Source organism: Mesoplodon bidens (assembly GCF_964165515.1).
Source record: "Mesoplodon bidens genome assembly, chromosome: 2".
In the NCBI taxonomy this organism is placed as follows: domain Eukaryota; kingdom Metazoa; phylum Chordata; class Mammalia; order Artiodactyla; family Ziphiidae; genus Mesoplodon; species Mesoplodon bidens.
In genome coordinates, this window is record NC_138177.1 from 172,754,448 (window position 1) to 172,897,303 (window position 142,856).

Genomic DNA, 142,856 nt, shown 5'->3' on the forward strand with positions numbered 1-142,856 from the left:
TTCTGTACACCTGAAACTAACACAACTTGTAAATTAACAATACTTCAATTAAAAAATGGTTAAAATAACCTACAAAAAGTTATGCTTTTCGATTTGTTCAAATCTTATTCTGTCTTCCAGTAAGACTTCAGTTTTCTTCACATAACTTCTGTGGCTTTCTTTTAAAAGTTATTCCTAAATCATTTAATAATTTTTTCATTATTGTGAATGGAATATGTGTTCCTACTTCTGCTTTTAGGCAATCACTGCTTAGAATAAAGAAAATCTATTGTCTTTTGTATAGTTATCTTATATGTAGCCACCTTAGCAAATTTTTTAAGTCTAGTTGATTTTTTATTAGACTCTTTGACTTTTTAGATTTTTCTATCAGCAGCCAAAATACAGTTTTATGTTCAGTTTTCTCATCTTTATAGTAAGTCTTTTCTTAGTGCTTTCATTAGCATTTGCTTAATAATAAAACGATAGTTCTGACTTAAAAAAAACCACAAAATATAGCAAAGACTTTGAAGACTGAGGATGATATAAATCACTATTCAAGATCTAGACCAACCCCTGAATGGCACGTGAATAGGGCAGACCCAAGCAACATAGCAAAGGCTTTGAGCACTGGAGTGAGGTTGAAACCACCATTCATAGAAGACAAGACAGACATTGAGATCTGAATTTAAATGGGTTGATTGTCTGCTAAATTAAAACAGCAAAACAAACAAACAAACAAAAACCCCTATTCTCCAGAGGATTTTTAACAGGATCCAGAGACTCAGAATGCAATAGTCAAAAAGTTCAAAATTACTTGACATATCAAGAATCAGAAAACTCTAAACCAGTTCTCAAGGGAAAAGACAAGAGATGCTAACTTCTAGATGACCCAGATATTGGAATTATTGAAGACTTTATATTTATTATCAAACCTCATGAGGTAAAGTAAACATTCTTGAAATAAAGGGAAAGGTACAATAGAAATTCTAAACAGAGAAATAGAAAATACAAAAAACAACCAAATGGAAATTTTATAAAATACAATATCAGAAAAAAATTTAAAAAGTCACTGAGTGAATTTAATAGCAGAATAAAGATAACAGAGAAAACAGTCATTGAAGATGGGAACAGATCAATAGAAATTATCTAATCCAAAGAGCAGAGGAAAATATTTTAAAAAATTAACAGAGCCTCAAAGACCTGTGGGACTATAAGAAAAGATCTAATATCTATCATTGGAATCCCTGAATGTGAGGAGTAAGAGATAATAGGAAAAATATGAAATAAAATATAATGGCTGAAAATTTCCCAAACTTAAGTGAAAAACATTCATTTACAGGTTCAAGAGGTTAGTGGGTCCCAAAGAGGATAAGCCCAAAGAAAACCATGCCCAAATACAACCTAATCAAACTTCTGCAAATAAAGATAAAGAAAAGTCATTAAAGCAGTCATAGAAAAACTACATGTTATGTAAAAGAGAACAGCATTTTAAGGAACTGTGAATGTTCCATCAGAAAGCATAGAGACCAGAAGACATTGAGACAACATCTTTACAGAAAGAAAATAACCATCAACCCAGGATTCTATATCTAGCAAAAATATCCTTCAGATATGAAAATGAATTGAAGATATTAGATGAAGGAAAACTAAGAGAATTCTTAACCAGCAGATATGAGCTAAAAGAAAGACTAAAGGAAGTCCTGGCTGAAGGAAACTGATATAAGAGGGAAACTTGGAACTTCAGAAATAAAGGAAGAGCAGCAGACATGGTAGATATCTGGGTAAATATAACAGACCATTTTTTTCCTCTTAAGTTCTTTAAAATATATGCTTGTTTTATTTTTTTATTTTATTTTTTTTGCGGTACACGGGCCTCTCACTGTTGTGGCCTCTCCCATTGTGGAGCACAGGCTCCGGACGCGCAGGCTCAGCGGCCATGGCTCACGGGCCTAGCCGCTCCGCGGCATATGGGATCTTCCCGGACCGGGGCACAAACCCGTGTCCCCTGCATCGGCAGGCGGACTCTCAACCACTGCACCACCAGGGAAGCCCATATGCTTGTTTTAAAAAAGTATTACATTATTTGGGAAGGTTCAATGTATGTACTTGTAACACATACAACTATAATATCAAGGGTTGTAGGCGTCTATGTTTTATAAGAAGTTGTGAAATATTAATGCTAAGTAGACTGTGAAGAAGTTAGGTATGTATATTATAATCCCTAGACCATTCACTAAGAACAAATATAAAGAGATAGAGGGACTTCCCTGGTGGTCCAGTGGTTGGGACTCTGTGCTTCCAATGCTGGGGCGAGGGTTTGATCCTTGGTCAGGGAACTAGGATCCCACATGCTGCACAGCACAGCCAAAATGTTTTTTAAAAATAATAAAATAAAATGAACATTTTGAACAAACACTTCGATGTGTGGGGAAAGGCCATTTAGAAAAAAGAGAGAGAGCCAAAAAGCCAAGAGATAAACGAAAACGAAACACTAAAATATATTTTAAAAATCCAAAATAAGGCAGGAAGAAAAGAACAGAGAAATTAAAAATGAGGTTACAAGAGGAAAAATAATGAAATAGCAGACCTAAATCCAACTACATCAATCATTACATTAAATGCATTTCAGGAGTTTATTCTTGAGTTGTTATTTATTATATCACACTGTCCTATTTAGGAAGATACCAGGGAGAACCTTCCTTTAGCAAGTTTCTTAGTTCTCATTGACATTGGTGCTTGGGTAACTTACCAGGTTTCCCATGTTCCACTGGCTGTTAGGAAGCTACAGGAACCTCCCCACAATGTTAATAAGCACTCCTACAATAAAAGATTCTGTGGTCACATAAGTCTGTGAAACACAGGGCTAAAGAAATTAAATGCATTTCTTTATTCTGTCTCATTTAATCTTCGTAACTACCTTGGGAGTTGATATCATCATTATGCCAGTTTTATAAATGACAAGAAACCTGAGTCTTCAGAGAAGTTTAGACTACTTGCCCAAGATTAGCTGGTTGTGACATTAGGATGGGAACATAGGATGTCTGACTTCAGAGTCTGCCCTCTTAAAAATGTAGAAAAATTATGTATATAAAGTCCTTGGCACGTAGGAAATGCTTATCCTTATGGCATGGGTAGTTCAAGGGCTGGCCTCAAGCCTGACTTCACAAAAGGAGGAAGTTCTATAGGGTCAGACGGGTGTGACCCAGCCCAAAGAATCAAGGAATCCAGCCATCCCTACCCCACCACTTACCTAAGTCCTTCTGCTTGGGGATGCTCGTGCCAACACCAGTCTTATCCAAAGCTGCTCCAGATGGCCCACAAACCTCATACTGATCCCCTAATCCTCACCCTAATTTCTCCTAGATCCTACTTTCCTCTCTTTGAGCTTTTCTTCAAGAGATACATTTGCAGGGCTGGGGAAGGGGGCTTCACAGACTTCAAATACATGGAGGTAACTGCTTATTGGTCACCTGTGTACCCATGGAAGTAGAGGAGGTACAACCAAGCCGACAATTTTTTCTTTTTTTGCTAAATTTCTTGTATAATGGGTCCCAGTTCTTAACTCCCCTGTGATAGAATTCAACATCCATACCCTTTCTGTGTTTCAGATTGTGTGGAATGGACCTCTCCCTCCAACCCTTGACTTTGGGCTTGCCATGAAACTTGCCATGGCCAATGGGTTGTTAGTAGATCTGATAAGAAAGAAGCTTGAAGTGGGGCTTGAAATGGGACCCCCACACACACCAACAATGCCCTTAGAACTCTGGTGATCTGTAATCATGGCCCAGTATCTGCCTTCTTCATGGTCCTCTCAGAACAGTTATTGTCAGACTTAGAGGCTGAAGCCCAGCTGCCCATCTGTACTATTTTTCTATTGTTGCATAAAAAATTACTACAAACTTAATGGCTTAAGGCAACTCATTTATTATCTCATAGTTTCTGTAGGTGAGAAATTTGGGCACAGCATAGCTGGGTCCTCTGCTTAAGATCTCACCAGGCTGAAGTCAAGGTGTTGGCAGGGGCTGTGATCTCATCTGAAGGCTTGATGGGCAAGAATCTGTTTTCAAGCCCATTCAGGGTGTTGGCAGAATTCAGTTCCTTGTGTAGGACTGAAGTCCCCACTTTCTTTTTGGCTGTCAGTCAAGGGTCACTCTCAGCTCCTAGAGGGTGACCTCATATCCTAGCAATGGCTCTCTCATGACATAGCATCGCATTTCTTTAAAGGCAGTAGGAAAACCTCATTCCAGTCTGCTGTGATGGAGTCTTATGTAATGTAGTGTAACCACATGAGTGACTATCCCATCACCTTTGCCAGATAACATAACCATGTCATGATAGTGACCATCTCATCATCTTCACAGATCCCACCCACGGAAGGGGACTATATAGGGCATGTACAACAAGGGGCAGGAGTCTTGGTGGAGAACAGAGAGGTATGCCTACCACACCATCCAAGCCAAAATTAGCCAGACCATGGTCAATCTACCCACAGGTGAAGGTGAGAATGAATGCTTGTTGTAAGCCACTGGATTTTGAGGCAGCTCATTATGCAGCATTATTGTGGCAATGGCTAGCTGATACAATTCTTTTCAAGGAGCATTGCCCTCCTAGGTCATACTTCCATTCTGGGGAGGCAGCTGGCTATGACGGGCAGGACACTGGACCAGAGAGGTCTGGGTGTGAATCTCTGCTCCTCCCCCTCCTGGTTGGGGGCTTTGAGACAGTTACTTCACTTCTGTGGATTCATTTCCTTACCTGAATAGTGGGACCCACAATGCCTACCTTATCTGGATGTTGGGAGGGTTAACTAGAACAGTAGATGAAGATCACCTGGCACAAAGTAGGCGCCATAAATGTTAGTGTCTTATCTCTCTAAAGCTCATAGCCAACATGCCCCTATTTTCAGAGGATGAATATGATATGGATTCTGGGAGGGGCCACTGCACTGCTGATACCTGTGCGTTGCCTGGGTGTTGTCTCATCACCAGATGAGGGGCTAACCTGCAGGGCTCTTTGACCTTGAAAGGACTCTCCATTTGAGCCAGATTGTAGAAGGCAGCCCTCCCTGGTTTCTGTGGGCTAGAGACCCTGGGCATCCACCCTCAGACAAGACCCCAGCTCTTTCTCTCCTGCACTTTAATTTTAAATTATTTTGAAATGTGGCATGGAAGCCTTCTTTTGGAGAGCTCAGTTTCTTCCACTAACAAACAGTGTGAGTTTGGGCAAGTGATCTAAACTTTTTGACACTTGGTTTCTTCCCCAAACATTAAGGGTGAGATCCCCACCTCACAAGGTTTTTATGCTGATGATATGACAAAAATTGTGTGTCTGGGCGCGTCACAGAAGCTTCGTAGGCTGTGTACCCATTCCCACAGAGCAGAGACTGTCTATGTCTGTCCTTTTAGTGCTACTCCCTGCCCCTCCCTACTTCCAGGAGAAGAGCACAGAGCAGGCGCTTAAAGAAGTGTTTGCTTTCATTTTCTCATCTTTAGCCTCATTTGAACCTAGTGTAAACCCTCTGTGGCAGGTAGAGGTGGTGGTCCTGAGGGTTGCTTCCAATAGTTCCGCTTCCCACCTCCCAGGCACAGGGTGGACTATGCTTCCCTGCTCCCTTTCAAGTTCATGTGGCCATAGGACTTGCTTCATCAATGGAGGGTGAGCAGAAGTGTCCTGTGTCACTTGGGTGGAAGCTTTAGGAGGCAGAACATGATTCAATACCTCTCTCTTTCCTTCTGGCACCAGCGATAAGTAACACTCAAGATAATGCCCATTCTCTATCAGGCTGACTCATCAGAGTCTTGAACGTGAATATGAACAAGAAAAAAAGTAAACCTTTGGTATTTTAAGCCACTGAGATTTGGGGTTGTTGGTTACTGCCTTCCAACCTGATATAATGGGACAGACTTTATCTCTGTTCAAAGGATGATGGGAAGTGGCTTGCCTACAGTCACACAGAGGGCACCTGGGACCAAGGGCAGGGCTTTACCTGAGAAAGCACATTTGACTCATTCCAGGGGAGAGAGTGGAGGTGACTGGAGGCTTGAACACACTCTCGCTGGTGCCTCTGGGAAGTGACTCTCTGCTCCCTGCCACAGCTGTTTACATGATCAGAGTAAGTCAATGACAGCCTGGGGAGTGGACAGGACAGAGTTCTGGAAGCTGTATTCTTGGGAGGACTAGACATTCTAGACTTAACTTTGTAACAGACAGGGTTATACTCAGAAGCCCCAGTCTCTGTTCTGTTTCCCTCCCCATCTCAGTGGCTCCATTTATCTCCTGTCTCAGGAGACTCTTTCCTTCACTAGTAAATTTTCTCGAGGAAAGCCAGTGAAACTCACGCACCATAAGGTGTGCCTGACAAATGAGACCAGGAACAGAGATGGCTATGTTATGTAGCATTACTGTGGCGGTAGCTGACTGATACACTTATCTGATTAATATCCATTCTTCTCTTTTCTCTTAGGTACAGAAACCTGACTTTATTCTGGATAGTAGAGTGCCTGGGCAGAGGACTGTGTTTCCCAGCTTTCCTTGGAGTTATAAACAAAGGCTGTTGAGTGGGATCCATAGGAATGCTCCCTAAGAGGTGGTCAGAGAACTCTCTGGGGGTCCCCAAGGGCAGGTCTGTGTCTGGAGCAACTTGGCATCCTACACTCAGCACTCAGAACATTGTGTTGCTTCCCTAGCACCGGTGATGGACAGCTCCAAGCCACTCTCTGGGCTGCTTCAAGACCAGCCTTTGGCTCAGTTTATTGTCTTGGTAACCTGGAAGATCCTGAGATATCATCTAGCCTGCTTTGTAAAAAGTATACTGAAATAAGGGAAAAAAATTGTCTCAGGACCCACAGAGAGTCATATGCAGAGGCCAGATAGAACTTGACTAGTTCTTGACTCTCTCCCATCTCTTCCTGATTTACTGAATGACAATTGCTTGGTTGGGGTGGTAGGTAGGGAGACAGACCTGGGGTGAAACGTAGTTGGGAGCCCTGGTTCTGACATAAACTGCCTGGATTCCATAGGTGGCTGGTACAGAGCTCATCACACTGCAGGGATTCTATGTGGAGAAGGATGCTTGGCAGCCTTCCGATCGGTCTGAACTTGGGAAGAGAACTTGGCTGGATTGGATGGACTCAGGTCCTTCCTTCCCATCCACCTTACCGATGTTGCATGTACACTTTCTCCCCAAAACTCCTCCACCTCGCTGCTGCCCCATTCAGATTACCCACTGGAATGACACAGGTGCCCTGGTGTAGAGCCAGGGGAACACATGTGGAGTAGATGGTGCTGGTCCTGTCCAGAGGCCCTTTTACTGGGCCAACGCACCTGTCCTCTAACTGATGTGAATGTTGTTGCTAAGGGCTCACTTCCACACCTTTCTCCGGAGAACTGCCCTCAGTCCATAGGAGCCACTTTAACCAGAGGTGCTTAGCCACATGAGCCCTTTACCCACCATCCACATCCCCAGGGACAGCCAGCAGCCAATGAATGACTGACTTGCGCAACAACAGTCCCTTGGTCTTAAGATGAGACTAACTCCATGCTGCGATTCACACTCCAGCGCTCCCTGCAGTATCAGGTTGGGGCTAGACGCCAAGTAAGACCTCCTCTTTGCCAGCTCCCTCCCCTGCCCTATCTGGTTTCCTTTACTCCCTTATGGATTCCTCTTGAGGGCTTTCCCTCAATAATTCACCTGCCCAGAATCTCCACATCAGGCCCTGTTTCTAAGGCAACAGGTAAGCTTCTGAGCTCTCTCCCACCTTCTAAATTTTATATACTGGGACATGACCACAGAGGGTTCTAAGTTTAGTGGCAGGAAAATTTGTCCTGGTGAAGAGAACTGAGGTTTCCCCAGAGAGATACTTGAGAATGGCATCCATTAATCAAATACTGATGAGGCTTTCGCTACGTGTCCAGCATCTGCTTAGCACTGGGGGACCTGGTGGGGTGCAAGAGAAATGCAGTTCTTACTCCTCCACACCCGCTAAACTAGGTCAAAGCTCTTGACCGCCCCCAGCCTCTTTTAAGGGCAGCCGCACCATGACCATCAATTGAGTACACGGAATCTTGGAGATGCTTTTAATTTCTCTTTAATGTATATGTAACAGTTACGCCTGAGTTACAGAGGAAGCGCTTACAAGCAGGTAGTTAAAGCGAATGCCAGTTTCTCTTTCTAGTCTACTACTTCATATAGCTGAATAAATTATGGTGCGATTATATTTAAACACACACCTTTGCGCCCACACACGTCCACGCAGACACACCACTCACACTCTCATGCACACACACTCACTCCCACATGGAGGAAAATGGCTGTGAGTCAAACACGGAAGCAACCAGTTACTAGGAAGAAGGAATGATCTAGAGTGCTATGCAGATAGTTCCCAGGTAGGGGATTGGCCTTGTTAGAGCTGGCAGAGAAAGCATTCGATACACAGGTGTCTCTGAGCATTTCAAGATGGCAGCTGAAGGACCCCCATTTGGCCTTGGTTCGGTGCCTCTGCAGGAGGGGAGAAGATCTGTCGACCTCAAAAAGCATCCAATAGTGAAGGGTGCATTCGGGAGCTTGAGGAGAATATCAACCTGAGAGAGGCCCCAGAGCGTGTCTTTTTGGGGCCATCACGGAGTTTCCCAAGTCCCAGGATCCAAATCTCAGAATTCTTCACCCCTTCCATCTCAAAGAGCATAGAATTTCGGTGGAGTGATCGAAGTCTGGGACGCACGATGTTCTCAAGCCATTGTCAGATTGGAAATCTGACCTTCTCGTTTTTCTTCTGGGCAAACCTCTCTCGATTCTTCTCTCCTTCTCTCTCATTCCTCTAGCTCTCTTCTCCTTCATGTTCCTCTGGCAAAAAAATGGCAAATGTAAATCAAGGAAAACGTAAAAGTATAAAAGCATAGCTTGGTTCTTACATATCACTTCTTTTTTTTTTCCAATAGCAAGAGAGAAATACCAAATGAAAAACAAAGCAATAAAAATGAAAGAACCCAAGAGAGCCCGGAATGTATAATTTGAAACACACGATATGCAGATATATCCCTACAGATGGTCCCTGGCGCTAGCACGACACGCACTGTGGGGGGTTTCATTCCTTTTTTAGTGTGTGTGTGTATATATATATATATATATATATATATATATATATAAAGTCAACTTCCTATAAACGAACAGCACATCACCACATTTCCAACTAATGTACAATGAGTTCAGAAGAGGGGCCCCCATAGGTAGGACCAACAGCTACTTGTGATAAGTTGGGGGAAATATCTTTTATTTTGCTATGGAATCTATTTACAGGGATGGATGGGGATTGTTTCCGGGCTGGCCTAGCCACTGGGATTCCGGCCTTCTTCCTCAACCTGTGGTCAACCCTCAAGAGTTTGAGGCCTTGTAACTCTCATCCAATATCATCTTTCTGGTGAAGTTGCAAGCTGCCACAGAAGACTGAATTTTATAGACTGAGTTGGATAGACCCATTAATACACTGGGTTTTAGGAAAACCTGTCAGGGTCAGGGTCTCTTTCTGAGGAGCGTGGAGCCCCTGGGGGAATAAGACCCATTTTCTACCAAGATGGTGGCTTGGGAGAACTCCAGAGACAGTGGACGTAATGAGAAATCATTTGGTTTATTCCCATTTCGCCATGGGGGGCAGATACTTGTCATTGGTCCTAGCGCTGGAATGTCACTTCCTGGGGGTGGGGCCAGGTGGCTTTGATGTCACCTGCCTGAGATCCCTGCTCCTGGGTAACCTAAGGAGGCTCAAAGGATTTCTGAGACAGGCCTCCAGGGGGAAAGATTGACCATTTAAGGAATGTGGATGAAGATTGTGGTTGATCTTAAGGAAGAACCGCTTCCTGGCTGTGACAGCTACAAAAGCATGGACCGGGTCACCAAAACACAATACGCCCTTCCTTTTTGTCCAGAGCATGAAGAACCCAAAGTCTCCTGCCGTGGACGCTCCCACTGAAACCTTGGCTGAACTTGATGGGCCACACATGTCTGGGTGTCCACGGCCACCAAAGAGTCTGTTCGTCCCCAATTAATAATAGGTTCCTCAAAACCAGAGATACAAGCCACCTTGGTCATGGTCCAGGACAGGCTTGATATTACTGAGTCTGAAGATGAGAAGCAGGTGAGCATTTGTCACAGAGGTGATGTCCATGCAGGAAAGTGTCCTAGTATCTTGCCAACCCAGCTCCCCAGTAGGGAGGAACTCAGGTTGATTCTCAAAGCAGCAGCCCTTTCCTCTGGGAGTGTCTTGTTGGCTGAGGGCAAGAGGCATGGGTTGAGCAAAGAGGTGGCCTCAGGTGCCCAGGTAGGGCCAAGCAATTTGGTCCGGTCTTCATGGATTCAGTGCTGTGTCTCCCACCTCAAGTGCCTTTGACCCAGCAACACTTGATACAGGTGATCTAAGTGTAGATTATAATGATGGCGATGGAGAAGATGAATATAATTTTGCTCAACAGGTGAAGGTGGTGAAAAGTTCAAGGGAGGCCACAGTCAGGGGCTGGAACCATTCCCCAAAGGTCTCAACTTGTAAAGAGAGGGGAGCTTGGGAGAGCAACTGGAGTGGCCAAGGAAGGCAACTTTGCCCTCTTCTCCAGAACCTTTGGTGTCCCCCTCTGCCCAGGGGTGGTGGCTCAAAGATTGGCCACATCTCTGCACCCAGCTGTGCTGGATCAGAAGACAGAGGCATCTTGGCTGAGAATGTGTCAACACTGAAAGATGCACCTCTGGGTGGGATAGGGACATGCCTCCCCCCAATGCCAAGGAGAATCTGTGGTCTTGTCTGTGGGGCAGCCAGTCCCTGATGATCCAAGAACCCTCCTCCAGAGCTCCAAGGGAAGCTCTCTGCACCCCCAGCAGCTTAAAGGGATTCCCGGACCGATGGAGGCCCAATTCCTAGAGGGTAGGGCATGCAGGGGATAGGCCTGGGTCTCTGAGGGAGGCTCTGTGAGAAATCGAAGCTCCATGGGCTGTGGACTTGGAGGCATAGAGCCGAAGCCTATGGCAACAAAGGTTTGCCGCCCACAAGCAGAGGGACCCCAGTTACAGAAACCCCTTCTGAGCCTGCCTGTTCACTTATGTGTCCTCAAGACTTGATCCCCTCCCCCTGCCATCTGATTCAGTGAATGAGAAAACTGGAGGTTCTGTGGGCTTTCCAGGCCCTAAGTGGGGTGGGCAAAGTTGGAACTGGGGCTTCCGTCTAAGAACCCAAAGCTGCTTCCGGATGCCTGGCTTGGGTCCTGGTACCCTGGGCTGGCCCACTGCCGACAAGCCCCACCCACATGGCCCCGCCCCCTGGCTAAGCCTGTTCCTGGTGGTCCCAGTCCCCCTGCCTGGGCTAGATTCCACCCTCCACCCAGCAGAGGTGTGTGGAGAGGGTCCTGAAGTCCTCAGAATTCCTGGGTGATTCCCTGGGAATGCCCCAGGGCTAGGGTCCTCCCTTCTGCTGAAGTCCCAGTGTTCAGAGCAGGAATGGCTGCGGTTCTGGCCCTAAGCCGGAGACCCACCCGGGAGGGCCGGCTCCCAGCACTCCCAGCCAAGAGCGGCCCTGTGAGCTCCACCTCCTCCTCTGGCCAGGGGACCAACTGGAGTTGGGTTCAAAGGGCTCCAGGACGTCATCCCAGACACCATCTTCCTTTGGGTGCTCAAGGTACTCTATTCAGGGTGAGCTGTGATCTCTGTGTCTGAAATGGCACAGAGGCCACGACAGGATTTGGCTGGGGGAAGACTGCAGGCTGACCAGAGACCCTCCTGGGGGTACAGTGAGGGGGTGGACTCCAAGGGGGTCCCTCCAGGTCCCTAATCACAGGCAAATGGTGGATGGGCTGTTTGTCTCCAGAGCGCTGGCCATGAGTAGGGAATGGGCTCCTTTCCTGGCCTCCTGGGACCCCAGGGCGATGAAGGGACTGAGGCTGGGAGGCTCAGGGATCAGTAAGGGTTAGGCTGGGACTTGGGCTGGGGCAAGTCGCCCCAGGGGCCCTAGTAGGCCTGGCCAGTTTCCACAGGCAGGAGTCCCAGCACAGCCGAGTGCTCCCCGAGCTTCATGCGACGCTGTGTGGAGAGGCTCACGTTTTTGGCCAGGTAATCAACAGCAGCTGGAAAAAAAAAAAAAGATAAACTCCTAGAAATTGAGGTTCTTTTTGCCTATTATGCAATCTGCCCCACATCCATTCACCCATCCATCCATCCATCCATATATCCATCTATCCATCCATTTATTCATTCATTAAATTATCCATCCATCCTTCTGTCCATCTATCCATCTCTTCTTCCATCCATCCAATCATATATTTATCCATCTATGCATTGTCCATCCATTTATCCATTCATCAGTTTTTCCATCCACTCCTTGTCTATCCATCTGTTCATCCATACATCCACCCATCCACCCATCCAACCATCTATTTCTTCATGAAGCTCTTTCTCTCACTTCCTCTCCAATCATTCAGCACATATTTGCTTAACACATTATTTACCCAGCTCTTTCGTGGATTCTGTAGGGAAGTACAGAGGGTATCACATTGTTTAGTGTCTCCACCTATCCCTGCTCTGGGGGACATCCAGTGAGTCCCATGGCATCCAGGTAGTAATGAGGACAAGGTCCTTCTGCCTTTTTTGGACCCTAAGCCCAGCTCATGGATGAGGCAAAGCAAGACCTCGTACTCAAAAATCAAAGGAGATTTTGCCGGGGAGCTGAGGGGTCCACGCAGGAGGAGGAGCTAGGAGCCTGTAATGCAGGGAGTTGAGACCTTCAGCCTTGTCATTTCTGGTCACCCAGAGGAGAGGGATGAGAGCCTGAGGGTGTGTACTTGCGTGTGGTGAAGCATGGGAACAAGAATCTCCGGGATGTAGTAATGGGCACGAACAATACGTGTACATGTACGCGTGCACCGATGTGGGTGAGTGGTGTGCACCTGCATGTGTAAAAAACAGTGGGAACACCTGTGCATGTACAGGTAACTGCACAGGTGAGCTCTACCTAAGCCAGGTCCATGTGTCCGGGTGAGTGCGTGTGTGTGCAGGTATGCCTACGTGTGTTCTGTCTTGACTGTCCTAATTGTGCCTGCCTGGGGCTGCAGCAGAAATCATCCTTGACCAAATGACTTGACTGGCATGTGACCAAGGCCTCTTGAAAGGCACAGAGATGCCACTTCCCAAACCAGACTCTGTGGCTGTGGTCAATCCAACCCCCTGGACCCCTCGGATCCAGAGGCGAGAGGAAGATGGAGAGGGGACTACGGTAGGAATCACGAGGCCTGGCCCAACACCCTCTCTGTCACTTGCCCCCTGAGGGGCCCTGTAACACTCTACATGTCTCCCCAAAGTTGGGGGCTCCTGCCTAGGATGGGCAGGTAGAGCCAGGAGGTGATGGGCATGGCTGGAGGGCAACAGGGGAGGTGAGATGGGCTGTATCAATAACTGAGCTCCAGTGGGACTGCCCTGGCGGTCCAGTGGTTAAGACTCCACGCTTCCACTGCAGGGGGCTCAGGTTCAATCCCTGGCTGGGGAACTAAGACCCCGCATGCCACCCGGCATGGCCAAAAAAAAAAAAAATTCTAAAAAATAATTGAGCTCCAGGAGGCTGTATTGCCTAGGGGCTCAAATGACCTACATGCAAACTCCGCTCCTGTCAACTCTCAGTGTGTGATTTGCGGCGTACCAACTCACCTTTCCAAGCCTCAGTTTCCTTGGAAGATAATAATAGCACTTAAGCTGAAGGGTAATTGGGATTAAATGAGATAATGTATATAAGGTGGTTAGCTAGCACTGTGCCTGGCACATAGTGAGTTGGATAGATGTGGGCTCCTGGGATTGGGGCTTAGTAAGCAGACATGCCCTTTGACGGTGGCTAGAAGGAAAGGAACAGTGAACGGGGCAATTCAGAGGCCCAGTTACCTCCTGCTCACGTGGCTTTGGGCAAATCACTTTGCCTCTCCAGCCCTGTTTCCTTGTCTGTAAAATGGGGAGAACAAATTCCAGCCTCCTCAAGGGCTGTTACGAGAATCAAATGAGATAATGGGCTTTAAGATGCCAGGCACCGAGGGCTCAGGGCATGGCCTTCTAGATTCCTAAAGGATGTGCAAGAGCCCTGGGGTCTTTCTGGAGTGTCAGGACCCTGTGCCCCTCAGCTTCCCAGGCTCTAGGGACTGAATTGGGCCCCTTGGGTGCTGCCCCTGAGGTCATTCAGCCTCCAGGCTCCCAGCAGGTAGGACAGAGTAGTGGTGGCCTGCCTTGGATCTGGCCCTTACTCTGGGTGAGGGTGGAAAAATCTCCCATCTCTGGCCTCAGGGGGACCCGGCAGCTGTGGCCACACCATCTCAGCTACTTGGAGCCAGTTTCATCTGGGCTCCAGGTCCTGCCCACGAGGAGGCCTCACTGTCAGGGTGATGATAGGAAGGGGAAGGGGGGAAGTTAACGTTTCCCCAGAGCTGGCTCTCTGCCAGTCCTGTTTTAAGCACTTTATGTGCATCATCTCATTTAAAATTCTCACAACAACTCTGTGAGGCTGGTATTATTATTATCAGCCCCATTTTGCATATGACAAAACTGAGGCCCTGCCCTGAGAGACTGCATAACTTGAAAGATCCCAGGGCTCCTAAATTATGGAATCATAATTCAAATGCAGGCAGTCTGATGCCAGCTGCTAATCAGCCCCCACCAACCCCACCCAGCAGCCTCCTACAGCATCACCCTGGCTCGTGTACAGCACTTCAGAGTGTATGGAGCACTCTATACCCCAGAGCCTGCAATGGCCCCATTTTCTACTTCAGGAAATGTAAGTGACTTGTCTAAGGGCACAGCTCTTCCTGCAGGTGGGGCAGAAAGGTCTGGCTTTGAATAACAGTGATGGATGGGAACCACTAGGTACTAGGCGGACAAAATCTCATCTGATTCTTTCAACAGTCCCATGCTTTAGATACGGTTGTTCCCATTTTACAAACATGGAAACCAAGGCTCAGAAAGATGGTTGGCCCGGAGGCACGCACACGGCACGTGAGCTGGAGGAGCCTGAACGTGTCCTGCCTGTGCCTCTGGCCACTCTGTCTCTTCCTCTTTAGCCTCTCCCTGTCACCAGCCACGGCCCTGCGCACAGTAGGTGCTTGTTGGCAAGATGAGCAAGGAAACACCAAGCCAAAATTAACTACGACCCAGCCTACTTCGAGGGCACCCGTCTTCCCGCAGAGTCTGCCTCTCCCTGGGGTCAGGCCGGGGTCCGGCGAGGGGCAGGGCTGTGACATTTCTCATTATGGCCTCTGTCAATGGCCCTTCCTGTCCTTCTGTCTCTCTGCGTCTCCCCTCCTTTGCCTCACGCCTGAGCCTGGGCTCTAAATGTCTCAGATTAGATTAATCGGGAGTTGGCAGCAGAGGTGGCAGCGATGCCAACCAGTAAACAAATCTCAGCCGTCAGCGTCTCGTCAGCCCGCGGCCCCAGAGGAGGACCCTTCTAGACACAAATTCTTATTAGACTTGTCAGATCTATTAAAATTCTTTTCACACTTCTGCGTTCTATCAGCCCCATCATTAGTATGGCCCTGGCCTCTGGGAACACCAGGGCCGTATTAATCTGCCATGTGCCCTGTCCCTGCCCCCCTGCCCCCACCCCCTTTAGGGACGGGGAGAGATGGATGGATGGACGATGGCAGGGAGCAGGAAAGGAAGGTGTGAAGGTGTCCCTGGGAAGATGAGAGGCCCGGGAAGAGGAGGTGGACTTTGCTGCTTAAGAGTTTGGCCCACGTGACTCCAGGCACACCTGAAAGTGATGCTTTCCGTGGCTAAAGGTGTGGCCGTGTGCACGTCGATACGTACCACCGGGTGATCTCAGGCAGCCAATCTCTCTGGGATCCCATTTCCTCATCTGCCCAATGGGAATAATCCTGCACCCTGCACAGGGTGGCCGTCAGGATGGAATGCCAGACCCATAGTAGATGCTCAAGAAACCATCATTTCTCCTTTCTTTATACACATAGATCTTGTATAGTTCTACCTTGAAGTTATGTATAGACACACATTAGTGAATACCCACAGAGAAATAAATCTCTGTCCATGCATAGGTGCATGTGAAGTTGTGCACATGAATCCACACCCAGGTGGGTCAAGGTGTGCATCATTACTCAGGATCTTATACAGGTTTGTGGTTTGGCCCAAAGAGAACTAGGTTTGATGTTAGATGACCTGGAGTCGTTCATTCACTTTCTGTGTGACCTTGGGGAAAGTTCCTAGTCTCTCTGAGCCATAGCTTTTGCATCTGTGACCTGAGGGCAAATAACCTGGGATTTTTGAGGATTACACGAAATGAGGAACATGCATTTCGCCCAGTGCCCAGTGGGCTAACCTCATGCATGGGACGGATGTGAGAAGATGACAGGTGGCCCTGGGCATACACAGCATGGATTGGAACATGAGGCTCTCGCACATGGGCTGTGGGAGCCCAGTCATAGGTGGGTTCGGCCACCCATGAACATGGGGCAGTGGTCAGTGGGAACACCGTGTGTCCCTGGGCTGTACCAGGATGTCAAAGGTGAGGGGGATGGTACCAGGGGAAAACATCAAGACGATGGAGTCTAACCCCTGGGCCCCCATTTCACAGATGGCAAAACTGAGGCTCAGAGAGGCAGGTGACTTGCCCACACCGTGGTGGTGGAGGGGCAGACTCTCCCTCAGGCCCCTCCCAGCCTGCCCCTGGAGCCTCTGTGGGGTGGGTGGAGGGGTATGGGGTCTGAGTTGGGAGGGCAGGAGAAGGTGGCCCAGGAGGCGCTCTGAGCTACCCTGGAGGAGCCAGGGGAGCAAGGGTGGAGCTAGAGGGGGAGTGAGTGGGAGGAGGGGGAGCCGGAGGGAGGAGGGATGAGGGAGGATGGGGGGGTGAGTGGGAGGGTGAGTGGGGACAGGGGAGGAAATCACTGGCCAGCATTTCCCCAGCAAAGGGGAACAAAACTCCTCTCTCGCCTCCTGGGCCCTTTTCCTTTTGATCCCCCCTCCTTCGCGGCCCCCGTGCTGACTTTGGGGTTAATTTTATTTCCGAGTTGGGCAGGCGCCCCTGGAGTGGGGCACAGGGCTCCGGGTGTGACTAACGCCTGCCCCAGGCCAGGGCTGCCGCCGCCGCCGCCACTGGAGCTGCTCTAAACTCTTTATCAAGAGCATGTGTGTCCTGCTCCGTGCCCGGGAACACGGGCTGGGGCAGGGGGTCACCCTGGCCCCTCTGGAAACACTCCCGTGCACATGTAGGCACCCTGCTCTCAGATATACAGGCACACGTGTGTTCTATGACCCCATGCACACACATTCACACAGACACAGTTATACACACAGACAGCATCATGTGTTCACACCCAGATGCACAACTGGACACCAGTGCACACAGCCACACCTATGCACACACTCAAGCAGACCCACACCCGTATGTACACTCTGCACACACACATACTCCCCAATACACACACTTACACACTCCAGCGTATGTACATGCTGAACACACATGTACATACTGAACACACATGTAGGTACTGCCACACATATTCATATACTTACACACACTGCTACACACATGCACACATATTTGTTATACATTCCACATAGTGATGTAGGTCAAACACAGGCACCTACATAGACACTGAGCCACATGTACACACTTCAACACACGTGCATATGTGTTGTAGCCACATATACTCACATGACCAAATGTGTGCAGGAGTGTTCACATACAAACCCACATGCAACCACATGCTCACGATATGCTCATTTATACTTACACACGTGTGTCATACACACATATACCCACATGTGCTATTCACGTATATACATATAAACATACTCACCTATAGGCAAGATGTGTGCACTTACACGTGCATGCTGAAACACCCCCCCCCCCACACACACACACCCCCCCCACACACAAACTGTAAGGTATCCATGACATATGTATTCGCACTCGCCCAGATACATGTATGTGAACATGCACATATACAGGGAAGGGGCTGCGAACACGGCTGGGAGGCGGAGGCGGGCACAGCTGGCCCTCATTTAGCCGTGGAGGCCAAGGCTGCGTGAGGAGGGGTGGGTGGGTGTGGGTTTAGGAAGCAGAGGTCAGTGGGGCCGGGTCAGGGCTACACTGAGGGCAGAGAAGCCCAGAGAAGCCCTGGGGCTGGAAGGTCACACCCTCTTGTCACATGCCCTTCTGATTGGTTTGACACCAGCAGGTGATGCCTTTGCCGGGGGCGGGGCAGCCTGTGACCTCGGCTCCCGGGCTGCCTTGACCGGCCCTGCTGCTGCCCCGTCCTTCCGTCCATCCCCGTCCAGCTGGAGGCTGTGGCCCAGCCTGCCTTTTGCAGCCTTTGGTCTGAGGGTCTGCCGTCTCTGCCTCCAGGCCAGGTGCCAAGCGTGTGGCAGCTGGGATGGGCACCTGAGACCAGCTCACGGTTTGGGGAAACCAAGGCTGAGGATGGGGGCAGGGGAGAGAACTCAAAGATACTGCTTTGCCCTATAGCGGGGGTGGGGCGGGGAGAAAGGGGCAGGATCTCTCACTCCGCTTGTCTGACACGCCGCCACCAGCACACGTGGCTCTCGGAGCACTTGAAACGTGCCTGGGGCAACCGGAGAACTGAATGTTACCTTTTGATTTCATTTCATCCAACTTAAATTTAAAAACTGAAATTCACTTTAATTTAGTGGTTGGGAAACTTTTCAGTATATTTGGAACAACTTGGGTGTGTAAATCTACTTCCTCAGTTGTAAATTTGATGCAACTTAAATGCAGATCAAGTATTTCCAATGAAAACAGCATCTGAATGAAAATAGGCTGGATTTCAAAGACAGCGTATGAAAAAAGGAATGTAAAAAAAACCTTATTGCTAATTTTGTACGGATTACACATCAAAATGATCACCTCTTGGATATACTGGGTTACATAAAAAATGTTAGTAAAAATCATTCCACTTGTAAAATGTGGCTACTAGGGAATTTTAATGACACTGGTGTTTCGTATTATGTTCCTATGGGGCAGTGCGGCTCTAAGGCAGTAGTAGTGTCTCAGCATCATCTTAGGACAGCCGTTCCGCCTTCTTGGAGCTCAATTTCCTCACCTATGAAATGGGCACCAGCACCCCAGCACCACCTTGCTGTTCTCTACAAATAAGCGGGAGGTCCTTGGAGGCGGGCAGGGCAGGGAGAGGGAGGGGGACGCCCAGGGCGCCAGGCACTCACTCTGGCCATACTGGCCGTACTGGTAGCCAGCCACGGGGTCCACGCTGTAGCCGGGGGTGCTGTAGGTGGGCGGGCAGTAGGACTGGGAGGTGGGCAGGCTGTCTCCCGGCTTGATGGAGTCAGCCCGCTGGCTGCAGCTGGCCGAGATGGAGGTGGCAGAGTCCAGGCCGCCGTGCAGCGGAGAGATGGAGAAGTCGGCCTGGGGCTGTGGTGGCACCGCACTGGGGTTGCTCAGAATGCTCATCACCTGCGGGGGAGAGACCGTCAGTGCTGGCGCCACGGCAGGCGTGGGGGGCTCGGAGGAAGGACCTGGCAGACGCACGTGTGAGCAGGGGAGATGCCAGGCTGGCCTTGGACAGGCCTTTGCTGGAGTTGCTCCCTTGAGGTCCCTGCAGCCTTGAGATCCTCCATTTACCTGGCTTGCTTGCCTTTGAGAGTAAGATGGTTAGCGGTTTCTCTGGTCAAGTCCTGGCCCATGGAGCCTCCCTCCACTGAGAGCTTTTGGGGGCAGGGCAGGCGTAGTTCCCCTCGCTATTCCTGGGCCTGCCTCTGAGGGGCACCTTATTTCTGTCTGCTGAATGAATGAATGCATACGTGCATAAACGAATGACTGACTGAATGAATGAACCAGCTAATTATGTCTCTCCCATCAGACTGGGATGCCGCCATCTTCCAACACAAAGGTTAAAGACTCTGGATCTGTCCAGCTTTACTCCCCCATCCTGCGCTAGGCCTACTATGCGCTTGACTTTGAGCTTCGGCCCCTACATGGCCAACGCTTTCAAATAGCACTGATTCTGGAAGCTCCCGGATGTGTGACCATCACCCCCTTCCTGCTTGGCCTGGTTTAGCAAACAGGAACTCACCATCAGGGCTGGCAACCCCAGCTGACAGGGTGAGGCTTGTCTCTAGAAACTCAGCTTAAAAACCTGGTGTCGGTTCATTGGTGTGTTCACTTATTCATTCAACAAACATGCATTGAGGATGACTATGGCTCTAGGCCTCAGGCCGGGCCCTGGGACTTCAGAGGACGAAGAGCCATGGTCCCTGACCTGGACCGGAGGAGTCTCTGGGTCTGGTGGGGGTGGCAATTAGCAACAGATCATCAGGATACGGAGTGATGAGGGGCATCGTACAGGCAGCAGAGGGGGCTGTGGAAGCCCAGAGGAGGGCACCCAGGCATCCTGGTGGCCCAGCTACTGGAGAGAGAGTGGGAAAGGCGGAGCAGGCAGCAGGTGCAGGCGGGGTGAGGTGCAGGTGGGGTGTCCTGGTCAATCCAGGAGAGATGAGGGGGAGGGGGATAGAGAGGCAGCCCTTGTGGACCTAACCTGCAGGGCCCGGGACCCTGATGACCTCCTGGTAATGCCACCCTTTATGGGGAGGGAGGCCCCAGGGCCGGGGTGGTCAGTCTTGCTGATAATCTGCTCAGCACGGAGCTGAAGGGCCACGCTGCAATCCATGCTGGGCACACGGTGTGCTCCCTGATGTCCCCCCCCGACCCACCCCCCTGGGGAGAAAGCAGGCTTTGGGCATTGGAGCAATGATCTTTTTGCCAACTAGACACCTTGTGAAAATTTTCACCTTCCCATTTTTGACCCATCCCTGCCACAGGCATGAGGCATGGGCGGGGTGGAGGGCATGGATGTGGAATCCTCAGGCCAGGGGCAGACACTTAGCTCCTCCACTTACTGGCTGTGCAGCCGCCAGGGGTCCCTTAACCCCTGTGACCGCCCCCATCCTTAGAGTGTGGCCGGGAGGTTGAGACAGGCTCTGTGTGTGGAAAGTGCTCAGGTATCAGCAGCCCCAGATCCTCTAATCCTCCTCTTCCCCTTCTCCTTACCTTTCCCTCCTCTTAGCAACAGACTCGTGTGACTCTCCCGGTGCAGAGGCCTGAAGAGAGGTGTGGGGTGGAGCCATAAGGCCCATTTCTCGGATGGAGAAACTGAGGCCTGCGAAGGGCTGTGGTTTCCCCAGATCTCACAGCAGGTCTGCCAGGGAGCAGTCCAGGCCTGGCCCCACTCCCCTGATAATGGCAAGTCTGACTGTCCAAGATGGGTTTTAACCACGGTAGGGGCTCTCACTCCAGATGTTTGTTCCCTGGCAGCTGTTGGTGGGGGTGTGCAGTGGGGTCCCTCACCCCTGAGGGGCCTGGTTCCTCCGGAATGCCATGAGCACAGCCTCCCCCTGACTCTTCCCACAATGTACCCAGAACGTTCCCCTCAGCCCTGGGGGTCACCCCTCCTCTGGCCTTTCTTTCTCCACCCTCTCCCAGAGCCAAAGTCAAGGGCACCAGGCCTGCTGGGGCTGGACTTTGTCTCCACTGCAGCTGGTGGGGTTTAGGTGGGACTTCATGGGGTGTCAACCCAGTGAGATGGCAAAGACACACGGGGGTGGGTCTGGGAGAAGGAGACACCTGGGCTAGTTTGGGTGTTTTTAGGGAGCTGAATTCTCCCAAACTCACTCTTTGTTGAACATACTTCTGAGGCCTCTCTCATGGCAGGGTCTACCCAGGGGTGCTGGGGTGCTGGTGAGAGGGACCCGGTGAAGGGGGTGGTGTGTGAGGACGTCTGACACCGCTGAGCTGGGTTTGTTGCTCTCTGACTGTTGAGATGGGGTCCTGGGTCTGAGGAATTTGCTGGTGTGTGTGTTTGGTGGGCCTGGCGGGGGCGGGGTGGGTGGGTGGGCGCGGTACTCAGGAATCTCACACTGCCCTGGGGTTAGGAGACCCGATTTTTTTCCAGGTTGCCTGTCAGGTTCCCAATCTAGAACTCAGCTTCCATCTAAATTAAGAAAATCACCATCATCTCATTCCCTACCCCGTATAAACACTAACCATGGTCTTCCTTTCAAGGAGGCCTGGGCCCGAGGGATAAACTTAGAGGCTCAGGGAAAACACACAGGCCCCCATGTCTCTTCCTTCAAAACAATTGTGGGGCTGGGAAGACTCTTGTGAGGGTTTGTCAGCTCTGGTGAGACCCCAGTTTAATCCTTATCTCCTGCACAGCACCCAGATGCCACGCCCAGGAAGGATGGGATGGAGGGGACAAAGCGGGCGTGGTTAGGGAGAGGAGATGGGTGCTTTGGGGGATGGGCTGGGAGCTGTGCATAGACCCAGTACTCATCCTGCAAGGCAGAGCCCCATAGACAATCGCCACCAAATCTGACGATATGGCTTGAATTATCCGTGGCTCCTCATACCTCCCAGATAAACAGGGCAAAGGCTTCTTGTGACTGGACCTCTACCTGCCTGTCCCAACTCCTCCCACCCATTCCTACCTTGCACTTTATGGCCCAGCTATCCCAAACCATATAGTGTTTCCTGAAGACATCCTTCATTCATTCACTTATTCATTGATCAAACGTTTCACAGACTGCTACTATGTGCCAGGCTAGAGATAGGGCTGGACTCTGATCTCTTTGAGGGCAGGATGGAACTGTGTTTCATCCATCATCGCAGCCTCAGTGCCTACATTGTACCTGCTACATACTATAAGCTCAGAAAATCCTATTGAATTCATGCATATTCACTTAGCAAATATTTATTGAGCACCTAATATGTGCCAGACACTAAGCCAGGCACTGAGATACAGTAATGAACAGTAGCAGCTCCACGACCTCCTGGAGCTGCCAGTCGAGTGAAGGAGGCTGACAACAAATAAATGAACAAATAATATAATTTATGATACTGATAAAGGCTATGGAAGAAAAATAGAGTATGTGGAGTAGTCAGGCAAGACCTCCCCAGAGAGGTGAGATTCAGCAAGACCAAAAAGAACCAGCCAAGGGAAGACAGAGCAGAGAGTTTTCCAGGCAGAAGAGTCAGCAAGTGCAAAGGCCCTGAGGTTGGAACACGTCTAGCAGGTTTGAAACATAGCAAGAAGGTCAACGATAAGACTGAAGATCCTCGGAGCTGCAAGACTTCCTGGAATGCTTTGTCAGAAGGAGCTCATGTGGTGCCCAGTGGATTGGGGGGCTTGGACCCTGGGTCATTAACAGATAGCTCAGAATCAGCTCAGGCCCAGGGAGCTCTCTCTGTAATGGGATTTGTTCAATGGGATTTGCCCTGGAACATCAAATCAAATCCACATCTGGGATAGGTGTGAATGGGGGACGTGCAGCATCTGCCTGCTCTCTTCCAGAGTGCCTGGAGGCCTGGGGATCAAAGGGCTTCCCTTGCATCCAACCCCTGTCCCAGGGCATGACCACTTCCAAGCCGATGGGATTGGACCCATCTAAAGAGAGGTGGGAGAGGGGAGCACTGAATGACTTCTCCAGCAAATGGGCTATATTACCCCCATTCTGCAGATGGGGAAATCGAAGCACAGGAACGTGAAAAGGAGTGCCTGAGATCACACCGCCAGTAAGTGGCAGAGCTGGGATTTGAACCCGTGTCTCCTTGACCCCTAGCTGTGTTCCTTCCCCACAGCAAGCTGTGCTGGAGAGCACGAGAGAGAGAGGCCCTCGGCAACCCCACTGCACAGAGCCCCGCAGGCCTACGTGGCCCTCACCGGCCTGTGGCTGGCCCAAGGGCCCCCGGGAGTCCCTCTTTGCCCGCGGAAGCAGGAAGCGTTTGCCCAGAGTTAGGGGCCCAGCCGAGGTCTGGGGCCTGCAAACTTTTGAACTTGAGGAAGTCCTGGTCTGATGCGGTAATCCACCCCCCTCAAGTATGCTAAGGCCTCTTCCCCAGTGGGTTTTACTTTTTTCCCCGGTGACCTTGCTTTCACTAATGTATTACTTCTTGGTACGTTACCGTTACTAACTCAAAATCAATACCGACCTCCACATCTGTAAGGTTTTATCTGAAGGCAAATCTCTGGGCTGTCTGTCAGGCTGAGTGACAGCCATCCCTTCCTCTCCCCCTCTACCCGCCATGCCCCCCCACCCAAGCCCCTTCCTCTCCCTCTGCTCTAAATCAGTCCCAGCCTCCACCAGACTAAATCAATAAGGGGCCGGCCTCACCCCGCCACCTTCTGCCGCCGGAGGAGAGGCTTCTAGGTTTTGGGGGGTGGGGGCTGTGGGAGCCAAGCACCAGCCCCCCTTCCACATCCTCTGCTCACCGCCCCCTCCCCCGGGACGTGCCGGCGCTCCCCTACTTTAAAAGAAGGGGATGGGAAAAATGTAATTAATTCCCTCCGTTCCTGAGCTGGCCCCGAGGGCCTGGGACAGAGGAGGCTGAGCTGTGCGATCTGCACTCTCTGTGATAACCGAACGTGGCTTTGGGAGCAAGGCTGCAATTAGAAGGGGTGATCACCGTCATCGGGGCTCCATGGCCAGGTTCAGGGTGGGTGAGTGGGCCCATGGCAGGATGCAGAGGGGGGAGGGAGGGGCAGGGGCCGAGACTGGTGAGGTCAGGACGGTGGACCTGGAGATGAGACTGGGGTTAGAATGAGGCCAAGGACCACGGGACCAGCGACCAGGCAGCAGGTGGGGAGCCCCGCCTCTGCAATGCCAGAAGGGGACCCTGAGGCCTCAGAGGGACAGCGGTTTCACCAAAGACACTCGGCCAGTGAGTGCTCTGAGGGGCTTCCCTGCAGCACTGGGGGCCAGGATATCTGCATGAGCATCCATGCTCTGCTGCTGACTAGCTGTGACCCTGGGCAATTTCTTTAACCTTCTGGACCTCAGTTTTCTCATCTGTATAATGGGAATGAGAGTAATTGTAGCTACCTATAGGGTTATTGGAAGGATTAAATGAGTAAATGCTCATAGGATGCTTACGCAGTGCTGGGCATGTTATTTGTTCTCGGTAAATGTACGCTCTCCCCCTCCCCTTCCTCTCCCCCCACCTTCCACCTGGATTAGATGGGACATGGCTTGAGACAAGGCAGACCCAGGGACCTCCTCCCTGTCAGGGACCTCCTCCCTGTCAGGGACCCTGTCTTTTCTATCTCTTCTCCCCCGTGGGGCCTGGCACACAGTGGGTGCTTTCTGAAGGGAGCATCACTCTGCCTGCACTCTGGAAAGGGAGCAAGGCGTGTGTCATGTGGACACGTCATCCCCCTCCGGGGGATGGTCTGGGGAGGCCCAGTTCATGGCTTGCCTTGGTCCCCAGGGCCCCTGAATGCGCTTATTGGTAGAGAGTGGCGAATCTATGAAGTCTCCAGCTGAGAACTAGCGAGGCCCAGAATTCACACCCCTGCACAACACACACACCGCACAGAGCAGCCCACACTGCACCTCCACAGGGACACACACACACCTGCATCCCAGAAGGTGAGACAACTCAAAACACCTCTTCTCCGGATCACCACATGGCTTTTCATCAAAACTCCAATAAACTGTCATGATAAACTTCACGCACGCCCACCTACCCTTCTTAAACTCATCAACGCGCTTTTGTGCACACACCTGCACGTAGGCACATCTAAATACACACATGAAAGCTGGGAGGCACCTTGGATATTGGCACATCTTCAGAGATGGGGAAACGGAGGCTCAAAAAGGGGCAACGGTTTGCACTCGGGCAGAGTTGTCCCCCCAAACTAGCAGCAGTGTAGCCAGTTCTGGGGCTCACGATGGCTACCCCTCCTGCCGGCAGGCTCCGGTTTGGCCCCAAAATGACCGGCTGGCTTGGCACACTAAGCGCTTTGATCTCCAAGCCTCAGGTCTGATTGCAGCCCTGCCTGGTCCACCCGCTTACTAACTCATCCCCCTGACTTCCACAAGAGCTGAGAGGGGCATGTCTGGGGGGCAGCCTGTCCCCATTGTCAGGGAGAGAAGGTAAGGGCACAGCTTGCCAGGAATGGAACACAATTTCCATCTGCATTACATGAAATATGTCTCTTTGGATCACAGACTGTCCCAGGCTGAGGGTGAGCCGGGAAAGCCCAGCTCATGACTTGCCCTGGTCTCTCAGGGTCTGGGGTCCGAAGTCCATCTCTGCGTCCAGATAAACCCCATAAGGGCAGGCTAAGAGCTGGGGAGAAGGCACAGGGTGGCTCCCTAGGGTTTGTCTGCTCGGAGACTGCTTCTCCATGTTGGTTGCCCAGTTCAATCACCTGGAGAGTCTTTTAAAATGTTGATGCCAGGACCCCACCCCTTAGAGCTGCTGATTAGTTGGTCTGAGGGTCTGGGAATCGAGATTTTTTAAAGCTCATTCCTCCAGTGATTCTAGTATGCTGCCAACTATGAGAACCACTTCTCTCAGATCATCACTATTATTGCTACACACACAGTATGACTACACCTCCATACCCATGTGGGTGAAATCACGGGCATGCACACAGAGTACACACAGACACTCATACCGGGATAAGCACAGCATATACAGACAAGCCAACATGGACACACAAAGAATGAGACACGTGAACAACTGTCCGCCCCTACGCCATCCACACACTTCACAGATGCACACGGGCAAACAGACCTACACACGCCGCACACCGCAGACACACATCACACAAACGCACACCTGCCCATCCCGCCGCCTGTTCCCAGCTCCATGCTGGGATCAGTGCAAGCGAGAAATCACCCACCCAGATAGCCGCCCACCACCGCTGCTCCCCCTCTCTCGCGCTCAATTCTCCGCTAAGAGGATCTGGGCCCCCTCCCCTCTCCCTGCCTCCTGTGGACAGCGGTAATGGGCTTCGGGTGCTGACTTTGAGCATCCAAACAAGATTTCCCTCAGGTCTCCCTGTCGCCGCCTCCCACTTCGCCTTCCATCTTTCTGCTTGTGGCCCTTGCCTGCCACACCCTCCACCAGCCACATCTCACACAGCAGCCCCCCGCCAACCAGGAGAGCTGGTGCCCAAGCAAGCATCCCTCCCCTGCCCGACCCCAACCCCAGCCCCCTGACTCCTGTTCCCCTCACGCTTGTCCTCACCCAGTCTTCCAGGAAGATCATTCTCTTGCATGAGCACAGCACCTTACAGTTTCCAAAGCCATCTCCCTTTAAGCCTCAGATGAAGCGCTGTTACCCCATTTCTCAGATGAAGAAACTGAGGCTTAGGAGGGGCTCACCCAGAATCACCTTGGGGATGAGTGGCAGCACTGGGGCAAGAACCCTTGACCCCTGACTTTTAGTCCAGTACTCTTGCCCTGCACTGGCTGTGGTCTTCACTTACCGTATGTGGCTCTGGGTCATTCTTAACTCTGTGTATGTGTGTGTTGTGTGTGTGTGTGTGTGTGTGTGTGTATTATACGGGAGCATATGGGGGATATTGCATGTGTGAGACTAGTGTGGGTGTGTACTCATGCAGGTGCACATGAAAGCATTGTGTGTATGTATATTTGAATTTTGTATGTGTGTTTGTGAGTCTGTGTGTGCCTGTGTGTCTTGTACATGCACACATGTACACGAGAGTACGTGTGCAGGTGTGAGTTCTGTATGTGTGCTCCTGAGTTCGCGTGAGAGTATTGTGTGTGCATGTGTGTGAGTATCATTAGTGATTCTCATGTGTGAGTGTTGTTAATGGGTACAGCACGTATGTCTGGGCACATGTCCAGTCTGCCCCTCTAGCTGATCTCACCAAGGGCACACACTGGGGCCTGGGGACCTCAGAAGCTCAGAGGGCACTCGGGAACCAGCTGGTCACTGACTGTCATCTCTGGCCAGGAGGGCCCTCCCCACCCCCAGAGTCCACCAGCTTCTCTCCTCCCTCCACGTGGGAGTTCCACAGACCGGACCCGAAAAGACTCAGGAGTCAGGCTCTGTTTGATTGGAGAGGAAAGCAGGGAGGATAATTTCTGCAGAGGAAGGATTCAGCCAAGACTGTGGTAAGAACCTCCTGGTGTGTGAAAGGAGACACTCTGAGAGACGAAGCCAAAAAAGGGCATCACTGAGAGAAAACTTTCAGCCCTGCCGTGGTCCCCCTTTCTGCCCTGGGCACAGATTGACCTTGACCTTGGATTTGACCAAGAGCTGCTAGAGGCACATGTGCTGTCCCTGTGCCCATCACACAGTAGATGTCTAACAAATATTTATTGAGTGAGTGAATCCGTGAATGAATGAATTTACTTATCTTTTATCCCCAGCACAGGGCCTGGTACAGAGTTGGGTGGATGAAAATAAACGGAAGGTCCCTCCTCTCCCCTCAACTCAGTGGGTTTCAGAGCCCCCTCCTCACCCCAGGGGTCCTCGCCGGCTTAGCTAAAGGCTGTTTCGAAAATGGGGGGATGCACAGAATGACTTCCCACTCATTGTCCAAGAAGCTAAGATTCTCTCTCTCTCTCTCACACACACACACACAAATTTCCAGTGTTTGGTCTACAAGATGTCAACCTCCAAATATGTGGAAACATCTAGAAGCATCTAGAAACACTGGTGGGGCGGGGGCTGACTTTGGCTTCCCCCTCCCTAGGCGGATCCTGGGTTGGCCCAAGTCTGAAGGGGTCTGTGCCAGGATGGGTCCAAGGGCTCCTGGTCCCTGGCGGGTGCTGGAGCTGATGGGGTGCGGTGGGATTCAGAGACCATTTCTGATGGCGTGATAATGGCGGATGGGGATTAGCGCAACTCCGCTCTCAGAGCGGCGGTGGGGTTGGAGAAGGAAGGGGCCGATCGCCGGGAAAGATATGACTATTTAAAGATAATGATTGCATAAATTTAATTAGCACACTTTCACGCGGCAAATGGCCGTTTTGTAATTAATGTATCTGGCCTTACTAAGCATGAAAGATCCCATCTCCTCCCCCTCCCCTCCAGCTCCCCCTCCTCTGCGGCCCTAATGAAAGACAGAGAGCAAGTGACAGAAACAGTTTGTCAGCGGCTCCAGGTGTCAGGGGCCTAATTGGCTGAGCTGAAGGGAGGAGGGGGAGCCGGGAGGGCTGAGAGGGGGAGGGGGGGCCTCCTTGACTTTGGCCGGGCCCAGGTTGGGAGAGGAGGAGGGGGACAGGGTGGCCTGGGCTCTCGGGCCCCCTGGCGTGGTGGGAGTGCTCCCCCTCGGTAATTACCAGAGACGAGGACGCAGATTGGCCATGGCAGGGAGTGAGTGGTGGCAGGGAGGCCTCGTTAGTACCTGGGCAGACAAGCTGGCACGTATCACAACGCGTTAGGGACTCACGGCCATGATGGCTCAGGCCCTGCTGGTCCTCTCCAAGGAGCAAAGTCCCTTAAGTGAAAAGAACGAGTGAAAAAAGGAACAAACCTCAGTGTCCTCTTGTATAAAACAGCCCCTGGTTATCAAGAGGCTCACAAGGAAACCTGATCATAGCCTTCCATAATTAAGCGCCTACTACGTGCCAAGCACCTACTATGGGCGGGCGGCACTGCCATTCACTCCTCACCACAGCTGTCAGAACAATGTGGATTTTCATCTTTCTAGAATTGGAATGCATTTCACCATCCATAGCACCTTGCTACGGCTGTGGTAGCAATGACACTAGCTGTGTGCAAAGGTTTTGTTGAGGTCTTCTGAGAAGATCAAGAAAGGGCCAGCATCAAATCATCTTAGGTTCAGTGAAATATGGGTATTGGCTGTTCCATGTTACAGATCAGGAAACTGAGGCTCAGGGGAGCTAGAAAAACTCACCCAAGTCTGTACAGTCAGGAAGTGGTGGACTGGGGTTTGAACTCAGAAGGTGTAACTCCAAAGTCGATTCTCTTTCCAGCATCTATCTCCGGGATCCCACTGCAGGGCCAGCCCGGCACCTTTCCTACACGCATAGTACCACCCCCTGCAGGCTGCCTAAGGTGCTTGCCGGGCCCCAGAGGGAAGTCTCTTTGTTAGGTGGGTATAGCAGTCAATTGCAATAACGGCCCCCAAAGTTAGAGCTGCCTGACTTTCTTGTAGGGTGAGCTGGTAATGGGCTTGAGAGGGTCCCAGCCGCCATGCCTGACCGTTATGCCGTGGCCGCCTTGGTGGCTGTGTCCTCTCCCACCTCTCTGACAATGACCCTCCACCAGCTTCACCAGCTGCCCTCTGCCAGCCTCGGCCGCCAGCCCCTGCCCCAGCCAGCCCAGCCCCTGCCCAGTTTTCTTGGAGGAAGGCAGGGCAGGGAGGCCTTGAGCCAGCCTCGGCCGGGTGGAGCAGGGCCCAGCCAGCCCTTTCCCAGACCAAATTCAATTTCGAAGTTTAATGAGTTTGCGGAGGAGCCGGGTGAGCTCACTGACGCCACTCCTTGCCGGCTGGGTGGTTCCGGCCCGGCCACCGAGCGAGCAGCGGCCCGGGCTGGGAGAGCCCTGGGCTCCATCGAGAGTGGCGGGGGCACTGAGTGAGTGAAAAATGTCAGAGCAAATTGCTCTTGACAGCGTTAATATCTGCACCTCATAGCAATAATTACATGTAAATAAATAGCAAAATCACACTCAGCTGGAGGCAGCTTGGCGCAGACAGACGCTGCTAAGGACCAGCTGGGGACCTGGGATGCTCCGCTCCATCCTTTTCTTTCCTTCTTAGGGTCTCTGCTCCCCCCTCACCCTCAACCAGATTCTTGCTGCAGCACAGAGCAGGGACCTCAAGATCCCGGCCACCCGTAGTAGAAATGGAGGGGGAAAAGAAAACATGTGGGTCCCCCCTCCGTGTTCTCATCCAGCCTAGAGGAACAGCTGGACCAAGCATCCTCCCAGCCGCTTTCTCTCCTCTCCCCCTGAGCATATTATTCCGTCTCCGGGTCTCTATAGAGAGAGGCCTCTGAAATCCACATCTCTGCCCTGAGCTCTCTCCTGGGCAGCCCCCTGGCCTTGACCTCCATACATCTACCCTGATCCAATCCTCCTCCTGCACTCCCTGTATCTGTCTACGATTACATCAGCCTCTTGGTCACCCAAACTCCACACGTCCAGTCATCTTTGCCTCTCCCTCAGTCTCAACATCCATGATGTTGCACGGCGTCATGTACCAAGTCACAAGAGAACACGCCACAACTTCCTGGAGTGTCGACTTGCCCTGATGCTAATTAATTTTATTGTGATTGTCAACAAATATAGCTCCACAGGGGCAAAGCATGCAGAATGAGCCTGCATTTTAAAGCTAATACATAAAAATCTGTTACAACCCACCTCCAGGGCCTTGGGGGAACACACTTTGGACTTTGGAGAGAACTTTGAGAAGCCCAGTGTGCAACCAGAGTTGCCTCTTGCTGCCATGTTTGGAGGCTTCTGGGTTTGGTTTTGTTCTTTTGTCTGTAAAAGCAAGGACCACGTCTCATCCATGTCTGGGTTCACAATACTTAGCAAAAAGCCTTCGGAGGTATTTGAGGGAGGAAAGAAAAGAAACAGAAGGGAAGCAAAAGTCTAGGAGGAAGGGGCGCAGGGAAGACAAAGGCATCAGAAGGTAGGAGATAGGGAGGAAGCTGCCGCCCAGGGAGTTGACACTCCCCAAATGAGCCCAGGGATGACAGGTAGCTGGATTGAACTCGGGGTTCCACTCTCTCCTCCCCAGAGGGACCCTGTTCTCTGGGGACCCAGCCTCCCTCCCACATCCTGCTTGCCCCTGTAGGGAGTTCCCAAGAGTTAGGGCTCCCCTGCCTGGGGAAAAGGAGCTCAGAGGGCCGGCCCTCCAGCAACTTCACCGCCCTGCCTGCCTCGCCTGCACAGGGAAGGCAACGCAGGCTCCATTCTTTGCGAAACAAATATCTTCTCCGGAGCAGCCCCTGCATCCCACACCATCTTGTTTAGCTCACCGACTAATCCACTTATCGAGGATAAAGCGCCTGTGAATCCCCATTTGATAAAGGCAGCCACAAAATTAGCAGAAACGTGCCCACGGCTCCGATGTACCAAACAACAAGAGTCTGGGGACGGTCACGGAGAGATGCTGTCTTCTTTGCAGGCCCCAGGCTGGGAGAGATGCGGGAGGGCACAGCAGCTTTCTGCTGGTGCTGCGGGCTGGGAAGGCGATGCCCTGGGTTACTTGAGAAGGGGGTTGGGCAAGGTGGGGTAGGAACCAGAATGGAGTGCCCACCCCATCCTCTACCGCATGCACCCCAATGCAGCCGGTTTCCCAGCTCCCAATACAAGCCAACTCCATGACCCTGTGCTGACTGCACTTCCAAAGGTAACCATCTGTAAGCCCAGCTAACAGGCTCCGGTGCTCGCTCCGTGCCAAGCAGGGTCCTAAGCATTTCCCGTGTTAACCTATTTTCCCCTCACAACGACCCTGTGCAACAGGTACTGCTATCATCCACATTTTATAGATGGAGACACTGAGGCCCAGAGATGTCAAGTCATTTGCTCAAGATCACACAGCTGGTAACCACCCATCCCAACTGGAGAGTTATTATCTAAAGCTCTCCCATTCGACCATGACCAATTTGTACTCAACCTGCATCTCCAACTGTGGTCCCCAGCTCCGACAGGAGTCCCCAGGACCACCTGGCAGTACCCCCAACGACCCATGGTCCCCTCCCCTGCCACTATGTATAAGAGCCTTCAAATAGCTGAGGACTGTATGCCCCCTACATGGTTTGATGACTGTCTAATTCACCTCCCGGGGTCACTGTCAGAGCCAAAGTTGTTCTTCTATGCCCTATGTCCACCTTTAGTGCTTCGGTTATCAGGGCTGTAGGGTCCTCCCAGCAGGCTCCCAGAGGTCTCTCTGCTTTGCCCCAAGGGGTTCCGGGCCCTTTGCTGACACAGCCTCCTAACCATGGCTGCAGGATTATGAATATCACACAGATGAGAAAACAGGGACTTGGATGAAAACCCAGCTCATCTGAGTTTAACTGGCTCCTCTGAGGGTGGCTTTGAGGAAGGGTCAAGGAAGAGGGAAAAGCAGGAGGGGATTCTGGAAGGTTCGGTCCCTAGGCTGCCCACACACCCACCAGCTCTGGCTTGGGCAAGAGGGGCAGGTCCCAGGCCTCGGGGGTGGGGACATTAATCACAGGGGAGCCCCTGTCAGGGTGGCATCTGGAACTAAAGGGAAACACTCATCAAAAGGCCAAGACTTTTCACCCTGGGCTCTGGGGGCTTGGAGACCAACCACTGCCACACCAGGAGGCCAGGGCTGGGAGGAGGGCATCTGGGGTTCAGGCCTGGGCTTGAGAAAAGGTCCCTGCCATGGACACCTGGACCGTAGGGGAGAGAAGGAGCATGGAGAGGAGCTGGGCTCTGGCAGGTTCCCATGTCCCACTGGTCCTTGGCAGGAACCCAAGGTAAAGTTCCTCCCCTCCCCAAGGCCACACAGCTAGGAGGAGGTGGGGCTGGCATTCAAACCTGAGTCTGACTGCAGAGCTGGGTATGTGTCTCCCTCAAGCCCGCTGCACCTCCCCTCCTCCAGCTTTGGGGTCCTCCCTCCTGTCTCGGCTCCCTGTCCCCCTCCCATTTCTGTGAGTTCATCTCCCTCCAACTGTGCCTCTGACTCTCCATCGCTGCCGTCACCCCGGCCTCTCCCTGTTTCTGCCTTTTGCTTCCTGTCCCAGTCCCTGTCTGCACACTCTCTCTGGGTTGCTCCGTCTCCTTTTCTTTCTCTGTCTTTCTTCCCATTTCTGGCTCTTGGCCTCTGGGTGTCTCTCTGTCTCTTCTCTCGTCCTGCCTCTTTCTCTCTGCCTCCGCCGCTCCTCCATCCCTCCCTCTCCCTGACCATTCTGCATATCTGTGTGGACTGACCTCCCTTCTCTCCACCAGCGTCTCACACCCTGATTCTCTCTATGGGTCTGTGGGTCTGTCTGTCCACTTTCATGCCCCTCTGCCCTCCACTCCTACATACCTCCAACAGGGCGCGCCTCCCAAATCAGCCCTGGAGCCTAGTGTGCCAGAATCGAGGCCACTCGGCCGGGAGGCCAGGCCAGCACCCTGGTCCAGCTGGTTGTCAGCCCAGCACTGGACTGCAGGCTGGAGGAACCCTCAGCTGACCTCCTCTGATCCCCTGCTTCTTCCTCTGAGGGCTTTCGGCGGCTTCCCTCCAAGGCCCCTTCCTTTCCCCTTCCTCTGCTGCCCAGGGTGGTCCACTGTGAGTCACTCAAGGAGCTTATGGGGCATCTGAGAGCTGGGACGGCATACCGAGGTCATTTTAGCCAGTGCTTCCCAAGCTTTCCTCAACATGGGAATCCCCTGGGAGCTTGTTCAAGTGCAGACCAGACCCGGAGAGGCAAGGGCTCTGTTCAGGCAGCCCGGGACAGAGGACAGAATTTAATCTCTGGCATTGGGCAGACCTGGGTTTTGGATTCCAACATTGTCCCTTGCTGCTGACCTTGAGCTTTGCCCCTCTGACAATTCCAGGCCCTCAGGGCTCAGTGAGGACCAAATAGCTAATGGGGGCAAAAGCACATCGTGGACTCCTCTGGTTCTGAACAAGTCGGGGATCTGTTGTAATTATTATGAACAGTAAAGGTGCTAGAGAAGTAACTCCATTTCTTTGGGAGCCAAAGCAGGGTGGGACCCCAGTTGGGACAGCCGCTTCCTCCAGAGGCCTAGAGAGGGAGATTGGAGTTGGCTGTGGTGGGAGTCAGCATCCAGGGGGCTCAGGGAAGGATGCCTGGGCAGTTAGGAGTGGTGGGGGGCATTATCTGTGATAGGGAAGGGAAGGCAGCCCCTGGGGGAGGCTCAGGAACATCTGCCCCCAGGCATCATGTCTCAATTTCAGCCTGGACCGTCCCCTTTGTGCAAGGGCTTGCCAGGGCTCTCCTGGGACCTTAATCTTCCGATGCCGCAGGTCACACCCCGGTCTGGCAAGAGGGTCTCCCGCATGCTGAGCCTCCATGCTCTCTGCTGGCCCCCAACAAATGAGCAGGATGGAGGGATAGGAGCCAGGCAGGGATGGGTCTCCCTCTCCTTGCCTGGTGCTCCATCCTTGGAAAGGTTGCCCAGGGCTTGGTGTCGAAGCAGGGATTGCCCGTGCCACTTGGAGCAGAGGCAGAGATGACTGTCAATGCTGTCCACCGACCCTCTGGGCGGATCCAGCCATTGCCACACCCACCGTGCCCGCGGAAAAGCCCGGCTAATCCCTGAGTCTTTCTAGGCAGTGAGAAGTGCGGAGGGCTACCGCAGGTGTCTCTATTATAAAAGGAGGCAGTGAGTGAACTACTTCAAGGGAGCCTTCCAGCCCGGAGATTGCTGGAGAGGGGTCTCAGTTCAATTCAAACAGCCCTGCCCCTGAGTCACTTCCTAAAGAAAGGGGGTTGAGGGTCAAGGTGCTGATGCGATGTTGACAAGGTGAAGCCTCGCTAATCTGGTGCTTTGGATGTGCCAGACCTCACACCAGCGGCCTCGGATGGTGCCTTCTTTAAAATATAGATTCCCTCTCTCCCACAGCAGAGCTACTGTACTGACCTATCAGGGTGGAGCCTGGGTATTTCGATTTTTAACAGGCCTTCCAGATCATTCTGATGCACAGCTTTGGGAACCACTGACTCTAACTGAATCCCCTACCATTCTAAGAACCCACTCTGCAATAGTCTTGACAAAACCAGATCCTGCCTGCACCCCCAGAGATGGGGATTCTGCCTCCCCATGACCTCTGGCCCCTGCCGTCACCCGGATCATGCTGGCCCTCTCTCTGTCCCAAACAGACAGCGCCCTGGGGCTTTAGGCTGGGGTTGGGAAGGTTCCCTTTTGCTCTCTCTTTACATAATCTGACCTCTTGTCATCTCCTGAACCTCCAAGGTAGACCCCAGCTTGCCAAGCAAGGTGGTGGGGAAGCCAAGGTGGACCTCCAGCTGGTCAGTCCAGTCCAGCCTAGCCTGGCATCCCCGAGAAACATATTTCTCTTGTCAGGTGGGTGCGGGGGCCACAGATACTTCCCTACCTCCCCACACCCTCTTGTCTGGGGCATCCCCTCCTCTCTGGAGGCTTCTGGCGCCTGGTTTCCTTGCTTTCTTTTGCCAAACTAACTGGAAGGTCTTTGAAGGCAGGGACCTTGGGGCTGGGCATACGATGGATGCTGCGGCCCACCGCTGTTTATCAGACACCTACTATGAGCCAGGCTTTGTGCTGGGGCCACGCGCCCCCAGTAAAGCCTGGTTCTTGCTTTAGGGGGAGAGAGCAGTATCCAGAAAGTTAGAATTCAGAGGCCAAACTGCTACCCTGGGAAGGAGTGCGGCCACCCAGACTGGAGAGCGGGAAGCTTCTCAGGGGAAGTGAAGAGGGTTTGGCTAAGGGATGAGAAGGGAGGGTGAGAACATCCCAGCAAGTGCATCCTTGGCTAAGAGGAGCGACTGAATGGAGGATGGGAATGAGGGAGGAAGCCCTCACTGGAGGCGCTACCAAGCAAGGAAGTGCCTGCCTGCGGAGCGCACTCGCTCCCCTGGCCCTCGGCCACCGGCCACCGGCCACCAGCCACCGTGCGCGCGTCCGGCCAGCGGAGGCAGAACCCGCAGCAACCGCAAGCCCCGCGCGCCGGGCCCCGCGTTCCGGGCGGCGGCCAGGCTCGCTGCTGCTCCCCGGTCTCAGGCCCGGGCCGCAGGAATTAAGCAGGCCGCCGAGCCCGAGCGCGTCCTTATCTCGGGGAGACAGTTGTTGGGAATCACTCTGACTGAGTGGTTTTGTCTCCCCGCATTTTCCACTGTCAGGCGGCCTCGGGCCATGGATCAAAAGGCGCGCGGCGGCGGCGGTGGAGGCGGCGGAGCGCGGGGAGGGGCGGCCGCGCGGATCCGGCCCGATCCCCCCACCTCGACACCCCCGCCCCGACTCGGCTCGGCCGGGCCCGGAACCGCGCCCAGTCCCTGCCTGGAGCCCACCATCAGCGGGCTGGAGAGGAGAGAAGGGGAGAAGCGGGCAGACAGAACGGGAGGGGCTGGCTGGAGGGGGCAGAGGGTGAGGGGGCGGGAGGGGCTGGACAGGGAGAAAGAAGAGGTGTTTGCGGGAGAAGCCGGGAGAAGAATGAGAGAGATTAGGGGGAAGAGAGTGGGGGAGGGGACTGGATTTGAGAGAAGGAAGGATGGAGCAAAAGAGGGTCGGATGCAGATGGGGCTAAAAGGGGAAAAGGAGCAGGAGAGCTGGGGATTGGGGGGAGGAAATGCGAAAAGGAGAGAACAAGGAAGCGGAAGAAAATCAGTGCAGAAAAGACAGCAGCGGTTAATTTCCCATCAGCTGGGCCCAAGAGAAAGTTCTGGGCTGAGGGAGGGCACAGGGAGAGGAGACTGGCTGGAGGGAGGACAGGGGAGGGCGGTCTGGCCGCGCAGGGCTTGGGGTGGAGACTGTCCTCCCTCCAAAGAAAAGGAAAGGGAAGCAGAGAGTGGTGGTGACTGGCCGAATTATCCCACAGGAGCTGGGGTGGCACTCAGGCCTGACCTTCCAAAGGTCGCTCGCGATGCCTGGGGGACACTAGCCCAAGTCTCGGATACTCCCAGAAGCCCCAGGAGAGGAGCCTCCTCTGCCTGTTTCCTCCGCATCAGCTCCAACCCCACAGCCGAACTCCCAGGGGCAGCTCGAGAAATACCTGTCCCAAGCCCTTGAAGGTGTTGGAGAAATGTTCCCAGCTGGGGCGAGGGCCAGCAGAGAGAAGGGACTGGTGGGAGGGTCCGGAGAGAGGGGGGAGCCCTGGGGCTGAGGCTGGGGCAGGGCAGGAGGGTAGACAGGGAGGCAGGAAGGAGCAGGGGAACTCAAAGGTGCTGAGAAGAATTAGTTGGGGGCCTGGCCCTGCACCAGCTCAGTGTGTGGCCTCGGGGGGCCCCCATCTGCAAACAGCTACCCGGCATTGCGCCAGATGCCGACCTGCTCTGCAGCTATCAGCACGCTTACTCCTCAGACTGGTTCTCTGAGGTGGGAACTATTTATTAGCCCCACCTTACGGAGGGGCAAACTGAGGCAGAGAAGAACCTGTTTGGAAGCACCCAGCTAGGAAGTGACAGTCCTGGGGATTGGGCACAGGCCCAGGGATTCCAGAGCTGGTATCCTGATGCCTCTCCTCTCCTGCCTCTTAGGGCACTGGGAATAGCCGAGATCAAAGAGTTTGGGGCCCCCAGAGTTCTCACCAGCGGGTGGGAAACAGACCATTTTTGTGACATGTACTGGCTAAGAGCATGGTCACTGGGGCCAGGCAGTCTGAGTTCAAGTCCAGGCCCTGACACTTGTTAGTTCCTGACCTTGGACAAATTGTTTCAACTGCATGGTGCCACTGTCCACCACCTCATTTGTAAGACAGAAATAATTCCAGGCCCTCCCCTTCCAAAGGAGATGTTACGAAGATTAAATGGAATGGTCCATATAACGGGCTGAGCACAGCACCTGGCCTGTGGCGTAAGGGCTCAAAAAATTGAACCATTATTATTATTACTTAATATTTGTCTAGCGATACAGGTGCTTTTAATATACTGATAAAATGTGATAAATGCACAGGGAAAGCACAACTAACCCAGCATAAGGGGGCGCAGGAAGGCTTCCTGGAAGGGACCAGGTCTTTAAAAGTAAGTAAGAGTGAGTCTGAGATGATGACAGGATGGTGGAGGAGACCCAGGCCGAGGGAGCAGCAGGTGCCAAGGCTTGGAGGCAGGGGACAGTATGGCCCTCTGGGGACCCTCAAAGTCACCCCTGCCTCTCTTATCCGGTCACGTGCCTGGCCTCCCAGGTCCAGCTGCCCTGCCATCCCAGAGGCCTCCCTCCTGCTGGGGACCCCAGGGACGGGCCTCAGCAGTTCTGAGTCTGCCTGCTGTATTAAATGCTAATCTCTCTCATCTTCTTCCCCTCTATCTGCCGGGACTGTCTCGTTCAGAGCCCCCAGCCCCATGCTAATCAGAAAGAAGGACAAATCCGCTATTTGCATTCTTTCCCACCAAGCCAGGCAGGTCTGGTTGGCTAAAGCCCCAGCCTGTTGGGAAGCTCACCAGGCCCAGGCTGGGGCCCCAGGAGGGTGGAGAGGAAGGCTGGCCCCCACCCAGAGACCTAGAGGCTGTGACTCACGTGCTCATACAAAGAACCCACGGGAATCATGGACTCTGATCAGGAAGGTTCCTGACTAGAAGTTGGCCTCTCACTTTCATTGCACCGATAGGGAAACTCAGGCCCAGAGTGGAGAGGCATCTACCAAGGTCGCACAGTGCGTTAGAAGCAAAGTCTGGAGGAAACTCAGATCACCTGACTTTCCAGCCAGTGACCAGGCCTGGCCTGGGCTGAGCCGGACCTCCAGTCCCAGAAAAGAATGGCTAATTCAATTTTTCCCTTTTCCATATGGTTTATTACAGGATATAACGTAGTTCCCTGTGCTCTACAGTAGGACCGTGTTGTTTATCCATTCTATATATAATAGTTTGTATCTGCTAATCTCAAACTCCCAGTCCATCTCTCCTCCCTCCCCTCGCCCCCGATTTCTAATTAGGGCAGGGAGAAGCAAAGAGGGAAAAACTGTCACTTATGAGGCTCTTTCTCTATGCCAGGCATAGTTTTAGGTATTTCACATGAATAGTCTCATTTATTTCTCAAAATCTTACAGGGTGACCAGTATTGGCCCCATCTTCCAGATGAGGAAACTGAGGCTCGGAGAGCTCATGTAACTTGCCTGGGGTCACATAGCAAGTAAGTATAGAAGACCTGGGATCCAAAACCTGGTCTGTATGATCCTTTCACTCAGCCCAGGATGTATCTGAATTAGACACTGTTTTAGCATTTGCCATATTATTTGCTGCTGTCCAGTCTGCACCAACCTCTTACCCCTTCCCTTATTTTCCCCTGAGCAAATGCTACCTTGCCCTTTGAGACTCCTCCTCCAGGAAGCCTTCTTTGACAATGCCCTCCCTTTTCCCAACTCCTCTGCTCTTCCTATCCTGTCTGACCAGAAATCCCTCTAAACTGTCAATCACTGATTCTCTCATTGCTCTTTGGTGGTGAGCGGGGGTAGTACTGTCTCCCCTAAAACATACCTGGTAAGCACAGAGACAGCCAAGTGTTATTTCTTTTTTGCGCCTTTCTATACATTGTGTTAATAACAGGAGCTAGACAAATGACTTTGAAGGCAATTGAACACACTAACATTCAAACTAACTGATCAGCTGCCTCAAAAATCTCTTGGGTACGGACCACAGCTGTGTGTAGTCAAGCCTGCAATACTCCTGGGGGTTCACCAACACTTGCTGGAGGCCTACTATGGGCCGGACACTGAGTTCTGTGTGTCACTAGAATGAATCACCGTGCACAGAGTACCAGGCCTCACCTGTGGTCCTACTGAAGACCTTGGTCCCTGACATCAAATGGTGCGTGGAAACATCTAGGTCTCCTCTTTCCCACTTGTTTATACCAGGCCTTACTCTGCTCACGGGGAGGGGCAGAGGTCAGCTCCTGCCCACGTCTTCTCAAGGTATAGGGCCTTGAATTGCTATAGATGTATCACTAGTGGACAAAAAAGAGGCCCAGAGCATCCCTTGAGGGCAGCCCTCAATCCACAGCCCTTGGCCAGACTCAGGGAGATGAGCTCAAAATGCCGTCTTCCCAGAATCCCACTCAGTCCTCTAAGGAGAAAAAGCCAGGGTTGCCCTCAATGGTAAAAAGACCCCAAAGTTGGGGACTTCTCTGGTGGTCCAGTAGTTAAGACTTCTCCTTCCAATGCAGGGGGTGCAGGTTCGATCCCTGGTTGGGGAGCTAAGACCCCACATGCCTTGGGGCCAAAAAACCAAAACATAAAAAGCAGAAGCAATACTGAAATAAATTCAATAAAGACTTTAAACATGGTCCACATCAAAAAATCTTAAGAAAAAAAAAAGACCCCGAAGTCACCCAGAAGCCAGGCAATAAGCCAGGCCCCCCCATTCCTAGCAGGGCCTGCCCATAGGCATGACCCGCCTCCATCACCAGTATTCTGGAAAGTTCCTGATCCCGGTCTCGTCTTTCTGTCCACCACCCCCTCAGTCCCCTTCACCCAGGAAAAAGGGGTGAGAAAGGCAGAGACATAAACACGAGTCTGTTTTCACAGGAGACAAGGCTCTGCCCAGGCCTCTCCCTGTGGGCTGGAGCTGGGCTTCTGATTGATGTGAGCAGGTGGCTTTGTTTGGCCAGCCGCCAGGGGGGAAATAACTCAGCTTTTCCCACTGAGGTAGGTTAACCATGGACAAAGGAAGAGCTGGATATGAGAGCAGGGTCTTGGCAGGTCTGTCCGCCCAGGGGCTGGAAAGACTGAGGACGCCTGGGACCCCATGGCTGATTCTCTGAGCCTGTAGCTCATCCTCGTCCTGGGGTGGGCCTGGCCGGGAGTTATGGGGAAGGGGCACTGGGGGTGTGTGGAGGCCTGATGAGGTAAGTGGACGCTCCTCACGGCCTCCAACTGGTACCCTGATCAGGGCTGTGACTCAGGCTGGCAGATGTGGCTGGTTGATGTGGGGGAGGTCTGGGAGCTGGGCTGTTACTGGTGCAGTGAAAGCCAGTCAGGGAGGGCAGATACTGCAAAAGGGCATTTGGCTTCAAGTCCAAGAAAATCTGGCCGCAGGTTCTTGGTCCTTTCCACAAGCTGACCCCTGACCCCACACCATCGCCAGTGGTCACCATGAGCCATGGGTAGGTGGGTGAGGTGATGCAGTTAGCTTTCCCCTAATCCTGGGAAAAACCAGCGTCAGAGCCTGTCCTTCCAGCTGGAGCCGGTCACTCCTTCCAACCCAGCTCATCTTTCCCCGGGACCTGAGGGCGGAGGGAGGAAGGTGGCCTTTCCTGTGCTTTCTGCAGAGAGGGGTGCTACCTGCGCCCTGTCATCCTCTCTTCCCAAGACTGGAAACCAACTCAGGCATTTTCCAGGTGGGAAGGAAAGGGGGAAAGAGATAGAAGACATGAGCTGGCAGTAAAACAGAGTTGGGAGGCCAGTGCACAGATGGGGGAGGGTGGGTGGAGAATTTATTAAGCACCTACTATGTGCCAGGCACTGTACTCAAATCTCCCTTAGTCCTCACAGCACCCCCTGAGAGGTAGGGATTATCACTCCCTTTTGCAGATGAGGAAAAGGAAGCCCAGAGAGGTTAGGCAAGCTGCCCCAGGGCCACACAGCAACTTAGATAGTGGCAGAACCAGAACTCCAACTCAGGGATGCTTGTTGGCAGAGGCCAGGCCATTTCTCTTGCCCCAGGCTTCCCAGGAGAGACTTCCCGGGAAAGGACGAGCCTGGAAGAGACCCTGAGAAGGCGAAGGGAAGGAAGCTGGAGGCAAAGGGGCCGCTGGGAAGGGAGGAAAAGGAAGGGCTGGGCGGGGCCCAGAGGCGCGCTCACTCGGCTAGGGTTAAAGCCTCATGTTCCTACAACCCGCTAAGCCGGAGAAATGAATTCTGATCCTTCCAAAACCCAACCTTGCAAAATGTGTGAGAGAAGGGTCTCCTTTCAGGGGAGCAGGAAATCCTCCACACCTCCTCCCGACGCCCCAGTAATGCCAGGATGTCCCCAATCTGCTTTGAGGAATGGAGAGATTAAGAATAATAAAAAAATTGCAATAAAATATGTGTGAAGGAGGGGGTAATTGTGGACAAACGCAGCATTCAAATTCATTTTTCAGCTCTTTTACACACCATTTCAATCTTATTTTCTGCTTGTTAATGAGATCTTGTTGCCTGGGCTAGGCAAAACCTTCCAATATCAGGACGTAATTGCACATAATTTTCTCTCCTACCAGTGATTTGCATCAGTTTTTAAAAAATTCTGGGCTATTTAACACCCCACGATCCCCCTCCCCGTCTTCTTGCCGACAAATCTCTTACGCCCTCCTCCTTTCCTGTCCCTGGTCCAGCAAGACTCATTTTAAATGCTTATTATAAACGCAGTGTCGCCACTAAAGGGAAAAAAAAAAACACACAGAGGAAGTGAGGGAAGAAAAAGGCAAAGGGAGTTTCCAGTGGCCGCCGCGTGAAGGGCCCTGGCTCAGTTCCCCAGCACGAGGGGTTTCTCGATCTTATCCCGCTGAGGGTGATGAGAAGGTGAGGTGCGTGGGTCAGGCACATCTGCCTTAGAATTGCATCGCCACCACTCACCTGCTCTGTGGCCTTCAGCAAGTTACCTAACCTCTGTGAGCCTGTCTTCCCAACTTCTGTGGGGCCAGAGTAACTTCACAGAAGCAAAGTGCTGACAGGGGATGTGGCATCCCATAGGTGATCAGCTGATGGGGTGTCTTTCCTTTCTGGATTGGCTCTCCTGGAGGCCTCAAAGGATGCCAGGAGGGCGGTGGTGGGACTCTACCATGGAGAGGCATTCTGGAGACCCCATTCATAAAGAATTGAAAAGCCCTGAGCTTTATTCCTACTGGTCTAGGGAGGAAGGGGAAGCTTGACTTTTAAAGGTGTAGACCATGAACCTGACCATGCCATTAACTGCCACTGTGGCCTCAGACCTCAGTTTCCCCATATGGACCACAGGACCAATCTTATGGGGCAGATACCAGAGAACAGCATAGTGGGCTCTGGAGCCAGACCATCTGAATCCTAGCTTTGCCACGTTCCAGAACCTACCACGGGGCCTGGCATGTGGTAGGGCTTAATTAATATTTGTTAGATGGGCGGATGGATGGATGACCCTGGACAAATCCATTTCCTCATCTGTAAACCAAGGTCACAAGGTAACCGCCAAGACTGGCTGAGTGAAAGCTGGTATGACATTTAGCCCATTCATGGCTGGCCCGCGGTAAGCGTTCGTTCTACATAAGCCGTCACTGTAACTATTATAAGAGGGAAAGGACAACGAAGCTTGGTGTACTGTGATCCCGGCCGTGTGATTCACTTCACACTTAGAGAATATCTTTCATTAATTCCACAGGGAGGAAATTGTAAATATGTAAATCTCTTTACAGGTTCCTCCATGTTAAGCTCCAGAGAGGAACAAAGGGGACGATGCGCAAGGGACATCATGAAGAGGCAAGAGGAGGGGTGGTGGCAGGAGGGAAACGCCCCCTTCCCATGAAGCAGCGGCAGGAGTGGTGGGTGAGGTGTCTGGAGCCCTGGATGCGGGTCCCAGCTCAGCTGCTAACCTGACAGTGTGATCTGGGCAATTTTCTCCCCCTCTGGGCCTCAGTTTCCACTGCCAACTCTGATAGTCCGCATCTAAGAAAGCCTGGGGGAGAAGGCAGCTCCAGCTTTGGGCTGCCCCTGGGAACACATCTGCACAGGCCCAGTAGAAGACCCCAGCACAGGGCAGCCTGCCTGTGGCCTTCAGCTCAAATGACCCCGGAAACAGCAGAACCTTGCTCCTGATGCTTTGCTTGGGAGCTTTGACTGGTCAGTGCTGCAGCTATGAATGGCCTCCGTGGCCTGTCTCCCCCATCACACTGGGAACTCTTCAAGACAGGGCTGTGCTTCCACCAACAGACTGGGGCGTCTAAGGACAAGGAGTTTCCTGAGGACAGAGTCGTGTCCCTCCTCTCAGACTGAGAGCTCCTCAGGCTGGGGACTGTGTCTCCCCCATCAGACCGGGGAACCTCTAAGGACCTGAGTGTCCCCTTTCTATCTCTGCCCACTGCCCTTAAAATTGTGCCCTGCTCGTGATTCCTACACGTGGGCTGGTATGAACTGATCCACCTGCAGGAATCAGGTCACTCGAAGTGATGTCACAAAAGGGTCCTTTTGTCCTAAGCTGTCCTGAGCTGGTTTCTAAGAGTTGTTTCCAAGCAAAGCCAGGGCCGTCCACGTGCTCAGTCCCTAATCCTACCAGGCTGGGTTCTGGGGGTGGCTGAGGGCCTGGGCCCCGAGGGAACCAAGCCTCAAGGTCATCTAAGCCTATCATATGACTCAGCTCTGCCTGTTGGCCCCTAACCTGAGTTAGGCCTCAGTGTTCTCATCCATGACATGGGCTGAAGGACCTTTCCCTTCCACTGAGCAGGAGGGACTGGCTTCCGAGATGATTTCTCCTCGCCACCAGCCAGTCTCTCAAAAAGAGAGCATGTGTGGACATTTCTGAGAGGCAGGAGGGCAGTGTGAGTGGGTAAAATCTCAGTTTCTGGAAACGAAGGGTGAACCCAGGCTTTGACGCTCAAGTAGATTAGTATATAGGAAACACTGAGAACAGCGTCAGAACATCGCAGAGGCTCAGAAAGTTTAGCTGTCCTCATCCACGTTGTTATTAAACATGTTGCATGCCTTGCTGTTTTATTATGTTTATTGTCTGTCTGTCCTATTACACTGCCAGCTCCACTAGAGCGGGACCTTCATCCCTGTGTTCACTGATTTATACCAAGTGCCGAGAACAGTGCCCGGCCCATAGCCGGCACTCCATAACTCCATAACTATGTGTTGTATTAGAGCCAGAGGACAGGCCCAGAGCTGAGATGAGTAAATGGCTTTTCTGTGAGATTCTGCTGGGCAGACTCTCCGTGGAGGCTCTGAGGCTTGGAAGCACCCACTTCCCAGGCTGGGTCTGAGGCCAGGACCTGGGTCAACCCGCGGGGAGGAGGCAGGTCCTCTCCAGGCAGCGGCAAGCCGGTCGGTGAGACAAGCAGGTGCTCAGCCGAGCCCCAGCTGGGTCCCCGACTGCATCCCCTTGGGCTTCTCTAAGAACAAGGGCCGAGGCTATCTGGGCGACCATGGACCTGCGATCCTGGATGAGGGAGGGGTATGCTGGCCCCACAGCCCAAGTGGGGCCCATCCTTCCCCTGTTGCCCAGGTGAGCTATGGAGAAACCCCTCCTGCTGGAAAGACAGACATGGTAATGGACCTCTCTTGGTGGAGAACCCGCACGACCCCCAAGACCACAGAGATTGCTGACCATGTGTAACTGGCCTGTCAGATGGGGGAGGGAGTACAGGGAAATGCCAGGGACTTCTGCATAAGACCCTAAACACCCCCTCGCTGGCCCCTTCCTTCACGAAGTGTTTGTAGCCTAACCCAGAGGTTCACACACACAGAAGCACACACAGCCTGACCCTGCCCTCATGTCCGCCCTGCACGCAGCCCTCTCCCTGCCCTCCAGCAGCTGTTCACCTCCTGGTCCCCTCGGCCCCTGTCAGACCCTCCATCTGTCTTCACACCTTTGGTGGGAACCTCCCGATGGGTCTCCGAAGTTCACGCAATCCGTCACGCCCCGCACAGCCTCTCTGCCCTGAGGAATGGGGCGGAAGCCTTGAGGGTCTCTCAGAGGAGGGGTGAGGGTCCAGCTCAAGTGGGGAAAAGGTGGGGTTTGGTCTGGCTGCTCATGGTAGTGGGTCAGGCTCTCTTCCTTCTTCTGCTTCCCTCCCTGAGGTTCAATTCTGGGCTCAGACAGTGCGTGGAGCATCCTCTCTTTAATACCATAGCTGAACCATGCTCCAGAAGCCAGGGGCCCCTTAATTTGCTAGTTTCTCCTCTGTCTTGTGACAGAGGTGCTGCTCTGGGGATAAACCTCAGCCCACATGGAGATGGGTGTACACGGAAGAGCCGTGGTCAGGGAGACAGGTGCCCTGGACTCTCAGGCCTGGCCCAGCCGACGTGTCCTAGCCCTCCACCTGTAAAGTGAGCTGGAGGGCCCGCTTGATCTCAACACCCCTCTTCAGATTTCCCCCAATTTGTTTTGTACCATAAGGCCAGGCCTGGACCACATTCTCGAGTGTGGACACTGTGGGTCTCTGCAGCCATCCTTACCCAGCCAGCTCTGGATCCTGTCATGTCTCACCTGGCTCTGGAAGGTTAGCTTGGCCAGTTAGTCCTCAGCACTAATGAGATGGAGGTGGTGGCCTTGAACTCCAAAGAGGCCAATTAGGTGCTACCGGAAAAACATTCTCATCTACAGGCTGCATCACCCTCACAATGTGGGGCCCACGAGGACTTGCTGCTTTACCCCTGGGAGCTCTGCCTTCAGCTGCTTGCATTCACCGGGCATTCAACTCTGCACTGGACCTGGCCTAAGTGCTTTACCTAGGTCATCTCATTCAATCCTCAGCAACCCTATGAGGTAGGGGCTAACATCATCCCATTTCACGGATGAGAAAACTGGGGTGTAGAGAGGGAAAGAGATCTTACCCATAAGTAAATGATGGAACTGAAATACAATTAGTCCTCAACGATACACATTAATTGAGGCAAATAGGGATGACCCCCAAACATGTAGAAATTTAACATTTGGGGGAATATTTTAGACCAACGGTAGCCAGTTTTTTCTATAAGGGCCAGATAGTAAATGTTTTAGGCTTTACAGGCCATGTGATCTCTTTTGAAACTATTCAACTCTGCTGTTGTAGCACAAAGGCAGCCATAAATAAATACGTAATGAACGGACATGGCTGTGTTCCAATGAAACTTTACTTACAAAAACAGGTAGCTGGGTGGAAGTAGCCTGGGGGGATGTAGCTGACCTTCTCTTTGGTCCTTTTCTTTAGGTAACACATTTCTCATACTAACTATATTGTCCTGGCAATGACGGGGCGGGGGTGGGTGGGGGCGGTGGGGGCGGGTTGCGGGGGGTGAGAGAGCTAATGTTTATTTGGCCCCTATTCTGTGCCAGGCTCTGTGCTAAGTGCTTTGACCTGTTAGCACATTGAATGCAGAGAACACCCCTCTTAGGAGGTTAGCAGCTCTCTGTTTAATTACTCTTTTGGTTAATGGGAGATAAACTAAGGCTCAAAGATGCTTACTAGCCTAACACCCTGAGCAGTGGAGCTGGGATTTAAACCCCCTCCAAGCCTCACCTTTTCTACCACGTTACAGCTGTTCAGATAAGTTTGCATCCCATGTGTTCTCACCACAGACATGACACAGGTGTCTCACAAAATGGGAGGCAAGGTAAAATGAGACTTGGATTCAATTCTTTCCCCCACGGATATCTGAGAGCCTGTTATAGCGACAAAAATGAGCTCAGTAGTTCTTCCAATTTACTAGGATTTCGAGCATCACTGAGTCCTGTTCCCCAAACCCACCAATAACCACATCAGCCTCAGCCTTATCTTTCTGGTTTCATCTAAAGATGGTCCCACCACTTCTAATAGCACGACCAGGCAATGAGTGACTTAACCAGCAACCAATCACATGTGAGTAAATCGAGTTCCAAGACCCAATGAGAGTAGAGTTCCCGGGCTAGAACCATCCCTCCCCTCCCCACCCATTGCCACAGTTCTCTCCACCAGTAGTGTGTGGTCCTTCCTTTCACTCATTGGTCACTCCTAGTGACCAAGGTGGGAGATGGAGCCCAGGATGGGATCCAGGAAAGACTCCCGATTCTAGAACAAAGTCCCAGCCAGTCAGCATCCCATAGGAAATGGTGCAAGGCTTCCATCAACGCGCTGAAAATGCCTGACTTTTATGGACTGAACAGCCATGAGGGGGGTGATGGGCCAGTTTAATAAGCTCTGGGTGGTGAGAAATATGGAAACCTTTTCTCTGCATCTGCCCGCTGGGTCACCCAGGTCTGTGGCTTGAAGAAGATAAACCCAGGGTGAAGGGTCACAGAATAGTGACAAGTGAAGGTGGAAGGAGCATCCCCGCCTTCCACTTAAAACTCTCTCAAGGTGTCCAACAGCCATTCCTCCCCAAGGGAGAGTCAGCCTGTGTCCCCCAGAGCCCTCGCTGGCTGGACTGGCGATCATCTGGTGATGGGACCTTGGGCAGGGGGCGGGGACACCTACCTGAGGAGACAGGCCATTGCTGACAGGGTTCATGTGGTTGGAGGGCGCTGCCGGATTCATGAAGCTCTCAGAGTAGCTGGTGAAGCTGTGGCGAGCTCCGTAAGCAGAGCCGGTGTCCGCGGCTGCAGCGGCCGCAGCCAGGCCCCCCTGGTGCATGGTGGACGGCGGGAGGGGCTGGGGCCGGTGCACGGTGCTGCCCCCATCTGTGGAGAGACCCAGGAGAGGGCCTGAGCAAGTGGCCTCACCCCAGAGGGCGAGGGAGGGCAAGTACTTCCTGTTTGGAAGGCAAGACCTGAGCCTCCTCCTTCTCCCAGCCTCCGTCCATCGGATGGAGAGGGGAGGGGACCACCTTCTCTTGCTACTTGGGATGGGACGACTGGCTTCTGGGCAGGACACTACGGACTGACAAGTCTTGACTGACAACCTCTAGGCACCTACTATGTGCTGGCCTTGTTCTCAGTGGTTGGCACATAGTAGGTGCTCAATAAACGTTATCTGGACTGAAAGTCAGATCTCCTTGAGGACTGTGTCAATCTGACCAGGCCTGTCCCGATAGCACTTTGTGAGTGCCGACCACTCACCAGGTGCTTTTACAAATAGTGTCTAAGGGTATGAAGCAACAGTGATTCCCATTTTACAGATGAAGAAACTAAGGCTCAGTGGGCTCAGGGCCCTTGTGCAAGGTGACAAGGCTAGTGAGTTGGGGGGTCAGAGTTTGAACTGCTGTTCTGTTCCTAGCTGCTGGGCTGCTCTTCATCTCTGTCACAGCCCCTCCACGTAGCCTTCCGGCAGATGGGACCATCACCATTGGCAACAGTTCAACTTCTCATCCAAAATCACAGGGAGGCCTCTCCTCAGCTTCTAGAACTCTAGCCTGCCAGTGCTTTAAGAGGAGGCCACAGGGCTCCATGAGGCAGAAGTCAAGTAGCAGGATTCTTAATGTGTGCTGGGGGCGGAGGGTGGGAAGGGGAGGGCAGACTGGGGGCCGGGAGCCAGGGCGGGAGGGGAGTTACTCTTCTCTGCCCACCATCATCTCTTCTGCATTTTAATAAGACCCAGGAGATGCATGTGACTTTACAGTTTGAGAAGCTCTGTTCTAAACGTGTGCACGGAGGAGGCGACCTTGTTTATCTTAACCTGGATGCAGAGCCAAGTAGTTCAAGGGCAGGACCCCATCTCTTTTGTCTTACTAGTCTGTCCACATGAAAGCAGACAAACAGCCATTAAAAAGAAACCAAATACCCTCTTATTGTTTCTTTGTTAAGGAAGGAAGGAGTGGGTGGGGATGGAGGGGAATGAAAAGGTGTGGCTGAGATGCCAGGATGGGCCTGAGCACTCACCTTGGGAGATGGTGGTGGTGGGGTAGGTGGAGTCTGGCAGCTGGTAGGGGGGCAGCGTGGGCATGCCGGTGGGCGGGAAGCCTCCTGGCAGAAGGTGGTTGAATGCTGCCAGCTGGTTGGCTCCTGCCTGTTTACGCCAGCGGGCACGGCGGTTACTGAACCAGACCTGGGGGATGGAGAGCGGAGCATGGAGAGCGCTCAGCTTGGCTCCTGGCAGGGAGCTGAGGCACAGCTATACCCTCCATCCAGCCAGCATCCTCTTCCGTGGGAGGAGATCCCCACCGCCCTGCAACTCGGAACAGTTTGCAAAGTGATTTCACAGGTACAGTCCCATTCTGTCCTCCCGACCGCCCAGTGAGGAGGTCATTATCATGATCCCCATTTTACAGATGAGCAAACTGAGACCCAGAGAGAGTGGGGGACTTGTCCACGTGACAGGGTGGGTCGGGGAGGCACAGCCGGGTCTGAGTGATTCTCAGTCCAGTGCTCTTTCCCTGCAGCTGCTCCTGCCCCCAAAGATGTATGACCACCCTTGTTCATACACATGCTCACTCCTCACCTTCTCCAGGAAGCCCCCAAGGAGGAGAGGCCACATATCTGGAACCCACCTGAATTGAGACCCACCTGCCACACTCAGATGTGAAAGCTAGTTCTTTGTCCGGAGCCTGAGGCCCTGCTTGGCTTTCGCTGCATGGGCCCCCTTGATTAGGAAAGCCCACCTTCCACAGACACAGGGATTGATTAAACACCAGTGGGAAGACAACCTAACATCTTTGAGTTTCCCTTTCCTCCAAGATCTGTGCTAGCTCTTCGTACGTCTGTCCATACATAGACCCATGAGGCCTGCCCTCCTAGTGCCATTTACAGAAGGGGAAACTGAGGCTCAAAGAGGTCAAATCACTTGCCCAAGGCCACACCGCTAGTCTGTAATAGATGTGAGGTTCAAACTTCAATCAGTCTGACTTCCTAGAACCTTCTTGTCTGGATTTGCAGCAAATTCCCTGGGACAAGCCAGAGAAATATTAATATAAGAATGAGTGTGCAAAACGGGGCTGCTGTGGGAGAATGCTTCTCCACCTCTGGACTTTGCACATGATGTTCCCTCCAACCTAAACACTCTTCCAGGACTGGCTCCTTGGCCTGTGGGGCTCAGCAGAAATGCCTCCCCCGCTGCTCCTATGAGGAATGCCTGCCTCAAAAGTAAGTCCAGGCAGGTCCCCATCCCCTTCTATCAGGAGGCCTCCAGCTGTGAGCTGCCTCATACAAACAATTATTATCTTTATCTGTTTCTTTGTTTCCCCTTCAGGCCCTAAGCCTCACAGGCAGAGGCCAAGAATTACTGGCCCATGGCTCACAGCTCTATAGGAATACTTGTTGAATGAATGAATTAACGAACAAACAAATGAACAGTGGAAGGCAGAGATGGCTCTGGTGTGCCTTTGCTGGTGCTTGGCCACAAGGCTCAGTGGGGAGTCCCCCCCTGGTGGGTGAAGACATGGATCCCCTGGCATGGATCACTTAAGTAAGACACCCAAACCTCTGGACGATGTCTGCTGACCTGAGGGCAGTCTCAGCAGGGATGGAGGGGTGTTTATGGCCCCTGGTATCGGTTGTCCTTTCTCTCAGGGGAGAAACGGTGTTCAGCTTACCAAGCTGGCTGAACAGAGCAGCTGGCTCTTACCCATTAAGGATTCACAGAAAAAGGAGACACGGCAGCCAAATCAAGATCAAAAACTGGCTCCCAAATAAAATGAAGGTCCTGGCTTTTCCCCACCTCCTCAAGGCAGCGAGGGCTTCCCCAGGGGCGTCCTGGGTGGGACGGATGCCTGCCAGTCCGACTGAGGCAGTGTCACCTGCTCCCTGCTTCAGAGGGAGGGTGTGGGGAACGGCTTTGTTTTAAATCAGCATTTCCCAAAGGGTGGGGCTCCTACACTCCCGAGGTGGAGAGGCATCCCCAAAGGTGAGTGACACAGATGATAAATAACCCTGAACCACTCCCATCTCTTCTGGGCCTGGGGCGTGTGGAAGAGAAAGTCTCACCTTGGCACTCAGCCTCCTTCGTGCCTTCCTAACACTTGCCAATCTCCCTGTTTAAAGCACAGAGAGGACGCCCTGGCAGGTGATGTTTTCCAGCAGAACTTTCCCATGTTGTCTTGTTTTCCCTTGTGTGAGTGTTTCCAGTTGCCTTCCTTTTTATGATGAGAGTGATATGCATGTTTATTTTAAAATACACTGATTTTATTTTAAAAAGTAAATGACAATACAGATAATATGCAAATGTGGCCAAAATCCTGAAGATGGTCAGAGAAAGACTTAAGTTTGGGACACCGTGCTCTAGTTTTGCTGCATGCAGCTGTTTCTTCGGCATGGGTCATCTGTTCCTCAAACAAAGAGGACTCAACCAAGTTGGAAGCATTCTCCCCCTTTCCCTTCCTTTCCCTCCTCCTTCCCGCCCTCCTGACTTCCCTCCTTCCCATCTCAAACTGTTCCTGGGACTCCACTCTGTGTCAAGCAGGACAGTGAGGATAGAAGGTGAGCAGGACACAGTCCCAGCCCTCAAGCTGCCCTTGGCCTGGGCACACGACAGATAAGTCAAAGGACAGCTGCTCTCTGGTGCAGTCAGCTCAGATGAGGTGGCATGCAAGGTGCTATAAGGAGGTCTGAGGAGGGGTTTCCAACTCCTCTCAGCATCCAGGAGGACTTCCTGGAGGAGAGGACACGTCTTTTGCTTTCTTTTCCTCTCCTCGCTTCTTCCTCACTGTCCTGTCTCCCCAGGGCTGCCTCCACCACAGCAGGCACCTCCATCCTCACAAAGTGTGACATGATGGTTAAGAGCAGGGACTCTGGAGCCCAACTGCCTGGCTTTGAACCCTGCCTCTGACTCCTAGCTAAGACGGGCAAATCCCGTTATTCCTCTGGGCCTCACTTTCTTTGTTGCTAATAACCACCTACCTTCTTGGTGGTTCTGGACCTCAAAGGGATTAACACAGGCAAAGCGTTTACTTAGAACAGCATCTACAACTCTTATTCTGCTGGAAAGCATCCGATGGCTGAGCTGGAAAGGCTCTTAGACAGTAATGTACTGCAAGCTTCCTATTTACGTATGGGGAAATGGAGGCTCCAAGAGGGACAGTGGTGGCCCCAGTGTCCCACCCAGAATCCCTGCTCAGGGTTGAGTTCTTTAAAAGTAGAGGCTGCATTTTATCATTTACTTTTGGTCCTTCCCTCAACACCTAGCCCTGGTAGCAGGACACTGTAGGAAGCATCAGTTTACCGAGTTGAACATTTCACCTGGCCCTTCTTTCAATGTAGCACCGAGGAAAAGAACACGATGGACAGACTTGGGCTCGGGTCCCAGGACAGTCACTTATTACGTGTGTCTTTAGGAAGTTGCTTCTCTTAGTGAAATCTCAGGTTTCTCACCTACGAAATGGAGAGACTAATCGTCCCCACCTCCTAGGATTACAGTGAGAATGATGAAGATAATGCATGTAGGGCGCTGAGCATCGTGCCTGGCACCTAGAAATGCATCATAAATGTCACCTAGTGTAATGAAAAGATCTGGCGTAAGTTATTACTTAGCCAGTCCCTCTAGTGCCTCCAAAATGGAATTCTGTTCAGAATGCACCCAGCCCACCCCCAAGCAAATAGCAGGGTTTGGATCTGGGGCCATATGTAAAGAGTTGCACACAGCCCTGGTCTCTTGGTGCTGGTCATCTGAAGGATGAGATGTTTTCATAGGCAGTTGTGGGAGACACCTGGGGTGGCCTCGGGACCTGTCAGACCTGCAGCCTCTGTTTCTAGAAGAAACACACAGGCTCAGGGATCTTGGAGCTCAGGACTAAATAGATTTGTTTACCTGCAAGGAAGATGTATGCAAAGGTTGGCTTCGGGACCCCAGTTGTTTAGAAATGAAGATTCTTCCAGGGAAAGGAGTCATTGTTCCCTAGGCATGCGTCCTCCTGCCTCACGCCCCTTTCCTACCCTTCATGGTGGTTGGGCTTTCTGCGGGCTGAGATGGGGCGTCTCCACCAGCCATCGGGGGTACCATATAACACCATATAATGCCCTGCAGGCTTCACAAGGAGGCTCCCGACCCTCTGCTGGGGAGCAGGGCTGGAAGGGAGGCAGAGGGGGTGACACACTTGACTGATAGAACCCCGCCTGACATATATTTACCTGCTTCCTTGCTTATTTGGACATCAGCCCCATGACAGCAGGGATTTCTTGTCTGCTGAGTCCCCTGTGCTTAGAACAGTGTCTGGCACATAGTAGGTACCCAATATGACTGCCAGATGAATGAACCTGGAGTTTCAAGGGTGGCCAGAATTGAAACCACTAAGAATAGGTGGAGTTTAATAATAATGGCCCCTACTCAGGGCACTTCTGTGTGCCAAGCACTTCCTGACTCTGTGTCTGTGTGTTTATGTGCGATCATTTAATCCTCAGAACAAAGGGGACCCTATTTTTGTCATCTCCATTTTGCAGATGAGGGAACTGAGGACCGAGGGAGTAAGTGATAGAGCTGGAATTCACACATGGGCGTCTGGCTCCGAGACCACTCTGACCCACTCCAGTATCCCGTCTCCCGGCACCATTGAAATGTGATGGCATAGGACTGCAAAATCCCCGAATCATAGACTCTTAGAATCAGACGCCAAGACCTTAAAAGTATACAGCCCTAAAATCAAAGCAGTGCTTAGAGGGCTTCAAGGTCCCTGCCCCCTTGTCCACAGCAGGAACCCTCTCCCCAGGGTCTCCGATCCACTGGACATTGCACTTTTCCGTGCACACTTCCGGTTACAGGGATCTCATCACCTCACAAGACGGCTCTGATCGTCAATAAGTTAGGATCCTAGAACTTTAAGGAGCCTTAGTGCTCATTTAGTTTGATCCCTTTATTTATAGATGGGAGACTAAGTCTCAGGAAAGGAAGCTGACCTGTTGAAGGTGACACAGCTGAGCAGAGGCAGAAACAGATGGGAACCTGGTCTGTGGCTCCCAATCTTGTGTTTTAGTCCCTGCAGACCTTTATATGGGATTTAGGACATTGTCCTATCGGCCCTGGTCTCCCCCCAACTCCGAGGGGCCTCTCAGAGCAGCCGTGTCCTCCAAGCCTTCTCTTCTCTGGGACAAATATTCTGTTATCCCTGTCTTGATTTTTGGGTCCGCCTTTGTTCATTTTTAAAAAACTCAACATGTATTGATCCCTCCTCTGCTGGGATCAGGCCAAGTTCTCAGGCTAAGTGTTGTGGGGAGACCCCGCCCCGCCCTGGAGGAGCTCAGAGCCTGAGGGGGGAGACCCCGCCCCGCCCTGGGGGAGCTCAGAGCCTGATAGAGTAGTCAGCACGCGGAGGACAGCGGCCTTGGTCCCCTCACCGTGAGTTTGCCTGGGCTCTGGCTGCCCCCCCTGTTCCCAGGCCCCCCTCCATCCTTGGACCTTGAGTGACACTTGTTTCTGAGTCCCCTGGGCCAATAAAAGCACTGCCCTGACAGCCAGGAAATTTTACAAGGAGCGGTCAGGCTTCCAGGTGGTGGGAAGAAGCCGTGGCCACCAGACGTGGGAATGAGAAAGCACCCAGGAATGTGCCCAGAACAGCTGCAGGAGGATCAGAGGCGGGGGAGGGAGGCTGGGGGCGGGGGGGCAGGCTCGGGTATCACCCCGGAGAGGAGGGGAAGGAATGAGCTGAGCTGGCTGCTGCCGCCTGCCCCCTTCCCCTCAGGATCTCCCTCAGTGGCAGCCAAGGGTCCCCCACTCCAGGATGGGGGTGGGGAGGGCAGAGAGAGGTACGCTGGTCCCCGGATTGCTTAAATGCCAGTTTGCTTCTAGAACTTTATTGCTTTTCAAATCCCAGGCTCTGAGTCCATTTCTTCCTTCTGGATGGCTAGAACCTGGGCTTGGCATCCATCAGGCTTGAGTTCCAGGCCCAGCTCAGCCTCTGCTGAGCTCTGTATCCCCCCCATGTCGCTTCTCTGAGCCTCAGTTTCTGTGCCTGCGGCTTGGGGAGTGGCCATCCCGACCTGAGAAGGCGGGCTGTGCTTCCACCAGGTCACGTGGGAGTAGCCCCCAGCACTGCAGCTGGCATAAGGTAGGTGCCCAACAAAGGATGGTCCCCCCTTGGATAAGATAGAAGCGCCCCCAGTGAGCAGTTGGGGGCGGGCCCTCTGTAGACCCGCCTCCCCCATTCACGGAGAAGCCAGGCCAAGAATGGGCTCCCCCAGGAGCTGTTCATCAGACCCCTCTCTTCCTCCTCTGCACCCCACCCCCCGACCCACCCAGCCTGAGCCCGTCCCAGCCGGGCCCCTAGAGACTCTGACTTAGAGAACGGTAGACCTCGTGGAATCCGAGAGCTCAGCTTGGGGAGCGGAGGCAAGTCCCCCCACCCCACTGCAGGCCTTGAACCCCAGACAGACTCTGCTCTTTCTATGCCCTCCCTTCCCCCAGGCCCACTGATTAGGAGCCACGCACTTTGAGGGTGTGGAGGGCGTGTTCTAGGTCTGCCCACCCTCCCCCGCATGCTTCTAACTCACCAGGAACATGCTCCCAGTCACTTGCATGCTTCCCATAACAGGAAACTCATTACCCATCTTAGGAAGCTACGTCTGTTCTGGAATTTTTGTCCTGAGTACTTCCTCCCCTCCTCAGAGATTTGGAGATTTTTCTACTCCCTGAGCTCCCTCTCTTGTGGCTGAACCAATGTCCTTCCTCCCTCCCTCCCTCCCTCTTTTCTCCTCTCCCTTTCTGTCTCTCCTTCCATCCCTCCTTCCCCCCTTCCCCCCACGCCCACGAAGTTCTTGTCAGCAGGAGGATGAAGGCAATCCAAGTCCTCACCGCAGCTCCTGGCTTCCCTGGGACTGCCTAGGGATTAGTTAATCAGTCAACATTCGCTGCCCATTTACTCTGTACCAAGTGCCAGGGCAATACTTGCCTACACGCTTCCTGGATCACTTGCTGCAGAACCTCCATCCCCACTCTGGGGGGTGCCCACTAAACCCTCTGACCCTGGCCACTCCCACCTTCCCAATCCTGGTCTCCGGATGATGCCCACAGCACAAAGCCCCAGGCGCCCCCTCACCTGCACTCGTGCCTCCGTCAGCTTGGTCCTCTGCGCCAGCTCCTCCCGGGTGTAGATGTCCGGGTAGTGAGTCCTCTCGAAGGCCTTTTCCAGCTCCTCCAGCTGCTCGGCTGTGAACGTGGTCCGACTGCGGCGCTGCTTGCGTTTCAGAGGGAGGTCGGGTTCTGACTCCACGTCCGAGCCCTCATCCAGACGGTTGCCTACAGCCAGGTGAGAGGGAGGAAGAGGGTGGGGGCCCAGTGAGATGGAGGGGTGCTTTGTGCACACCTTCAGGCCACCACGGCACTGAGGCTCAGACCCCTCCTGAGCACAGGAAGGATGTTCCCCCCGGCGCTATTTATCAGCGTGAAGGCTGGGAAGCAACCTCTCTGCCCAACCTTAGGGGATTGGTTAAATGCCTTATGGCCCAGCCATTCCTTTAAAAAAATAACCCCTGTAGTTGGGCATTTAGGTTATTTCTACTGACACGGAAGGATGTCCATGACATAGCACTCAGGGGATGGTTTCATGATGAAACACACTTGTCAAAATTCTTAGAACTATATTCTCCAAAAGGGGGAGAATTTTACTGAATATTCACTGCACCTCAATAAACCTGACTTTAAGAAGAAGGCAATGTACAACCAGTGTGTGGAGATCAATCGCACTTTTGGAAAAAGCATGCATAATACATTATGGAACACTACACTCAAAAGACTAACAAATGTTAACCTTCAGGGTGACAAAATTTTTGTTTTCTTTTTAAAACTTATTTATAGGGGGCTTTCCTGGTGGCGCAGTGGTTGAGAGTCCGCCTGCTGATACAGGGGACACGGGTTCGTGCCCCGGTCCGGGAAGATCCCACATGCTGCGGAGCAGCTGGGCCCGTGAGCCATGGCCGCTGAGCCCGCACATCCGGAGCCTGTGCTCCGCAACGGGAGAGGCCACAACAGTGAGAGGCCCACGTACCGCAAAAAAAACCCCAAAAAATAAACCAAAAAAACCCTTATTTATAGTTTAGTATTTCTTAAATGATGGTCATTTAAACAATGCCACTATTGCATTTTTGGAAAATATTGCAAAAACTAACGAAAGGAAGAAGCAGGAAGAAAGGAAAGGATGCAGGAAGGGAGCAGATGCTTGTGCCCAGGGCTGGCAGTCAGGAAGCTTAGATTCCAGGCTTGGTTCTCTCCCAAATGCCCTGAACTGTGACCCTAGGAAGGCTACCTTCCCTCCTTAGGTCTCAGTTTCCCCATTTACAGTATGAAGCGTTTGGACTATGTGACTTCCACACCCAGGCCTTTCCTCGGATGTTCCAGGATCACTGAGTGATCTTACAGGCTGGAGGAGACCTCACCTGATGACCTTGGCCATAGCCATGACTCCCACCACATCATCCCCATTAATTTCCACCCTGGAGCCTAGGGGTAGGTGAAGGGCCTTTGCTTCCTGTGCAGACAGAGCCCAGGAGCCTGGCCCTGGACGGGCTGTCAGGACAGGAATTTACTTCTGTCCCAGGTCCAGGTGATGGAGGCTGCAAGAAGGGCTTGATCAAGCTCCTCCGCAGTCGGGGCTGAAGACACCCTGGGGGCCGAACTGACTCTCCACCCCCGTCAAGCTTGGGCCTCCTGCCCACCCCTGATCCAGCAGAAGGAATGCTAGCAAGGAGCTCCCTAGCCAGGGCTCTGAAGCTGCACCCTCAGGAGCGTGGAGGAGGGGGCTGGTGAGAATAGGAAACCAAGGAAGGGAAAAGAGAAAGCAGGCGGAGATGGTCTTCCTCCTCCCCACTCCTGCTTTCTCCCTTTTCTTGTTTCATTTCTCCCTCCCCTCCCTTTCCATCTCCATCTTTGGTATTTCTGGAAGTACATCTAGGTTTTGTCATTCATTCTTTCCCCAGAGCATTGACAGTGCACCTGCTATGTGTCACGCGCAGACTACGTAAACTGTGTTCTGGAAGCTCAACTGAGTCAAGCTGGAAGAGCCTCAGAGATCATGTGCTCACACTACAGATGGGAGAAACTGAGTCACAGGGAGGGAACATGACACACCCAAAGTCCCTCAGCAAGTGTCCACACCCACACGCAGACCCTGCTCTCCTGTCCCCCACCCTGTTCTTACCCAGTGGCTTCAAATGTTGGTTATACAGATAGGTCTAGGCTCCTCCCACAAGGGACAGCTGTCCCCCCATCCCTGAAAAAAACAAAACACCTAATGCAACCTCTTAGATGTCAAGTGGAGGTGTAGGGAAAGGCATTCCAGGCGGGCGGAAGAGCATGTGCAAAGGCCTGGCGTGTCAAAGGGCATGATGCGTGATGCCATCATGGGGCTGCATCCCCATGATGCTGCATCCCCCAGAGGCAATGCGCCTCCGCCCCAGATCCCCTTTCCCCCACCCTGCTAACACGGCCATTGGGAGGTCATCCCTGCTTTTCATTGGCCGCTGATTGTGACGCCACACAACAAGGGAACCAATGGCAAGGAGACCTGCCTTCACCGCTGCCTGCCTCACCCCTAAAGGCAGAGACCTGCGGTCCCAGTCACCCCCCTGCCCTTTCCCAGCTGCCCAGCTCCCTGTCACTAAGAGGAGGCCAGAACAGTCACAGCTGGCATGCTGGGGTGCTTTCCCCAGCACATCTGGGGCTCAGAGCCAAATACAGCTAATCCCAAGGATTCACTTCCTGAAACTCACTGAATAACTTCGATTTTCTGACGTGGACAAGGAGAGAGGCCTTGGGGCCTCAGAAGGAGAAAGCTGAGATTGGCAGGCAGGAAGGGAGGCCAGCCTGTAGATGGGGAATGGGATACCGGGCTCTGTCCCCCAGTGGGGACCCTTGGGCTCAGACAGGAGCTGAGATGGGGAGCAGGGCTGTTGGGGGCAAAACCTATGGGCAGAGATCGTACTCAGAGCTGTGAGGTCAGATTGGGGAGGAGATGGAGAGCCCCAGCCTGATGGAGAAGGCACAGCCCTGTCCTGGGAGAAACCCCAGCCTGATTAAGTCTCAGTTCAGTTTAGAGCAGCGCCATCCAATAGAACTTTCTGTGATGATGGAAATGTTCTAGGTCTGTGCGGTTCAATACGGTAGTATCAGCCACGTGTAGACCGAGCACTTGAAATGTGTCTAGTGCAACTGAAGATCCGAGTTTTTTATTTTATTTCATTTTCCTTCAAATTTACTTAGCCGCACGGGGCTGGTGGCTACCCCACAGGACAGTGTGTCTTTAGCACCGCTGGTCTCTCTTTTTAGCAAGGAGAGGACAGGCCTCAAGATCTTTCTGCATGCACTAGTCTCCAGGTAGAATTTAATGACATTGTTTGTTTTTAGGATATTTGTTTTTATGGCTCCCATCTGTTTATAGGACGTGACAGGCATATTTCATTTACAAGAGAATTCGTTTCCTTGAATTCAGTTTTTAAAGATACTTCTGCACCAAGTAAAATATTAAGGAAATAATAGAATAGGCTGTAGGACTGTAACCAAAATCATAAGTGCAGTTAGCAAATGACTGACTGGAGAAAAGTTCTAGGTCCTTCTGTTACTAGACCTTGCCCAGCCTCAGTGCCCACTCAGGCCCCACGTGCATCGGATGCTCTTGCCACTCAAAGTACTTCTGGCTTTCTAGGTGCTTCATGGAATTCTGTGTTTACTTCTTCCTCATCTCCCTGTCCCTCCTGCCCCTTACTGAGCACAGATCTGGGATCTCCTCAAGCCCAGAGAGACACCCAGATGGAAACCCAGACTAGAAAAGGCAGAGCAGGGCCCACAAGTCTCTGTTGATTGCAAAGATCTGGAATGATCCACTAGGATGATGGTGGTTGCCATAACAACCTTCTGGATGCTGAGTGGGGACAGCAGGGCCGTGTCCCAGTAGCTGGGAGATCCAGAGAGATCTCAAGAGAGCTGGACTACAGTCTGTGACTTCAGGCCCCTGGAAAAGATCTCCCGCCTCCATCCTGGCCCATCCCAGGGGAAGAGACCCCCTATGCTAGGTTGGAGCCATTCTTTGGTGTGCCATCCTCATGGCAGGTCTATGAAGCTGGCACTATTGGTTCTTTTACAAATAGGGAAACAAAGCACAGAAAGGTTCAGTAACTTGAGAGCGGCCACACAGCCAGTAAGCCCATGCTCATTCCTGGAGAGGGATGGGGCGGGAGGACAGGTGGAGAGGGAGTTTCGGGGGCCCCCTGGGGCGGCTCTGGTCTCGTCAAGAGTCCTTTCCTGGGGGGCCTGACACCTGGATTCTGAGCTCTGTCTCCACCCTTGCTGTGTGGCTTTGGACAAGTTGCATCCTCTCTCTGGACCTCCACTGTCTCGGAGGTAAAAATGAGGATAATGATACATCCCTGCATGCCTCACTGGACTGCTCTGAGGACAGAATGAAATGAAGACTATGGGAGTAATTTGGAACATGTAAAGGGCACATGAAGGATGATTATTATTATTGATGAGAATAATGATGAGAATAACAGAAAAAAGGAGCATCAGCGCACTCCTACTCATCCAGCAGAACCCAGATGGTGGGTGTCCTCCCCCAGGAAGACTTCCGGGCCCATACAGGCCAGGCTGGTTTCACTGCTCATCCTTGGAGCTCTCAAAGCTCATCAGGAGACATCAAACTTGCCTGTTGATGGGTCTCTTGGTCCCACTGGACTGGCAGAAGGGACACAAAGAGCCGTGATGCCACCCCATCACCTTCACTTTGGTTTCCCCTGTGCTGCCTCTCCCCCGCCCCACCCCTGGGAACCCTTTAGCCTCTGAGTTAAATTAATAGGATTAGGTGGACTTGGCCACAGAGAGGCCCTGCTGTCTGGGGCTGAGTCCTCCATGCATTGGAAGCTGGTTGCCTCTTGGTGAAGCCTGGGCAGCTGGCACAGGGTGGGGGACACATAGGGAGGGGGACATGGGCTCACATCCATTAAACAGAGGCTGGATTTGGGGTGACCAGTGGGGGAGCAGCCTCCTGGCCATCTGCAGCCCCTGCCTTCCTGCTCTGAAGCAGCTCTGGATAGAAAGGTCCCAGTGGGGGTGGGACAGAGCCTGGAGCTGGTCTGGATAGCCCCAAGAGAGGAATATGATGAGGGACCCTCTCTCTGGGTTCCCCGATCCTGTCTTGCTTAGGGATGTGAGGAGTCCACTACAGAGCAAGGAAGAAACAGCTCCTCCCTCGGGGCCCTCCCGATCTTACGGGGGAAGAACAGCCTCTGGCTTAGGAAGCTTCCAATCTGATGGAGGAGGCCTCACCCCTGTGATAGGAATTCCCCAGTCTGATGGAGGAAACACTACTTCCAGATGAACTGGGGCCAGGACTGGCATAAATGAGGAAGACAGCTCTGTGATTTGAGAGCAGCCTGAGGATAGAATAAGGGATGAGAGGGTGACAAGAGCAGTCTGGCTTGTCAAAGCTTTAAGGTGGACAGGAGCAGGTCTGCTCAGGTCAGAGTCCAGCTCAGGCCAGGTTGATGGAAGTGGAGAGAAAATCGCTGGGGGGCAACTCTCCTGTTCTCTACCCCAGCCTCTGCCCCCTCCTTTGAAGCGTGCTGAATTTCACAGCCACTGACATGGGGGGCCTCAGTTACACCAGCGAGGCCCCACCATCACTGGCCCTGCCCACATGTCCAGACTCACCCCACCACTACTTGTCCAGCTCTGAGTCCTAAATGACCCAGCTGGGCTGTCTCACACCTCCCTGCCTTTGAACTCCAGCCTCCTCTGCTCGGAAGGCCTCACCCTTTCATCGGTGCACTCCTGTTCACCCTGCAGAACCCACCTGGTGGGTGTCCTGGGTCCACCCAGGCCAGGCTGGTTTCACTTCTCATCCTCGGAGCTCTCAGAGCTCATCGGGAAGACATCAAACTGGCCTGTTTCTGGTCTCTTGGTCCCACTGGACAGGGAGATCCTTGAGTCCAGCAGAGACTGTGCCTGGCACACAGCAGGGGCCTAATAAAGCCTCCTTAAATGAATAGAGCTTGGCAGAATGCTCAGAAAGTTCCTTTCAATCTCTGACACGCTGCAGTAGTCACGACCCTATACTTGTGCATGCACTCTACAGTTTATAGTCCCTTTCATAGTTCCAACACTAATCTCTCCCAATGGAAGGTCAAGCAGGCAGGATTAGCCCCATTTTACAGATGGTCGGTGAAGTCTCAGGCCAGTGAGGCCGGGAAGAAAACCCAGGACTTGGGACTCCCAGCGCAGTGAAAGTCAACTTTGCTATAATTCCCAGGTGATGGAGAATTCCATTTCTGATCATGAAAACCCAGGTGGCTTCTTCTCCATCCCACCCTCCCAAACTTTCACTGTTCTCCCTTTTGCCAAAGAAAAGCATGGAAATGAGATGGTCACAATTTCTGGACCTACCCACCTCTCCGTCAGAAGGCGGGAGGGAGCTGAGCCATCTCCAAACCAAGTCCTTGGCATCGAAGATCCGTGGAAGCCAGCAGTGGCCCTGAGGTTTGGGGTCCTTATCTCAGCCCCCCAACTCAGGGACGCCCTCCCACCCCGCTCCTGAGCTCCCCCGTCCCCGCAGCCTCCCAGCCCAGCCTTTATTACAGTTTAACATAGGCCAGCTCACAGCCGCAGCAGAGAAATGAATCACATAATAGTTGATATGCGTTTTAATCAAGTAATTCGGGCACAGCCGAGAGCCAGCGAGTGTGGGCTGGGTGTCCCTGAATACCAAACAGGCCTGGGCGCAGGTCTTGGAAAATGGAAAAGTCATTTACAGCTCAGCTGGGGGCCCAGCGAGCAGGGCCTGTGGCGGGCGCCCTCCCAGCCCCTCCACAGGAACTGCTCAGCTGTAACCAGCGTGGTGTTCGTGCAGCTCAGTAGGGCCGGCGGGAGCTGGACCAGACAGCACCCAAGGCCTGGTGAAGGGGGTGGATGGAGAGGAGGGAATCAGACTCCTAGTTACACCTCCCTGGAAGCGACCCCTCCCACTCACCTTCTCTGCCCAAACTACTCTGGGGTACCCTTCTCAGCACCAGCACCCAGGCATCCAGGTCACAGACCTTAGGAGTCCTTAATAACCCCTTTGCTTTCCCATCACGCCTCACAAGCAGTCAGCCCAGCACCAGAAGCGGGTGATTCAGCATCCTGGTTAGCTGTGAACCCACCCCGCCACTCCACCCTTGGCCTTGCCCCAGAACCTGTCCATCTCTCCCTGGACTCCAGCAGTTGTCTCCAGCCCCAGCAATCGTGGGCCTTTGCACAGGCTGTGCCCTCCGCCTGGAACACCCTTCCCATTCCCCTCTTGGCCTGCAGTTTGCTGCTGGCTGGAGCAGGGCATTGAAAAGCACTGCTGGGACTTCCCTGGCGGTCCAGTGGTTAAGACTCTGTGCTTCCACTGCACCGGGCGTGGTCCGATCCTGGTCCTGGAACTAAGATCCTGCAAGCCGAGCGGCGCGACAAAAAAAAAAAAAAAAAAAAAAAAAAAAAAAAAAAAACCATAGGCTCCCGACACAGTTTGCCTGGATTCTGACGTGTAAAATATGGATAATGATAGGAATCCCCTCCCCCCCAAGAACCACTTTCCTTGCTTTGCAGTTTTTCCATGGCACATAGCACAGTCAGATATGCTAAATATTCCATTTTATTGCCTGTCCCCAACCCCCTCCCCGCATCATCCTGGCCCTCACTAGAGTGCAAGCTCCAAGCAGCTGGGCGTTTTTGTCTCTTTTGTTCACTGCTGAATCTCCAGTGCTTGGCATAAAGTGGACACCCAAATATTTGTTGAATAACGGAAGGGATGAGTAAATGAGGGAGTATATTAAGGCCAGGAAAGAGTGCCAGGGACAAGCGAGTGCTCAGCAAGTGTGAGCTTCCATCAAGGCTCGTCATTTTCCCACTCAGTTTGGGATCATTCCTCCAGGAAGCCTTCTGGAGGACGGCACCCTCTCCATCTGGGTCTGGGGTGCCCACCTCTGTGCCCTCACGGCTGGGGCTCAGCCAAACTGTCCCCGTGGATTCATTTCAGTCCTGCTCTCCAAGAGGCCTCCCGAGGGGTGGGGAGGCATTGGTGAGGTAGGGGTCCAAATAGGTTCCGTCTGGCTCCAAATCCTATGCTATTTCTCAGCGACTGACGGAGACCCAACTTCACTCTGCCAACTCCAGGAGGAGAGGGAAGGGAGGAGAGTGTCTTTAGGACGCCTGGGTGGAACGCTCACTTTGTTCATAACCTAAACGTGAGAAAACTTTTCCTTCTCCCGGAAGTCCCCATCAAACCCCAGCAGGCTGCCTTTTTTTAAAAAAAAACTCTGAACCTTTGGTAGCTGATTTGCATTACAAAATATGAGGCCCACATGGGGTATTCTCTGATTGTGGCTTTTATGCTCACAGTATGGTCCTGTCCTCAGGCACTAGAGGGCACTCTTTATACACTCCTGCCAGGAAGGGGACTATCTAGGAAGAAGGAAGTAGGACTGTTTGAAATGGTACTGTGTAGTTGCATCTCCAGAATTCAGAGCCATGTTTTCTCATGATGGATCCAGAGCTCTGTCTGCACCAAACTGTGAACCAAGGCCAAGTCACATGTGGGAGAGAAGAGTGGGTTGGTAGAGGGCTGGAACTGTCTGAGCCAGCACTCCGTCAGGGAAGACTTCCTGGGGACAGAGAGTTCAAAACTAATGTTCGCCTGCTTAGGGCAAGAGGTTGAAGCTGAAGAGTGGTGATGAGTGCTGGGTAGACAGCAGAGCCCGCTCTGTCGGCTCCTGAAAGGGGGCTTGCCAGCAGGGCTCCGCCTCACAGAGCGTGGCCGAGCCTGTCACTGGCAGACCCTGGGAAGAGGCGAGCAGAACAGAAGCTGTGGGATCCGAGCACCTGAGCTTGAATTCTGGCTCTGCCCCCTGCCGCTAGAGACGCTGAATGTGTGATTGAACTCCAAGCCTCGTTCTCATCCTTTCTAAAATGGGGGCAGTGATGGGAGTCAAGGGGGAAAGGAAGAGAGAAAACTATGTCCAGAGGCTGAGCTCCAAGAATGGGGGTGATGGGCACCCCCCAGGCCTGGCTGAGCAGACCCCGTCTCTCTTCTCATTCAGGCAGAAGCCTGGCAGATGGGGAGCCGGCACTCTGGGCTCCGTCCCCGACCTGCTGTGTGACCCTGAACGTGTCACTTGTCCTCGTGGCATCTCCATTTCCCCATCCACCCACGGGAAGTAAGAACTGCCATCTGCCTGCCCCTCAGGGTGTTGGTGCAGCTGCACAGATGGAAACCTCGAGACATCACCAAGGGGCGCCTCTGATGCAGGGATCACAGCCTGCTGCCCTACTCACTGAGGAAAGTTACTTCGCTCCTCTGGGCCACAATTTCCTCATCTGTAAAAGGAGGAAAATCACATAGTGCTGACCTCACAGAGTCGTCATACATGAAAATTAAATGAACTACTGCAAGACAAGGCTTACAACACTCTCATGTATACAGTAAGTGTTCAACATATGTTAGTTGTTGTTATTATTGCGATTACGACTGATGCCCGAATACAATGAGAACTTCATCTACCTCTGGAGCACATTTGCCTGGCACAAAACACGAAGGCAAGGAATGCAGGTATGCACGCATGCGTGAACAAATCAATGAATACCCCTTTGTCATTCCTTCCTTATTCTCCTACGGTGGAGGCTTTGCACAAACCCAGCCACACCCACAGACCCCGCATCCTATCCCCAGGGGGAGCCATCCCAGGAGCAAGTGGTGCCCATGGAGAGGAGAGGTGCAAGGGTCTCAAGTAAGCCATCCAGCTGGGGCACCAATGCTGGCAGGCACAAAGGGGCCAGGGCAGGCACTCAGAAAGCTGGGCTGGGAGAGGCCTGGGGTGAGGCCTCCAAATCAGTGAAGGAGAAATGGCAGCAGCTGGGGCCCCAGTGGCCAGACGAAGCCGCCCTGCGTGGCGGCAAGGAAGAGGCAGCCTGGCCACCCGTCAGAGGCCCACAAAGCCCCTGTGAAAGGACCACACGCCTGGGAAGTCAAGCCTGCCCAGACCCTCCTTCCTCCACCTCCCGACCTCCACTCCCCCTCCTCAAAGCTGGAGCCTGGAAGGCTGCAGCCACTGGAAAGTCGTCACAGAAGGTGGGATGGAAAATGGTTTCAGGACCCCGGCTCCATCCATCAACCCTCCTGCCTCCAGGCTCAGCTCTGAGGAAGGGCTTAAACCTGGGGCTCACTGAACCCCGAAGACTGGGCTCTGTGACCACACAAAGTCTCCTACAGCACGACCGGGCGGGAAGGCCACAGGAGAATAAACAGAAAAAGAGCTGCTGATGTGTTTTGAGCTATGTGCCTTTCCCGTGGTAAGTCACGTGGTCCCATGATAACTCTAAGAGGTGAGTGTTACTATGAGCCCCATGTTACAGATGAGGAACCTGAGGCTCAGAGGGACTAACTTAGTGGCAGACTGACAATTAAACTGGGCAGCTTGCCCCTGAGTCCCTGTCTTCACCATCAAGGTGACCCCTGTGAGCCTGGCATTCAGGGTCCTCCCTGCCCGGCCCCAAATGTGCCTCCCCTGAAAGTCACTGCCAGGCCTTTGTACCCCGCGGTGGCCTGGGATGGTGCCCTCACACTACTCCTACTGTCTCACACTTCCCCCATCCTTCAAGTCTGGACTTGAAGTCCACCTAGTCCAGGAAGCCCTCCATGACTGCCACACCCTGAGCGCTCTCCTGGAATCCCTGTGGCATTTGCCCCCCGTGCCACCCTCTCAGCACATGGCCTCGACTCCTGCTGGGCGCTGACAATTAAGTTTGTGGGGTTTTTTGTTTGTTTGTTTTTAGTTTTTCGCCACACCTCACGGCATGCGGGATCTTAGTTCCCCGACCAGGGATCGAACCTGTGCCCCCTGAATTGGAAGCGTGTAGTCTTAACCACTGGACCACCAGGGAAGTCCCAATGTTTTAAGGCTTGTGTTCTGTTTACCTTATCATCCAGTTCGCAAAAGGTTTATTTGAACTTCTCAAGGATGGGAACTAGGTCTCCCCCATCAAGTTGGGGACACTCCAGAGTAGAGGCTTCACCTTCACAATAAGACTGGCAGCTTCTTAAAGTTGGAAACTATATTTCTTCTGTTATAACTGGGCATTACCCCAGGGTGGGGTGACTGGGCATAGCTCTGAGTTCCTTTCATTCTAGAATGTTCTTAATAACAATCTCCATGGGAACTGCAGCTGTCAGTTAAACGAAGAAACCATGGACCTTGCCCTCCCAAACACAACAAGGAGAAATGACTCAAGCTTCCTCCAAGTCATAAGTTCTCTCTCGGGACTCTGGGCTGATTCCTTTTCCCTCGGGAGCCAGTTCTAGTGATCCAACTTCCATCCAGCCCCACCTCCATCTTTCTTTTTTTTTTTTTTGCGGTACGCAGGCCTCCCACTGCTGTGGCCTCTCCCGTTGCGGAGCACAGGCTCTGGACGCGCAGGCTCAGCGGCCACGGCTCACGGGCCCAGCCGCTCCGCGGCATGTGGCATCTTCCCGCACTGGGGCATGAACCCGTGTCCCCTGCATCAGCAGGCGGACTCTCAACCACTGCGCCACCAGGGAAGCCCTCCATCTTTCTTTAAATGGGCCTCCCAGAAAGCTCTGAAACCTAACATCACATTGCATATCAAGGTGCACCTACTGGGTGCCCCACAGACCCACACGGACAAAAGCCATAGCAGTTACTGTCCACCACGGAAACAAGCGGATTTCTCAGAACCCTACCGCCTTTGAAGAGAACCACTCATACAGGTGGGCAGTGCTGTGAGCATGGGTTTGAAAGTGAAGCAGGATCACTGGAAAAACAAGTCAGACCTTTAACATCGCTTAATGGAGGCCAGCCTTCCTCCTTAAAACAGAAAGCTTTACCTGGGAAGCTCACCTAACAGAACAGACTTCCCCTCTGTAGACCAACACCAAAGCCTTCAACTTGAGTTACTTCTCCACCTATTGCTGCCTCCGGGAACTCCAGATTAAAATACAGATAGTCACTGCAGATGTGACACCCCCAGGCCTGCTACAGGCAGCTGGCACCCCAGCCAGAGGAGGGGACTATTACCTTGCCCAGAGGAGGGTCTCCAGGGAGCCTGTGGGCTGCTTGGAAAGACTAGGGGATTCCAGACTGGAACCCTGAAGTTTGCTCCTGACTTTGTCTCCAACTTGCTGTGTGACTTTGGCAAGTCTAAACCCCTCTCTGGGCCCCCTTTTCCCCATCCCTGAAAACCAGAGGTCCTCCTGGGTCTCTAAGAATGACCCTGAGAAGGGGGCTGGGCTGTATCTGATTTATTCATTACTTCACACTCCAGAACCCAGTATAGTCACTGGCATACATAGGGCTTTGGATAAATGTCTGTTGCTGGATGAAAGAATGATGATGGATGGGGCTAGTGAGGAGATCCAGAAGGGACTGGGATTCTAAGCTGGGAGCGCAGTGTGGGCTACAAGACACCCCAAGATCATCTGATTCCTGTGGGGGTGAAGAAGGATGGATTTCATGACCCTCGTATTCTGCCCAGGGCCAACCCTGCTTGCCAGTAGTCCCCAACCCTTCTTCCTCTCTGGCGGAAGGCGGTGGGGGAAGGCTTTTCCCCTCCCCGCCCCTCCCCCTCCCCTCCCAGCCCCTCCCCCCTCCCCTCACCTCTCCCCAGCCTGTCGTGGGCCCCTTGTGTCTATGGCTGGTCGCTGGGCAGCCCGGCCTTTCATGGTGCATTCTCCTGCTGCCCGCTCCCCACCCTCGCTCCCCAGCAAGCCCATCCTGTCGTGCCCCCATCAATCTATGGCAACCCAGCCTCTCCAGCTGGCCTGGCTGGGCTGTTCCCAGGCAGAGCAGGTCCACAGTGGAAGGTGGTGGAAAAATGTGGACAAATTTCTGATTTGCAACACTCTGGGAAAGAGTTTATTGCCATTGTTTGAGGACGAATGTATAAATAAAGCAAGGCGAAGATTGCAGGGGGAGGCTGATGAAAGGCAGAAAACGAGAAATTTTATGGCCATAAGGAGCGTACTCTAATGGTGATTTTTGAGGCACTGGACCATGGTAGTTACTTAGCCAAATGATCGCTGTGAAGCTGGGCAAGGCGGCTTATTTCTTAATTACTGTTACATATTATGTCAGGCGGACGCCCCAGCCCTGGAGAACTTGGTCTTGAAGCAGACACCAGCACGGAGCCAGGTCCCAGTGCTGGGATGCTGGTGGGTCCACGGCAGGCCATCGCCTGCACCCATCAAGGGCAGGGGGTTCCCAGGGCCCGATGACCTCTCCTCCTGTCCAGGCTCCTGCCCCCAGGTATGAATTCATCCACTCAACACATAGGTGTAGGTTCTGAGCCAGCTGTGGGTGATAGAGCAGAGGATGAAATGGACAAGATGTCCAGTTTGAAAAGATATTCGCAAAAGGCAGCTAGGGGCTCATCTGGGGACAGAAGGGGGAAGGAGGCAGGCTGTGTGACCGGAAGGGGGTGGAGAGAGAAGAGGGACGCTCTGGTGTGCTGTGTCACCTGGGCCAGGTACACTGCCTCTGTGAACCTCTGTTTCTTCACCTGTGAAAAGAGGGGCAGGACTAAATTCTCTCCTTTTGGCTCTAACGTAGTATGGTTCTGAAATTCTAAGATGCTGTGATTCTGTTGCTGTTGGAGTTGGTGAGGTTGCTTTTTCAAAGGTGATCAGCACTTGTCCTGTTAAATACTTTCATCTTCTTTGGTTTGTTTCTGTCACGTGATGCAGTAATAGAAGGGGGGGTGTGTGTTACAGTTTATTTAGGGTCTGCTAGGTGCCAGGAACTCAACACGCATTGTGTCCTTTCATGAAATCCTCACAAGCATCTCTTAGGGTCAGTGCTCTTTGGTAAACGCTCAGAAAGGTGTGGAGACCTGTCGGATGCTAAGTGGCAAAGACTTCCTTCAGCCGAGGTGGGTTCCAGGCCAAAGCCAGCGAATGCATTTTAAGTCAATCAAGCTGCCTCCCCAGCATCTCCTACAGGAGTGGTTCTTAGGGCATCAGAATCCCTGGGAGGGCTTGTGGAAACACAGATTGCTGGGCCCCACCCCCCGCCGGGGGTGAGTTTCTGATTCAGTAGGTGGAGCCTAAGAAGTTGGATTTCCAACAAGTACCCCAGCGATACTGCCTCTGCTGCTGGGGGCCACACTTTGAGAACCACTGTTCCATAGAAATTCAAAGACAAGTAGCAATAGCTAACAAACAAAAACCACGCTGCTCCAGGGAAAGGGAAAAGCATACAACTTTTCTTGCTATTATCAGAAGGGAGGTAGAGGGGCTGAGAGTGCCAAGCCCACAGCCCTTCACCGCACCGAAACCCTAGAGCTTTTTCACAATGATGGGGGAGAAAACACTCACCCAGGTGGACCCAGCGGGGGGCCAGTTTGGCAGGTGAACTTTCTTCTCTGTGGTCCTTGCTCCTGCAGCTTGCCATGGTGGCTGGGTCATCAGACTCAGGACAGACCACCTGAGTGTCTGGAACCCTGACCAGGGCCCAGCCTGTCCCTGCCCTGCCCCAGTCTCTGGACCCATCTCTTTCCACTCCTATCTACCCTGGCTTCTGTCCTAAGCCCTCTTCCTCCTCCCACCATCTTTCCCTCCACGATCAGCAATCAGATGTGCACTGGTATTAACAGGGAAAACAGCTGCCACAGCATCAAAACAGTGACTTCAAAAGGCTGAAGTCAGGGACCACGCCTGACACATGCCTCCTCCCTGACCCATCTCCCAGCCTCCCAGCTTGAGTTATTTGAAGAGGTGATGTTTCCGCTCAAGAAGAACGAGGACCTTTATCTGTTCTGTTTACTGCTTTATTCCCACTGCCCAGAAGAGGGCCTGGCCCACGGGAAGAGCTCAACACAGATTTGCTGAATGAATGAATGAATGAGTGAATAAATGCACATTTATGGAATGAATGCACTGCCCCCCGCCCCCGTATGCTGAGATCTCGGCAATAACTTGCAACGTTCCGACAGATGCTGACGAAGGTTTGCTCTTCAGGCCAACGTGCTTATTGGCAAGTAGAATCATCCTGCACAATGATCTCATTAGAAATGTATTTATGCATTGCCAGACACCTGGCACCACGCTGAACGCCCCAGCTAGCCAGCTGAACGGTTCCAAGAGGTCTGGAGGATTGACGCTCTGTAAACCAACACACGGGTACTCCACTGAATCCCCTCATCCACATCCAGATGTTTGGTCCACTCAGAGGCAGCCCAAATGCTAATGCAGTGTCTGAATGATGGTGGCAAAACAGCCTCCGCTGCCGCGGAACCCCTCAGGCAGCCTGGACCGCGAGCACCTCCCTGCAAAGCATCAGACATCTGTGCAAGTGGGCTGTTGGAGGAGCCCGTTTTTAAAGGAGTTAAAATCCAATTTGATCCTGCTGCTTACGCCTTTTCTAGTTTGATGTGTTTTTGATAAGAAATTTTTTTTGATCAATAAAAATAAAATCTGTCACTCGCACCCTGGGGCAATGATTGCTCTGGGCCCAGTTTGCTGAATCTTGATAGAATAAATAAGGTTATTTTCCCCAAACGTGGCCAGCTATAGGTTAGTTACGTTAAACCAGCAGGGACGGGGTGGAATCTGAAAACACAGTGGTTCTCAGAGGGCAAAATCATGCTTCGAGATGGTGAGGGACTGGGCTTCCCAGTTCTGGGGAACAAGTGGGGATAAAACTCCACGGGGATAAAACAGTGATAATAGGTGTTTGTGATGCTCTTACTGGTGCCAGGTGCTATGCCCGGCACGCATAACTGGCCTCATCCCACAACACTCAGAGCTGGCAGGCACTGAGATTGAACTGGTTCTAAGAATGAGGCTCAGAGGAGGGGCAATGACTTATCCAAGGTCACACGGCTCTATGTGGCTGTATCAGGACTTGAGCCCAGGTCCATCAGGAGTCTGAACCTATGGTCAGACCCCGTTGCCCCCCCATCTGCCTTTCACTAAGTGAGGGCAGTGACAAGGCCTTAGAAACTATAGAACATTCACAGTCCAATGCCCCTTTCTCTACACTCCTTTGCTTTCTTCCCCTCTCCTTGCAGTGGCATACTGTGCTTGCTCCAAATCACCCTGATAGGGTTGCTGAAAAGACCAGTGCCCTCTGGCATGGGGTGGCATTAGTGGGAAGGGATGCAGCCCTCGATAGGTGGATGAACATCATGGGAAGGTCTGGATCCTGTGCATTGTGAAATACACGTGGAAGGACCCACATCTACTGTTAGCCATGGTCCCACTGGCTGTGTGCACGTGTGCTTACAATTCATGGGACTTTTACTTTCTGTTATATATTTCTGAACAAAAAAGTTGATCTTACACTAAAAGAATCTGAAGTATCCTGCAAGAGGTCGAGGGAGGAGGTGAAGGAGTGGGGGATGGCTTGGCGACCTCAGAGGCTGAGCTAGACGTGTGACACCGGGAGTCTAGGGGACCTGGAGGCTAGATTCAGAGGGCCCGTGGTGAAAGAGAGGGCGATAGTGGAGTGAGATTCTGAAAGTCAAGGGGATGATCCAGGTGCCTGGAGATTCGGAAGGTGTCAGTGACGGAGGCGTGGAGACGGGTAAGGCAGTGGATGAGGAAGGACAGAAATATACAAAGCCAGAGGGCCCAGTGTGGGTCCAGCTCAGATCATACATTCCCTCATTTCATCCTGACAACTACAGCAATAATGAATTTTATCATTCCCCTTTTTTTTTTTTAACCGTACCATGCAGCATGCGGGATCCCTGTTCGCTGACCAGGGATCGAACCCGTGACCTCTGCAGTGGAAACGCAGAGTCTTAACCACTGGACCACTAGGGAAGCCCTTTCATTCCCATTTTTAAAGGAAGGAACAGATGATCATATCAAGCCTCTAACTCAGAGACACACGTCAGAGCCAGGATGCAAGATTCGAATCCAAGCAAGCCGAGCCTCCCGTGATGCTGGGAAGGGAAATGCATCCCCCAAACCCCAACTTTTACCCTCGCAGCCCTCCTCCCACACAGCCCATGGGGCCTCCCAGACCCAGCCTCCAGCTTTCATTCCCCCCACAGGCTGGGCCGCCTGCCCTCTAATTAGATTCCCCTGGAAATAAGAGTGCATTGTACCGTTCTGCTGAAGGCAAACTGATTTTACAATTTCTTTTCTTTCCTCCTCTTTAATAACTCACAATGTCTCAAGGAGGTTTTACTTAGGGCCTGCACACTGGAAAATTATTCTGTCTCTCGTGCACTCGTTCTTCTCTTGAGGAAAATTGAAAACTGGATTCTCCTCCATCACCGGCCCCCTCTCTTGGCCTATCTTGTGCCCAGAATATGCTAGTCCATTCCCAAATCCCTCCTTGGCTCTTCTCTACCTCGAAAGCAAGGCGCCCTGCCTTCCTGCCCCACAGCTTGGAAAGGCTGGCAGCCCCAGTGATTTTGGGAACAGTGAAAAGTCTTTCAAAAGTTGAGCGAGCAGGCAGGCGGGCAGGCAGGGGGAGGGGCGGGGCGGGGGGAGCAAAGCTGTTCGCTCCACTTTGAGATACTTTTGCCTCCAGAGAACTGGACCGGCTCCAGCACTTTTGAGGTGGGAGTTGGGTGAGGGCAGGGCCTTTATTGGTCCCATCGGGTTCCCGTTAAGTGTCAGAGAGTAAATTATAAACAAATGGGTCCCATTTCCATTTCTGAAAGCATCCCCGGCTCTGCCTTCGCCCTCCACATTTAAGGGTACATCCCTTTAAGTGGAGCCTGATGGGACCAGGAGCCAGGTGGATGGTGTCACACAGGCTTGGGCGGTCATCTGTACAGTCTGCAGCCCACACGGGCTGCTGGGCACCCACTCTTCAGTCACTGGAGCCAGACCAGCAATGACGTGTGACGGACGGACAGACCGACGCATTGACGGACGCCCGCGGGGGACTGTAGATCTGGGCTCTGAGTGGACAGGTTTCATAAATTAGGATTTGAGAGCTCTGGCCCAAGGGGAAGCAAGAGGGCGGAGTCGGGGAGCTGGCTGCAGGAAGAGGCCCGGGCTGGGGCTGCGCTGAGGGCGCAGCTGGCGTGACCACGGCCCCACGTGGGCTAAGAGGGTGGTGGAGCACAGCAGGTCCCCGGGGCCTGGGTACTCAGGACATGTGGGACGGAGTGTCTCTGGCACCCTGAGCAGGGCTACACCCCCTACGTCCCCCCACTTCCCAGCTCCTACCGCCCCTGCTCCCATTATGGGGCTTGGAAATGGGAGAAAGACTCAGCTGCGCCCGTACACATAACTCATTTTACAATAACTGGGACCATGTGCCAGGCACCGAGGTCCAGGCACTTATTATCCCATTTAATCCTGGCAATATCCCCACCAGGTAGGCACTGTTATTCGCACTTTACAGAGGAGGACTCTGGAATGCAGAGAAACCATTCCCAGCGGTCATTCCCGCTCCCAGGAAGCGCTTTCCATGCGCCAGGCGCTGTTCAAAGCCTTTCTGCGGATTACTGAACTCACCTAACTATGGCAACATGTTGCAATGATTATTATTCCATTTACAGGTGAAGAAACCAAGGCTCAGCGAGGCAGAATGTGAGCTGATCTCAGGTCTGGTGCAGGCACCGACCTCCCTGTTTGGGAAGGGGAGGCTTCCCCAGATGAACTTGGTCTCTAAATGTTTGAAACCTTTTTGTTTCAAGAGAGTCCATTGGTTCAAGCTAGGAGCAACCTGAGAGATCACTGAGTCCCAACTCATTGGGACTCAACTTACAGTTGAAAAAACTGAGACCAGAGACGGGGTGTGACTTGCCTGAGGTCACACAGCAAGTCAGTAGGAGAGCCGGGACTGGTGTCAGGCCCCCCTCTAGTCTCAGAGACCCGCAGACACTCTCCGGGTATGCCAGCAACGGGAGGAGGGGTGGTCGACAGCAGGCCTCCTGGACAGGGCTCTGGAGAGACTGCTGCCAGTATGGCCATTGTTTTAGTTAAGTCCTGGGGCCACTGACTCGGGATGCCGGCTCTGCGTTCTAACGGTGCCCTGAATTCCTCCTGGCCCTCCCCTGCAAACCCGGAAGCAATGCCATCGGCTGCCACCCCCAGTCTGAGGGTGCTCCAGGACTGAGAGGAGGGAAGGAAAGAAAGGAGAGTGAGGCCAAGTGCCAGGAACCGAGTGGTGTCAGCCAGGCTGGGGATGAGAGCATCATTCTTTTGTTCCCCAGGTGGAACTAGAGGCTGCCAGCAAGATATGGCTTTGGAGACCGAGAACTGGGAGTCTGAATCCTGGGTGAGCTCGGGCTGGTACTTAGCCTCTCTGAGCCCCAGCATATAAGAGGCAGGTGGGTGCTCAGGTAAAGTAAGTGTCTGAGGATGGGAAGGTAAAGGAGAGACCCACTGTCCATTACCCCCATCCCTCCCAAGGGCCCCCAAGGAAAACAGACACAGGCGCTTGCTACATCCTCATGGGCCCTGACATGTTGCAGGAAGAAACTTGAGGAAGACAGGCCTGGCTGGGGAAGGGACTCGGCTACAGCTGAGTCACTGCTTGCCGAAGGTTACCTAAGATGTGTCCAAATGAGAACCAGCCAGGGTCCTCCTCCTCCAGGGCCTCCAGACATACCCGCCTGTCCAAAACCAGGACAAAGGCAACCCTCCCCCTGGGAAAAGACGTGCCAACCCAGGAATCATCCAGGTCCAGAAAAAAAGCTTATGTAAATGCATGCACTGGCACTGAGTGTGTGCTCCATGATTGGGAGCCATTATTATCTTAACAAGCATTTAATGAGCACCTACTAGGTACCACGTGCTTTCTCACACGCTCTCCCTTCTAAGCTGCCTTCTGGCCTAAGAGGGTTCTGACAGTGTCTGGTTTTTGCAGGTGAGGAGGTTGAACCTGGGAGGGTGTGGCTCAGGCGTCCATGTGGCTGGAATGCCCACAGCTCTGATTCTGGGCCAGGGGTTTTCAACCTGGGCCGCTCATAAGAATCCCCTGGGGAGCTTTTTAAAAATACTGCCCCCCCTTCTGATGTAATGGTCTGGGGTGCAACTTGGGCACTGAGAGTTTTTAAAGCTCCCCCATTGACTCTCCAGTGCAGCTAAGTCTCCTGGGCTTTGCTCCAGAATGTCCCATCTCCTATTTAGCTCTTGAGGTGGCATGGTTAAGAGATGGATGGTTAAGAGATTTCAGAGGAAAGGGGAGAATCAGGACCATGTGTCCCATTGACCTTGGCTGGGGGAAGAGAAGAGCAAAGATTGGACCCTTCCCAAGCCCTGGTGCTGGCTGGGCTGGCTCAGGGGTCCCAGCTGAAGGTGACAGGTGGGCAGGAGCTCCTGGGCTGGGCTGGGGAGGTCATTCGTACCATCCCCCTGCCTCTACCATATTCTCAGAGTAAATCCCACCCCTGTCCCGCAGCTAATCTTCCTCCTTACCCCCTCCCCAGGACCTCATGACTTGTAGAGACTGATGAGTGTGCATTTCCCTAAATCTAACCTCAGTCCCTCCAGTCGCATCCTCCAGAATTTATCTCCTGGAACCTGTCCTCCTTGCGCTCCGTTATTGTGTGAGGATCTAGGCTTCTTGGGAGAAGGACTTCCCTTTATTGGGCTGCTGCAAAGTCAAGGGTGTGTGTAGTCCCAAGCATCCTTCCTTCCCCTGCAAGTCTCTGAAGGATGTAGATGAAGTCCAGCCACAGAACAAACTTCTCCCTAGCCCTTCCCTTTCTGTAGGACTTTACACTTGACCAAGAACCTCAGACTGGGTATTATTATCCTCCTCCATGTTACAGATGGGAAACAGGCACAGGGAGGTAAAGCAGCTTGCCTGACAGCACACGCATCTAGCTCTGATCTGCAGCAGGAGGGAATAAAGTCAGACCAAAGGAAGAACTGCCCAACCTTAGTAGTCCCAAGCCCTAGAACCAGCTGTTAGGGGGGGAAGCTGTAGGATGTCTCGGGGGCTTTTCTGGATGACCCCAAAGCACCCCTGGCCCCTAAGCCTACCACTGGAGCCAGGCTCCCAGGTACTCCAACCACCAAGCAGTCTGAATTTTCCCCCAGGTGAGTCGGAGGGGAAATTCAATCCTGTTTCTTTTTCTCTGAACTTGCCAAAAGCTTGTTTGCTCTGAGAGGCCCGTGAGGCCTTGGCTTCCTCGGTTTCAAATAATTGACTTTCAAAGCCTGTCTTCAGGTGGAACGCTGCCATGCACCACCTGGGCAAAGGGCTGAACTCCGAGGACTTTGCCAGGGAATGAATGGGGAGGTATCCGAGCTCCGAGATTGGCTGGATGCCTCCCAGAGTCGTCTCAGGGCCCCACCAACCCCTTCCTCCACCCCAAAGCCTTGCCCACAGTCACCGGCTGCCATGGAGTTGACTCAGATTGGGAGCCAAGATGGGCAGGCAGGCTGCAAGCCCCGGCGCACCCTGGGGCATCTTACTAGGCAGCTATTAGAGGGAATGCGGCACTTGCAGGGGTGTTCACCTGTGCCCTTAGCCCTTCTGGGGCTGGACACCCAGCATCTTTTCTGGAGGGCGCATGAGGCTCCCCACAGGCTAGCATGCTCAGGGTCCCCCTGGACTGAAATCAGGCCACTGTGTGGGGAACGGCTGGGGACAGGCCTGAGGTTTGGAGCTGCAGATTAAATGATTATTTTGAAACAGAATGAGTCAAATTAGCAGCCTCTGGATAAAGGAGGTGCAGGAAACTTCACCAGTTCTGCGGCGTTCCCCTCCCCAACCCCGAGCCTGCGAATGCCCCCATCTGTCTAGCTCCAGGCACAAAACACCTGGTCCCTTGGCTTTCTGTGTTGGCGGGAGACCTGGGAAGGGCACGTACCACAGGTGTGCTGTCAAGGCCACTGGGGCCGAGAGCTGGGCCAATCTCAACCCCTCTCAGTCTGTCCTGGAAGTAAAAATAATCAGCAGCCACGTTTATCAAGAGGTGTGTCGAGGCTCTCTGCTGAGCTGTGTGTATGCATCACATCATGTAAACCACTCAGCCATGATCTGTAATGAAACTCCACAGTGAGGGAAGTAAGGTTCAGAGAGATGAGGTCGTTTCCCCAAGGACACACAGCACAGGACAGTCAGGATTGGAATTCGAGGTCTAGCTGACTCTGGAGCCTGGGAGCTTAGCCACCACCTTACAATGCCATGTTTAGAATCACTGGAAGTAAAGGATGGTATCTCAGGCTGGGCCTCATCAGGAAGCTGGCATGGTTCCTGGGGAAGGTAATGCATTGTCCTGCTTCCCCACAGGATTTGGGGTTCACCTGTCATACGTCTAGGGGAACAGTATGTGTCTAGGGGAGCAGGTCCTAGAATAGTGAGCTCCTGGCCTCCCCTCCTCTGGGCCTTACCTTTCTCATCTGTAAAATGGGGGCAGAGAGCTAGATGATCCCAAAGCTCCAAGCCCCCCCAGCCCTGGACTGACACTCCATCACTTACTGTGTGGTTCTGAGCTACTGAGGTCACCCTTTGGGCCTCAATTTCCCCACAGGTAAAACAGGGTGACAAGGCTACTCCATAGAGGGTTGTAAAGATCACAGCCTTGGAAGAGCTTTGTAAACTGTAAAGTAATGGCCAAAGGAGAGGGCTGTGATAACTTCGTAAATGGACTCCCACCATGGCTGCCTCACCCTCAGCCCTGGGAGCAGCTCCTCTCCCCCACCCTCCCCCAAACAGGCTTTGACTTCCCTCTTCCAGGTCACTAGCTCCCCATTTGTTATGCCTCCTGCCCTCCTCTGGGTCTGGAATACTCTCAGCAGTTGGGAAGGAAAAACCCAGATGTGCTATAGGCTGTGTGGGGGCCAGGAGAGAGGTCACCACTGCCTCAGAGGAATGAGATCATCTTTCTAGGAAGATGGAATAGGTCCCGGTGCTGCCACTAATTAGCTGTATGACCTTGGGCAAGTCACTTAAAGTTTCTGGGGCCTTTGCCCCTCCATCTGTGAAAGTGAGAGGGTCAGACTAGATGCTTCCAGAGCTGATATATGAGATGGATCTGATGCAGGAGAAGCTTCTTTCAGCTCCAAATCGCAATCTTAGTGCAAAGATCTGGGGGAGCTGTGAGTGTCACCATCCTAGATGGGAAAGGGAATTGTGGCCCCAGGATCCCACGTTCTTAATACCAATGGATGAGATGTGGGTTGACATCTTTTTTTTCTCTCTGCTCTCTTAATAAGAGGGAGAAGGGAAGGCTGTGGTATTAGTGAGCCAGCTTGGATGGGCTGGTACCAGCCGGCCTTAACTTCAAGGCCATGTTAAAGTCTCGTAACAGTTCCTGGCCTGTCAGGTGAATGTCAGCACTCCTTATCTTTCACCATGGGGCCAGGCAATTCTTATCTGGAGTCTGTCCTCAGAACTCGGCAGTTGTGTTTTAGGATGGGACCAACTCCTCCGCACACCCCAGAATATTCCAGAGAACTTAGAATCAGAAAACCCAAATTCAAATTCCAGCTCAGCTACATTCTAGCAAGGGACTTGAAGGAACATTCTACTTCTCTGGTCCTCAGTCTTAACCATCTGTAAAATAGGGGCAGCAATGGCTCCTGGAGTTAACAGGTGAGAATGACAGGCACAGGGCCAAAAGCACATCAGCTCTCACTTGTCAGATCAACAGTGACAAAACAGCTGACAAAGCCCATGGCTCGTGAGGCATCACAGAGGAAGCAGCTTCTTGTACCAGTCTCCAGAAAATGATGTTTGACATTTTCTTGACACCCAAACTGTTTAAGCCTAGAACAGTGCATATTGCCCACTTCGTCAAAATAAATATATGTATGGGTGTGCACATTCCCCTGCAGAGAAATATCTAGAAGATCTGACTCCCAGATTATTCACAGTATTTAACTCTGTAGGATAGAAAGAAAGAAAGAGGAGACAACTTTCTTTACTTTCTATATTCTTTTTGGGTGTTTGACTTTTGTATTCACATGAAGCATGTTGATTCTTTTATAATAAAGAACTAATAGGATGTTAGAAACAGCTTTCTTTTGTCTAATTCTAAGCAGAAGTCTGACCTGCAGCTGTAGCCTCTCTTACAGGGCAAGAGAATAAGTGAATGAATGAATGAACTAAAGAAAGAACAAAGAAGCCACTACAAACTCCACGACTTCATAAAGATTACCGATTTTTTTCACGTCACTGAGTATCACTTAGCGCATCCTGCAAGGGTGCTGGGGCAGGGTCATCATCTTTAGGATTGTTTTGAGGACAAGATCACTGAAGCTCAGAGAGAATGAATGACTTGGCCAGGGCCCCGGTCACACGATTCAGAAGTGCTTACTTCAGGCTCTGGGAAGCCAAGGCTCCTGCCCCCCACGCCCGACTCAGTGTCCTCCCCAGCCTGCCAGCAGCTCATGGAAGAGAGGCTGCCCCCCGGCCCTTGAGTGCCCACCCTGTCCCTGGCAAAGCACCCACCCCTGTTGTCCAGCCCCAGAGCAGCCTCTGAGGACACCGGTGCAGTCCGAGACCAGGCTGTGCTCAACCAGGGACCAAAAAATAAATAACACCACTCTCTGGGCCCCGGGAGGCTGGCTTCTACTCCCTCCCTGGAAACGTCCTTTGATTTCAAAACAGGCTGGAGTGTAAAACCAATAAAGCTTCCTGTGCCCATAAACAAACAGGCAGCTGCTTAACCCGCCCCCCCTCCCGGAGCCCTCCGCCTACCCCCTGCCACTGGAAGGCGCGGGCAGAGGGCAGGGCTGAGCGCCATTGTCCTGGGTAATTAATTGCGGTAATAAGGAGCTGCACTGAGCTTCAAAGGCTGGCCCGGCCACGGGAGAGGAGTCCTGGCTCCTGTGTGCAGCTGGAAGGCAGCTTGGGCTCCAGGCCCACCTCTGCACCTGCACCTTGAGGACCCACTGTGTGCAGGCTTGGCACCAGGCACTTGGCTTTTTCCAACACTGTACTTTGGGTGTCATTCACCCTATTTTACAGATGAGAAGACTGAGGCTCAGATAGTTTCGGAAAGATGCACAGGAAATGTGAAAAAATAAAAACAAATTCATTTCCACCTCTTTTTTTCTTATTCTACCGTTTTTTAAAATTAATTTTTATTGGAGTATAGTTGCTTTACAACGTTGCATTAGTGTTTGCTGTACAGCAAAGTGAATCAGTTACATGTATACATATATCCCCTCTTTTTAAGACTTCCTTCCCATTTAGGTCACCACAGATCATTGAGTAGGGTTCGCTGTGCTAAACAGTAGGTTCTCATTAGTTATCTATTTTATCATGGTACTGTATATATGTCAATCCCAATCTCCCACTTTGTTCCTCCGCCCTTCCCCCCTTGGTAACCATAAGTTTGTTCTCTACATCTGTGGCTCTATTTCTGCTTTGCCCATAAGTTCATTTCCACCTCATGAAACTCAAAGCCTGAATCTCTCACGGCCCCTGTGCCCCACCCCAAGCACCTCTCACACTAAATGTAGGGGCGGGGCATATCTGTATGTCTGTCTGTCCCCCACGCCAAACAAGGGGCCCCTGAGGGCACGGATGTTCCCATGTTGTTCCCTGCTTCAGCCCAGCGCCTGGCAGTTAGTTAGAGCTCAACAAAGACTAATTGATGGACTGATAACCGAGTGTCAACTACTTCAATACTCAGTCATCCCCCACCCCCATTCTGTGCTCCTGCTTTATCACATTTTTCTTTTCATCTTTCCCTTCTAGCACTCTTGAGCCCCCATTGTGCTCCAGGCTCATGCAAGCTCCTTTCACCCGCATTATTTCACCAAATCCTTACAAAAACCCTATGAGGACAATATTTTTAGCTCCATTTTACAGGTGAGAAAACTGAGGGTCAGAGAGAAGAAATACCTTCTCATTTGGGGAGTCGGCTGCCCACTGCTTCTTCCCTAACTCTCTCCACCTCCCGATTATCCTCCCACCCCTCCACCCTCACCTCTCCATCCCCACACACCCCCTCCTCAGCCACGTGCTCACAGCCTGGGTCCCGCCCCACCTCTGAGCTCCCTTCTGTTTTTTCATTCAGGATTCCTGAGCCCAAGGAGCCGTGCTTGTTTATAGCCCTGCCTGCCCTGTTGCCTGGGTCCCAGCCCAGGTCAGCTCTCTGGGGCTAGTAGGGACTTTTGAACGTGCTAAATACAGGTTACAGGGGTCAGGGGGTCATGGCCCTTCCTTGGTGGAAGTTTGACTTGAACCATCCATGAAATAGTGACTCTTATCTTGGGGGGCGGGGAAGGGAGGAGAGGCAGATTTCTTAAATATGATGATACTTCAACTGCTTCCCCACCCCACCCCCACTATGCTTCACTCAACCCCACCCGCTTTGGTCTCTGGATAGATTCGGCATCTGGATTTCCCGTTTTCTTCCCTCTAATTCTGTCCTTAAGCCAGACAAAAATAAGGGGTCTGGGGGGACGAGCAGAGCAGAAGTGAAGGGAGGAGTTAACATTCGTTGGAGGCCCGCTTTGTTCTGAGCAGACTGGGATTTGAGGGGTTCTCACCTCCCTTTCACAGGCCGGGTGATGACTCGGCTGAAACCACCCAGGTGGCAAGTGGCAGAGCCCGGCCTGGACCGCAGTCTAAAGCTAAGGGCCAAATCACCAAATGGGAGTCAGGCCCACCCTGGGGACCCCTCCCCGGGAAGAGGCTCCCCCCCAGGCTCTAGCCCCAAGCTCCACTTCCACGCACCTAAGACCCCCCTCAGCCACCCAGCACAAGGGCTCATGCCCAAGAAGCACACTCGAGATACAGCCTCACGAGCACACAGCTCTCCATGCTTTTCCAAGTCCCTCTGCGGTCCCTCTTCTCTTCCCACCCAGCCCTTTCTCAAAGCTGGGATGAGGCTGAGATAACCCTACTTGATGGTGACATATCTGAGCCTCAAGGCCAAAGAGACTTGTCCCCTGCACCGCAGGAAGTAGGGTGAGTGACCATCCCAATTCGCCTAGGACTGAGGGTTTCCTGGGAATATGGGACTCTCAGTGCTAAAACCAGGACAGTCCCAGGCAAACCAGGGCAGTCTGTCACCCCACCAGGGAGGGAAGGCCCGATGCAGAGGCCAGGCTCCTAGCTCCCAGGCAACAGTGTTTTCCTTCCACCTGCTACTTGCCTAAGCCCCCTTCCCTTCCCCTGTCTATCCCTTTCTCCAGGGAAAAACCATCAGGGAGGATGACTGCAAACACCCTCACTGGCATTGCTACAAGGGAAGCTGTTCAGAAGGTAAAGGCAAATAATCCAGGTCCAATTCTCTAGCCTATGGTCATAAGGGATGCTCCCTTTTCAGGCCTCTCAGTACCCAAATTAAGACAGGTGTGGGATGGAGAGGGAGGGAGGAGGCGAAGGGGAGGGGGAGGAGAGGGAGGGGCGGGCCTCACCCTCAGCAGAGGCCTGGTTGCCCCTTTCCCCTCCAACTGCTCACGTGTCTCAGGAAAGTTCCAGATTTAGGAAGCATGTATTGAGCACTCACTCTGTCTACAGCATTGTACCGACCAGAGGGGATCAAAACAGAATAACACACAGTTAACCAGTCCTTGTCGTCCAAGAAAGTTCTAATCTGGCACAGGAGACAGAAGCATGGAACGAAACCCACTAGGACAGAGACTCTGCGGGACACACACACATACACATGCACACACACATACGCACAAAGGCACACACACTATTGCACACATGTACCCGCATATATACACACATGCACACACAGCCAGACCCATACACAAACACATACACACATACACACTCCCCATCCTAGTTAGAGGGAATCTGGAATTTTTCCCTTACAGTGGCTTATCTGAGTGATAATCAGGAAAGGATTCTCCCGAGGCCACTTCCAGCCCAGCACCCCCACCAGGTCTTCTCCCACAGCCCTGTGTCCTGGGGCTCGGGCCTCTTCCAGACAACTGCCCTCTCAAAACACTGATTCTCTCTGAGCTGAGCTATAGCCTCCTGTTCACAAGCCCGCTGCCGTCTCACTGGGACTAAGATTTGCTTTGGGCTTCAACACCTGTCCTGAGTGCAGCCCCTGAAAAACAGGGCACGGCCTCAAGCATCAGTCAGGCCTGGAGTGCATTCCAGCTAGATTCTTCCTTCTCTCTTGCCTCACTTTCCTGTCCGCAACTTGGGGGAAATAATACTATCATCGACGTTAAAGCTCACCTGAGTGATGACACACATCCGTCCCCCCTCCAGCTACTGGGACATAGTAAGTGCTCAGTAAAAGTGGTTTGGATGATGGGGACAGACGGGAAGAGACCCCGGTCTCTCGCTCTTCTCCAGAAACACCCACCCTGGGGTCCCTCGAAGACTCCAGCAGGCTGTGCTGGGCAACATATGGCTGGGGGGAGGGGCTGGAAGGTTGGGGGAGGAGGGGCAGGTGGGGGCAGGGAAGAGGAGGAGGAAGGGTGTACTTAGGAAAAAAGAAAAACCCACACAAAACCGACAGAATTCCAGCCGATTATTTCTCCTGCTGCAGATGTACATTAATGCAGGAGAAGCGGGGCCGGAGCTCTGGGCCGGGGAAAGAGAAACAGTTCCTTTTAACAAGCCGTTGTCTGGCTTGATCTTGTCACTCTAAAGAGGGCCATTGAGGGGTATTCATGCGTCGGCCCTGGGGGGACAAAAGGGCCCAGTATATATACTGACTGCTCAGTTGCCCGCGGGCCTTGGAGCCTTTGTCTAACCTTCTCTTAATAAACTTTTGGGAAGAGTTCATCAATCCGCTTCAATAGCTGATGTTCTCATTTTCAGAGAAAGAAGAAAAATAGCAGAAGGCTGGCGTGGCTTTTTTTTGTTTGTTTTTAAGGAGACATTCTCAATAAGAAGGGGAATGGGCAAGAGAGAGAAAAGGAGAAAGCCCGCAGACACCCCACTTTAAAGGGGAAAAGAACACATCACAACTACAGCCACAAATCCTAGATGGGAGCCCAGACAAAACCGCTATTCATGGGGCCCCAGGTCTGCCTCCATCTGAGTGTCTCCGGGGCACTGGCCCTGGGTCCCCTTGGTTGGAGGCAAGAAAGGCTGAGTTTGTTGCTGGTAGGGCGTCGGGGTGAGAGAAGAAATTTCTTATAAGGAAAGTGTGGCTTAGAAGGGACAGCGGGTAGGAGCCTTCCGTCCGGTTTCTGTGTTAGATCTGGGGTCACTTGGTTTCCTTCCCATCAGGCAGTTTTTAAAAACTGGAGGTGGTGTTTTTTTAGTCAAAGGGGTGGTGGGGCGAGGTAGGTGGGCAGCTTTTTCTCCTCTAAGCAGTTTTTCCTCCTGCGGTTTTCAATCCCCAGCCCCAGCCCCCTGAAAAGCTCTGCTTTAGGTTGTAGGAAGTACCCCCCACGCTCCTCTCCAAAGGAGTAAGACCTAGAAATCTCCCCCCACACCATTCCACGCTGCATGGTGAGGTGGGGGGAGTGGGTTGAATTGGGGGTGGGCAAGAAAGAAAGGATATTCCTAATATTCCTACTGTGCCAGTCACTGTACTAGTTTTTTGGGTTTTTTTTTTTTTTTTTTTTTTTTTGCGGTACACGGGCCTCTCACTGCTGTGGCCTCTCCCGTTGCGGAGCACAGGCTCCGGACGCGCAGGCTCAGCGGCCATGGCTCACGGGTCCAGCCGCTCCGCGGCATGTGGGATCTTCCCGGACCGGGGCACGAACCCGTGTCCCCTGCATCGGCAGGCAGACTCTCAACCACTGCGCCACTAGGGAAGCCCACTGTACTAGTCTTGACTCTATATGTGTTAACTCACTTCTCACCACTATCCTATTTTCTAACACACATTTTTTCCCTCACTTTTTCTCATTTTACTTGGGGAAACCAAGGCTCAGAGAAATGATCCCTGATCCCGAGTCCCATAACAGGAAGCTGAGGTCCAAACTCAAGTCTTATCAAATCCATGTTTTCAAGTTCTAAACTAAGCTGCCTCTTACATTTTAAGGTATCATTAATAGTCGTAATAGCCACAGAAGTCGTGCTTTTAAAATGTGCCAGACATTGTCATGAGACTTTATGGACACTGTTTTCCCAAGAGCCCAGTGATATGGGTCCTATTATGATAATACCCATAATACAGATGAGGTGACTGAGGCACAGAGGAGAAGGAACTGTCAGACAGCCAGATGGGCAAAGGCAGATTCGAACTCAAGTCTGTTCTGACCCTGGGGCTCTGCCTCGGTCCCTACGCTGCTCTGCCTTTGATGAAAGGCAAACGCAGGAGGAGGGAAGCAGATGAACAAACGAATCTGACTTCCACCCCAAGAAGCCTGGAAGTGGGTCTCCCAGGTCCTGGTTCAGCTTTACAGTGCAGGCTCCCAGACACACACACACACACACACACACACACACACACACACACGTACACACAAATCCTCCAAGTCTCCCCAGTGGCTCTAGTTCAATGTTTTACAGGCCTAATGAGTGTTGACAAGTTTAATGAGTTTGTTTTAAAGAGGGGAGGGGGGACCTGGTCAAACTGAGATTTCCGAGTCAAATGAATTAGTGGAGGCCGCCAGACTTCAGCTGACAGGCCTGGAAACCCTCCCGCCGACTGCAGCCTTGAGCCATGGACCCCGGCCCCCTCAATGGGAGCAGGGCCCCATGCCAGACACTGGGGGCTCCGGGGGCCTCGGAGCGGTCCACGGGTGCCTGGGTCCCAGTCAAAGCCCATGTCTTCATCCCGCAGCCCCCCTCCCTGCCAGCCCACCCCGGTGGGCCCCCCTTCTGCTGGACTCTCCTCCCACACTCACTGCGTCCCCAACGAGAAATGTGATTCAAACCCAGTTTGGCACTTGTTTGCATATTGATTGCGTGGTAATTAAGTGGCTTCATCTGAGGAGGGGACGCGCCACCTGCATTTCTAAGCTTCCCAGTCATGGGCTGGGACAGGGCGCAGCCCTTGTGTCTGACCGTGCAAACCGGAATCCAGGGAGACCGGCTTCTGGCTGCTAGAGGGACTTTTCGTCGTCCTTTAAAATAGTATTGTTTCATTTTTTGTGGTGTGGAGATGAATTGGGACGGAGCCTGCACAAACCTGACCAGCTGCAGATGAAAGAGCAGAGTTAAAATTAAATCATAATTATGCCAAAAAGAAAGGAATACATATGTGCTTCTGATGTCACTGTGTCATGATAGTCACGTGCAAAGCAAGATTAGTTCTCCCTTTGATTGGCCCCTCCTGAGCCACGGGGGGCGCTGACCTGAGTCCTGGACCCAAAGCCAGAGAGGCCGGGATCCAAACTCCTTCTGCCTCTTTTTCTAGATCTGATCTTGGGCAAGTGACTTTACCTCTCTGACCCTCAGTTCCCTCATCCGTAAAATGGGTTTAATAAAGCCTGTGATGTTCTCAGCATTGTGGGCCTAAAGGGGGCTATTGCCCCCAGCACACAGTGAGTCCTCCACCATCCCAGGTTTGTTTTCCAGAGCTGCATCCCAGCTAGAAATGACCATGATCTGTTCATCTTGAATTATCACAGCCTTGCAAATTAGTACAGGCTAACTTCCAGCCTATCCAATGTGTTTTTTTTTTCCCCTCCACTAGCCCCAGTAGCCCCTGAAATTCTCAGGGGTCATCTGTCCCCCTCATTGCTCGCCAAGAAGAAGTGGGTGAGCGGAGATTCAGAAAGGAGAAAGGCTTTGCATCCCTGTGCCTTAGTTTTGCTTTATTATACTGTGTTTTGTCGTCCGTTAAAGAGAACAGAGTTGGAGCTGACACGTCCCAGGCTGGGTCTCAGCGTCCAGCTGGGATTCCAGACTCACCCCGCCCCGCCCTCATCCAGCTCTCTCTCTCTCTCCCTCTCTCCCACATGTGATTATTTATTGGATATTTCCCTCTGGGAGGGGATGCCCCTCCCCTTCTTTAACTGTCCCCTAATCTCTGGTCTAAGATGGTGAACTTGTGAGAAGTGTTCTCTCCAGTGAGAATTTCTTTACAGACTGTTTTCCCTTTCCAGCTGGGAGCATGGCGCTGGGCCGGGTGGGGGGGTGGGGGGAGGGGAGCGGGGAGAGGAGGGAGGGGAGGGGGGATGGGTCAGTCCACGTCAAGTGGGCAGACGCTGTGAACCGCCTCTCTGGACAGCGGCTGTGGTGCCTCTCTGGTGATTTCTTCACTTCCTAGGTCTTGCCATTGTTCAGTGCTACAGCCAGCTGCGGGCGTTAATCTTTGGCGTATTTGCAGTCCCAGGAAAGAAAGGCCCTGCGTGCAACAGGGCTGGGCTGGGGGCCCAGGGAATGGGCAGAGGCTGAGACGCCGGAGTGAGGAGGGGGACACGCATGTGACCGCACACACGTCCATCCGCCAGGCCCCGGGACAGAAGGCAGCATCTACGCTCGCTGGCATGTGAACCTTTACGTTGTCGCTTAAACCCTTCCTGGGGAGCAGGGGAAAGAGTCTGGAACTCAAGGCAGCCCTGGTTTTCCTGCCTGGCTCAGCCACTTACTAGCTAGGCGATTTCAGGCAGATGACTTGGGCTCCCTAAGCCCTCGGTTGCTGTCTGTAAAATGGGGGCAAGTGCATTTAGACCACAGAGAAATGCACTGACCTGCGCCCGCACACGGTGGAAATGGTGTAGCCCCACGACTACATAAACACCCAGGACCATCCACCTCACAGTGTCAACAGACGCACACCCATATCTACACAACCACACAGCCCTGAACACGTTCGCACTCGGTCCTTACACTTCATATCACAAGGACATACCCACACATACCAATAACCCAAGACAAAGCCCCCCACCCAATCTAACCAGGACCCACTCTGCCTCTGCCCTGACTCCCAAATTACGATCCATCAGCAACCACGTAAACACAGTACACTGTACACAGTACACAGTGTACACAGTACAAAATACACACAAGAAAAAACACTCCCTTAACAGCAATCCCAACATCTACCTTCCAACACACTCCCAAGGCCACTGGGGATTTCTCAGTTCATAATCCCAAATGCAAATCAGAAATGTGGGCACGGTACCCCATTAAAAAAAACATCAAGCCCTCTTCTTGCTGAATCTTCTGTTAATGACAAGCCCTTTGCTCTAGAGACAGGGGAAGCCACTCCCCAGGGACACAGGACCCTGTGAGTCAGTGGAGGGCATTCCAAAGTCAGATGCCTGCCAAAAGTTGGTGCATCATGGCAGGAAGAGTTTGTGGTGCCCGGATTCTATTTCTGTCTCTGCCATTTGCTGGCTGTGTGACTCTAGGGAATTGAGCAAACCTCTCTGAGCTCTGCTTTCAACTGCAAAATTGGGATAACAAATACCCATGGGGCAGGGCTGGGGGTTAGGTGAGATGAGACACCTGACACAGTGTCAAGAGGTGGACAGGCTGAGAGCACAGGCATCCAATCTTCCAATGAGACATCCCTGCCTGTTTGTGCCCAAAGAGCTGAGCACCTCCTCGTGCCTCAATTTCTGTATCTATAAATGAGCATCTTAATAATCCCTCTTTCAAGGTGCTCTTGGGAGGATTTCATGCATTCGTTCCTGTAAAGGGCTTAACCCAATAACTGACCCACAGTCAGCTCTCAGCGGGCTATTCTCCTAAGTAGATACTCAATAAATGGCTGCCTCTTTCCTGCCATCCAAGTCTCAGGTCAAATATCACCTCCTCCAGGCAGGTCTCCCTGATAACCCACCTACCATCACTTCCCTGGTCAGCCACTTTCTATTAGCACTCTGCTTTATCTTCTTCAAACCCTTGTCCACCTTCTGAAAGTATTTCCTTACTTGAGGACATGCTCATTGCCTCCCTTCCCCCAGGTGCCAGCCCCGGGAAACCAGGGCCTTGTGCGTTCCCTGCTGTTCTCCCAGCCCATGGAACAATGTCTGGCACATAGTGGGTGCTCAGTACATCACTGTGGGAATAAAGTGGTAGTCCCAGCTCCACTCTCCTGGGGCACTGGTGGTGGGGGAGGGGAAGGAGGATGGTGGAGGTTGCAGGTGGAGGGACCCTCCTTCTCCTCCCCGCCCCCCCTGGGGAATGTGATTCCAGGCTGCTGGCCCAGCCTTTCTGCTGCCTGCTGCCAAGGGGCTGGTGAGCCTTGATGGGTTTACCTGGGTGTTAATCCCCCAACAATCCCCCCTGGCCTGACCTGAGAGCCAGCCTCCATTCTTGTCCTGGGTCTAATTAAGTGCCTGAAATACCACTTCCCCCTTTCAAGCCAGGCTGCTTTTCTCTGAGGTGAGTCAGGTAAAGCCCAGCCTGCTGCTTTGAAGCCGAGGAGGCCGGAAGCCCAGGCAGGTGCATGAAGGGGAGGGGGAGGCACGGAGGGGCCTGGGGGGAGGGGGGACTTCTGCCTGCCCCATCTCAGAGAGGACAGACACCTGCAAATCTCCTAACTCGGATGCTTAACCTTTTGAGGACCCTGAGCCCTAAGAGACCCAGAAAAACTAAGGATTCCTCCCTAGGGAAATGCATACATACATACATACATACATACATACATACACATACCCACGACTGAGAATTCAATTCTGGGGCTCCATGGTCACCCCTGAAGCCTCTATAGTGCCTGGGTTAAGCTGACATGACGCCACTTTCCTTGAAATATATATCTGTATCTAGATGGATGGAGAGATGGATACTGATATAATCTAGATATATATATGAGAGAGCTATACCCCCAATCTCAACAAGATTCTCTGGGGAAGGAGAGGATTCTTAGTTTTTATTTTATATATTTTTTCTGATTTGAAATTTTACAAGTATATATTACGTTTATATCTTTCAAATTCATATGAAAAAATATATGCATGTATATTTTAGAGCCCCTGATAAAACAATGTGTGTTTGGCTTGGGAAACTCTCGGCAAACTTTATGGATCCCCTATCGCACACAAATCACTTTCAGGTCTTTTATCTCATTTTAGTTACATTCTCCCTATGTGCCAGCCATCTTTTCTGTGTTTTAACTCCTTCACTCCTTCCGTAATTTTCAGTGTCCATTGGATGGATGGGAAAACTAAAGCTCAAAGATGTGAAGTAACTTGCTCAGGGGACACAGCAGGGAGGCAGCACCTGGGTCTCACCGATTCCGTGTCCAGTGTTCCTTTTGTGGCTCAGCAGCAGCTGCCTTTGGATGTAAGGGCTGAGGGCCCAGAGGTGAGATGAAAGTGCACGTCTGAAGGCCACCCCTATGGTGTGGGCAGGAGTTGGGGACAGCAGGACAGGCAGGGGGCTCTCCCTGTCAGCCCCATGGTTCCTGGCATGGTGCCCTGGCAGATTACACCCTCAATAGGGGCAGGTGACACTAATAAAAGGCGAGGGACCCAGAGACTTTGGAAGATGTTCCATTCATGGTGCCTGGTCTAACAGTGTGGAGATTGGGTCCCTGTTCTGACTCTGTTCTCGATTTGCTGTGCAATAAGGAACAAGTCTCTTCCCTTCTCTGGGCCTCAATTTCTCCATCTATAAACAGGGTGTTGCACTAGACCAGTGGCTCTCAGGTGGGGTGGCCATCAGAGTGACCTGGGCAGCTTACCCAAAAGCCACTTCCCTCAGATGTCCCAAATCGAGAAAGTGCCCAGGTGCGTAGGCTTGGCAAAAACTCCTGGGTGACTCTGGGGCACAGCCTTCTGCCCTCCTGGCTCAAGGGTCTTTCCATGTCCCCCACCCTGCATTGAATCCTCCTTCCAGGACCAAGCCAAGATGATGCTGCAACCCAGCCACACCACCAGTACCCCAATCAAGCACAGAGAGGGTAACTGCCTCCCCCTGGCCCAGCAGCAAGTTGCTCAGGGACTCAAGAGGTAAACCCCACTGTCTGGAGACCAGCCCAGCTCTGCCTGTTCTCCCAGAGAGACCTCCCAGCCAGGAGAGAAAGTTCTCTAATCAGGGGAATGGAAGAGGAGGGGAACCATTTGTCACCAGATAAGCAATATCAGCTTATCTCTGAAGACCAATAACCACAGCCCCGGGGCTCTAATTCCAGGCATAAACAGAGCTTGTCCCTCCTCCCCTCCAGAGTAGCTCAGGACAGTAGCCTCAGCTCCTCCCTAAGACAAAGCCCTGTCTCACCAGAGTATCCTCTATCAATGGGAAACAACGCTGCTTTTGACTTCTTCCCCTCCAACACAGTCATGCCCAGAGCATCAGAGCCTGAAGGATCCTCATGGGCCGCATCACCCCTGAAGCTCTTGTTTGGAACCCCAAGGCTCCATGGAACACAGTTTGAAAACCACTAGGCTGATTGCATCTTGCTGTTGTTCAGACAACAGAGCAAAGACCAGAGAAATTGTGTCCAGAGTTACACAGCAGTTACGTGTTGAAGCCAGGGCCTCTTCATGGGAGGATCTGAATTCTAACCCTAGTCAAGATACTGTGGTTACTTTTCCTTGGGGCTTTATTTTCTCTTGCTGCTAAAAGGACTCTTCTCAGGAAGATGAATAGACCCTCAGAGGACCAAATCTTCAGCATTTGTCAAGTCTCAAGATCCCAGTGGGTGCTCATGGGTGGCAGTGGGGGGTACTGACTTAAGCTATAGTTGCCCTGGGGCCTGAGGATCTAGGGTTCCTGAAGGATGGGAGGGTGCTGGGGGCTGCATTGTTCAGCAAGCAGCACAGCTGGATCTGTGCCCTTCGGGCTTCTTAGGGTAAAGGCATCAGGGTCCTGCAGACCCTATTAGGGAAGAACGCCCCCCTCCCTTCTTCCTTAGGCTAATTTCTCTGTGCCTCAGTTTTCCCCTCTGAAATGGAACTTGAAAGCATGCATCATATTACACACAAAGAATGACGTACTGTAGAGATGGGAAAGGGTTGTATTCGCCCTCACCCCGAGCCTTCGAATTCCTAGAAACAAGACTTCCACCAGCTTATTTTTCTCCTTTACCAGTGCAACTGCCAGCAGACCGGGATTACTTCTCCCTCCTTTGGGCTCACTCAGGCCACGCCCTCTGGACCTCAGCTTTTCAATCTGTGAAATGACCCGATGACCTCTAAGGTTTATACAACTCTGTCTTACCCTTTGGGATCTCAGCATAGAGAGGAATCCCAAGGTCCCTTTGGTTGACCTAGTCAGCCATAGGCTCAGTACACCTGGGCATCAGGTGGAAAAATCTGGAAACAGCTGCTTCTCTCCCTTCCTCTCCATCTCAGGCTGGGGCCGCCTGCCCTCTTCTAAAATCTCTCCACTCATCCTCTGCTCTCCATCCCCTCTGCATCTCTCTCTCTCTCTCATTAACCTTCTAACTGGTCTCTCCACACCTTCCAGTACATTCTCTGCTCAGTCCATCGCTTCCCTGCCTTGGCTTCCCACTGCCCTTGGAATAAGTCCTAACTCCTTCACTCAGCCTTGAGGAGTCCACAGCTGAGGCTCTGGTGGTATCATACCCAGAACAGCTCACAGAAAGAAGGGTTTCATAAATACTTCTGAGATGAACGGATGAACAGCCTTTGAAGCGTTTCCAAGTCATTTGGGTCAGGGCCTGGACCTAGCCTATTTGGGAATGGGGAAGCTATGACTGGGGACGGGATGTGTTTGGGGGCCTGTGACACATACCCCCGCACCTGCCTCCTTTACACCCGGAGGATGCTTCCACCGTGTCCTCAATCAGCACATGGTGCCCACCTTCCCAACCTGCCTGCCAAAGCTGCCCAGCCTTTATCTGGGAGTGAGGGTGGGGCAGAACTCATTAGGTGAGCAAAGTCCCTCCACACACCTAGCAAGTCTGTTGGGCTCTGTTTCTGCCTTCTTCCCTTGGCCTCTGTTGAATGAGGAGCTGCCCACAGGGCCCGCTGATTTCCTTTCGTTAAGGAAGAACACTATTCACTGGCATGGGCTGAGCACCTGCCCTCACCCCCTGCTGCCCCACCCCAGTCCAGACATGGTGTCACTTATAAATTTCCATCCCCTATTATTTCTGAAGCCATAGTAGTGTGGGTTCTAGATTGAAAGAGGCCTCGGAGAAGAGGAGGTGGAAGGGATTGCGGAGGAATATTTATTCAGTCTCCCAATCGGTCCTGTGTTTTATGTAATTAGATTGTTGACCCTTCCCAATGCACTGTGAAGTTGTCACCCATGGGACAGTTTTGCAGATGGGAACACTGAGGCTCTCAGGGGACCTCATTCAAAGTTACCCCGATCTTTCGGGCTCCAGGACTTCCCCTTCTCCTTCATTCTTCCCCCTCCCCAGCTCCCACTCAGGTGCCTCCTCTAGAGCACCTCACAGGGGTGGCCTCTGCCCACCAGACCTCACTGATCACAGGCCCGCAGGTGGACGCAGCTGGGGGTGACTCTTGGAGGCCTCTGGACCCGACTCCGCGGGTTCAGGAGGAGGAAAGCAAGGTCTGAGAGCCAGAGGCGCGTGCCCTAGCCACGCAGCACTTTGCGACAGACACCTTTCTCGCTTCCTCCACCAGCCCCTCCCAAGAAAGCCAGCGACTCCAGGCTCTTTTTCGACACTCCCATCTCCGGGGGCCGCCGGGGGCAGCTGACCCAGTAGAGGTTCAGCAGCCCACCGGGGTCTGGCTTCCCCTGGCCCGGGGCTCGGTTTTGTTGTGGGGTTTTGTGCATCCTGTTTTGTTCGGTCTCCCCGCCCCTTCCCGCGCGGGGCCAGCCCCCACCCCACCCCCTCCCCGTCCCTGTCCCCTCCCCCTCCCCCTCCCGGGCTCCCAGCGTGCCCGCTCTTGACTTCATCCACTAAGTCAATAGCCCGGGCGCGGGCGGCCGCTCCCCCCGCTCCCCCGCCCCGCGCCGCCCCCCGGTTTTCTTCTCGGGATAATGGGGGCTCTTTGTGGCCTAATCAGCCTCCTGAGGGGCCGGGAGGCCGGGAGCGCTTCCCCCGCGGCCGTCGGTGAAAATGAAAGCGGGATTAGGCCGGGGCCTCGGCCCACACCATAGTAAAGCGCCACCAGGCATTCGCCCCTTCAAAGCCCCTTTCGGGGGTTTGGTTACTTTATTTCTAAAGTTGTTTGTATTTCTAAAGTGGCCATTGAGGCGCGAGCGGGGACAGTGCCGGGAGGGCGTTGAGAGGAGGGGGCGGCCCCGGCGGAGGAGAAACTCTCTCGGAGCCTCCCTCTCTCCCTCTTCGGACCCGCTGGCCAGTTTCCAAAGAGCCTCTCCAGGCCCTGATTTCCTCCCGCCCTGGGAGGTGCGGAGAGGCTCTTATCCCCACTAATCAGATCGGGAAACTGAGGCTCCGGCACTGATGCAAGGCTCCACACTAGGAGATGGGCTCCCGGGATTCAAACCCACCACGCAGCCAGAAGGGGAAAGGGGGTTTTGTTTTTGTTTTTTGGGTTTTTTAAGGGGGAGACGCCAAGGGGCATTGATCGCGTTAATCGCCCACGGCGCACAGCTCTGAGCGCACCAGCTAAACCTCTTGTTGTCGCCTGCACATGTACAGGCCGTCGAAAGGAACGTCCAACCCGAACACGATTCGACCCCCTGAGGGAGGGAAGTTTAGCCCCACTTATTAAAGAAAGTCCCAGAGCCTCTTTTCTTAGGGTTCACTCTCAACACCTCCAGTAAATCCCAGAAATGCCGGCGCAATCATTCAGAATCTTCTCCCTCCGCCAAAGATGGGAGGGAGAGAGAAGAGATTTTGAATTTTGGCATTTGCAGGCAGCTGGAGAGGAAGGGGTACAGAGGGGGTGGGTGGGGGGCAACAAGCAGCAGCAGAAGAGGGTTTCTCCTAGCTGCGCCCCTTCTCCCACACGCGTACATTGGAATTTCTTTTTTTCTGTCGTACTTTTTAACCCTCCGAAGGGTGGACCCGAGCTCAAAATGTCCAGACGTGGAGGTAAACTGTAAAGATGAGGATCGCAAGGGCGGAGCGGGGCGGGGCAGGGGTGGGACTTAGTGCAAATTCGCGGGTCAGGTTCTGGTCCTGCGGCTGGACCAGCGTTGTCAGTTGTATCCGTGGTTACAACTCCGGGTTACAAGAGAGCTCCGGGGGATAGAGGCGCTTCTGCAGCCTTTCACTGGGAACGGAACAGTTCCAGAAGGTTCCTTAAGATGCCCCTGACCCCTCCCAACCCCAAAGTTGTCGCTCTACAGAGAAACTCGAGCTTCAGTCTGATGCTCTTGTCTACACAGCCCAGATAAATTCGGTGCGGACTTCCTGGACAAGTTTCCAGGGAACAGGAAGGTTTGATCCCATCTCCACGCAAAAGTATAAACAACACACCAGGCAAACACACGTCCACCCCACAAAACCTCGGCGGAATGTTGCCTTCTCTTCACTTTCCTCAGTCACCTAGAGACCCGCGGTCTGAAGTCGAACCCGAAGCCATAACATCCTCTTCACCTGTCACCCCGCGCGACCGTGGAGAGGGGCCCGAGGAAAGGTGGCCGCCCACTCGTCTGGGGCTCTGTCGGGTCTGGGTCCCACGGAAAGGACCCCAGAAAAGTTCAGGGGGCGGTTTTCCAAGCTACTTCTCGTGCGGACGCCCCACCCCCTTTTCTGTCCGATCCCGGGGCCTCTTTGATCTTTGGTCAGACAAAGAGCGCAGCGAAGGCCAGAGGCTCCGGAGCCCCGCGGCCGGGCTGCTCCTCCCTCCTCCCCGCGCTGGAACCCGCGGCGCTTCGAGGCCCTGGTTGACGCCTGAGATTCCCGGGATCAGGTTGGAGGCTGCCTGCCAAACTCAGCAAGGGCCCCCAAACACATCCTGCTGTTGTGCTCACCCGGAGAGTTACCCAAACACACACACTCGGACACTTCATTTTCCCCTTCCCCAACATTCACAAACACCCAGACACACACAGGTAGCCTAGCAAGGAGGTAGGCGCACAGGGAGGCATAATGGGTCGACACTCACACAAACACATGCACTGAAGCACAGTCTGTTTATTTTCTGTCTCCACCACCTGGCTCAGAACTCCACGAAGGCAGGGACCTTCTTGATGTCTCAGGTATTCCTGGGCACTTAACACAATGCCCGGTACATAGTAGGTGCTCAACAATATTTTTACAGAATGAATGAAGAAATTGACCCCCTGAGAAAATGTCTTTCTTTTTTTCTTCTTCTTCTTTTTTCCCCTATTCTTTTCTCTCTCCATCTCTTTCTTTCAGACATACAAAAGGGGAGCACAGCATTTGTGCTTATCTCTGCATATAACAACCTCATAAAGGACCCCTCCGACAACCAAATGGGGATGGGAGGGTGGGATCCACTGCCTCTGTTTTGGAAAGAAGAAGGAAGCAGCAAGGGCCAGACAGAGGTCAGGCTCTCAGCCTCACCTCTTCCCCCAGCCCGCCCCACCCCACCCACCCACCATCCATCTCCCCCTCCTGGGCTCGGGTTCCTGCTCCTGGACTCAGGCGCTCCCTCAAGGGTACCAGAGTAACCAGAAAACATGTGTATGTGAAGTTCTTAATGGGGTGTGGCCTCTAGAAGCCCACACACCCCTTTGTACGGCTGTAAAATTCCTCCTGTATGAACCTCTGTGCATAGCCAATTTCTTAGGTTTTACCCCATTCTCAAAGGGGTTCAAAGGATAAGAATCTTTGTCTTAGTGCAATTCTCTGGTTTTTCATGGAAGGAAACTGAGACCCAGAGGGGCTAAGAGAGTTGTTCAAGATTGCATTGTTAGTGAGTTGGGGGCAGGACGGATGGTATACTTCCTGGGCCCAGCGCAGTGCACTTTGCCCCTCCCGGATTCGTCCTGTTGGGCTCAGCTGGAGATTGGGGGAGCAGGCCATCAGAGGCAGGGATGGAGCACTTGGCCAGGAACTGGATCCAGAGCAGCGTGAAGCCGTCAGCTCCTGCAGTGTTGTAACCTCACTCTTACCCTCCGGTCTGCAGCGTTCCGAAGCTGGGGAGTGGGGATGGTGGCCTGCGCGCCACCCCTTCCCCAAACTGGGAACTTAGAAGGGGCGGCTGCTAAAAACCGGAAGGCGGTGAGCCTCACTCTCCCGGCAGCGAAACCCGGACTGGGGTATTTATTTAGCGGCGCTCTGAATAAGGGTTCTCCGCCCCTCTCGCCGCTAGTCCCGACGGGGCCAGGCTCACAGGCCGGCCCCTTTCCAGCACCCCGGTCGGAGCGCGGACCCCGGGCCCCCGCCTCGAGGTCGGCCTCCCGCCCGTCCCGCCGGCCCGACTGGCTCTCCTCTAATTAAGCGGCGGAATCGCAGCGAGCCGCCCGGCCGCGCTGTAATATGATGAACTGCCTTTGTGACGGTGTCACCGAAAGCGCTTCTGATAAGGGGAAGCAGCGGAGGATCAAAAGGACGACAGCGGCTCGCCCGCCTCCCGCCGCCGCCCGGCTCTGCGCGCTCGCCCTCTCCGCCCGCGCTCTCCCGCGGGCCGTCTCTAGGTCCCGAGGTCTCTCCTGATCTCCCCGTCCCAGGCCAGCCTTTCGGTGCCTCTGCGTCTCTTTGTCTTTCTTCCGGCTGCTCTGCGCCTCCCTCGGCCCCGGCGCGTTTCTCAGCGTCCTCAGACGCTCTAGGCAAGGTTCTCCCGTCCCGCACTGGGTCTTTCTCTGAATTTTCTCGTGCACGCGCGCTCTCTCTCCTGAAGCTCTCCTTTCTGACTCTCTCTCGTCCCTCCGCTGTGGCTCTGGGTCTCCCAGGCCTCTGCCCATCCCTGCCTTGCCCTCGACTCGGGCTCGGGCCCAGCACACCTCCAGAGCCCGGGCAACCGAATCTTGGAAAGGTTCACGAGCTGACCCGCAGTCTCAGAAAGTCGAACCAATTCATTCTCAGCAGGCCCGCAGGGCTCCCCGGCCCTGGCAACCCGCGCTCATTCAGCTGCCAAATAGAGGGCTGGGCACGAGGGCCCAAGGCGCCCTGGCCTGCCCTCGGGGCCTCTTTGGAGCGAGACTTGGGGTGCACACAACTTCCCCTCATCCCTCTAGAGGCTGCTGCGGCTCGCGATGCTTTTCCTCTCCCCCGGGGCTGAAGTTCCAAGTACAGCCCACCCCTCTTTGGCATCCCCTTCCCTATACCCCTTCCTTTGGCCCTCACCTCCCCTTTGCCCTCGACCCCTTCTCTTCCTTCTTCAGGCCCCTCCCCTTTGCTTGCTCCTAGCTCCCCCTGCGCTCTCTCCAGACTCCCTCCCTGCCTCGCCTCTCCCTTCCCCCCACTTTGTTTGAAGTTCTGGAGAGATCTATCTACTAATGGGGAAGTTTCCCCCTTAGGTCACCGTTCTGCCTTGATTCGATTTGGGAAGGCAAGTTCCCTCCCTCCCCCGCCCGACCCCAGCCGGGGCCAATCGCTCCAGAGCAGGTCAGAAAGCGCTGACCCCATTTCCACCTTTCCTCTTTCAGCCAGAGTTGGGGGGAAGGGGGAAAGGAAAAGAAAGGCCAACGACAGCAAAAACTGGGGGGGGGGTGTCCCAACTTTCCAGTTCCTCTCATTCCCATCCCCAACTGGGTTTCCTAATTACCTCATTAGTCTGGAGTGGGAGAGGGAGACGAGCTATTTTTCTGGAATTTCTGGAATGTGCCCCCCCTTAGTCATGGCCTTCAAGGCCCCAAAGCCCCTGGAGAACCTCCCCTTTGGGGTGTCTCTTCTGTGTTCTTCTTGGTAGCAGGAAGGCTCCCCCTCACCTGGCACTGTCTATTATGTGGTGTGAGTTCTATCTGGCTTTAGACTATGCGCTTCCAGGACAGAGCCAGGGGTCTTGGACATTTCATGTTTATATCCTTAGGTGCCCATTAGGAATGAAGCCTCATCAACTTTGCTGATGATGGTAAATAGAAACTCCAAAGAAGCAACCTAGAAGGAAATCTCATTTGCTCAGTCCTCTTTCCCTATATTAAAAAATGTTTGTATAGATTATTTATATAAAATGTAGTGTGTGACAACTATCATTTTCAGAAAGACATTCTTTAAAAAAAAAAAGCCCCAATAATCACCATACAGCTTTAAGGCTACTGTTATATGTGCTTTTAAATCCTTCCATGTAAATTCCACTGAAAAATTTGGAAAGCTGTGACAGGGGAGGGGGCCGCGGGGGTAGGAGGGGGGAGGTTAATCCGGGTTTAATGCTGCGATGCCGTCTTAGGACCAGGGTTAGCCTGATTGCGTTATCTCTTCCCAACATTTGAGACGCCCATATTTCACCCAGCCAAATAGCTCGGAGAGCAGCGCAGATGGCTGCCGTGGTCGCGCCTCAGGAAAATGTGTTATTAATATCTAAATAACTTCCCAATACTGTCTGGTAAATCTCCCCTCCACCATTCCAAATGATGAATTCGTTTGAAGTCTTCCCCCAGCCTCATCTTTTCAATGTCCCTCTCTCTTCTCTCTTCTTAGCCAGGCTTATTTCAAACTGGTAAATATCTAATTCCTTTAACGGCTGTGCCGTGCACACGAGTCTTTTAGACGCCTGGAAACAGCCGGTGTGTGGCAGTGCGTGCCCGGAGGTGAACAGAAAACCCGCATGCCCTCGCAGCGGGGGACCCCACCCTGTTTCGAAATGCGTTTGGGAGACTGGGGTTGCGCGGGAACCTCAATCTGGGAGCTGAGCCCTTCCTTTGCGCGCCCCGGACACTCTCTCCTGGTCCCCCGCGGAGTCCCAAAGGCATCCCCCCTCCCTAACGCGCAGCTCTTCCGCGGCTCCGGTCTCCGAGACCCCGCCCGCAGCCCTCCGAAGGCGTCCCTCGCTCTCTGGGGCGGATAATTACCCTCCGCTCGCCTGTTCTCCCTTGTTTAAAGTTTGTTTTCTAAATGTCTTCTATTAGATTATGTTCGTTCATTCCCCCTCCAACCTTATCTCCTTCTGTCTCTTCTCTCCTTGCCCGTCACACTCGATTTAGGCACGAGTTTATCTGGCAAACAGTTTGCCGACTTTGTTTATTTACCGCGGGTTCTGGGGCTGCGAGCGCGCGCGCGCCAGTGTTCGCCTTTGTAATAGTTATCTCATTGTTGTTCTTCGTTAGTCCCAGCTCCCTCCACCCTCTCTCTCTTCTTCGGTTGGAGGGATGGAGGAAAGAAAGGGGGAGTCTTGTCAGCCCAGTGTGGGTTCGCCCCCTCGCCCGGAGCCCCCTCCCCCGGGATATCTGCCTCAGACCCCCGCACCCCTCCTCTCCGCTCACCCCATCCCCCCACCACCCCGGCGCGGCGGAGCCCTCACCCCCTCCCTCTCCCCCTCTGGTCTCACTGAATATCCACCGCCGAGCTCTGCCTAAAGCCGGGGAATTGCCTGACACCCTCCCATCTTCCTCCGAGCCCCCATTATGCGAAGCTGATCCCACTCTGAACAGCCTCAAATCCCGCCTGGACTCTGTTTGATTAGATTGCCAACCCGGGGTAATCCTTTGATTTGGTGGAGTGTCAATTACCTTTCTGTAAACACACATTTACAGAGGAGGGAACTTGTTGGTATAAATCAATGCAGATTGTTTCTTGATAAATGGACTATCTTCGACCCCTCCCTCGCTCCCTCTTCCAAGGCCCCTCTCCCTGGAGGCCCCTCCCCTCCCCTCTCCCGTTCTTGCCCAGCCAGTAAACAATGCCCCTTCCAGGTGTGAAGCCGAAAAAACGGTGTGGGCTGAGGGGAACCGTGCCCCCCTTCCCCTATTCATTCGCTCCCCCGGAGCCTAATTAAATTTGGCAGGTCCTTGTACACACAATCAAAACAGCTTCCTCCAGTGTAGCAAACGACCGAAAACCGCATTAGCAGCTATCGCAGCTCTGCCAAATTAAATTGTTTCCCACCTCCTTTTACAAGTGTCTAAAACCGACACTTCGGGCTCTCCCCTCCTTTCCGATCCTTCTCCGTCATTTCTCACTCCACACCTGTAAGTTTGCTGCTTTAAAAACAAATTAAGGAAAAATGCAAAGAAATACAAATCTGCCTTTCACGCACGCACACCCTTGGCCTCCACCTCAGATGGTCTTTCAGAGCGGGAAGTCAGCATATTCCCGGATGGACTTTGACGTCGCCACTCCAACCCTCCCGAAAATGCACACTCTTCTTTTTAATCTTGTGAATTTCCACCTTATTTCATATTCATTGTGACCTGGCTGGGCTTCTACCCTAGACACCAACGTGGTCTGATCTGGTCAGTTTCAGCCTAAACCTGAGCCTTGTCAGATGCAAGAGGCATTGGTGCTCTTACTCTTTATTACTGTTGTTGCTGCTTTTCTAAATTATTGCTTATTTCTTCACACTCACTCCCTCAGCTCCCACGGAGGAATGGCTCGACTCTTTGCAAACCCCTATCAAATTTCCCACAAGAGTCTCCCTGGACTCAGGTTGGGAAGATCTTTTTCTTTCCCCATCCCTCCTCAAATCCTTTACCAGTCGAGTCCCTGCCTGTCTCTCCCCTGATCCTCGGAGAAGGGGTGAGGAGGAGAGAGTCCAAGTGGATGAGGGCAAGGAACCTTTCCAGGTGTGCAGAGCATGGCCGGAGCCCCTATCCAAAGCGGTCTGAGAATTCTCACAACCAACAATCCTAATAACTCAGTCTTAACAAGGATAAGAGCAAAAAAAAAAAAATATGAACAGCCTCATGAATATCAGCCCAAGGGGAGCAGGAGTGAGCTGTTCAGAGATGAAAGTGCACAGAAATAAAAGCTCAATTTAATCTGCTTTAAAACCCTTCAACTTAACGTTTGTGCTTCAAACTCTGAGAGTGAGGACTGATTGCGGATAAATAGTTTCTTACCATGCCTGGAAGCTATTACACCCCTCTCCAACACAGTTTCCTATTCAGCAGTCCCAGTTTTCATTACCAGCTCTAATAAGTCTTAACATTATTAAATGCCAAGCGGACGATAGGAAAAAACGGACTCAGGGAGGGATCTCTCTTTAGCGCTTAAAGAGGAGAGCTCTTAAACCCCTTCTTCGTCGGCTCCCCGCCTTGAGAGAGGCAACCCCCGGAGAAGGCATTTGTCAAGAGCAAGAAGCCAAAACAAAGTTTGTGGGTGTGCACCCCTCCCCCTGTTCTGCCCAAGGGTATCTCTGCCTCTCCCCATCTGGCCCACTCGGGTGGAGGTCTTTTCACCTTTAACTTGGCCATGAAACTGACATCCAGGGCCTGGGAGAGAGATGAGCGTTTCCAACTGGGTGGTTCACCGGGATGCCAGCCACTGGCCAAGGTACTCAAATCCGGAGCTGGTATCATTTGTCCACAGATGGAAAGGCAGCCCTCTCTCATCCCCCCTGTCATACTGCCCATCACACCCATCTACAATCATACTACATATCCACACAGAATCCACGGCTCCGATCCAAAGGCCCGTGGGCAAACCACCACACCGAGAGACATGCGCTTACACCGCCATCCAGCTCCCAATCACAGGGCCCAACATGCCCACTGTCACTCAAAAACCACGGGGCTTTCTGGACATCAGACCCACCGCTTTCATTTCATTTCTGCAACTCCTCTCCAGACTCAGCGCCAGTACTTTCAGCCTTCCCATCTGGAACCTCCAGCCTCCTCCTTAAACCCTTGGAGACTTGGAAATTCCTGGTTCTACTGCAGGGAAAACCTCTATCCAGCGAAGTTGCCTTTCTGCTGGTTTTATAAGCCCAGGTCAGCACCGGAAACTCCTGGACTCCTCTGAGCCAAAGGGATTTCCAAACCGAACTTGCTACCCTTTTCCTTTCCTTTACTTCCCTTCCTATCCCTTCCCTTCCCTTTCCTTCTTCCTCAGAAAAAATGTATCTATTGTGCTTCCTTACAGACTGAATTGGAAGCACATTGGGGTATCCCTGCCACACACACACACACACACACACACACACACATAAACACACACAGTCTCTCCAAATAAAACCAAACTTCCTTCGCTTCTCCTGGGGTACCTCTCAGAAGCTGTGTCTGCTGCGCTGTATTTCGCAGGGAAAGATTATTCAAGTTCTCTCCCCACCCCAAGAAAAAGTTCAACTAAGTCCCTTTCCAATCTGAACTGAAATAAGGAGGGGGTCTCCCCCCCCACACACCCCACCAGGGATCCCCGGGCTCTAGGCTGCCTCTGCCGAGCCAGGGGCTTACTTGGAAGCCCCAGGCCGCCTCCCGCTGCAGCCCCGAGGCCCTCCGGCAGGCCCGCACAGCGGGGTGCCAGGCACAGCTTGTTCACTTTCTTCCCTGCCCTTTTGTCCCCGGTGGGACTGGGCTCCACTTGGGGCCCTGAATGTCAATAGCCCGCTTCTTCCCCAGCTCCAGACTGCTCCCACACTGGGCTGCACGTACCCCGCCCGCCCCGCCACCATCCTTCCCCCTCAGACCAGGCCTGTGAGGGCTGGGCCTCGCTGGGAGTTGTCTTTGGAAGCGGGCTTTGTCTGTGAAGTTCATCTTCAAGGTTGGGAGAGACTACTGAAAGCTGGAGGGAGACCTAGGCTAGGAGTTCCAGGGAGGCGAGGAGAGGAGAACCCCCTGGAAGGAAACTCAAATGAAACTGTGCTCTTTTACAAGTTTCAGGGTTCAGAACACTTACCCCACTTTTTCCAAATCCACCATTTTTTTTTTTTTGCAGGTTATAGTGGCCACTGCCTGTCCTGTCTGCCTGCTGCCTGCCTGCGTGTGTGTTTGGAGGCTTAGCTTCTTTGCCCGTCCGTCTACGTGACTTTGGGTCTTCCGTTTTTCTTTCTTTACCCGCGTCCCCCCTTGAAGCACACTTACCAAGTCTCAAAGAGACCTGCGAGGGGAGTGGTAATGAGGAAGGACCCTCCCTTCTCTTGAAACTTACTCCGTCAATAAACAAAAGCACAATCCCCTTTCCTGGGCGCGCAGGCGCCTGAAAGATAAATGCCTTCCCTAGTTCATCTCCAGAAAAAGCGGGGCTCAGACTCCAGACCCGTTCCGCAACCACGCTAACAGCGGGGAGAGGGCGTGTGGAGCCTGAATCTCTCTCCCGCACTGGGATCCTCCGACCCTGGGCATCTGAGAACTCGGCCTCAACTCCTGGCCCCGCCTGCGCGTGCCCAAGAGGAAAGCACCTCAAAAGTGCACCCTTCTGCCCCCTCCCCCGCTACCTCCGCGCCGTCCCGGTTCAGCCCTGGCGTCACAGGACGGAGAATTAAGGCGGCGGCCCACGCGGCCCTCGCTAATTTTTATTGATTGCAGCGATCAGTCAACTGTCAGGCGGGGTTTCAAGGGACCGTTTAGAGAGCGTGTGCGGGTCTGCTTAACAAATTCATTTAGGGAGCCGCGGGGCCGGTTCCTCTCTCCTCGCCCCCCCGCCCCCTTGCCCAAGTTCCCTATAAATAATAGATCGACACCGACACCGGGACTAGCAGCCAAAACGCCAGCCCCGGAGGACACGCGGCCCGGAGTCTTCAGCGGGGTGCGCAGTCCGCGGCGCCCGGAGCCCTAACCCGCCGCCGGGTTCCCCGGGGACGCAGAGGCCGTCAGGACCCCGCTCCGCCGCGCAACTGAGTCGCGGGCTCCGCACCCAACCCGGCCTGGGGGCGCACCGAGGGGGCGCTCTCCGCACACACCGAGAGGCTCCCGGCTGCTCCGGGGGCTGCGAGTCCTCCCGCTAAAGATCTGTCCGCCAGTCCGGGTGGCGGCGGCGCCACCACTGGCCCGCACCCTGGTGAGCGGGGAGACGCGGGCTCGGGCGTCGCCGGCCCCGGGACGGCTCCCTACCTTTGTCGCCCAAGATGCCGTCGATGCTGTGCTTGGCTTTCTTCTCGCCGTCGTCCTCCTTCTTGTCCGCTTCGTCTTCCTCCTCCTTCTTCCCGAACTTGATTCTGAGCACGCGGCTAATCGAACTCACTAAACCTCAGAAATTCAAAGGCAAAAGAGCGAGTATAAGTCGTTGGGGCCGCGGAGCGGGGCCGCCTGGGGCCCTGGGAGAAGTAGCGGAGCCCATTTCCCCCCTAAATACACTCAGGAGGACTCACACCCATTCCCCGCCCCGCCGTTGGGCATTTACACCTACTGGGAGGCACAAGTACAGTCACTCACGTAGAGACTCACACCTGGGGCACTCACACGGTGGCAAGGCGGTGGCAGAGGAACCCACCTAGTGCATTCCTATCACATCCTTGCACACACTTGTGTTTTCCACTGGCACGTACCCTAGATGCACTCACACCCACACCCACCTCCCCAGGACCTCCCTGGAGGCCCTCCAGCCCCCCGATGCTGTAGTCCCCACACTCAGGTATGCATCCCAGCCCTGCACACTTGAATGCTCAGGTACACACACAGACACCTGGGGCCACTTTCTCCCAAACAGGCAGCAAGATTCAGGGCCTCCACATTTGGGACCCACTGGTGGCTGGTGGCAGCAACAGAATAGAAATGGTGACTTGGAGAAAGAGATCCAGGGAGATCACAATCTACCTTCCTAGGATGGACTCATGTCTCTAGGCCACTTCTCTGAGAAGGCGCCAAGGGAGCTTCCCTTACCACCCAACTTTATAGGATAACTTTTTCCCCATTTCCCTCCCCCTTCTCTCTCTCCCTCCCACCCTTCCTTCCTTTCCTCCCATCCTTTCTTCCTCCTCTCTCCCTCTCTCCCTCCCTCCCTTACTTCCTCTCTCTCGTCCTTCTCCCTTTCTTTCTTCCTTCTCCTCCTCTCTCCCTCTTTCCTAACTTCTTTTCTTTCCTTCTTCCCTCTCCCCATCTTCCTTTCAGTTCTGATTCCCTCCTGTGCCCTCACCCTCTTTGCGTTCTGGTTCTTTTCCTTCTCACTTTTCTCTGAGTTCCCTGTCATCCAGCATCTCCCCTCCTCTCCCACCTCCAGCCCCACACGACCTGAGCCCTGGCCAGACTCTGGGCAAGTTCTGCTGGCTCAGCTGCCTTCTCACCTGAGGGCACGGTGCTGCGGTCACAGTGCCCATCCTTCAGCAGCCGGTCTCGGATCTCCCAGCTGAACATGCCTGGGTTTTCCCTCTTGTATTCCTCTATCTTTTTCTCCACATCCGGAGTCGCCACCTGCTTCAGAGGTGGAGGTGGGAGAGTAGGAGTGGAAAGATGGGGTAGGGGGAGGGAGATACTTTTAATATCAACCTCCCAAGAGCCCCAGGCCAGGCTGGTGGCTCTGGTCACCATGCCTCCATTCTGAGATTGGCTTTACCCTTTCAAGAAACCTGTTACTGGCTCCCAGGAAGGCGGCCGGGATTGGGGGATGTGGAATAGGGTAGTGATAGGTAATAAAATAGAAACCTAATTAGGACTGGGGTCCCCCCTCACTATTCCAGGCAAGACTGGGGAAAGATTTCCCCTGGTCTGGGATGGTGACAGGGGGTCTGGGAAGATGTAGGGACAGCACAGGAATGACTCATTGGCCTCAGGCAATCTGGACATCAGTTATCCCCATCCCTGAGAAATTCAAATAATGGAGGATGTCTGGGGGTGGAGACCCTCTTCCACTGTCCTTCGCGTAGGAAGCATATAGACTCCCTCCCCGGTGCTACTGGATGACACAGGGTAGAGAGAGGGGCTACAGCCAGGATACCCCAACCACGGGAAGGCTGGCTGCCAGCTCTGCAGCAAAGACACTCACTCTGGGTTTGCTGCCGCCAATGGCCCCAGGCCGGATGGACCCGGTCTCCTGGTAGCGGCAGAGAATCTTGGAGACGCAGCCATGGGAGACACGCAGCTGGCGGGAGATGACACAGGGCCGGATGCCATGGTGGGCCATCTCTACTATCTTGTGGCGGATGTGGTTAGGAAGGGGTCGCCCGTTGATGAAGACCCCACCAAGCTGATTGACCCGGCCTTGGCCAAGTGGGGTGGACACTGGAGAAGGAAGGGGGAGATGAGGAAAAAGAGAGGCACAGGGTGAGGATGGGAAGGAGACACTGAGTTCACAGCCCTTTTGACTCCAGTTTTGTTTGAGCTCCAAGACCCCTGAAAGCAGATCTCAGTTCCCCACATTTGAAGCTGTGGCAGTTCGGAGGTCAGGAAAAAAACTGTCACGAAGCCAAGGGAAGGTCTGGCAGAGATGGAGAGAGGGGTCAGGGTTGGCTGCAAGAGTCCCCATAGATGCTGTGTGTCTCCAGTCCTGCCACACTGTGGGGAAGGCGGACACACCTGGGAGATCTGATGCCTCTGAGAAGGAGAGGGAGAGAGACAGAGGTGAAAGGGCAGAGCCTAGAGACTGGCGGAGCCTGGGGACTCTGGGACCAATGGTCCTCTGGACCCACAGCTTGGACGGCAGGTCCACTTGCCTTTTATAGAGGCCGATAATGGGTGAGATGTGGCCCATCTGGTCAGTTCCATGCTCTAAGTGGTCAAGTCTGATCCATTTTATTGAGGCCCAGAAGGGGTTGGTTGATTACTAGTAGTTACAGCCCTGGCTTGGGCAGCAGAATTGTCCTACCCATAACTGAACAGCCAAGGCACAGCAGAGGGACCAGCAACAGAATGCCGTTGGCTGCTGCTTCTGGGGGCACCTGGCTATCCCTTGAGGGACTCTCCCTCCTTCCAACCCCTCTCAGAGCTCGAATTTCGTTTTGGGATGATTTGGGGACATGCCCCATTGTCGGCAAGCTTCTAATCAAATACTCACTTGGCCTCAAAAACCCATGAACTGTCTCTGCAGGTTCAGAGAGGCTGGTGCACAGATGGGCCAGAGTCCCTGGGTGTGGGTGACTTTGGGAACCAGGAAGACAGACGCGCCTGATGTGTGCTAGGGAGGGGAGAACGCCTGGGAAGTTTTAATGCAAAGTCCATACAATTTCCTCCCAGAAGGTTGGAGGACACCCGGTGCACTAATCCGGCCTCGATCCCCCCAATTTGGGGACTCGGCGGCTGCGGAGATCTGGCAGATTAGAACGATTTCACAGCCGCCCGAGTGGAGGGAGCTGACAATGTAATTGGAAGGGAGGAGGCGAGAAGAGGCTCCGTTGCTGAGCTGTTCCTACCGCCTCCTCTCTGGCTCTGCCGGTCCCCACACCCCTCTTCGTAAAACTAGGTGTCTGAAGCCACCCTCGGATTTAATCAGAAATCGTGCGTCGCCAAGTCAGAGTCACTCGGTCTCCGTGGCGGGATATGCCATTAGCGCTGGAGAGCTCTCCAGCGCACAACTTTATATTCAAGAGCCTCTTTAGCGACCGGCACTCGGCTCTCCTCAGTATTCTCCGTCATGTTGGGCAAATATTGTCCTAATCCGCTGCGCGTCCTCGGCCGCCTGTTTTACTTGCATTCGCTACAGGAGAGTGCTACGGCAAATCCCCGGGCTTGTGCGCTCTCCCGCCTGCGTGGTTGCTCGCGCGCACTTGATCACGGAGCCACTCTCCTCGCCTCTGTCTAATTCAGGGACCCGCGCCGTCTAGCTGCTGGAGGGACGCCCCCTCCCCAGATCTCAGGCTGCCTGTCCATCCGTACCCTCCTTGCTTTCTCTCTCCTTCTTCACGTACAAGGGGCTCATATAATTATAAGAAGAGTAATTAAAAAATAAAAGTCGCACCTCTCTCTAACCACTTCTGACATCCCGGGCTACCTACCCCCAGAAGCCAAGTGATCCCTCAGTTGACAGGTTGAAGGCCTTCTATCAGTTTAAAAAGAAAACAAAACAAAAACGCAGGAAAGGTGCGCTCCCAGCCCTTGCTGGAGCCCGGAGCCGGTTCACCCCGGATGCCGGATATTTAGGAAGGTCACATTACAAAACGGACACTTTTCCCTTGTCTGGACAATTCCCTGCCCTCTCGCCGTCTTGAGGTCTCCCCCGAGAGATTTCCAGAGTTCGGAAGCCCGAGTGGAAACTTTTGGGGGAAAATCGTTACTATTTATTGTTTCAAGTTAGTTTGTTTCCAGACCCAAAAGCAGAGTCCTAGTTTAGGCATAAAATATCACACATTGTTGGTATTTCGAAATAGAAGGGGCTGGAAGACCATCCCAGAGGTGAAAAGAACAATTCAAAACAAGAGTCGAAAGCACGTAGCTGGCGAACGCAGAGAGTCGAGAAAGTATTAGGTGGAAAAGTATCTAAAAATAGTGGACAGAGTTGAAACTCACTAGGACTTGAAATTGACTAGGAGTCGAAATCTACTCGGAGTTCAGCCCCGCGGGTAAAGGCCAGAGTCCTGGACCCGTGAAGCTGAGGCCTCCGGTGGGTGAAACCCACGCGTAAACGGACAAGTGTCGGTCCCAGAAACTTCCTGGGTCCGGCGCCCGGACTTGGATCCAGAAGGGAAGGGGACTCCCCTGCTGCCGCTGGCGCCGCCACCACCCCGTGAAGATCGCCACCTCTCTAAGGACCTCGAGGTCCTGGCGGAGGAGGGAAGCGAGGCAAGTCCAGACGCTCTTACCTTCCAGAGGAAATCCCGTGCGGGGATAGTTCTGCCCGGGAGCCGGCCGCATCATCCTCGGTACAGTGCCGGGAAGGGCCGCCATTCTTGCGCACGCCGGGGACGAATCCAGAGTCGGCGAAAATCGCTTCCCGTCCGCTCCCTTTACCCCTGCTGCGATCTCTTTCTTTTTTTTTTTTTTTTTTTTTTTTGTTAAACCTCTTCCCCCTCCCCTCCGCAAACACTCCCTACCCCCATTCCCCCACCCCCGGCTGCGGTCGCTCGCGTCCAGAAGCTCGGGAGGGGGGTGAGGTAGGGGCGGAGGTTGGGGGGGTGGGGGGGGGAGGGAAGGTGGCGACAACGAAGTTCAAACAAACAAACACACCAACCCCAAGGCCTCCTCTGCCCGCTCCGCTGGGCCAGAAGTTGTACGGGCGGATGCGCCGGGCAGGAGCCGGAGACGAGGCCGCTCTGCGGAGCGGGGCTGGGGGGGACGCGGCCGGAGTCAGGGCCCCCAGCCTCGGACTGGCGAGCGACGCGCTCTCGCGCTCCGGGCCAAAGTTTCTGAGCCGAGAGGCTGCGGAGTGGATTTCTTTTTCGTATTTATTTATATATTTATTCCCTCGCTCTCGCTCCCCTCCCTCCCTGTCCTCTCCCACTCCTCTCCACGCCTTCTTTCGCAGACCACACTCGCTACTCCCTTAAACACCAGCTTTCACACCCCCGCCCCCCAGAAGACTTGGGGAGGGAAGAAGGTGCCTCTCGGGTTTCTGGGCTTGAGGGGAGGCGATAAGGGGTGACGAGGTTGGGAGGAGAAGAGGGAAAGCGAGGGGGCGAGCGATCCGCCGGGTAAGTTGTGCAAAAGTGCTCACTGGAGTACGAGGAGGAGGAGGGGAGGCAGCGAATGAGATCTGATAGGTTCGGACTTTTCTTTTATTCATGAGGAGGGAAGGGGGCCAGGGCGGAAGGCAGCCGAGGACCAATAACGAAAAGAAATCTTCAACGAATATTTTTTTCCTCTTTTCTGATCCCCGGCTCACCTCGCTTTTGGGGGAGAATTTGAACTGCCGGTTAAAACAGAGGGAGCAACGGCGGGGCGTGGGGGCTGGGGGAGGGAGGGAGGGAGGGAGGGAGGGAGGGGGCCAACTCAGTCCCAGTGTCTTCCTTTGACGAATGGGCCGGGTCCGCGGAGTCCCCATCCCCCGGTCGCCCACGGCCCCGCTCTGCCGTCTGGCTGCATGGGAATGCCCGCCTCCCGCTGGTGGCTCCCTTGGATTCTCGCGTCTTCTCGAGCCTCCCAGAATCAGAGTCCGCTGTGTTTCACGTCTTCACCCTCATCTCACTCACAACACTCTGAAATTTCCGCCGGTGGGGCCCACCGGGCATCGGCCTAGGTGGCTTCATGGGAGGGGTTTATGACTTTCTCTGGGAAATAGCCTCTGAGCCCCGGTGTCCCATTCTTGCCTGGCCCCCTGCAGTCTGAGAAGCCCAGAATGATGGCCGGGCCTAGTGCTTAGAAGGAGGACCGCGGAGTGTTAGGGACCCATTTCTTTATTTCCTCCCCTCCCCTCACCCAACCCCAGCGGGGATTAAACCCGTGGTCCTCTTCAGGCCCCCAGCCCACATCCAGAGCCCCTCTCCAGCAGGTAGTCCAGTGCCCTGAGGCGGAACAGCAAGTGGGTGCCCAGGATCTGGGGGTCCAGAGGGGTGGGAAGTTGGGGGGACGGGGCGGTCAGGATTTGGTACCACCCTGAGCTCCCCAATTCGGAGCTCCTCCAGTGTTGGATTGCGGGGGAGGGGGCCCCAGTTAATCGGTGGGGAGTGGGAGTGGGGTGATGGGAGGTCCTGCAGTTCTCCGCTCTCCCCCTCGCTCTCCCCGTGCCAGAGTGACCAGACGTCCCTGCCTGGGGATACCGAGTCCTGGGGGCGAAACGCCCTCCCAGCGGGGCAGGACGCCATGACTGCAGGTCTTTTGTCTCCCCCGGGAAAGAGTGTCTCCGGCCCAGCGCTGGAGGCAAAAATACAATAAAATAAACCCAGCCCTCAAACTCGCCCCCAACCCCGCAGCCTGCCCCCTGCCCGCCCTCTCCCGGTGCTGGGGTCAGCCTCTTCTTGGCCTGGGAGCGCTCCTCAGGCTGGCCCCCGCGTGCCCCTCTCCCCTCCCATTTTCCTCACCTGTGACCTTTGCCCCTCTCAGCATGTGACAAACTCCCTCCTCTCCCCTCTATCCCAGTACCAGGGGCTTCTCCGGCTGGGGGTGGGGATGGAGGGGTGGGGGAGGCCTTCTGGAAATGGGGGCCTGCTGAAGAGCTGTTAAACTCACGCCCCCAGTGGCCCCAGAATTGAGGTGGGCGGAGGCCCAGTCGCTTTAGAATTGGAAAGGAAGACATCCGAGTGCCTTTCCCAAACCAGGGTGCCAGGCTACCTGAGTTACAGGGACCCTAGAAGGTTTTATGGGACACTTTCCTTTTTGGAGGTGCTACCCCACTGTATCCACCGGCCCCAAGAGAGATTGGAAGATGATATTTAAGCTCTAATGTGTATGTCAGGGGAAGATGAGTCAGCCTTGGGTCCCTTTTACATCTCATCTTGCTGGAGGGTCCGGCCTGTCTTGACCTCCAGAGGTGGCTATATATATACACAGATACACACACACAAACCTAAGTATGTAATATACACACATATATATACACACATCTATACTGTTCATTCATTCATCCATCAGTAATTTCTGTTTTGGCGGGTAAGAATTTAAGGCACCTCTTCTCTGTATCTGTGGGTGGAATGGGCCAATGTGTTTGTGTGTGAATATAGGTTTATGCCCACGTCTGTCTGTATCCAGGTGAAGGTGGGCTGTGTGTGTAGGTCTGCTGTCGGCTTGTATGCCAGTCTGAGTAAGTGTGTGCTTCTAAGTGACGGTCTGTGTCTGCATTTAGATTTTGGAGTCTCTTCCTTGTTGCCTTAGCAAAGCTCTATGCGCCCATCAAGAAGGTGTGAGCTGTGATTTGGTCCGTGCCCCGGGGTGAGAGAAGCCCTCTGGGGCCCGCTGGAAGCGGCCGCTGAAGACTCAGTCCCTCCTGGAGGACTTGGCCGCTGGCGCGGCCTCGTCTGCCGAGCCCAGTGGGGCTAGCGCAAAGCCGGACCCCTCGGTTCAGGGCCACCACCGATCGGCTGCTGCTGGGGACACTGGAACCCCAGGCGACCCGCGCGGGGGCCACCTAACCGTTGGCCTGGTCCCCGCCCTCCGCTGCTGCAGAAGACTCAAAGCGGCGGGTCCAGTCGCGAGGGAGACACCCCCCAGCAGGCTCCCCTAAACCCCGCGCTGGCAGCACTAACCCTGAGTTTCCGCTGCTGGGGGATTCCGTGGCCTCCCGCTGGGCAGGCAGAGGGGGAGGGAAAGGGGGGTGTCTGTCGGAATGAGCTTGGCCGTTCTCGCCTGTTGGAGACCAATTTCACAAATGATTTTTGCAACAATTAACAAGTGTGGCGGAGTGAAATGGCGATTTCACATCCAGCAGGGGAAAGGGGGGTTCACCTGGGAGCTGGGGCGGCTGCAGCTGGAGGGGAGATCTTTCCCCCTCGTCTCAGTTCCCTTCGCTAACCCCCTTGCCCCATTTCACTCCCCATAGGACGTTAATCAACTCCTAAGACCTCCAATCTTTGCTGTAAGCGCGATGGTGTGTGTTGGGATGGACGTGGCTGGGAAAGTTTTCCCTTCAGCCCCTCACCCCAATCTGTCTCCCTGTTTCTTTCCCCCTTTCTCTCCTTCCCTCTCCCTTCCTCCGTCTGTCTGTCTGTCTGTCACACACACTTTTCTGTCCCTCTCTGTCCCCCTACGGTCAGTTTCATGGGCTCCTCCATCATTTTGTCCCCCACTGTCTCATTTCCTCCTTGCCTTTCTGACGTCTCCCCGGAGGTTTCCTCTCCTTCGCTGCCCGTTTTGTCCACCGCCTCCCCACTCCATGGTTTCCTGAAGTATGTATGGGCCTCCCTTGCTCTCCGTGCTGTAACTCAGACCTGAATCCCTGGGGAGCCCTTTGGTCAGATGGGGCTGGACAAAGACCTTTGGAAAGGGACCCTCCTGCATTTGGCATCTACCTCAAACTCCTGAAAGGAGATGGTCCAGGCCCAGCCCAGTCTGATTCCAGCACACACACATCCCACACCCCACCACCACCCACTCCTTGCAGAAATCAGTCCATCCTAGTGCTCTAAAGGCTTGAACCACGGCCCCTACCTCCACCTGTCCCTGTTTGGTCTGAGATCTCCCCCCACCTCTTTTTTTAAGGGCCACAGCAATGCTAAAAATAGGAATTATTTCCCCAAGTTTCCAAATGGAACCCTCCAACCCCAATTAAAATGGGAGAGAAAGACATAGGCCCAAGGGTCGGGGCAAGACCCCAGGTTGACTTCAGCTGGGGAAGTTGGCCTTTCTCTGGCTGTAAAGTGACGGGAAGTGCGAGACCAGTAAGGGCCACCACTGGGGCTCCTTTTCCAGGCTCCCAGGTGGCCAGTGGTCCCTTCCCCCTGCCCAAGGGAGAGAACACTCCTTCTTTCAGATCCCTGTGCTATGAGCACTTTTTGAAAGCGATTACCCAATAAATCTTCCTTTAAAGAGTGATAAATCCACCTTGAAAACCAGCGGTTTTGATTTCGGCGGGGCCTTTTGCATTTTCAGAGGCTGCGGCCAAAGACATCGACAAATGGAATTATTCAGTCTTCAAATGTTTGATAATGAGAGAGGTGGGGGTGGGGAGAGAAATGGGATATCCGTGAACAAAGACCCCTCTGGAGGCTCCCTCCAGGCGCTCCAGGTTCCGGAAGCCAGAATTCCTCAGGGCCGCATTGGAAGAGGCACCCTTGAGAAAGAACACCTTCCCCTCCCCACTCCCCAGCATCTTTTATTATTTTTTCCTCTTAAGAAGTAGCACTAATTCTCAGAGTGACCTTGAAATATTTGCCCAAACCCAAATAGGAAGAAATGGAAAACTGGGATGTGTCCCTGCTTGACATTTTAATTTTCCCCAGAAAAATAGAATCGTATGCATTGGATTCCAGTTCCCAAAGTAAATAAAAACAATAATCATAATCAGGCTTCTCCCAGGCCCACTGTCCATCGGGATCTCAGGCAGCCTCGTCCCCACCTTCTTCTTCCTGGCCCTCCATCCTCCCTTTCCCCCTCCCTTTCCTTCTCCTCCCTCCCCACCTATTCCTTTTCCTCCCTCTCTTGCTCCTTCCCCTCCCCCCACTTCTTCTTTCTCCTCCTTCTCAGGCTGGTCCTGAGAACCTCTTACCTCCTGAAATTCTGGGAGGTAAGACAGGCTGAAGCCTAGAGGTGCCAAGATGCCTCTGTCACTCACCTGTATGTGGCCGACTGCTAGGGCCTCCCCCTCATCCCCAGCCTTCCCCCGGCTTCTCTTCTGCTTCTCTGGACTTCGCTCTCTTGCTAACTGCTTTTCCACTGGCTTTCAGAAATGCAGTCGAGGCCATCTTTACAGTGTGTTCCCCAATATCTGTGAAAACCTTCCATCTGCCCATTAACCCCTCTTTCCTTTCCACTTCTGGCTTGGGCAAAGGGCCTCCCCAGGGAGAGGAGAATGCCCCTCCAATCTGGCCCCAGTGGCCTAAGGGGAATGGAGTGGGATGGAGGTGACTGTGTATCGGGGTGTGTATGTGGGAACATGTGAGGCTGAGAGCATGTGGGTACCCATATAAGAGTGTATGAGAGCAAATGACTGTGTACATGGGCATGGGTGCGTGTTATGTGTGTGAGGCGCACACGCAGATCTGAGGAGATGGATGTGTGTGTGCAACAGAAATCTCTGTTTGCTGGATCCACTGAGGAGCCTGGGGAGGGAAATCTCCTAAGCTCCCAGCTGCCTGAACAAAAGACCAAGTGTCAGATCGCACTGGGCTGCCTTCTCCGGCCCCTTTAGATCATTTCTCCAAGTTCAATTGCACTGAGTCCAGTGTTAATGGGTTGTAGACTGCGCCCTCAGACAATTACCTTATCACAGCTGAGCATCTATGGAACCGGCAAAGCATTTTCATTAAACAAATCAAAAAGGGGTGGCGGCTCCCAGCTCCGGCTGGCCCGGAGCTGGTGGCTGTGCACACATTCCAGGGAAGCCCACAAGCCCAGGCGAACTTTCCCTCCAGGCCCCCAGGCTTCTGGGGGGTAGAGTGGGACTGGAATGAGGATGAAAAGATCAAACACTGCCGGGTTCCCACCTCAGATGGGCTTGCTTCTAAGGGGAAGCTGATGGAATTGGGTTCCTTTGGTCCCTAGGGCTCCTCTGTCCTCCTCTCCTTGGGAAGCCCCCTCCTCCATCATGGCCTACTCAGTGAGGAGGGGGCTTTCTTCTCCTGGATGCAGGAGCACTTGTTCTGTGTATTCACTGCTGTCATCTAATTTCCCTAGTAGATGTTCAATAAATATTCATTGGATGAATGGATGAATGAATGAAAGAATGAATGATTCTAGCTCAAGCAGGATATCCGGACTTGGGAAAAGGCTGGGAGACCTAGGCCTGAATCTTATGAGGCCAGTGATTTGTAGGGATATTGAACATTTGGTGTGCCTTCTGTGTGCTAAGACTCTCAATCTCTTGGAGCATGAGGAGGGTGAATAGCCATACATGCATAGAGAAAGATGCTCAAATGGAACTCAAAACATGCCAATCTGTACCATCTTGAGTAGCAGTGGCGAGCTGGGTGCAAACACCTAGGCTAATGTTTGGTCTGCAGTCGGCACTCAGTGCGTGCTGGCTCCCTTGCTTCCTGATTCCTCTATATAGTTGACCACTGGGTTCCTTTTGTATTTATCTCTGTAGTTCTGGGGCTGAGCTAGAACACAGAGCGTACTCGAGAAAGGGCTAAGTTGAATGATCACATTACTCTTTGACCTTGGGCACCAATGTTAATAACTAGTGGTTTTGAATGGCAACCCTGCACCAGGCATTCAGGTAAGCCCGTTTAATCTCAAAGCCACTCGGGGTGGTGGATATCAGCATCTCTGTTTTACAGAGTGGGAAACTGAGATTCAGGGACGTCCAAGGTCAAAGTGAGACTGGTCCAAGGTCAAAGAGCTATCAGGTGGTAGGGAAGGGATTTTAACTTAGGCCTCCTTGACTCTAAAGCCTGCCCTATTTCCTGCTCCCGTTTCATCTCTTGCTGCCTCTGTTTCCCCTTTTTGTAAACCGGGTAATCACCATCACTGAACACAGAGACTGGTACATGGCAGGTGCTCAGAAGGTGCTGCTGAATGAATGAATGAAGCTGAAACATCCTAACGACCATAAGATATTATATCTTGCATGGGAGTCCATGCGGGTGGGTTGGGTTGGGGGACGGGGATGGCAGGACCAGAGCATGCCAGAGCTGGGAGGGAGCCTTTGAGATGATCTTGTCCAGGGATGCAGGTTCAGGAGCCGAGCCCCCTCCTGGGGGCTCTGGGGAAGTCAGAAGGTGCCTAGCCTGAGGGAGGAGGTGGCCAGTCTGGGGGCTGCTCTGGAGCCCAGGCAGGTGCCAGGTCTTCATTGGAATGTATAGATGGAAAGGAGAGAGCACTTCATATTTGTCTAGGTGAATTAAAAGCACAATCCCCATTTCCCAGAGGGAGCAGTTGGTTCATATTTATACATTTAGTCTTACAGGTGTAAAATAGGTTTCCTTTATGCTTATATAATAATTTTTCATTTGAATTTCAAGGCTTTATTCCCTTCTTTGGATTCAAGTCTTCCACCTGAACCCGATTCTCTCCATAACCATTAATTCCTTCATCATAAAAATGAATTCCATCTAATTCTCTATAGCGGCAGTTAGAGCAGATCAAAAAGTGCCTTTGCAAAGGGGCTCCCCCCGCTTCCACCATGTAGTTTTCAGCTCGCCTGTTCACCCCACCTCCCTACCAATGCTGAGTTTCAGAAACCAGAGCTTGGAGCAGAAAAACTTATTTCTCTCACTCAGGAAGTAAGTGTGTGTGTGTGTGCATGTGCATGCACACGTGCCCACACGCGTGCATAGGTGTGCTGTAGAAAATGCTTCTCAATTTCAGAAAGGCAACAACAGCAATAATAATAATGATGACTTATGATGAGCCAGACACCTGCCAGGCACTTTATAAACATACTATTGAATGCTCCTACACACTCATGAAGTAGGTTTAGTATCCTCATATTACAGAGGAGGAGACGAAAGTCCAGAAATGTGAAATAAGTTGCCCAGGGTCACACTGCTAGAAGGTGGCAGGGTTTAAAACTTTTTTTTTAATTATTAGGTATTTCACACAGACATTAAATAGAATTGACACCTACAGACACGGTTGGTATCCTCATGCTCTCCTCCGCTCCATCATTCTCTTTCTTTTCCCCTAGAAGAAACTACAGTCACAAATTTGATGTGTATCATTTCTGTACATGCTGAAGGAGGCTGAATAACAGCCCCCAGAGGTATCAGGTCCTAATCCCTGGAACCTGTCAACGTTACCTTAAAGTCAAAAAGGATTTTTGCAGATGGGACTAAGTTAAGAATCTTGAGATGGGGAAGTTATCCTGGATTAGCTGGGAGGGTCCTAAATATTATCCCAAGTACCCTTATAAGAGAGGAGAAAAAAGAGATGTGACACAGACAGAGGACACAGCGCTATGACTGTGGAGGCAGAGATAGGAGTGAAGTGGCCATAAGCCAAGGAATACTGGCAGCCACCAGAAACTGAAGGAAGTAAGGGATAGATTTGGCTTTGTGACTCCTTGGTTTTAGCCCAGTGATAGTGTGACCCCCAGAACTGTGAGAGAATAAGTTCCTATTGTTTTAAGCCACCAAGTTTGTAGTAATTTTTACTGCAGTCACAGGAAAGTAATATACATGCTTTTATAATTTTACTATCTTTTTACATTGAAATATGTGGGTTTTACAGTTTATGTAATGGTATACTGTAGGTTTCACCCTGAAAATTGCTTTTCTTGCCCCACATAATGTTTCTGAGATTTATCCTTATTGACACAAGTAGTGTTGGTTTAAAGGCAGAGAAGAATCTAATCTTCAGGGCAGGCACAGTTGGATCTTGAAGGGCCTCATTTTTGCCTCTGTTGGACGCTCTGCTGGGTAGAAGCTGAGGTGCCTCTGGCTGCCACGTCTGGAAGGGCAGGGCCACACTTGCCCCCCCCATACCCCCAGGTATGGGGACTCAGATGAACACGGATTTGCCATGTGTCGGGAAGGCTGGGCTCATTGGAGGAGGGGGAAGGTGTGGGGACCTGGTTTCAAGTGAACTCAGGGATTCCATGTCTCTGAGACCTCAGAAGAGTCAAGGTTCCCAGCCATGAAGAGAAAGACGCTCAAAAGGAAAACTCAAATGGAGATGAGAATGTGTGTGCACATGTGCGTGGTGTGTGCGTGTGTGTATGGTGTATGCATGAGTACGTGTGCATGTGCGTGCGTTAGTTCTGTTCCCTAAAGTTACAGACCCAGTTTGCCTCTTCCCCCAGGACCTGGAAAACAGTGATTATTTGTTGAATGAATGATTGAGTGTGATTATGAGGTTGAGAAGGGGGTTGGTGATCTGTCCTGTAAATATAAGTATCCAGCTATATATGATGGAGTCAAGTTGATACAAGTTGATATAAATTGTAAGGTTGTGAGTGAATGAGTGATTCTGTGGAATTCGTCTAGCATTTACACCTTTGTCGAAAACTATCACAGTTTATGGAGTTTTCATGTTCATGTTTTAAAAACTTGATTCTCACCTCAATATGGTGTGGTATAGAGGCAGGCTATTATGCTCCCCAGATAAAGGAAAGCTGAAGATGAGGGGGTGAATCAACTTTCCTGGTGTCATAGAGCAATCAGGTGGCAAACTGGGGGTTAAATCCAGGTAGGTCCAGTGAGTGGGGCTCTGCAAGAGGACACAGGCTTTAAATCCTGATGAGATCTATTTTAATCTCGGTCTCAGTCCTCAGGATCTGGGTTTCCTGGGGCAAGTGACTTAACCTCTCTGAACTTCCATTTCCTCATTTTAAAAATAGGCACAGAAACACTTAGCTTGTAGGGATTGCTGGAGAGAGAAGGCACGTACAGAGAATGGCACTCAGTAGGGCTCAGCAAGGGCAGCTCTCATTGCTTTCCCCAACTGGATAGTATTTTTCCTCTTGCAGTCCTGGGCTATAACCTACATTCCACCAAAAGTTATCAGGGAAATTTAGAAATGCAAGCTGCCAAACCAGTTGGCTGGCATCAACTGCTATCACCAGGGGGCCTGAGTTATCCTTTTTGGGGGTCATTGGAGCGTGATGACCTGTGACCTGTGCAGCCAGCAGGGGTAGGAGCCCAGCAGATTTGGGGTCATCTCGGACTTCTGGAGAGACCTGAGAGACCACTTTCCAATCTGGGGTTTTTCATTATGTAGGGGGCAGTTAGTCCAAGGGACAGCCCCAGGCTACAAATTTAAATGGGCCCTAGGCTGATGGAACTGGGCAGGAAAGATGCTGATGGGGGAGGAAGCTATGGCTACCCTGGCTGGTTACCAAATGGACCTGAGGAGAATGAAGTAACACACAAGGTGGAAAAACCCACCAAAAATAGAATTGAGAAGCAAATGACAAACTGGAGAAAATACTTTCAACATCTCTGCTGCAAAGGGTTAATGTCTTTGCTATATAAAGAGCTCTTGCAAATCAGTAAGGATGATGAACAACACCTGGTCAATGAACATGGACAGGCAATTTATTGAAGACATATGTGAGGGCTAAAAGCATATAAAAAATTGTCGGTCTTACCAGATACCTAAGAAAAGAAATTAATGAGTTACCATGCTCATCCATCACAGTGGCAGTTGTGAGGGGGAAAATGATACTATCCAGGGTTGCTGAGGGTTCTGGAAGCTGGGACTCCAATATACTGTTTGTGGCAGAGTACGCTGGTATCAGCTTTCTGAAGGGCAACTTGGAAAGTGTGTTTCAGAAGCTCTGGAAATGTTGAGAACCATCCTCGGGCCATCACTTTGTACTTCTAGGAATTTATCATGCATACGGGCAAAGGTATAAGCATGTTCATCACATTTTTTTTACGGTAGGGAAAACAGGAAAAAACTTTAATAAGAGGATATTGCCAATATGTTATGAAACTTCCACATAGTGGAGTACTCTGGAACCATGACAAAGACACGTAGTAAAAGAAGTAACATGTGGGTAATGTTTCTTTCACTCCATGCTAGCAACCATTCTAAATGCTTAGCTCATTTCGTTCTTACAACTGTTTGAGATAAATACTAACATTATCCTCCCAGTTGGGGAAGAATAGGAGGAACTGAGGGGTTAACTTTTCCTTGGTCTCTTACCTAGTCAATGACAGACCTCAGTGTGAACTCAGGTAGTCTAGATCCAAGGTCTGTCGTGTTGTTTTTTTTTCCAGCCGCGCTCAGTGGCTTGCTGGGATCTTAGTTCCCTGCCCGACCAGAGATCAAACCCAGGCCCCAACAGTGAAAATGCTGAGTCCTAACCACTGGACTGTCAGGGAATTCCCCCAAGGTCTGTCTTCTTAACTGAACTATACTACCTCTCAGAATTTTTAATGACTTGGCAAAATGTTCATGAAACTTTGAGTGAAAAAAAAGCAGCGTCCAAAACAGCATGATCCTACTTTAAAAAACAAACAAACAAACAAAATTTAACAACAAAAACCCCAAAAAACTTATGTGTAGAAAAATAACCCCAGGACTTCCCTGGTGGCACAGTGGTTAAGAATCCGCCTGCCAATGCAGGGGGACATGGGTCTGAGCCCTGGTCTGGGAAGATTCCACATGCTGCAGAGCAACTAAGCCCGTATGCCACAACTACTGAGCCTGCGCTCTAGAGCCCTCGAGCCACAACTACTGAGCCCGGGTGCCACAACTACTGAAGCCCGCGCACCTAGAGCCCATGCTCTGCAACAAGAGAAGCCACTGCACTGAGAAGCCCGCGCACCGCAACGAAGAGTAGCCCCTGCCCGCCGCAGCTAGGGAAAGCCCACGCACAGCAACGAAGACCCAGCACAGCCAAAAATAAATCAAATAAAATAAATAAATTTTAATAAAGAAAAATAACCCCAGAATAATGTTAATAATGTTGACCAAAATGATGAGTAAGTACAACTAAGGGGGGAGATTACGGGTGATATTTTTCTTTTTTTGGCCTCCAGGGATTTTCTAAATATTCTATAATGAGGATAATAACTTTAAAGAATAAGGACATCCACGTGAAAGTTATTACAAATGAAAAGAAACAGACTTGGGGCCCATGTTGGTGCCTCAGCACCTAATTACCCCTCAAGCCAGTATCAAGGCAAAGAAATGGGATTCATGGGTCATTCTTGATGTTCTCCTAGACCCTTGTCCCTTCCTTTCCACTTAGGGAGTGGGGAAGCACTGGCATAGTTTACGCGTGATTTACCTCCACCCGACAACCAAGACAGCATCCAGAAACACACCTTTACCCTACACCTATGATATGCCAGCCCCAGGGCTGGCACTCCTGCAGTTTATGGCAGAGCTCAGGTACCAATACCGCTGCTTGACTTGGAGTCTTATGCCGGACCACTGTGTTATTCACCTCCCAGATGAATAAAGTAGTTTTTTTCAGTCTTTTGTCTGGACCATTCCAATGGCTTCAATGGCAGAGAACACTGATTCTCAAAGTGTGGTTCCCTGGACAAGCAGCATCAGATCATCGGGGACCTTGTTAGAAATGCAACTTCTCAGGACCCACGCCAGACCTTCTCGATCAGAAACTCTGGGTGGGTGGAGGGGGGGCTTCCAGATGATTCTGATTTATGTAAAGGGTGAGGGTCACTAAATCAGAGGGATCATGGCGCTGGGTTAGAGTATTTGACGGCGTGAGAGGCATTTCTCATTTTTTTCAGATGCCCCCAAAGTGACTGGCTCTGCTAAACTCGTTTTTGAAATCCGGAAGACAGGCTCTGGGAAATGCGTTAGCCTCCCCTCCCCTCCCCTCCCTTAGAACGCTGCTGACAGCTGATTAATGGGGAATGCTCTCCAAAGATTTCTTTACATATATTAGGTTAGGAAAATCTTTGAAAACTTTTTGTGGCAACTGTGCCTGCGAAGATTCCCTCCATTGGCTTTCCTTGGGGATGGAGCAGTGTATTCATCTCCTTGCAATTTAGACAATGACCTTGATTCTTGTACCTCTCTGGGCAGTGCTGGACTGGGAGCCATGGGACCTGGGACCCACTTGGGCTCCAGCACAGATTCACTAGATGACCTTGGGCAAGTCACTTCCCCTCTGGGCCTCAGTGTGCTCCTCTGTTTAATTATAGGGTTTGAGGGTCCCTAAGCCTGCATCTGTGATTTGGAACCTGAACATTTCCTTTTGTTCTGAATTTCCAGAGCTGGGTTTGATTGAGAAGGTTCCCAGAGCTGTGTTTCATATATTGATTCATTTTAGGGAAGAAACTCACAGAATTGTAAAGAGAGAATGTGTGTGGGTACACACTTGTGCATGTCTGTGCCCTAAAGACTGATGTGGGCTGAAATCCATTGAAGATGCAGACGGATACAGATAAAAGAAGTGGACTTCAGTTGTCTTTATTCCCTGAAAGATATGTTAACCAAAAAGTGTTGACTGATCCTGGGTTGGTTGCTGTGAGTTGTGAAATATGGACCATTCAGCCTCCACGTATTTGTGTTTTTTAGTTTTTTTCTTGTAGTTGATTTCTATATCTCATAGCATTGTGGTTGGAAAAGATGCTTGATATGAATTATGGGCTATTCAAATGTGTTCATTGGAAAGTCAAACATTTCTTCAAGTGCTCATGGACACCGAAGCTTTTACACTAAAGCTAGGAATCTGCGTGAAAGTAGAGCGTCCTTGGAATGAACTGGGAGTCCTTTAAAAACCCTCCAGAGGCAAATTCTTTATTTTTCCTTCAACTGAAAAGTAAGTCCTAGAGGGTAGGGGTAGGAGAGGGCAGTGGAGGGATGCTACTGAACCAAGCCTCCCACTTCGTGTGCCAAGTTGCGATCCCCCAAACTTGGGGTGCGAGTGGGGGGCTGAGCCAGTTGCCTCCAGCTGCACATCTGATTTATCCCAAGTATTATCAGTTTCTGTGCGTGCCATGATGTGTGAAAAGTTGGGAAGCGAACACCTACACTTTGTCGGTGGGCCGTGTGCTCGGGCTGCAAGGTAAAGAGCATCTTAACCTTGTCTTCTTCAGCTAGGTGATGTCCGCTGACCTACAGCGGGGTCACAGTGTCCACCAGTCCATGCCTGGCTAGTGCTCCCTGCCCCTCCCACCTCTGCTGAGTGATGGGAGACCCAGGGTACCAACGGCTTTAGGCCCAGGGCACTGCTGCCCACCTGTAAGCCAGAGCCTTGGATCAAGATTTCCGGTGGCCTTATTGGCTGAACCAACCCAGGGCAGTCAGTTTAGAACCCATTACCCCCAGTCCTATATAGATCCCAGCTGTAAGTCCCAAGCCATAGAGCTAATAATCTTAATCTTCTGCACATCCAACCCTCTTGGGCTCAGATCCCCTGACTCTCCAGCTATGTGATACTGGGTGACTGTCTGTGCCTTCATCTCTTCATCTGTAAAATGGGGATGATAATGCCACTGATGAAAGGTTAAATGAGGTGATATGTGAAAAGCATTTAGCACAGTGGCTGACACTTAGTAGCTGCCCAATCAATGTTTATTATTATTAAAGATCTGTCACAAATGTTTACTGAAACAGATGTGACATTTATCACCAAGCTGCAGCATAGCCAGAGGGACAATGTAGACACAAAACTGAGAAACAATTCAAAGGGGCTTTGGCCCTGGGTCCAGGGATCTGGGTTCAAATCCCGACTCTGCCATCTTCCAGCTGTGCGGCTTTGGGCAGGTGTTTCTCATCAGTAGAGGTGCACCTGACTCAGAGGGTTGTCCAGATAGGTGACTAAGTAGACCAGAGTGGCCTGAATGCAGGATTAAAAGTCACAGGCAAGACTGGAGTTCTGAGGACTTGCTCATTTGAGCCTTACTGGAACAACTACATTTGCCCCTCTTCAGCATCCATAGGGGATTGGTTCCAGGAGCCCTTATGGGTACAAAAATCACGGATGCTTGAGTCCCTTATGTAAAATGGCACAGCACAACAGAGTACAGCCCACCCTCTATATCTGTGGGTCCATATCCGTGGGCTCGGCATCCGTGGCGATAGAGGGCAGACTGTATTTCTTTTTAACAGTGGTGATTCAAATGACTTGCCCAAGGACACCCAACCAGTTAAGCGGCTGAAGCAAGAATGGAAAGCATTAGATAGAAGGCGGCATGGGGTGGGGTGGGGTGGGGGAGAACCACCTACACTCAGATTGAAAAGGTTGGTCCTGATTCTCTCTGAGAAAGAATTCCATCACGGGTGGAACCATGTTCTCCCGGAGGGAGGCTATGTGTCCCCCCAAAACTCCATTGCCCTCTAGGACTGGGTTTGTCTGCTGCTCTCTGCTGAGGCAGCATCTTTGGGAGGTGGCCAGGAGCAGCCTGCAGCCAAACGGCTTCTCTGCCTGTGATCTGGATTTCCCCCACTGCGGCTGCCATGACAGGCATAGAGCAAAGTGTTTACTCCATTTGCAAGCTGGAAGCCATTTCAAAGGGAAGGCTGGTCCTTGATATTCCCTGAAAATATTTGAAAACAATGTTTTTGGATTATAAAAGCAACACTTGCTCTTTGCAAAGTACGTAGAATGAAATAAAGACTGCCTACCACGAAATCATTCTCTGCATTTTCTTGTTTTCATGTATTTGCTTCTAATATTTTCCCTGTACCTACATTTGCAATCCTACTATGGGTTCAAGTGCTATTTTACTCAAATCTATAGGAAAATATATCTTCATGTTCTCAGTTGTTTTATTCTTCTTTGTGTTAATCCAGACAGCACATTTAATAGCTGCATCATGTTCCATCGTACGGATAGAGTGCAGTGTCATTAGCTATCCCAGATGAGACTTCTGTGGCTGCTTTCCCCTTCCCACAGGATAAATAATGCTGTGATGAGCCCCCTGGCACACCTGTTATATAAAACCCTCCTCTCTTGGCCCCAGGGAACAGTGAGGCCCCATGGGCTCCCCTTGCATCATTTTCCCATCGCTTGGAGTGGGACCAAAACTCACTCTGGCTTCAAATGCCTGAGGCCAAATCCTTCAAAGAAAGGACTTTCCCTCTTCTATTAATTGGGCAATTTGGAAACCTGGGCTTGAGTAAAAATATTATTTTTCCTTAGTCATTCTCAAATTGCTTATTCACCAAGTTAAAGCAGCCAGTCAAAGCGAGGGAAAAGAAAACAAAACCCCAAACTTCGAACCAGCTGTGCCGTGTTGTGTAGACAAAATAACCCTTTGACAGACCGATCGCATCACCTTTTTGACCTGTTGATTCCCCACAACGTCAACGAGACTTCAGCTGTTCCAGTGGTTTGAGCTGTTGTTTTTTTCTTCTTTCTCCTTCTCCTTTCCCCCTCGTCCTCCTCCTTTTTTGATTGGTTTGTTGTGCAAACAGTATTCCAAAATGGAGAGATGGAAGAAAAAGAAAGAAAAAGATGTTCACATACACTCCTGGCCCAGAGGAGTCAGACTGGCTTTTCTCTCCCTCCCTCTCTCCCTTCTTTCCTTCCTTCCTCTCTCTTCCTTTCCTTTTCTTCTCCTCCCTCCCTCCCTTCCTTCCTTTTTTTTTTTTTTTTTTTTGCGGTACGCGGGCCTCTCACTGCTGTGGCCTCTCCCGTTGAGGAGCACAGGCTCCGGACGCACAGGCTCAGCGGCCATGGCTCACGGGCCCAGCCGCTCCGCGGCATGTGGGATCCTCCTGGACCGGGGCACAAACCCGTGTCCCCTGCATCGGCAGGCGGACTCTCAACCACTGTGCCACCAGGGAAGCCCAATGTGGGGTCTTCCGATAAAGCACTGGACAATGTGACCAGCAAGGTCTTCAGGATTAGATCTCAAAGTCCACACGTTTTTCAGCCTGTGCTGTTTCCTGCCCACGAAGACATCAGACCCGGCTCTGGTGACTTCTGTCATTGATGTTAATCTTCTCTGGGTGACACTATCTGTTCGTCTCATCCCAGGACCGTTTCCTTGGTTAAGCATGTTTGCCAGGTGCTGGGTTAAGCACCTCATGTGCCCCTCACAGGCTTTATCTCATGGACTCTTTAGACCATGTCTTGGCATATTATTTCCATCTCCATTTTATGGATGTGGAGACTGAGCTTTAGAGAGGTAAAGTGGCTCACCAAATGCTATCCTCTAAGTGGCAGAGGGACTTTTGAACCAGGGTAACCTGGTTCCTGTACTTTTAGCTACTAGAGCAATGGGGGGGGGTTAATTTTGTCCCCCAAAGGACCTTCAGCAATACCTGAAAACAATTGTGGTTGTCACAGTTCTGGGGGTAGGAGGGGAAAGCTACTGGCATTTAGTGGGTAGAGGCCAGATATGCTACTCAGTGTCCTACAGTGCACAGGACAGGCTCCCACAATATAGCATTACCTGCCCAACAGGTCAGTGGTGCTGAAGTTGAGAAGCCCTGCCCCAGATGCTGGTGGTGCAGTGGGAGGAGAGGTGAGCCTGGTGGGACGGGGCGGGTGGGTTCTGGAGGAGGAGAGAAGATGGGGAGCATGATAATAGGGTCCGTGGGCAGGTGGGGCCTCCACTAACTGCATTTGGTGGCCTTCTCCACACCCTCCCCACCTCCTAGAATAAAGACCCAGACCTGGATTTCCCCAACTTTCAGCTGACCTTTGCAATAGTACTACCCAGCACAGGAAATTCTCGGAAGTCTTAAGAGTCTAGACACATTTCTTTCTTTGTTTTTAATTGACGAGGAAAAGTTGGAAGATAAATGGATAATCCTAGACCCGCAGAACCATCCAAGGTGGTTACACCGAGAGCCATGAGAGGAGGATTTGGAGTCAGGCAGGACAGAGGTCTGGGTACTGCCACTGCCTGCCTGATGACAAGGCTTGCTCCGCCTCCCGGGGCCGCCGCACTTGCTACTTCTGCTCCTGCTCCCTCATCTGCACAATGAAGATAATAATACCCAGCCCACAGTATTCTTGGGAGAATTCAATGAGATAATATATGTGACAGCACGGCGCCAGCCACGCTTCAGCTCTCACCATGTGGTAGTTCTCATGGCTGTTGTTATTATTACTATTTAATTATTGCTATGATCAGAATCAGGAATATCTCCAGAGTTGATCTAATCCAACCGCTTGGTTGCCAGATGGGGAAAAGCGAGGCCCAGTGAGGCAGGGACCCACTCGACATCACCCAGCGAACAGATGGATATGCTGGGCCCTTGCTCCCAGCCCAGTGCTCGCTCTGGGGCCCATCCTGTCCACAGTAGGAATTTCCACCTGAAGTTGGAGCGGGGATGTGTAAATAGTGTCTCCAGCCTTGCCTTCCCTGAACCAATTTGTAATTAATGGCTTGTGGCCATGTTTCTCCCTGCGGCAGACCTGTCAAACCTGTATGGGAAGCTGCTGTGGGCAGGGCAGCTGGCTGGGCGGCCAGCCTCTCTGTTCTGGCCCCTTTGTCCCTTTGCTTCTGCAGGAAGCGGAGGATGGGCCACCTCCCCATCCTGCCTCCGCCCCCCAGCCCTTTCCTGCTGGCCAGTAATCCACGCTTGTCTGGGCTGTAATTTGTGGCTGGTGCTGAGGCCATTCTGGGGTGTGGGGCTCTGCTGGGGGCGTGGGGAGACCCCGAGGGGCAGGGGCTCCTTGCCACCATCTGAAGAATTTGGGATGGCGATGCTGGGGGTTGGACGGTGGCCCAGAGGAATGAGGACAGCAGTGGGTGCCAGGTCCAGCCAGGGCCGCCTCCCATGCTCCCCAAGGTCCCATGGGTGATGCCACCGCAGCTGGAGGTCCGGGAGCTGGGGTGTCTCTGCCGGAGCTGCTGACTTTGGCAAAAAAGGAATCTTCCTACTTGATACACTCTCCTTCCAGATAGACGGGGGTTGGAAGTCGGCTGTGGAAAGGGAAGACAATCTCGTTACTAATGTACCATAAAGCACAATAAATATTCTGCTGACGGACTCCAAACCCAGGAAACAATTCTGAAACTCTAAAAAAAATAATAATAATAAAGAAAAAGAACCCAAACCTTCCTGAAGCCTTTCTCTTTTGGGAAAATTTTATGAAGATGGGAAGTGAAGTCACACCCCCCTCCCTGCCCACCCCTCCACCCGGCATCTCTCTTCTGGGTCAAGATCTTCCTCCTGGGCTGAGAACTGATGTCTGATTTTACAACTTTGAGGTCACAGCAACGGCAACTGGGTTGGGACGCGGTGCCCTTGTCCCCAACCCTCCTGACAGAGGGGAGTCTCCTCACAGCTGACCCAGTAAACACCTCCCAGCCCTCTTCTCTCTCCCTCCACACCCCACAAGCACACCGAGCTTCAAAACCGTCTCCATTTTTTCATTAAATCCGAGAGTCATAGGGAGGGAATGACCTGGCTACTTCAATTAATTTTTTTTCCCCTTTCAAATCATAAGGTTCAATTTCCTTTGGAGGAGGTGGCATCTTGCAGGGGGAAGGAGGGTTTAAAACGTAGGGCTGCATTTGAATGTTTGGTCTTGATAGGAGATAGGGACCAGCATGGAAAATCATCTTTATCACCCCAATATGGAAGAGAGAGCGTGTGGCCTGGGCCGGCATACCAAACGGCCTGCCAGCCCTTATCGTAATCCCAGTGGGCGGCCGCCCCCCCCCCTCACCTCTGCTATTCCAGGCGAGTGTCAGACGTCTTCCCTGCTGTAGGGGGCCAGATAGCACCGAGCTGGGCCGACGCAGCGGGCATAATAAGAAGTGGAAATTGCTCCCAAGGAAAGTTTTCCGAGGAATTAACTTGTGATGGGTGGGAGAGGAGGTGTGGGGTTGGACGGGCAGGGAGGGGGTGGGGGAGCAGGAGAAGGAAGATGGGGACCTGGGCAAAGGCGAAGAGAACACCGGCAGCATCCGAGGAAGGAAGGGGGGACTTGCATTTATCCGGAAGGGACATGTTGTGTCGATGGGAAAGACAGTGGGCCAGCCGTGCTCCTGGGGGAAAGGGCAGCCGAATGGCCGATGGCACGGGCTTTGGGACCCCGGGACCCCCAGCTGCCTGAGTGGAGGGGATCTGAGTTCCCCCTCTGGGTGCCAATTGTGCAGCCCGTTTGTCCCAGAAATCGTGCAGCTTTGGGTGGGAGGGATCCTTGCCCTGATGCTTTTGCTGATTCTCCTTCTCTGAGCAACTTCCACCCCTATCCCAGCCTCCTTCCCTCGTTCAGGCTAAGTCTAAGATTCCCACTCCTGTGCGGAGGGCTCCTAGGCTACAGAATGCTTCCTTCCAACCTTTATTCATAAATATTTGTTGAGCACCTACTGTGTGCCGGTCACTGTTCCGGGCACTGGGGACCCAGCAAAGAATAGGACCGGCGGGGCCGGATGAGGATGCAAAATCGGGGCCAGCCAAAATAAACACCTTCTTGCGCACAAACATGCGGAAAGATAAACCGAGAGGAAAGCCCTGTAAAGGATATGAAATCTGGTGGGGCCGTAGGTAGTGGAGCGGCCACATTGCAGCCATGAGACCTGGGGCAAAGGACTGCTCCCCATGCCTCAAATTTTCGCCTGTAAACTGGGGATGAAACACTCCATTTTCCGGGAGGTGAGCTAGGTATAAAGGACCAGCACCCGGCACAGAGCCTGGTGTGTAGTAAATGCTCAATAAAGCTTTGTTCACTTTTTTTTTTTTGCGGTACGCGGGCCTCTCACTGTTGTGGCCTCTCCCATTGCGGAGCACAGGCTCCGGACACGCAGGCTCAGCAGCCATGGCTCACGGGCCCAGCCACTCCGCAGCATGTGGGATCTCCCCTGACCGGGGCACGAACCCGCGTCCCCTGCATCGGCAGGCGGACTCTCAACCACTGCGCCACCAGGGAAGCCCCAGCTTTGTTCACTTTTAATAAGCAAGGGCAAATGCAAAGCTGGCAGATGCCCACATTGGGCAGTTCTGAGTATGAGAACATGGGGAAGGAGCTAGACTTCCTCGATCTGAATCCTGGGTCGCCTGCGTCCTCGCTGTGGGACCTTGGGCAAGGACGTGGCCTCCGGCCTCAGTTTCCTCATCCATAGGTTGGGGATGATACCGGTAGGTACGTTACAGAGCTGTGGTGAGGATTAAATGCCTTGCTGTGGAAGGTACTCAGCTGCAGTGCGTTGTGGGAGCTATTCTGTCACAGATTCTGATACGCATTTGACCGTGTGTGCTCAGGGGATGTCTAAGATGGGGGGTGGGGAAGGAGCTTGGGCTGGGAGCCAGCTCCCCGTCTTCTGTTCTGGGTGGACACCCAAGCATGATTGATGTAGCCCTGGTGTAGCGCTGTGGGCCACGCAGGGGCAGAGGCGCAGGAGCGGTGCATTACTGGCCTGTTGATTTGCAGGGGCCCTCAGGGCAGCTAATGAGGCTAGACACCCAGAGAGGGTGTGGGAACTTCCTGAGGCCACACAGCAAGCAGATGGCACCTACCTGCCCCAGGCTGGTCCTGGCAGGGGCGATGGAGGAGGTCACAGGGAGAGGATGGCTCTTCAGTTTTAGCTCGGGGGAGCTGGAGTGATCATCCTCGAGTAATTGGGTGCTAATACCATTATGCCTCCTATTTCATACTCTTCATGTCCCCAGGGCTCTCTCTCCAAGGATCTCAAAGCCCTTTACAAGACAATGCCGCTGTTAACTCATAAATCCTCCCCGGCCTGCTGGGAGGAGAGGTGGGTGGTATGTGTGAGATGCTGAGGAATTAACCTCAATTATTTTCCTCTGATTCAGTCTTCACAGAGTTGTCAGGTTGGCTCTGGGGTTTGGTGGGCCCCAGTCAGCGCTTGTGGGGCAGAGGCCAGAGGCCGGGTGGGACTGGTGGGGTTTGCTGAGCAGAGCTCTCTTCTCTGACTGAGCTGGTTGTCCGTGGTTTCACTTCCTAATTTTCAGAACAGCCTCGGCGGGGCGGTGGGGGGCGGGGGTCAGGAGCAGTATTCCCATTTTACAGTGGGAGAGATTCAGAGAGGGCAACGATGCACTTAAGGTCACACAGCAAGTGAAGAGCAAGGCTGGAATTTAACCCCCAGCCGCTGCTTTGTCACCAAGCACAGGGTCGTCTCAGAGCTGGGGGGCAGGGCTGGGTTCCAGGGCCTGGGCCTGCAGGATGGGATGTCTGGCTTCCAATCACCGAGCTGTGTGACTCAGGACCCTTGCTGCCCGTCTCTGAGTGGGACCCGTGAGCTGATGTTCCAAGGTCAGGGTCTTAGGTGTCTTGCTTGCTTCCAGATTTGAAGGGGTTGCTTTGCTCTACACTGATGGAGAAACACAGGCCCCTAAGGGGACTGGGTGAGAAAGGAGGGTGCTGCAATCATACATTCATTTGTTCATTTATAAGTGCATGTATTCATCAATTACGCTTTGTGCTCCCACTGTATGGGGTGGAGGTTAATCGGATGGGCTCTGGAGTTGGGCTGCTGGGGTTCAAAATATCCTCCCTATGGGACCTTGGGCAACTGACTTTCTCTCTCTAAGCCTCTGTTTCCTCACCTGTAGAAGGGGGGCAATAACGGGCACTAGGTTCCCTCCCCAACCAGGTCCTGAGCACCTGCTCTGAGCCAGGCCAGTCCCCCGACCTGGAAGACGGCAGTGAGCCGTGCAGACAGGGTGGTTGGCCGCAGGCCCCGTGTGACCCGGTGGGGGAGGCAGACAAGCCCCGCACAAGTAACGCTCTAACCATCAGGTGATGGACGCACCTGGGTGTGTGAGCTGGTTGTGGGGCTTAGACCAGGTAATCCACAGAGAATGCTTTATGTGAGGTTTGGTGCATGGACAGTGTTTAATCAGTGTTAGTGGGAATTTTGTTGCACTGGGCCCTACACCGGGGGCTGGGGACATGTGACACACACAGCCGTGTCCATCAGAGCCTACCTGCTCACCGGAAGTGAGGCAGAAGCAGCATCTCCTGGTGGCAGGTGGCAGGGGCTCTCCTCCCACCTTCAACCCTCCATCTGACCCGGAAGGCAGGGACGTGAGGCTGTCACAGGGACCAAAGCCAGGGCCCCGGATGCACAGTGACCTGTCTTTGGGTGGGGGGCATGGAGATGTTTCTGAAGCTAAGTCTCTTGGGCTAGGGCTGCAGGGAAAGGGGGAACCGGCTCCCATTTCACAAATGTGGAAACTGAGGCCCAGAGGGGTGATAAGACTTGCTCAAGGTCACAAGGTCAGGCCTTGGCTGATTCCAAGGGCCACTGGCTGCCCCAACATGGAGGCCTGGAGAAATTCTGGGGTTTGGAAGAGCATTTGGACTCCCTCCTCTGACGACCCCAGAGAGTTGGGGTGTATATTAGAGGTGGCTGGGATTCAACGCTTTGTGGAAAATAATAGTTTCCTGAGTGTTCGTTCAAATGTTTATTCACTGCAGGGCCCAGATTTCCAGGTGAATATAGCCCAGATTGGGAAGGGAGTGACACCGATTCTGGGTTCGTGTCACCCCACCTATTCTAATCCTAAAGAATGGGAGAAGTGTGGGCGGTGTCCCACATAGGGTGGTCAGATTTAGCAAATAAAAATGCAGGATGCTCAGGTAAATCTGAATTTTAGATACACGATGCACCATTTTTTAGTGTAAATACGCCCCAATATTGTCCTGTATTTTATTTGGCAACTCTAATCCTATGGGTGGAGCAGAAAGGAAGCTCAGAGTTATGGAGCCTCTTCTGGGCCTTAGTTTTTCTGTCTCTCCAAGAAATCATTTTTTCTTTTTGGCCGCACTGCACGGCTTGCGGGATCTTAGTTCCCCCATCAGGGATCGAACCCAGGCCCCCTGCAGTGGGAGCACAGAGTCCTAACTACTGGACCGCTAGGGAATTCCCCAAGAAATCTTTTTCTATAAGAGAGATTAGGAACAAGACATTCCCTGGAATTTCCAAAAGACTGCCTAAGTACAGGGGATGGGTCAGTGGTTCCCTGGGAGGGTGTGTGATCTTCCCTTTTCTTCCTCTGGATTTCTTCCTGTCCCTGCTCAGATACTGCCCTGTGCATAGAACAGGGATGAGCCGGGGCTATGGAGCCAGGCAGACTTGCATCCATCGGACTCCTCCTGGCTCTGATACTTCTGAGCTGAGTCACTTTTGTCCAGTCCTCAGTTTTCTCATCTGTATAATGGGCACCATCATAAAGTCTAACCAACAGGGCTGTGGGGAAGCTCAAGTGCAATAGTGGATGAGAGATTATAGTGCCTTTGTTTTTTTTTTTTTTTGTGGTACGCGGGCCTCTCCCGTTGCGGAGCACAGGCTCCGGACGCGCAGGCTCAGTGGCCATGGCTCACGGGCCCAGCCGCTCCACGGCATGTGGGATCTTCCCGGACTGGGGCACGAACCCATGTCCCTTGCATCGGCAGGTGGACTCTCAACCACTGCGCCACCAGGGAAGCCCTATAGTGCCTTTGTTTTAACCAGGGTTGCTGGCTCTGAGTGAGCCTGCCGGGTGAGGCTGGAGTGAAGTCCATGATGCTCCACCTGGTGCTTTCTTTTCTGGAGGCAAATGTTCATTCTGTATGAGGCATTACAGCACGATGGGGAAATGGTGACAGCTCCCAGGGGTGAGAACAAGGTGATTGCAGCAACATATGGAAACAGAGAAAGTGTGGGAATGTGTGGCCTCTGCATGCTTGTCCTCAGTGATCAGTAGATTCCCTCTTCCTGACAAGGGGACCCTGAGAACAGCATTTAGCACTGGCCCAGGTATCCTGTCCTGAAGTCCCTGGACCTGCCAGAAGGTTTGCTGTGTGACCTTGGGCAAACATCTTCCCCAATCTGGGCTTTGGTTGGGAAGAATCTTCCCTCCCTGGTACTCAGGACTATTAGGACCATCAGTCTTGTCTTCCAGGGGAAGACACTGATACGTCCCCCTTGGCACCTAGGATCTGGAAAATAGATGCAAGAAGTAAGAGGGGCTGTGCTCACTGACCTGCCTGTACAGGTGTCTTAGCCATCCCTCCATTGCCTTCTCTGTTGCCCAGGTCCTGCTCTGTGACTTCCGGTCCTCATCTCTCTGGTCGCTCTGTCTCTCTCTGTCTTTCGTCTCTCTGCCTTTCTCTCTCTCTCCCCCTTCTCTCTCTCCCATCTTGCCTCTCTCTCTTCTCCCTTTCCCATCCCTCCTCCCTTCCCTCCTCCCCTCCTTCTCTCCTTCCCTTTCACTGCTGCATCTGTTTATCCCTGAACCACTTTTCCTGCAGGGAGACAATGGAAAGCCCTGGCTCCAAACCACTGCAATCCTAATCTTTCCAGCAGACTGTCTGAAATATAATTTATGAGCAAGGCTCTCCCGGCTTCTCTATCCTGCAGCCTGGGCAGGACTCCCAGCCATTGATGGGGCCGGGGATACAGGAGTGGAGATGGGGGCTGGTGTCACTGGGTCATCTCCCATTCTGCTCTATCTGCCCACCAGCGGGGGAACAGGTCCAAACCCGGCTGGGGAAGATTTTGACATGGAACAAACTTTAGTTCTGGGTTCATAGAATACAGTCGCCCCTGAAGCAGCAACAAATTGCTCCTCTCCTATGGGCTCTGCAAAGCTTGGGGGCAGGGGGACCTCGTGGAAGCCACAGGATTAGGCCAAGACATTCATGCATGCTATCATTCATTCATGCATGCATTCATTCATGTTTTTTGAGCTTCTGCTACATGCTACACATCAGTGCTGGGAGATGAGAATATAATTTGGAGCACAAAGAGACCAGCTCCTTTCTTTTTGGAGCTGACACTCTGGTGGGGGAGAGAGACATTAATCTAATAGTTACTTAAGAGAATGTTAAGTGGGTCTCCTTTAGATGGTGATAAAGGAGAAGTACGTAGTGCCCTATAATATAGGGTTTGATTGGGTCTGTAGGGGGAGGCATATAGGGAGCCACACCCTCTTTTTGGAGTGATTAAAAAAGTACCATTAATTGAGTATTTATAAAGACAGCTAGGCAATCACAAACATAATTCCTCCTGCTTTGCCATCCCTTTTGATCCTGTTTTTTTTTTTTTTTTTTTGCCATACGTGGGCCTCTCACTGCCGTGGCCTCTCCCGTTGCGGAGCACAGACTCTGGACGCGCAGGCTCAGTGGCCATGGCTCACGGGCCCAGCCGCTCCGCGGCATGTGGGATCCTCCAAGACCAGGGCACGAACCCATGTCCCCTGCATCAGCAGGCGGACTCTCAACCACTGCGCCACCAGGGAAGCCCTTGATCCTGTTTTAATTTAGCTTGACTTTAGCTACCCCTCCAGACAGATGTGCTGGGGTTCTGGTGGAACCTAAAAGAGTCCCCAAGAATGCACACTTCTGCTCTCAACTCCTCTCCCTCCTCATCCTCAGAAGTGCTTATGCCTCCTGTACCCGTAAAGCAGGACAGGTAAAGGCAACTTTCCTCCGCTACCTCTGCCCCCACTGCTCTCCCTGCCACTGCTTTAGATTCAGGGAGGCATGGAAAGATCGGAGAAGAGGCTGAGGTTCTGCCGCTGGAGGATTTTGTGCCTGCCATCCTCCCCTCTTTGGACCTTTGTTCTCACTTGTAAAATGGACTACCAGGTCCCAATATGGTGATCTCATAGAATTTTCTGTGGTCACAATTGATGTGGAAGGTATTTATTGTCTTAGAACCCTCTGGAATAATCCTCACACTGCCATCATCCCTGTCAGTGAAGGGTCTCTTGGAGACAAGGGGCAGGGACCTGAGTTTCAGCTCCCTTCTCTCTGGGACTGAAACTCCCAGCTTCTGGAAGCGCAGCGCCACCTTCTCAGCGGAGCAATGCTGCCACCTAGTGGTCACCCTGTGTCTTTCTCTTCTGGAAGCTGAGGCTTAGCCAGAGTTGAGAGCTGCTGTCAGTAGCCGCTCTACAAATTACTCCCCCGTCCCTCAAAGTTCCTAATGGTCAGGGATTCCGTATCTGGTCATTGGAGGGTAAATATTGCAGTGGGGAAAAAAGGGAGTGAGGATGTAGGGTCCCTGCTCTCATCAGCTGAGATTCCATGGGGAGGGGAGTGTGAAAGCAGAGGTCTGAGAGGCTCACAGACCTCAGCTGGACCTCAGCTGCTGGATGCCTGTCAGTGTCAAAGGCAAGAAACTCATTTGAGCGAGGCTGACCCTGTTTCTACATCCTGCCTTTCTATAGTCTGTTCTCTACGTGGCTTTTGGGCTGATCCGTTTAAAAATAAGTCAGATTAGGTCACTTCTCTGCTCAAAATCCCACAGTGGCTCCACTTACAGCAAAGCCAAAGACAGCATCCTGGCCCGTGATGACCCTCCCTACCCGTGTTTATCTCTCACGCCTCACCTTCCCCTTGCTGGCCTCCTTGGCATTGCTCAAACAGACATGACTCCCCCGGCCCCAGGGCCTTTGCACTTGCTGTTCCTTCTGCTTGGAATGCGCTTCCCCCAGACATCCACCTGGACTGCCCCTCGTGTTACTCAGCTCTCTGCTTAAATGTCACTTGCTCAGAGAAATCTGCCCTAACTAAATGAGTAGCCTCCATGACTTTTATTTCCCTCTCCCTATTTTCCTTTCTTCATAGGACTCACAACAGACTATAAATTTGTATGTTTATGGGGGACACCAAGAGAAGACGTAGCTTCTACTTTTGGGAGTTTTCTGATCTGAGGAGGGAGGCATCACTAGGGTCCTTTAAGAAGTCTCAGTCTGATGGGGGAGAAACAGCTTCTGCCGATGGAGGTCTCCTGCTCTGGGAGGAGACTGATGGTGTCTTGTTGAAGGTGGGAGCTGTAACCCCAGAACACGGCCCCTGGAGTGTAGCAGGTGGGGAAGGGCAGATGCTGGGATGACCCCATGGAATGCTGATGTGTGCTTGTCAGCACGAGACGGCAATTTTCATTTGTCTTCCTGGAGACCACACAAAAGGTGAATAAAGGTCCCCACAAACAACACCTTCAGCAAAACTAGAAATCAGAAAATGCAGGCTCAAAAATAATACGCAAAGGCTGCCCATAACAGCTCTGATTGGTATAAAAGCTGCGTAGGGTGAAGGGTCCCAGAAACCACGCAGGAGGATCAAGATGGCAAGATTGCCAGCCACTGGAGGGCTCAGAAAACACAAGCAAAAACATACCTCCTGTCAGCGAGGGGCTCGCCCTGCAGTGAGAACACCTCTCTCTTGAATATCACAGGAGCCGGAGGAGTTGCCTACAGACAGCCAGACTAGGAGAACCCGGCCTTTCCCCAGCCTGTAATAAAGAGGGCAGTGGACCCCAGCGATATTAAGATATGGTAAGACTGTTGAGATGGAGGTGAGGAAAGAAAGTGTGAGGCAGGGTTTTACACTGAGCTGAGCCATCCTTCAAGTCCAAGGGTCCCCAACACAATTCTGACCGTTTCAGCCAGTGTTGTTCCCATGGAGTCCGTCTGGACGAACCTCAAGGTGAAGATGAACTTCGGCCACTGAGAAGTGACTGACAGAGAGCCGGGGGTGTGTTGACTGTGATTAAGCTTGGAAAGCAGACTCCACAGGTGTGGGGAATAGAGGGGCAGATAGGAGTGTGAATGGTCGTTCCCTTGACCGTGTGAGGAACGATGGGAGGGATGGGAGAGAGAAGCGTGTGTTTGCTGAACGCCTGGTCTGCAGCTGCTGGGAACCAAAGACGGTCACTCAAAGTTGACAAATCAAAAATGAAATATGGAGACATGTAACAGAACACAGGACATCACTAAATAGGAAACTTTAGTGCCTAAAAAGGGGATGGTGGAGGAAAGGGAATGGTGGGGGTGAGCAAGAAGAAGAAACACCTTGATTTTCTCACATTCTGAGAAATGGTGGACCAAAAATATTATGTAAAGTTATAATAATAAACAAATGTATGAAACTCCTTGTGTAGTGGAAGAACCACATACAAAAGCAAAGGGAATGATTCACATAGTAAAAGGCTTAAAAAACTCCATAAAAACAGAAAAAAACGACATGAAGTAATGCAACAAGAAGAGATATTAGAAACGTCAATAAATATAAACGGGCTCAATTTGCTCAGTAAAAGGAAGAAAAAAATCTAGTTTGGGGCTCCCCTGGTGGCGCAGTGGTTGGGAGTCCGCCTGCCGATGCAGGGGACGCGGGTTCGTGCCCCGGTCTGGGAGGATCCCACATGCCGTGGAGCGGCTGGGCCCATGAGCCATGGCCGCTGAGCCTGCGCGTCTGGAGCCTGTGCTCCGCAACGGGAGAGGCCAGAACAGTGAGGGGCCCGCGTACCGCAAAAAAAAAAAAAAAAAAAAAAATCCAGTTTGGAGGCTACAACTGAATTCAACTCTATGCTTTAGATAAGAGGCATACCTAAACCAACGTAATTCAGAATAGATGAAAATAAAAACTGGGCAAAGGCATCCTAGGCAAATGCAAAAAAAAAATCTTAATATATCATCATCTTAATATTAACGTGGAGTTCAGACTAGAAAAGTAGTGAGATAAAGAAAGGCACTTTAGGGCTTCCCTGGTGGCGCAGTGGTTGAGTCCACCTGCCGATGCAGGGGACGCGGGTTCGTGCCCCGGTCCAGGAGGATCCCACATGCCGCGGAGCGGCTGGGCCCGTGAGCCATGGCCGCTGAGCCTGAGCGTCCGGAGCCTGTGCTCCTCAACGGGAGAGGCCACAACAGTGAGAGGCTCACGTACCGCAAAAAAAAAAAAAAAAAAAAGAAAGGCACTTTAGAACATATGAGTGTGTAATCCACAAAGGAGATAATAAGAGTTACGAACATCAATGCCCTAAATAACATAGCAGGTGTACTTATAAAGGAGCAGTTACATAAGCTACAAGGAGAACACACTTCAATTCACTTTCTTCATTACAAGACAGATAAAGGGTATAGAATGTCTCCGTCACGTGATTAATCACTCTCATCCACTGACTGACCCTTAGGACCACGTCACATATTGGTACGCCACCTCAGGTACAAATTCCTGGATTATTGAGGCTCAAAGGTCTAACTCTTATAACCAAAAGGCCCCAAACTAATTGGCTTGAAGAACAAGGAAGACCTCCTCTCTCACAGCTGCTTGGTTGGTGGGGGCAGCACTACTGCAGAGAGGTTTTCAGGAAGCCACATCCCACCCAACATGCTTCTCTGCCCTCCCACTGGGCATTGCCATCATTCGCATGGTTGACGTGGGTCACTGTGGGTTCCAGAGAGAGGGAAGGGAGAGGGGAGTGTGGAGAAGGTGCACTCTCTGTGGAGCATGGAAGGGGCACACAGGGCCGTTGGTGAGGACTTGGCATCATATGTCATTTAAGTGCAAGGGAGGCTGGGAAATGTAGTCTCACCGTGTACCTTAGAAGAAGGGATTTGAGAAGACAACTCATGGAGTGGAAATGAGTCCCAGTACTTTAGAAAACTATTAGGTGGTATCTGGCAACGCTCTCAACCACACACCCCATGACCCAGCTATGCTACTCCTCAGAGGGCCCAACAAAAATGAGCTCATATGTGCACCATAAAACATGGACTAGAATATTCAAAGCATCACTCTTTCTAATAGCCCTAAACTGGAAACAATCCAAATATCCACCAGGAGTAGAATGCTTGGACACGATGAAAAATGATACAGTAATGGAACCGAGCAAAGTACAGCCACGCAGAACAGCATGAATAAATCCTGCCAACACACTGTTGCGTGAAAGAAGGTACCAAAGAGCACAGACAGTGTGATCTAAATGGCAACGTTCAAAACCAGGAAACACTCCTGAGGGTAGAATTGGGGAAAGTGGCTCCTTTTGGGGAGGATGGGCTTGGAGGAGGTGCTAACCATTTTCTATTTCTCAATCTGGGTGGAAATTTCATGGGATATTCTCTTTGTGAAAATTCACCCAGCTGTATCCTTAACGATGTGTGACTTTTCTGTATTCGTGTTATATTTCAATACATATTTTAATTAACACAACTATTAAGAGACAAGAAGATGTGATGCATCATGAAAAGATGGATCATGTTTGAGGAAGGAGAGTCAGCACCATGAAATTCTAATGCTCTCAAAGCCAGTTGATAAATATACTTTGATTCTGGGAAAAATGTCAACAGTTTTCAGTGAACTGGATGTTTATCTTAAAGTTCACATGAAAAATTAACCAGTGAGCATAGCCAGGAAAACTCTGGAAAAAAGAGGGCACTGAAGGAAAGAAACGTATTATGTATGATGCTTCAATCATTAAAACAGTGTGGTTTTGGCTCATGAATTCTCAAATGGACCAATGAAATAGAATAGAAACCCAGAAATTGGCTTCAATTCAGATAGGTATTTAACACTTGATAATGTTACTACATCACCGATGGAGAAAAGCTGAATTATTCAATAAATGGTGCTGGGACAACTGAATGGACACCTGGAAAAAATTTTTTGCATTTCTACTCTTTCCCTGAACTAAATTACAAAGGATGCCATTTGCAGCAACAAGGATGGACCTAGAGATTATCATACTAAGTGAAGTAAGTCAAAGACAAATATCATATGCTATCACTTATGTGTGCACTCTAAAAGGCAGTACAAACAAACTTGTTTACAAAACAGAAACAGACTCACAGGCATAGAAAACAAACGTACGGTTACCAAAGGGGAAGGGAAAGGGGGATAAATTAGGTGTATGGGATTAATCAATACACACTGTCTTATATAAAATAGACGAACAACAAAGATTTACTGTACAGCACAGGGAACTGTGCAATATCTTGTAATAACCTATAATGGAAAAGAATGGAAAAAACAATATATATATGTATATATATATGTATAACCGAATCACTTTGCTGTACACCTGAAACTAACACACTATTGTAAATCAACTATACTTCAATTAAAGTTTTTAAATAAAACAAACAAACCCCAAAGGAATCAAATATTTAAATGTGAAAATGAAACCATAAACATTTTAAAAGGAAACATGGAAGCATTCCTTTATGATTTTAAAGTGCAGGGACTTTCTTTTGTATTTTTTTCTTTTTCTTTTTTATACTTAATTTTTTTTCTGTGATGAGAACTTTTAAGATC

General features: G+C 52.3%; 1 protein-coding gene across 2 annotated transcripts; it reads right to left on the reverse strand.

Annotated features, from left to right (window-relative positions):
- Positions 1-11,962: 11,962 nt before the first annotated feature.
- Positions 11,963-111,033, reverse strand: PAX7 (paired box 7; the record flags this gene model as incomplete). Of its 2 annotated transcripts, none has more annotated exons than XM_081224903.1 (9): positions 11,963-12,078; positions 19,181-19,427; positions 48,468-48,670; positions 49,808-49,973; positions 56,884-57,083; positions 106,196-106,330; positions 107,365-107,494; positions 108,063-108,298; positions 110,812-111,033. In XM_081224903.1, 9 exons carry the CDS (start codon positions 110,894-110,896, stop codon positions 11,963-11,965), a joined length of 1,518 nt encoding a protein of 505 aa, XP_081081029.1. The 2 variants fall into 2 exon arrangements, with proteins under 2 accessions (XP_081081029.1, XP_081081028.1); XM_081224902.1 differs by having other exon boundaries at positions 106,196-106,324; positions 110,812-110,896.
- Between the last annotated feature and the right edge of the window lie 31,823 nt (positions 111,034-142,856).